The sequence below is a fragment of the Elephas maximus genome, chromosome 25, assembly GCF_024166365.1.
Source record: "Elephas maximus indicus isolate mEleMax1 chromosome 25, mEleMax1 primary haplotype, whole genome shotgun sequence".
NCBI classification, from domain to species: domain Eukaryota; kingdom Metazoa; phylum Chordata; class Mammalia; order Proboscidea; family Elephantidae; genus Elephas; species Elephas maximus.
The window spans coordinates 34,174,539-34,306,858 of record NC_064843.1 but is presented as its reverse complement, the minus strand read 5'-3'; the positions used below and the strand labels follow the sequence as shown (position 1 = coordinate 34,306,858).

The 132,320-nt window shown below is 43.0% G+C and overlaps 4 protein-coding genes across 4 annotated transcripts; 2 read left to right on the top strand and 2 right to left on the bottom strand.

The window, feature by feature from the left end:
• Positions 1-27,175: 27,175 nt before the first annotated feature.
• PROCR (protein C receptor) lies at positions 27,176-39,063 on the top strand. Its single transcript, XM_049869725.1, has 4 exons — positions 27,176-27,454; positions 29,953-30,204; positions 31,050-31,325; positions 31,544-39,063. Exons 1-4 carry the CDS (start codon positions 27,385-27,387, stop codon positions 31,657-31,659), a joined length of 714 nt encoding a protein of 237 aa, XP_049725682.1. The 5' UTR covers positions 27,176-27,384; the 3' UTR covers positions 31,660-39,063.
• Positions 39,064-66,642: 27,579 nt separating this feature from the next.
• Positions 66,643-116,397, top strand: MMP24 (matrix metallopeptidase 24). The gene is made up of 9 exons (XM_049869537.1): positions 66,643-66,977; positions 88,924-89,072; positions 93,422-93,538; positions 95,480-95,784; positions 103,577-103,738; positions 106,093-106,307; positions 109,213-109,351; positions 110,937-111,203; positions 114,508-116,397. The coding sequence occupies exons 1-9, from the start codon at positions 66,753-66,755 to the stop codon at positions 114,843-114,845; spliced, it is 1,917 nt and encodes a 638-aa protein (XP_049725494.1). The 5' UTR covers positions 66,643-66,752; the 3' UTR covers positions 114,846-116,397.
• An 810-nt stretch (positions 116,398-117,207) lies between these two features.
• Positions 117,208-118,290, bottom strand: MMP24OS (MMP24 opposite strand). Its single transcript, XM_049869538.1, has one exon. It carries the CDS (start codon positions 118,126-118,128, stop codon positions 117,952-117,954), a length of 177 nt encoding a protein of 58 aa, XP_049725495.1. The 5' UTR covers positions 118,129-118,290; the 3' UTR covers positions 117,208-117,951.
• A 1,002-nt stretch (positions 118,291-119,292) lies between these two features.
• EIF6 (eukaryotic translation initiation factor 6) lies at positions 119,293-126,445 on the bottom strand. The gene is made up of 7 exons (XM_049869723.1): positions 126,341-126,445; positions 125,978-126,096; positions 125,759-125,844; positions 123,153-123,328; positions 122,410-122,586; positions 122,032-122,213; positions 119,293-119,580 (listed from the first exon to the last, which is right to left on the bottom strand). Exons 2-7 carry the CDS (start codon positions 126,082-126,084, stop codon positions 119,571-119,573), a joined length of 738 nt encoding a protein of 245 aa, XP_049725680.1. The 5' UTR covers positions 126,085-126,096; positions 126,341-126,445; the 3' UTR covers positions 119,293-119,570.
• Between the last annotated feature and the right edge of the window lie 5,875 nt (positions 126,446-132,320).

Here is a 132,320-nt window from a genome sequence, read left to right as displayed (position 1 = left end):
TTTGGTTTAGTCCAGTTATGCTGACCTCCTCTGTATTGAGTGTTGTCCTTCCCTTCATCTGTCGTAGTTCTTATCTACTACATAATCAGTAAATAACTCTTTCCTACCCTCCCTCCCTCTCCCCTCTCCTAACCACAAAAGAATGTGTTCTTCTCAGTTTAAACTATTTCTCAAGACCTTATAATTGTGATCTTGTACAATATTCGTCCTTTTACAATTGACTAATTTCACTCAGCATAACGCCTTTCAGCTTCTTCCATGTTGCTAATGATCGAGAGCATTTCCTCATGTATCTGTTAGCCACCTGAATGTCTTCTTTAGTAAAGTGCCTGTTCATATCCTTTGCCCAATTTTCAATTGGGCTGTTTGTCTTTTTGTGGTTGAGTTTTAGCAGAATCATATAGATTTTAGAGATCAGGCGCTGGTCGGAGATGTCGTAGCTGAAAATTTTTTCCCAGTCTGTAGATGGTCTTTTTACTCTTTTGGTGAAGTCTTTAGATGAGCATAAGTGTTTGATTTTTAGGAGTTCCCAGTTACCTGGTTTCTCTTTGTCATTTTTAGTAATGTTTTGTATTGTATTTATGCCTTGTATTAGGGCTCCCAGTGTTGTCCCTATTTTTTCTTCCATGATCTTTACCGTTTTAGACTTTATGTTTAGGTCTTTGATCCCTTTGGAGCTCGTTTTTGTGCATGGAGTGAAGTATGGTTCTTGTTTCATTTTTTTGCAGACGGATATCCACTTATGCCAGCACCATTTGTTAAAAAGACTGTCTTTTCCCCATTTAACTGTTTTGGGGCCTTTGTCAAATATCAACTGCTCATATGTGGATGGATTTATGTCTGGATTCTCAATTCTGTTCCATTGGTCTACGTATCTGTTGTTGTACCAGGACCAGGCTGTTTTGACTACTGTGGCAGTATAATAAGTTCTAAAATCAGGTAAAGTAAGGCCTTCCACTTTGTTCTTCTTTTTCAGTAATGCCTTATTTATCCAGGGCCTCTTTTCCTTCCATATGAAGTTGGTGATTTGTTTCTCCATCTCATTAAAGAAGTCATTGGAATTTGGATCGAAATTGCATTAAATGTATAGATCACTTTTGGGAGAATAGACACTTTTACAATGTTAAAGTCTTCCTATCCATGAGCAAGGTATGTTTTTCCACTTATGTAGATCTCTTTTGGTTTCTTGCAGAAGTGTACTACAGTTTTCTTTGTATAAGTCTTTTACATCTCTGGTAAGATTTATTCCTAAGTATTTTATCTTCTTGGGGGCTACTGTAAATGGCATTGATTTGGTAATTTCCTCTTTGATGTTCTTTTTGTTGGTGTAGAGGAATCCAGCTGATTTTTGTATGTTTATCTTGTATCCCTATACTGTGCTGAACTCTTCAATTAGTTTCAGTCGTTTTCTTAAGGATTCCTTAGGGTTTTCTGTGTATAAGATCATGTCATCTGCAAATAGAGATACTTTTATTTCTTCCTTGCCAATCTGGATGCCCTCTATTTCTTTATCTAGCCAAATTGCTCTGGCTAGGTCCTCCAACACAATGTTGAATAAGAGCTGTGATAAAGGGCATCCTTGTCTGGTTCCTGATCTCAGTGGGAATGTGTTCAAGCTCTCTCCATTTAGGATGATGTTGGCTGTTAGCTTTGTATAAATGCCCTTTATTATGTTGAGGAATTTTCATTCTATTCCTATTTTGCTGAGAGCTTTTTATCATGAATATGTGTTGAACTTTGTCAAATGCCTTTTCTGCATCAATTGATAAAATCTTGTGATTCTTGTCGTTTGTTTTATTTATGTGGTGGATTACATTAACTGTTTTTCTAATGTTGAACCATCCCTGCATACCTGGTATGAATCCCACTTGGTCATGGTGGATTATTTTTTTGATCTGTTGTTGAATTCTATTGGCTAGAATTTTGTTGAGGATTTTTGCATCTACTTTCATGAGGGGTATAGGTCTATAATTTTCTTTTCTTGTGCTGTCCTTACCTGGTTGAAGTATCAGGGTGGCTTCATAGAATGAGTTTGGTAGTATTCTGTCCTTTTCTTTGCTCTGAAATACCTTTACTAGTAGTGGTGTTAACTCTTCTCTGAAAGTTTGGTAAAGCCGTCTAGGCCAGGGCTTTTTTTTGTTGGTAGTTTTTTGATTACCTTTTCAATCTCTTCTTTTGTTATGGGTCTATTTAGTTGTTCTACCTCTGTTTGTGTTAGTTTAGGTAGTTAGTGTGTTTCTAGGAATTCATCCATTTCTTCTAGGTTTTCAAATTTGTTAGAGTATAATTTTTCATAGTAATCTGATATCATTCTTTTAATTTCAGTTGGGTCTATTGTAATATCGCCCATCTCATTTCTTATTCGGGTTATTTGCTTCCTCTCCTGTTTTTCTTTTGTCAGTTTGGCCAGTGGTTTATCAATTTTGTTGATTTTTTTCAAAAAACCAGCTTTTGGTCTTGTTAATTCTTTAAATTGTTTTTCTGTTTTCTAGTTCATTTAGTTCCACTCTAATTTTTATTATTTATTTTCTTCTGGTGCCTGTGGGTTTCTTTTGTTGCTCTCTTTCTATTTGTTCAAGTTGTAAGGATAATTCTTTGATTTTGGCCCTTCTTTTTGTATATGTGCATTTATTGATATAAATTGGCCTCTGAGCACCGCTTTTGCTGTGTCCCAAAGGTTCTGATAGGAAGTGTTTTCATTCTTATTGGATTCTCTGAATTTCTTTATCCCATCTTTAATGTCTTCTATAATCCAGTCTTTTTGGAGCAGGGTATTGTTCAGTTTCCAAGTGTTTGATTTCTTTTCCCTGCTTTTCCTGTTATTGATTTCCACTTTTATGGCCTTATGGTCAGTGAAGATGCTTTGTAATATCTCAGTGTTTTGGATTCTGCTAAGGCTTGCTTTATGACCTAATATGTGATCTATTCTAGAGAATGTTCCATGTGCACTAGAAAAGATAGTATGCTCGGTTGCTGTTGGGTGGAGTGTTCTGTATACATCTATGAGGTCAGGTTGGTTGATTGTGGCATTTAGATCTTCCGTGTCTTTATTGAACTTCTTTCTGGATGTCCTGTCCTTCACCAAAAGTGGTGTGTTGAAGTCTCCTACTATTATTGTGGAGCTGTCTATCTCACTTTTCAATGCTGATAGAGTTTCTTTTATGTATCTTGCAGCCCTATCATTGGGTGTGTAAATATTTAATAGGGTTATATCTTCTTGGTGTATTGTCCGTTTAATCATTATGTAGTGTCTTTCCTCATTCTTTCTGATGGATTTAACTTTAAAGTCTATTTTGTCAGAAATTAATATTGCCACTCCTGCTCTTTTTTGATTGTTGTTTGCTTGATATATATGTGTCCATCCTTTGAGTTTTAGTTCGTGTCTCTAGGTCTAAGACGTGTCTCTTGTAGGCAGCATATAGACGGATCTTGTTTTTTAATCCATTTTGCCACTCCCTGTCTCTTTGTTGCTGCATTTAGTCCATTTACATTCAGGGTAGTTATGGATAAGTGTGAATTTAGTGCTCTCATTTTAATGTCTTTTTTTTGTGTTGTTGACAGTTTTTTTCCCCACTTAATTTTATGTGCTGAGTAGATTATATATTGTCCTTTCCTCATATTTGTTGTTGTTGATTTTGTTTCTGCTGAGTCTCTGTTTTTTTCTTGTATTTTATTTTGATGAGTAGGATAGTTTTTCTCCTTTGTGGTTACCTTATTATTTACCCTATTTTTCTAAATTCAAACCTAACTTTTATTTCTTTGTATCGCGTATCTTCCTCTCCATATGGAAGATGTATGATTATATTTCTTAGTCCCTGTTTATTATTTTAATGTTGTCTTCTTTTGTATAATAACATTGCTGTTACCCTGTTTTGAGCTTTTTTTTTAATATAATCTTGCTTTGTTTTTTTGGATTTCCCTGTCTGGGTTGACTTCTGATTGCCCAGTGTTCTAGTCTTGGGTTGATACCTGATATTGTTGATTTTTTAACCAAAGAACTCCCTTTAGTATTTCTTGTAGTTTTGGTTTGGTTTTTATGAATTCCCTCAACTTGTGTTTATCTGGAAATGTCCTAATTTCACCTTCATATTTAAGAGACAGTTTTGCTGGATATATGATTCTTGGCAGGCAATTCTTTTCCTTCAGTTTTTTAAATATGTCATCCCATTGCCTTCTTGCCTGCACGGTTTCTGCTGAGTAGTCTGAGCTTATTCTTACTGGCTCTCCTTTGTAGGTGACTTTTCATTTATCCCTCACTGCTCTTATAATTCTCTCTTTATCTTTGGTTTTGGGAAGTTTGATTACACTATGTCTCGGTGACTTTCTTTTAACATCTACCTTATGTTCGATGAGCATCTTGGATAGATATCTTCTCATCTTTCACAATAACAGGCAAGTTTTCTGGCAACAAATCTTCAACAATTCTCTCTGTATTTTCTGTTACCCCTCCCTGTTCTATTATCAGTCATTTTTCTTTTCTTTTTTTCTCCTGGCTTTCAGGTTATGCTGAAACTTTTAACTTAGCTCTTGAAGTGGTTAAGTGTTTTTAGTTAATCAGCAAAGTGGAACTTATCTGCAAAGAACAACTTAAGAATGTCCACGGTTAACTTGTAATAATATTTCTTAAAAGTTAAAGATGTGATGGGAATTATAAGAGTAATGCAAAGCCAAATAAAGTCAATTAAAAAGAAACTTTAGGAAAAAAACCTGTAAACATAATGATTAACTTTATTTTTCAAATATTATTGACATATAAAATTTAATTTAAAGAAAATCTGGTACTTCTCATGATTCGACATGCTCCATGTAATTTATTATGTATTAAATAAACCTCTTTAACATTTTTTCTTTATAAAACAGAAACAATTTTTTTTGTGGCTTTCTTACAAAGTTTTATCATAGGAACAATACTTGAGTTATTTTATCAAAGACTTTAAAGGTAAAAACTTAAGCTTTTTCCAAAGTAAAGCAGCCTGGTTTCTTAGTCAGGGACACAAAAGTTTATATAGACTTAGAGACACAGAACTTTTGCAGATAATATACAATAAACAGTAAACTAAGGAAATAAGATTATCAAGATTGAATAAATGTTAAGATTTTAATATATTTCATAGCTTTTTAGATTCCAAGATTTATTTTATTGAACTCTTGCTTTTGAAGCAGATTTCACAAATAATAAACTTAATTCTTTAAACTACTAATCAAAGAAAATTTTGTTATCTTAACAGCAAGAAACTCAATTCTTTGATACTAAACCTCTTAAAATTTTTATAAATCAGCCTATTGAACTTTTAGTTACAGCAAATAAGAAATTTGGCTATGTTAAATAAATTTTCTTTTTAAATTCCTTGTCTTTGTTATATTTTAATTTCTTCTGTATGAGCTAATTATTAATTTTTTAAAAGTTTTTCTAACAGTAATCAGTACTTTCTAGAGACAGCCTCTAATTTCTTCAAAACCCTTCAGTATAAGCCTGCTTTGAAGGCCTTTTTATTTATTTATTTTCCTGCTGTTTTAATTTTTGTTTTGTGCTGGATGTTAGAGGGTGTTCTCAGTGCTGGGGACTTTAGAAAGTTGTTAATGGGAGTCTAAATTTTCCCAGTCTCATGAGCCTTTTACTTTTTGGTCATTCTGGAATTAATAAAAAAAAATTTTTTTTTTCTTAAATAAAAGACATTTCTTATAATATTTAGCTTAAGTTACTTATAATGGTTTTGCTTTTAAGGTTGACATAAACATAAAACCCTTTGTGAGAACAAATTCATTTTAATTAATTCTTGGAAATATTAGGATGGTTTAATTTTACAAATACTTATTATCAAACCAGAGTAGATTTTTGAAGAAAATATTGAAATCTTAATTTAATAATACTAACTGTAGGGAGGAATTATTATATTTTTAAAACTTTATCTTTCACAGGCTCTTAGGATCCTTTGGAGAAACAATTTAGAATAATCTGTCCCCTTTTTTTTTAAAGTTTTTGTAAGCAATTAAAATAAACAACTTATCATTTTCAGGGCACTTTTCAAATAGACTGATTTATATTAAAGTTTCTCAGAGTAGATACTTGAAGTCTAGGTACAAGAAGGAGTTTTTCTTGTAAGAGAAAACAACTGAGATTTAAACATACTAATAAAGTACTTTAAAATGGACACTGATGGTCTGGGGAACATCTAGCTGAATTGATAAAACATAGTTATAAGGAAAATGTTCTACATCTTACTTTGGTGAGTAGCATCTGGGGTCTTAAAAGCTTGTGAGCAGCCACCTAAGATACTCCACAGATCTCACCCCATCTGGAGAAAGGCAGAATGAAAAACCAAAGACAGAAGGGAAAGAATAGTCCAAAGGACTGATGGACCACAACTACCACAGCCTTTACCAGACTGAGACTAGTACAACTAGATGGTGCCCAGCTACTACCACCGGCTGCTCTGACAGAGATCTCAATAGACCGTCCCCAACAGAGCTGGAGAAAAATGTAGAACAAAATTCTAACTCAGAGAAAAAAAAGACCAGACTTACCGGTCTGACAGACACCAAAGAAACCCCTAGAGTATGGCCTCCAGACACCATTTTAGCTCAGAAATGAAGTCACTACCGAGGTTCACCCCTCAGCCAAAGATTACAGAAGCCATAAAACAAATGAGACTAAATTGGCACACCAGCCCAGGGGCAAGAAAGAGAAGGCAGGAGGGGGGCAGGAAAGCTGGTAATGGGAAACCCAAGCTCGAGAAGGGAGGACAGTGTTGACATGTCGTGGGGTTGGCAACCAATGTCACAAAACAATATGTGTATTAACTATTTAATGAGAAACTGGTTTGCTCTGTAAACCTTCATTTAAATACAATTTAAAAAAAAAGTGGCCACTGATTCTTTTAGACTCTCTTAAGTAAACGCATGCTAACAGTTTAACCTTAGAGTTGGCACTCTCCATTTTATTAAAACAAGGCACATGTAGTCAAAACCTTAACTTAGGTTAAACAAGCCTTAACCCAAACTTTTAAGGAAAAAAAGTAAAAATAGAATTTGCAGAAAAAAACGTGCAGGCAGAAAAAGGTAAAAGTAGAAATAGATCCTCAATAAAAACTCTGAAGGTTCTAATGCAACAAGGCAGAGCTATAGTTGAGGGGTGCTCACCCAAGGCAGCTCCCGAAAGGTCCGTGTAAAAGGAGTGCCTAAGCAACTCAGCCAGTTCCCGAGGGCCACTGAGGAAACCTGTCCTTCAGATCCCACTTCTGACCCATTTATGTAGTGGAGCTCAAAATCATGACTTCTGACACTAACTATGTCAAAGAGCTAAAAATTACAAAGTTTGTTTAAAATTAAATGCAAGCAAATTTTTTTACCGAGGATAAAGAGTAGCCATGGCCATACAGCAGCCATAGCTGGAGAAAACACTAAGCAAGGTGCTAAATGTTCCCTGCTAAGCGTTCTCAAGGATTAGAATTTTTACAGTGCATTTTATACAAGATTGGTTGGCGTTCTGAAATCATTACAGGATATGATTAATGTCATAAAATAATTATAAAATGATGAAAAATCCTGGCCATAAGACTTTCACATATCATTACTCACAGGAACACATTCCATATATGAACACATCTTCCTGGAGGTGGTCTTAGCACAAACTTAAAAGGACATTTAAAAAAAATAAAGATAAAAAAGGACCTTTGTCACACCTTATTAAGCATAAGGACAGCACCCAGAAGGGGATCAATTGGCTTTGTTGAGTGAATGAATGTAAAGGTGGAACGTATTAGGACTCTTCTTTCCCAATCTTTACCTCTCATTCTGTGTTTATGATATTGGATGCTAAAAGATTGCAGACCATTAGTGAAATGTCAAACTTGAACATTAATTGTGGAAATACTCAGGATGAAATGCCTAATCTCTCTGAGCTTCAATTTCCTGATTTGAAATGTGGAAATTAACAATGATTTATAGGACTGTTGTAAGAATTAAGTAGAATAATGGAGTTGAAAATTCTTGGCATGGTGACTGGCACATACTAAGTGTTTAATAAATACTGGTTTTCTTTCTTGCCCCCTACTTTTCCTTTGAATGACCCCGAGAACTTTATGAAATTCAACACACATCAACTGCGGAAATTTCCCCCCAGAAAACAACCATGATGCAGAATAAAAATGTAGGACAATACTCAAACTGGAACTTGACTATTTGCCAACTGAATAATAATAATGCTAATACTAAATTAACAACATGCATTAATAATAGCAACAATTTATATAGCATTTATTATGTCCCAGGCCCTCTTCTTAGCACTTTACATGTATCAACACCACTAATCCTCACCACAACTCTCTGAGGCAGTGTCACTTTATCATCACTTTACAGATTAAAAAATTGAAAAAAAAAAGTTATGGATTAAATTTTGTCCCCCAAAAGTTTATGTTGAAATCCTAACCCCTGTACCTGCAAATGGAGCCCTGGGTGATGCAGTGGTTAAGAGTTTGGCTGCTAACCAAAAAGGGCAGCAGTTCAAATCCACCAGTCACTCCTTGGAAACTCTGTGGGATAGTTCTACTCTGTCCTATAGGGTCCCTATGAGTCAGAATTGACACGATGGCAACAGGTTTGGTTTTTTGGTTTATACCTGTAAATTGGAACCTGTTTGGAAAGAAGGGTTGTCTTTTGTTATGTTAATGAGGTCATACCAGAGTAGGGTGAGTCCTAAACCTAATCACTTTTGAGTTATAAAAAGAGCAGAATAGACACAGAGAGACACACAGGGGGAAGACAGATGCCAAGAAACACCAGTGAATGCCAACGATTGCTGGCAGACACCAGAAACTAGGAGATGCTCACAGAAGAAACTGACACAGCCAAGACCCTGATTTGGACTTTTAGCCTCAGAACTGTGAGAAAATAAGTTTCTGTTCTTTAAAGACACTCACTTGTGGTGTTATAGCAGCACTGGGTAGCTAAGACAAGAGGCTAATCAATATCTCACACCTAATAAGGGGTGGAGCGAAAATTTGGACCCAGGCAGTCTGTATCTACTCCATTAATGAAATTAGATACAGGATAAATATATAAAGAAACTGTAAAACAAAACCCACTGCCGTCGAGTCAATTCTGACTCATAGTGACCCTACAGAACAGAGTAGAACTGCCCCACAGGGTTTCCAAGGAGCACCTGGTGGATTCAAATTCCCGACCTTTTGTTTAGCAGCCAAGCACTTAACCACTGCGCCACCAGGGCTCCAAAAATAGAAACGGTAAGGGAATAAAGAAAAGGGATCTGATCGTGCTGACTTCTGAAGGGTCCTCTATATTTAACTTCATGTGATTCTGGGGTCACCATTCCTATATTGGTACAGTCACACAGAGTAAAAAGTTCAACTCCCTGAAGCTGAAAGCCAAGGCACTTTAGGTTCCCTTTGGCCAGTATTGCATTTAGCAAGGAAGTATCTGGGAATTCCTCCTGCATCTAGAAGTCATGTAGTTCAAGTAAATTCTGCCAACTCCCATAGCAGAGCTGACATACTACATATTTTTAGATTGCCAAGAAATAACTAGTTTAATCCTGGGAAATTTCCCATCTCTTACTTTGTAGAAATATTGAATCTCCTCTGTCCCCAGCATGTCCAAAAATTTCGATCAATGACTCCCTGGTCAGAGTCTCAAACCACATTTTATAATGCTCATGTTTCAAGTGAACGCAGACCTATGGCTACATCTGCCTAGAAAAACCATAGCCATCCTGGTTGTGTTTAGGCAAAAATACAGAACTGGGAAGTGATCACAAATGGTCTCATAGCTTGGTCAGCCCCATGTCCTGAGCCATTCTTTGAGCTCTCAAGCCCTGTCATGGATTGAATTGTGTCCCCAAAAAATACGTGTATCAATTTGGCTATGTCATGATTCCCAGGATTGTATGATTGTCTACCATTTTGTCATCTGATGTGACTTCCCTATGTGTTGTAAATCCTATCACTATGATGTTGATGAGATGGATTAGCAGCAGATTACAAGATTAGATAATGTTTTAAACTAATCTCTTTTGAGATACAAAAGACACAGGTGAGCAGAGAGACATGGGGACCTCATACCACCAAGAAAGCAGCACTGATCCTTTTTGTGCAGAGAAGCTCCTAGTCCAGGGGAAGATTCATGACAAGGACCTTCCTCCAAAGGCAACAGAGAGACTTCCCCTGGAGCTGATGCCCTGAATTTGGACTTGTAGCAAACTAGACTGTGAGAGATTAAATTTCTCTTTGTTAAAACCATCCACTTGTGCTAATTCTGTTATAACAGCACTAGATAACTAAGACAAGCCCTGAAAATGGTTTCCAACCCCATGTGCAATTCAAAATAAAAATAATCCTATATTATAAAATAGAGGTGGCCAACAAAATTCTGTCTTTTCCCATGATGTTTTCTTCACAGTTTTTTTAAGAAATATCCAATTCTTTCCAAGAAAATATCTTCTTATTGGACAAGGGGAGGAGGGTGCCTGCTTTGCTAATGCCCAAAGGAGTTACTTTCTCTTCCTTTTTGATGACACAGAACCTAACCCTACCCAACCCCAGAATGAGGAGGAAAGACGGCAGGATTTCTTTCCTCAGCCCTATCTTTCCCATAGCCCCAAACTCTACTTCTGGCAAATTGTATTGGGTCAGGAGGAAAGAAACTGTAGGGAGGGAAAGAGTCTACTGAAATGAAAATCCCTTCAGCAAACATGTATTGACAGCCTATAATAATAACAGTATCTATTGAAACTGTTTTCTAGTGTCAAGAAAAACTATTCAAAACTTGTCTAAGGTAAAAAGATGTTATACCCAAAAAAAAGGCATCAAAATAACAGCACTAAACTCATACTTATCTATAATTATGCTGAATGTAAATGGACCAAATGCACCAATAAAGAGACAGAGAGTCTCAGACTGGATAAAATACATGATCCATCTATATGCTGCCTACAAGAGACACACCTTAGACTTAGAGACACAAATAAACTAAAACTCAAAGGATGGAAAAAAATATATCAAGCAAACAGCAATCAAAAAAGAGCAGGGGTGGCAATATTAATTTCTGACAAAATAGACTTTAAAGTTAAATCCACCACAAATGATAAAGAAGGACACTACATAATGATTAAAGGGACAATTCACCAGGAAGATATAACCATATTAAATATTTATGCACCCAATGACAGCGCTGCAAGATACATAAAACAAACTTTAACAGAATGGAAAAGTGAGATAGACACCTCCACAATTATAGTAGGAGACTTCAACACACCACTTTCGGTGAAGGATAGGACTTCCAGTAAGAAGCTCAATAAAGACACAGAAGATCTAATTGCTACAGTCAACCAGCTTGACCTCATAGACTTATACAGAACACTCCATCCAACAGCTGCAAAGTATAATTTTTTTTCCTAGTGCACATGGAACATTCTCTAGACTAGATCACCTATTAGGTCATAAAACATACCTTTGCAGAATCCAAAACATTGAAATACTACAAAACATCTTCTCAGACCATAAGGCCATAAAAGTAGAAATCAATAACAGAAAAATCAGGGAAAAGAAATCAAATACTTGGAAACGGAAAAATAACCTGCTCAAAAAAGACTGGGTTATAGAAGACATTAAGGAGGAATAAAGAAATTCATAGAATGCAACGAGACTGAAAACACTTCCTATCAAAACCTCTGGGACACAATGAAAGCAGTCCTCAGAGGTCAATTTTTATCTATAAATGCACACATACATAAAGAAGAAAAGGGCCAAAATCAGACAACTGTCCCTACAACTTGAACAAATAGAAAGCAAACAACAAAAGAATCTGTCAGGCACCAGAAGAAAACAAATAATAAAAATTAGAGCTGAAGTAAATGAATTAGAGAACAGCAAATAATCGAAAGAATTAACAAAGCCAAAAGCTGGTTCTTTGAAAAATCAACAAAATTGATAAACCATTGGCCAGGCTGACTAAAGAAATACAGGAAAGGAAACAAATACCCGAAATAAGAAATGAGACAGGCCATATCACAACAGACCCAACTGAAATTAAAAGAATCATATTGGATTAATATGAAAAATTGTACAATAACAAATTTGAAAAACTAGAAGAAATGGATGAATTCCTAGAAACACACTACCTACCTAAACTAACACAATTAGAAGTAGAACCCATAACAAAAAAAGAGACTGAAAAGGTAATCAAAAAACTCTCAACAAAAAAAAAAGCCCTGGCCCAGACAGCTTCACTGCAGAGTTCTACCAAACTTTCAGAGAAGAGTTAACTCCACTACTACTAAAGGTATTTCAAAACATAGAAAAGGATGGAATACTACCTAACCCATTCTGTGAAGCCACCATATCCCTGATACCAAAACCAGGTAAAGACACTACAAAAAAAGAAAATTACAGACCTATATCCCTCATGAACATAGATACAAAAATCCTCAACAAAATTCTAGCCAATAGAATTCAACAACATTTCAAAAAAATAATCCACCATGACCAAGTGGGATTTATACCAGGTATGCAAGGTTGATTCAATATTAGAAAAACAATTAACGTAATCCACCACATAAATAAAGCAAAAGACAAAGACCACGAGATCTTATCAATTGATGCAGAAAAGGCAATTGACAAAGTCCAACACCCATTCATGATAAAAACTCTCAGCAAAATAGGAATAGAAGGAAAATTCCTCAACATAATAAAGAGCATTTATACAAAGCCAACAGCCAACATCATCCTAAATGGAGAGAGCCTAAAAGCATTTTCCTTGAGAATGGGAACCAGACAAGGATGCCCTTTATCACTGCTCTTATTCAACGTTGTGCTGGAAGTCCTAGCCAGAGCAATTAGGCTAGACAAAGAAATGAAGGGTATCCGCATTGGCAAGGAAGAAGTAAAATTATCTCTATTTGCAGATGACTTGAGCTTATACACAGAAAACCCTAAGGAATCCTCAAGAAAACGACTGAAACTAATAGAAGAGTTCAGCAGAGTTTCAGGTTACAAGATAAACATACAAAAATCAGTTGGATTCCTCTACGTCAACAAAAAGAACATCGAAGAGGAAATCACCAAATTAATGCCGTTCACAGTAGCCCCCAAGAAGATAAAATACTTAGGAATAAATCTTACCAAAGATGTAAAAGACCTATACAAAGAAAGCTACAAGGTACTACTGCAACAAACTAAAAGTGACGTACATAAGTGGAAAAACAGACCTTGCTCATGGATAAGAAGACCTAACATTGTAAAAATGTCCATTCTACCAAAAGCCATCTATATACACAATGCACTTCCGATCCAAATTCCAACAACATTTTTTAATGTGATGGAGAAACAAATCATCAACTTCATATGGAAGGGAAAGAAGCCCCGAATAAGTAAAGCAGTACTTAGAAAGAAGAACAAAGTGGGAGGCCTCACTCTACCTGATTTTAGAACATATTATACAGCCACAGTAGTCAAAACAGCCTGGTACTGGTACAACAGACATACAGACCAATGGAACAGAATTGAGAACCCAGATATAAATCCATCCACATATGAGCAGCTGATATTTGACAAAGGCCCAGTGTCAGTTACTTGGGGAAAAGATAATCTTTTTAACAAATGGTGCTGGCATAACTGGATATCCATCTGCAAAAAAATTAAACAAGAACCATACCTCACGCCGTGCCTGAAAACTAACTCCAAATGAATCAAAGACCTAAACATAAAGTCTAAAACAATAAAGATCATGGAAGAAAAAATAGGGACAACGTTAGGAGCTCTAATACAAGGCATAAACAGAACACAAAACATTACTAAAAATGACGAAGAGAAACCAGGTAGCTGGGAGCTCCTAAATATCAAACACCTATGCTCATCTAAAGACTTCACCAAGAGTAAAAAGACCATCTACGGACTGGGAAAAAATTTTCAGCTACAACATCTCCGACCAGCGCCTGATCTCTAAAATCTACATGATTCTGCTAAAACTCAACCACAAAAAGACAAACAGCCCAATTGAAAATTGGGCAAAGGATATGAACAGGCACTTTACTAAAGAAGACATTCAGGTGGCTAACAGATACATGAGGAAATGCTCTCGATCATTAGCCATTAGAGAAATGCAAATTAAAACTACAATGAGATTCCATCTCACTCCAACAAGGCTGGCATTAATCCAAAAAACAGAAAATAATACATGTTGGAGAGGATGTGGAGAGATTGGAACACTTATATACTGCTGGTGGGAATGTAAAATGGTACAACCACTTTGAAAATCAATTTGGCGCTTCCCTAAAAAGCTAGAAATAGAACTACCATACAACCCAGTAATCCCACTCCTAGGAATATATCCTAGAGAAATAAGAGCCTTTACACGAACAGATATATGCACACCCATGTTTATTGCAGCTCTGTTTACAATAGCAAAAAGCGGAAGCAACCAAGGTGTCCATCAATGAATGAATGGATAAATAAATTATGGTATATTCACACAATGGAATACTATGCATTGATAAAGAACAGCGAGGAATCTGTGAAACATTTTATAACATGGAGGAACCTAGAAGGCATTATGCTGAGTGAAATTAGTCAGTTTCAAAAGAACAAATATTATATAAGACCACTATTATAAGATCTTGAGAAATAGTTTAAAGTGAGAAGAACACATTCTTTTGTGGTTACGAGAGGTGGGAGGGAGGGAGGGAGGGCTGAAGAGGGTTATTTACTGATTAAATAGTAGATAAGAACTACTTTAGGTGAAGGGAAGGACAACACTCAATACAGAGGAGGTCAGCATAAGGGGACTAAACCAAAAGCAAACAAGTTTCCTGAATAAACCAAATGCTTTGAAGGTCACCAAAGCAAGGGCAGGGGTTTGGGGACTATGGCTTCAGGGGACATCTAAGTCAATTGGCAAAATAAAATCTATTAAGAAAACATTCTGCATCCCACTTTGAAGTGTGACGTCTGGGGTCTTAAATGCTAGCAAGCGGCCATCTAAGATGTATCAATGAGTCTCAACCCACCTGGATCAAAGGACAATGAAGAACACCAAGCTCACAAGGTAATTATGAGCCCAAGAGACAGAAAGGGCTACATGAACTAGAGACTACATCATCCTGAGACCAGAAGAACTAGATGGTGCCCAGCTACAACCGATGACTGCCCTGACAGGGAACACAACAGAGAACCCCTGAGGGAGCAGGAGATCAGTGGGATGCAGACCCCAAATTCTCATAAAAAGACCAGACTTAATGGTCTGACTGAGACTAGAAGGATCCCGGCAGTCATGGTCCCCAAACCTGTTGGCCCAGGACAGCAACCATTCCTGAAGCGAACTCTTCAGACATGGACTGGACAGGACAATGGGTTGGAGAGAGATACTGGTGAGGAGTGGGCTACCATTCTCAAGTAGACACTTGAGAATATGTTGGCATCTCCTGTCTAGAGGGGAGATGGCAGGGTAGAGAGGGTTAGAAACTGGCAAAACCGTCACGAAAGGAGAGACTGGAAGGAGGGAGCGGGCTGACTCATTAAGGGGAGAGTAAATGGGAGTATGTAGTAAGGTGTATATAAGCTTATATGTGAGAGACTGACTTGATTTGTAAAGTTGCACTTAAAGCACAATAAAATGATTTTTTTTAAAAAGACGTATGATCTTTTTTTTAATACTTTTTATTGTGCTTTAAGTGAAAGTTTACAAATCAAGTCAGTCTGTCACATACAAACTTATATACACCTTACTCCATACTCCCACTTACTCTCCCCCTGAGTCAGCCTGCTCTCTTTTTCCAGTCTCTCCTTTCGTGATGGTTTTGCCAGTTTCTAACCCTCTCTACCCTCCTATCTCCCCCCCAGACAGGAGATGCCAACACAGTCTCAAGTGTCCACCTGATACAAGTAGCTCACTCTTCATCACCATCTCTCTCCAACCCATTGTCCAGTTCATTCCGTGTCTGATGAGTTGTCTTCGTGAATGTTTCCTGTCCTGGGCCAACAGAAGGTTTGGGGACCATGACTGCCAGGATTCTTCTAGTCTCAGTCAGACCATTAAGTCTGGTCTTTTTATGAGAATTTGGGGTCTGCATCCCACTGTTCTCCTGCTCCCTTAGGGGTTCTCTGTTGTGCTCCCTGTCAGGGCAGTCATCGGTTGTGGCTGGGCACCATCTAGTTCTTCTGGTCTCAGGATGATGTAAGTCTCTGGTTCATGTGGCCCTTTCTGTCTCTTGGGCTCATAGTTATCATGTGACCTTGGTATTCTTCATTCTCCTTTGATCCAGGTGGGTTGAGACCAATTGATGCATCTTAGATGGCCGCTTGTTAGCATTTAAGACCCCAGACGCCACACTTCAAAGTGGGATGCAGAATGTTTTCATAATAGAATTATTTTGCCAATTGACTTAGAAGTCCCCTTAAGCCATAGTCCCCAAACCCCCGCCCTTGCTCCACTGACCTTCGAGGCATTCAGTTTATCCCGGAAACTTCTTTGCTTTTGGTCTAGTCCAGTTGAGCTGACCTTCCGTGTATTGAGTGTTGTCCTTCCCTTCACCTAAAGTAGTTCTTATCTACTAACTAATCAGTAAATAACCCTCTCCCACCCTCCCTCCCTCCCCTCCTCGTAACCACAAAAGTATGTGTTCTTCTCAGTTTATACTATTTCTCAAGATCTTATAATAGTGGTCTTATACAATATTTGTCCTTTTGCCTCTGACTAATTTCACTCAGCATAATGCCTTCCGGATTCCTCCATGTTACGAAATGTTTCACATATTCGTCACTGTTCTTTATCGATGCGTAGTATTCCATTGTGTGAATATATCATAACTTATTTAACCATTCATCCGTTGATGGACACCTTGGTTGCTTCTGCCTTTTGCTATTGTAAACAGAGCTGCAATAAACATGGGTGTGCATGTATCTGTTCGTGTAAAGGCTCTTATTTCTCTAGGTTATATTCCGAGGAGTGGGATTTCTGAGTTGTATGCTAGTTCTATTTCTAACTTTTTAAGAAAACGCCAGATAGATTTCCACGTTGTATGATCTTTCGATGTACTGATAAATATTGACTAACAAGTCTGCTTAAGAGTTATCTGTCTCTGAAGGGAAATATAACTTTATTTACATAATTCATTATGGCCCAGACATTCTACAATTCTATAAAAGGATAAGGTGACAATTTCCTTTTCTGTTCCAGAAGATAACCCCAAACGTTATGGTCTTATTACCCTGAAGGACATTAACCCATTTGGTATATAATTTAACAACATGTATAAATATATCTTACTTCAATATTCCTTTTTCTTTTCCGTGGACTATAAAAAAAAATCCTAGTTTTTATATTCTGTTTTGAACTGGTTTTGTCATTTTGCTAGTCCCCTCATTAATGAGATATATAAAACTCTGACCCATGCTCACTATCTGTTATATGAGGCTTGAGTTTTTAATATGCTGAGAACTATCCTTGGCGTTAGGTGTCAAACCCCAGGTTAAGCAATTTACAGACCCATGGTACCCCTCTGAGATAGATGCTATTCTATCCCCATTTTCCATAGAGAAAGCTAAGTCACAAAAGGATTAAATAATCTTCTCAGGATCTATTATGTGCCAGGCAGTTTGCTAATCACAATTCTCTCTTCTTCCCTGAAGTCCTACTTACTATTCATTCATCCAATAAACATCTTTTGAGCACTTACTGCATACCAGGCACTCTGAAAGGCTGGTAATACAGAAATGGGAAAACACAATCCCTGTCCTCTTGCAGCTTTTGGTGGTGGAGACTAATGCATAAATAGGCAATTACCATGTAAAAAAGTAAGGGCTGTGATCGGGGGAGAACAGAAGAGGAGACTATAGTAGAACAGAGGGGAAATAGAGAGATCTCCCTTATCTGACTGTCTGTTTCCTGAAGAGGGATTTTGTCTGTTTCAGGGCCTGGCATGTAATAAGTGACAATAAATACCCCCTGACTAAAGAATGAAGCAGCATATGAATGAACAGCCATAGAGAAAATAAAGAAAGGGGAGAAGACGGCTTCCAGACTTGTGGGCATGAAGTCAGGGAAAGCTTCCTGGAATAGGTGATACTTGAGTGTTCTGATAGGGCTTAGCTGAGCCAAGGAAGCGGATGGAATAACTTCAAGATAAAGTCTGAATTCCTTATTGTAGCGTGGGAGGCTGTTCATCTGGCCCTTACTTATCTCTTCATATCACTTCTCCCTCTCCACCACCCACTTTGTTTTGGCCATACTTAACAACTACCAATTTTTCAAACATGTTGTATTCTTTCTCCTCTTAAGTCATATCCTTTTTTACCTTCTTCTCTACCTAAAATAACTTTTTCCCCTACTTTCTACTCCCTCTCCTTGTCCTTCTGGACTCAGCTTAGGCCTCATCTTTTCTGAGAAGCCTTCTGGGACTCTCAGTTAGGGGCTGAGTTAGAGAACTCTTCTCTCCCTTCCCCAGCTCCCCTGCATGCTCCCCAGCCCCAGCCCTCTACCTCCTAGGCTCTCTATCTTAACACTTATCATACTGGATTATCTTTGTCTGTTTCTTGTCTTCCTCCCCTATTTGATGGTCTGCTTCCTGAGGGGGCATCTTGTCTGCTTCACCGCCTGACAAAATAAATCCCCATTCGTCTGGGGTCTTAAATGCTAACAAGCGGCCATCTAAGATGCATCAATCGGTCTCAACCCACCTGGATCAAAGGAGAATGAAGAACTCCAAGGTCACACGATAACTATGAGCCCAAGAGACAGAAAGGGCCACATGAACCAGAGATTTACATCATCCTGAGACCAGAAGAACTAGATGGTGCCTGACTACAACTGATGACTACAGAGAAGCCCTGAGGGGGCAGAAGAACAGTGGGATGCAGAACCCAAATTCGTACAAAAAGACCAGACTTAATGGTCTGACAGAGACTAGAAGAATCCCGGCAGTCATGGTCCCCAAACCTGTTGGCCCAGGACAGCAACCATTCCTGAAGACAACTCATCAGACATGGAATGGACTGGACAATGGGTTGGAGAGAGATGCTGATGAAGACTGAGCTACTTGTATCAGGTGGACACTTGAGACTGTGTTGGCAACTCCTGTCTGGAGGGGAGATGAGAGGGTAGAGAGGGTTAGAAACTGGCAAAACCGTCACAAAAGGAGAGACTGGAAGGAGGGAGCAGGCTGACTCATTAAGGGGAGAGTAAATGGGATTATGTAGTAAGGTATATATAAGTTTATATGTGAGAGACTGACTTGATTTGTAAACTTTCACTTAAAGCACAATAAAAATTATTTAAAAAAAACCTATAGCAAACATCATATTTAACATACTAATGTTCCAAGATTTCCTTTTTGAACCAGGAAAAAGACAAGAACACTCTAATATCCTCTACCACCATTTCTATTCAACATTGAAATAGTGGTCTTAGCCACAGCAATAAATTACAAAAAAGAATTAAACAGTATAAAGATTAGAAAGGCAGAAATAAAACCATAATTATATACTAATGATACAATTATATATATAGAAAATCCAAAAGAATCTACAAATAATTGACAGATTAAACAAAAGAGTTTACCAAGGTTGCTAGATACAATATCAATGCAACACTATGTATATTTCTATATACCAGTAATAAGCAGTTAGAGCATGAAATTAAAAACATTCTTTTCAGTAAGATATAAAAATATGAAGGGCCTAGGGAAAAAAAAATCTTACAGAAGGTGAGCAAGACCTGAGAGCCACAAAAGAAAACTTCAATAAATGATTTATCATGGATTGAATGATTCAATGTTGTGAAAATGTTAATTCCCCCAAAGTGATTTACACATCAAATGCAATACCACCCAAAATATCAACAATCTGATAAAATGACTCTAAAATTTACATATGGAAGTTTAAAAAACAAAAATAACTAAGACACTCTTGAAGAAGAACAAAGTGGGAGAACTTGACCTAGAAGATGTGAAAACTTATTACAAAACTGTACTAATTGCGATAATGTGGCATGATGTATAAAGACAAACAGGCCATTAAAACAGAATGGATACACTGACTATAAGTCAGAGATGTCACAGCAGATCAGTTAAGGAAGGGGAGACCTTCAATAAGTGGTGCTAGGACAACTGGATATACATATGGGAAAAAAACTAATTTTGATTTTTACCTTACAGCATGCACTTAAAGGTGAAAGACAAAATTATAAAGCTTTAGACAGATAAATCAGAAAATATCTTCATAATCTTAGGGCAGGGAACGGTTTTCTTAAGCAAGGCACAAAAAACACTAAGTGCAAATGAAAAGACTGATAAATTTGACTACCTTTAAAATTAGGAACTACTGTATATCTAAGGAGCCTCAGCGGTGTGGTTAAGAGTTCAGCTGCTAACCAAAAAGTCAGCAGTTTTAATCCACCAGCTCCTCCTTGGAAACCCTATGGGACAGTTCTACTCTGTTGTATAGAGTCGCTATGAGTCGGAATCCACGTGAAGGCAAGGGGTTTGGTTTTTTTTCTGGGTATATCTAAAGATAACATTTATGTACTCTGTGTTCAGGAAACCAGGAGGAGCAGGTTTGGCTGAGAATGGAAAACATGGAAAGATAAGGCTGGAGAGATAGGCAAGTGCCAAGTCCAGAATACCAGGCTCCCACTATTTGCTGGGCAGGAAAGAATTCAAAATATTCTGCCTTTAGGGGACTTCTTCCCACGTTCCCATGCGGCACACCTACAAGGAAAAATCCTAAGACTCATCTCTATTCTTGTGCTCCCCTTCAGGAAATCAGACAATGTCTATTCTCCATCTCTCCTGTTGCAGAGTCAATTCTGTTTGCTGCTCCCAAAGCCAATCTCCTTTCTTGTAACTCCCACCTACTGAATATGTACAATGTGCTGGTCTGTTTGTATGAATTATTTATCCTTAGAAAGGTCTACTAGTTAAGAAAGCATGTTTTGGCATCCAGCTCACTTGAGTTTGAGTTCCCGCTCTGCTTTTCACTAGTTGAGTACCTTTGAACAGATCAGTTCAGTGCTCTGTGCCTCTGTGTCCTAATAAGTAAAATGGGAATGATCACTGTTTCTTCATACTTTTCATAGGGCAATAGTGAGAATGAAATGTATGTACTCTGCCTACCTAGCTCACTGTAAGCTCTCAATATGTGTTATTGCTGTTATTCCACTTCCTAAGGGGGGAGGGGTCTCTGAAGCAACCACACTCCTTTGTTATTGGAGTTGGGCTGGGTTGATTAAACTGCCCATCTTTGGTAGCTAACAGGGGAGGAAGCTGGTTGGCCTTTTGAAGTCCAGCTGGGCCAATGCCAATCCCTGGCTCAGCCCAGCTCCTGAGGCCCCTGGCAGGGCTTCTCCTCATTCACCGAGGCTCTGCACCAGCACAGGCCTCTACTCAGTTTCCTGTTGCCCTTATCTTCCCCCTGCATGTGCTCTCTAGGGTGGGAAGAGCTACAGCTTGCTTCCTTCACTTCACTTCCCTTTGCTCAATGAGGGGCTCGTTCTTTAGGTCTCAGCCAAATCCCAGATGCTGGCTGTCCCTCAGCCACCAAGGCTCCAACCACAGCATTTCCCTCCTCTTCCCCACCCCAAACCCTGGGTTTAGAAGTGGGGGAAGGGTCATTCATCAAGCTGCCCTCACTCATCAGCTTCCTACCCCCAATACTCCACTCACCCTGTACCTAGCCCCATACCCTCATCCTCTCTCAGTTCAAATTCCCACTCTGCAATTCTAAGCTGTGTGACCTTGGGCAAGTTACTTAACTCTTCCAGGCTTTAATTTGCTCATCTGTAACATGGAGACAATTTGTAACCTGGTGTTGTCTGCTCTAGAGAAAGTGATAAAGTCCTAGCACATAGCATGAATTTTTGGCCTGTTTTATAATACGTCTAATATAGTAAACATTCAAGCATTTTGGGAGTATGCATTAAAAAATGTATTGATGGAGAGTGAGCAATATTTTTTTCTGAGATACTGTGCAGCAGTTAAAGTTACAACTTTGTTATTTTTGTGTGTATGCTTTAGATGGAAGTTTATAGCTCGTTAGTTTCTCATACAAAAATTTATACATACATTGTTATGTGACCCTAGTTGCTAACCCTATAATGTTACAGCACACTCCCCCTTTCCACCCCAATTTCCCACGTCCATTCAACCGCTCCTGTCCCTTCCTGCCTTCTCATCTCGCCTCTGGACAGGAGCTGCCCATCTTGTCTCATGTATCTACTGGAACTAAGAAGCACACTCTTCATAAGTATCATTTTATATCTTATAGTCCAGTCTAATCTTTGTCTGAAGAGTTGGCTTTGGGAATAGTTTTAGTTCTGGATTAACACAGAATCTGGGGGCCATGTCTTCTGGGGTTCCTCCAGTCTCAGTCAGACCATTAAGTCTGGTCTTTTCACTGGAATTTGAGTTCTGCACCCCACTTTTCCCCTGCTCTGTCAGGGACTCTCTGTTATGTTCCCCATCTAGGTAAATCCACAAGTTTTGGCATTAGAGGGATGAGGGTTCAAATTATAATTTTTGCTGTCTGACCTTAGGTAAGTCACTACCCTCTCTGAGCCTCAGTTTATTACTAAAATGATGACCATAATGAAACCCATCTCAAAGGGCTGGTGTAAAGATAAAGTAAGATAATTTATGCAAAGAGTTTAACACTGTAAACACATGAAAAGTGTTACCTATAATTATTGCTGTTGTCATAGTTGTTGTCTCTGCTATTTGATTTTCAGGGCTCTGGCGTGTGAGGAGGGTGCTTGGGAAATAGCTGTTCTGTCTCCTCTGTACATGTCTTAGCTTGGTAGGAATAGCCTCTCTGGATTTCAGCTCTGTGGAGGTAGTTCCACTTTAATCCAAGTGGCCCAGGCCCTATCTGCTTAGATTGAAGATTCACATCACTCAGTTCCAAACTGGTTCAATCATATGGTTTATCATCCTCCATTCCAAAGCATCCTTCAAGCCCTCAAGGGAGAAAAGAGACAAAGCATAAAGATGCATAACCTCACTAGGAATCAGACAAATGCAAAGTAAAACCGACATGAGGGGCCATTTTACATTCAGCCATCTGACAATACCAAGGGTTGGCAAGGAAGTGGAGCAAGGGAACTCTCACACTCTGATGGGAATGTAAATTGGCACAACCTCTTCATAAAACAGTTTGGCAATATCTAACAAAATTGAAGATGCTCATGCCCTAAGATTCAGCAATTCCATTCCCAAGTTTGGATCTACAGAAATTCTCTCGCATATGCACAAGGAAATGTGTTGTTAGCTGCCATTGAGTTGACCCCTGACTCATGCTGACCCCACACACAACAAAACGAAATGAAACACTGCCCGGTCCTGTGCCATCCCCATGATCAGGTACAGATCAGACTGTTGTGTTTCATAGGGTTGTCATTAACTGATTTTTAGCAGTAGATCACCAGGCCTTTCTCCTGCGTACGAGTAATCCGAATTCCCAGCCACGTGACATGAAAAGATGTCTGAGCTTATGTCTGAGCCAAACTCCATTTTAACCATTTTAAGTTAAACTTTGTGCTTTAAGAATGCATCTTCTGATCCCCATAACTTTTCACTGTACCCTGCTAAACACCTTTAAAAAGAAATGTGTGGTTATGCTCACTCAAGGATGAGGCAATTGTTCTTGTGACACTGCATGACATGTTCCAGGAAGAAGGTCCTAGGAAGTGCTAGTATAGATGTGTATCATAAAAGCACACGATGAGCTTAAGAAATGTCAGGTTCAGAAATAATTTAGCTGATGTTAAGCAAGATATGGGTGTGGTCACAGACTTTTTTCATGATATAAAAACCCCTTGTACTGTCTGAGCTTCAGAGCACTTTGTAGTTTTTACTCTGTGCTGCCCAGTTCACTAATCGTATCTCCCTCAATAAAACTCTTTGCTTTTACTTTTAACAGACTCAGAGATTTTTCTCTATGACATTTGTTGGTGTCATAAGTGGGATTCAAAGGCGCAATAGCTCCAGCAACCCCTGGGATGCCGACAACTTGGGCTATGGTACCAGTCGAGCCATTTGGCTCTCCATTTCCACAGACTTCTCGGGAATAGCCTCAGGTAAATAACCTCTCAGATTTAATGTCCGTTTCCCTGCATAGAAGCTGAGCTTTTTTTTTTTTTAATTGTGCTTTAAGTGGAAGTTTACAGTTCAAGTTAGTTTCTCATACAAAGATTTATACGCACATTGTTATGTGACCCTAGTTGCTCTCCCTATAATGTGACAGCACACTCCTCCTTTCCACCCTGGATGTCCTGCGTCCATTCAACCAGCTACTGTTCCTTTTTCCCTTCTTATCTTGCCTCTAGACAGGCGCTGCCCATTTAGTCTCATGTATCTTCTTGAGCTAAGAAGCACACTCTTCAAGAGTATCATTTTTACGTCTTATAGTCCAGTTTGGAAACTCTGGTGGTGTAGTGGTTAAGAGCTACAGCTGCTAACCAAAAGGTTGGCAGTTCAAATCCACCAGGCGCTCCTTGGAAACTCTATGGGGCAGTTCTACTCTGTCCTATAGGGTCGCTATGAGTCGCTAATCGACTTGACAGCAGTGAGTTTTTGAGTTATAGTCCAGTTTAATCCTTGTCTGAAGAGTTGGCTTTGGGAATGGTTTCAGTTCTGGGCTAACAGAGAGTCCAAGGGCCATGTCTTCCAGGGTCCCAGTCTCAGTCAGATCATTTAGTCTGGTCTTTTCACTAGAATTTGACTTCTGCACCCCACTTTTCTCCTGCTCTGTCAGGGACTCTCCATTGTGTTCCTTGTCAGGGCAGAAGTTCTCTCAGTTTTAATTTGAGGGGTTGCCTTTTTACTACTATTATTGACCTAGGTTTGGTACAGTAATTGGCTTGGTGGAAATCATTACAAGGAATCTCAGAGTCTTCCTCCCCCTTTAGGAATTTGTCTTAACCCTGAGAAACTGAAAGTAATGATCCATTTTTGAATTCTAAATTCTTTCCATGCACATTTGCTTCTTCTTGCTAGAAAATGGGTAATGTCAAATTGAAGAATGGAGAGTTCCCTTCTGGGACTCCCACTCATTATACGAACAAGCACTTTGGTCCCATAACATGTTCACTCTTAAGTAATTGGCTTAACCCCAGTAGGGACAGATTAGAACATCAGTAGCCACTTTGGGGGTCTTTTACCTTTTGGTTTTTCTGTGCAGTAAGTTAGAGAACTTTGTTTGTATTTAGATTTTTGTTTGAGCTCCCTAATGACAGTTTGTTAAGTCAGTAGCTACTTTAGGGTACTTTCCAATTTGAGAGACTAATATATCTAAGGTCTAAGATAAGAGGCTGGGTCTCTAGCTGGCAGAGTGAATTAGGTTTAAAAAAAAAACAGGTTTCATATGGTTATTACAAAGGAATCTCAGAGCTTTTAAGCCGGGCATGGGTTCGAGCATCTTAAAATACTCTAGGGCATTTGCCACTGACAGAAAGACATCCGTGAAAGAATAAGTTGGGACATGAGATGGGCGAGAGCATTAGGCTGCCCATCAAACCCAAACCCACTGCCATCAAGTTGATTCTGACTCATACCAGCCTTATAGGACACAGCAGAACTACCCCATAGGATTTCCGAGGCTGTAAATGTTTACAGAAGCGGACTGCCACATCTTTCTCCTGTGAACAAATATGTATACACATGGGAACCTAATTTGCTGTGTAAACTTGCACCAAAAATACAATAAAAAAAGAAACAAGTTGTGTGTGTGCATTACACATAAACAGTTCTAAACAGTACACAATGTTCTGCAACTTACTCGTGAAGATCTATGCACGTATCGATCTCATTTAGTTCTCTATTTAGCAGATATTTATTAAGTGATGCACACTATTCTAGGCCCAGAAGAAATGAGGTAGACAGCCTTGATCTTCACGGAATGTCCTCTGGTGGGACACTCAGACAATAAACACATAAACAAGTAATATAATTTCAGGTAGTGCTAAGCAATATGATGAAAATAAAGTAGGAGATTGGCTGGAGGAAGGCATTATTTTTACGATTGCATAGTAGTCCACAGTAAGAATTTACCACAGTTTGAGAAGTGACTTTCAAACTTTTCTACTTGCTTCCTGGATAAGAAATACAGGTGTCCCCTGCAGATAACAAAATCTGAGGATGCTCAGGCTCCTTACCTAAGATGGCGTACTATTTTCATATAACCTATGTACATCCTCCCGTATACTTGAAATCATCTCTAGATTACTTATAATACCTAATGCAAGGTCACTGCTATGTAAATAGTTGTTATACCATATTGTTTAGGGAAAAATAACAAGGAAAAAAGTATGCACACGTTCAGCACCGTTGCAACAATCATGGGCCTAACTACAAAGTCCACGTTAACAACAAGGTAACTTTTTTTTCCCAAATATTTTCAATTCGCAGTTGGTTGAATCTGCAGATATGGCATCCATGAATACAGAGGGTCAACCGTACATTTTACACTGTGATCCTGAACTCATACATATAAATGTACTGAAACACAAAACCTAAACAGATATATACAACTTTTCATGAGCAGAAAATTTCACAAAATAATACTTACCCTTACTAAGGATAATACACTAAAATTTTCTATTCTGTACTATTACATTTAAAAAAAAAAAAAAAAGGAAGGGGGATTATGACCTGCTTAATTGATTTCATTGTCCACTCATAGAGTGTGACTTCAGTTTGAAAAACTTTGCTTTATGTAATCCATCCTCTATTGAGATTTATATAGATGGTTCATAATTCTCCCCTATTACAAATAATGCTGCCCTGAGCTGCTTTATACTCATTTCGTGACTATTTCTGAGAGCACAGTCCCTGGTTGTGTAACTGCCATTCACTTAAAATTCTGATGAACTGCAGCCAGCATGCTGGAAAACAGAAGTCTAATCCTGGATCTGTCACCATCATGATGTGTAAACTTTAGGCAAGTCCCTGCACCTCTGTGGGCCTCAGTTTCCCCATCACTAACCTACCAATCTCTACACCCTGACGTCTGTTCTAAATTGAAAGCAGATGCCCCACCCCCTGACTCAGCTCCGGCAGGAATTCTCAGAGAGTACTTCTCCCCCTTTTCCGCTCCCTGACCCTCAGGGGCAGTCCAGGGAGGAGGAAAAGGGCAGGCCTGGGCAGGAGGCGCGGTGCAGGGCGGTGCAGGGGGAGGGCAGAGGCAGGCCGGCCTCCTAGTAGGAAATGAGACAGAGTAGGAATAACACTTTATAAGCCTGACGCCCTCTTCCTCCTCTCTCCTGGCCTCCTTCCATCCTCCTTCGTTCCCAGACAGCCTTCACTCTTCTTTCCCCTAGGCTGCAGCCAGCCGGAGCCCTCAGTCAACCAGAGCCTGGAGACCAAGCTGGGTCAGGAATCTCAGCCTCAGGATGTTGACAACACTGCTGCCACTGCTGTTCCTGTCCGGCTGGGCCGTTTGTAGTCAGGGAGCCTCAGATGGTGAGTGGGGGCACATCTCCTGCCTCGGGATGGTTCTGGGAAATCTCAGCCTATCTGGGTCCATGAGTAGGACCCGAGAAGAGTTTATCCCACAGTCTGTGTCTACAGCTGGCTGGGTATCTCTGTAGAGCGGTCAGGCTCCTGGAGGCTGGTTCGTGTCCCAAAGCCAAGGTGAGGAGTTACAGTTCAGCCCCTGGGAAATGAGAGATGGATGAAGCTGGGGAAAAACGATGAGGGGAAAAATGGGAAAGGGATGGGTAGACACCGTGAGGAATCAGTCTGGAGGAGAGGGGAGAGAAGGGATGAAGTCTGGAGAAGGGGAGATGAGGGTGATAGTGGATAGGGGTGAGTTTAGGAAGATGGGGAGATTCAGAGATGAGAAGAGAGATAGAGGGAATGGGGAGACAGTGGGAGAACTGATGGAAGACTTGAGGGAAAGACAGGCTGATATAGGTGAGGCAGAAGGGGAGACTAGGAGAGATGAAGAAAGACTGGGTATAGCTGGGGAAGTGAAACTTGGGGGGAGACAGGGGTAGAGGCTATGGAAGAACTCATGGGGGATCAGGCTGCCTGAAGTGATCTCATTTGAGTGGAGAAGGAGAGTTACCGGCCCACATTGTAATTGCACAGGGGCCTCCTTTTCCCTCTTCCACAATCCCTATAGCTTCGGTCTCCCCCACAGAGAGGGAGCAAATAATAATCAATATTCATGGCATGCTCATTATGGTTAATACATGTACTGACTCATTTAACCCCCACAAAGCCCCCACAAGGTAGGTAATATTATCTGGAGGTTGGTTTGTGTCCCAAAGCCAAGGTGAGGAGATACAGTTTAGCCCCTGGGAAAGGGGAGATGGATGAAGCTGGGGGGAAATACATGTGGAAAAATGGGAAAATGATGGGTAGACAAGGTGAGGAATCAGTCTGGAGAAGAGGCGAGAGACGGGATGAAGTCTGGAGAGGGAGAGATGGAGGTGACGGTGATAGGGGTGAGTTTAGGTAATATTATCATCTGCATTTTACGGAGGAAGAAACTGAGTCATAGAGCAGTTAAGAACCTTGTCTAGAGTTACCCACAGAGATACACTTCTTTATACCTGCAGGCTCAGAGCACAACTTCTCAAATGCAAACATGGACAAGATACGCTCATTCACACAGACTGGCAACCCTGGAGAAGCCCAGTGTAGCCTGTGTGTATACGGGGTGGATGGAGGAGATAGTCACTTAGAATCCAGGGAGACACAATGGTCGGGCATTGCTGAAATAGGCCCACTGTGTCTAGCAGGGCAAAAAGGAGGGGCATCAGGAAAGCTTCTCCAAGGAGAAGAAAACTGAGCTGGGTTTTAAAGTATAACTAGATGTCTCATGGGCAGAAAAACGCAGGCAGAGCAAGCCTGACATGCTATTCACATGTCAGCCAAAAGGCAGCATGAGAAACCTGAAGTAGTTTGGTATGTCTAAGCATGAGGAAAAGACTGGAAAGGGCAGCTGGAGTCAAGTTACTGGCAGCTTTGAATGCCAGGCTGAAGACTTTGGATTTGATCCTGTGGACAGACACTCCATAGTGTAGCAGTGAAGCAGAGTGGCTAAGAGCACTAGATTCAGACTGCCTACACTAAACTTTGTCTCTGCTATTTACCATCTTGGAAACCCTGGTGGTGTAATCCTTAAGGGGTATGGCTGCTAACCAAAAGGTGGGCAGTTCAAATCCACCAGGCACTCCTTGGAAACTCTGTGGAGCAGTTCTACTCTGTCCTATAGGGTCGCTATGAGTCGGAATCAACTGGATGGCAGAAGGTTTATTTACTATCTTGGCCTCAGTTTCCCATATAGGCTGGAGTTAATAATAGTAGCCACTGCATTCAACTATTGGGAGGAAGGCACAAATAATAACGTGTGTAGAGGGTTGAACACGGTGTCTGGGTCATAATAACCACTTAATAGATATTAGCTATTATTATTATTGGCGGAGGAGGGAACACTGGAGGACTTTAAGCAGTAGGACAAGAGTCACATGGAGGTCAGATTCCACTAGAAGGGCTGAATCTGAGTGTGATGAGGGAAAAAGATGATATCCCAGTTCAGCGAGAACAGACGAGACCTGCACTAGGGCAGTCGCAAGGAAAACAGAAAAAAAAGAGATGGAATTGTGATTTTATTTTAGGTCACGATTTGTTGACAAACCAGAAATGAGAGAGGGCAGGGCAACAACAGGCTCCTTCACACACCGGCCATATTACCTTGGGACAAGTGGCTTCTGCCTTTCGGGCTTCAGTTTCCTCACCTGTAAACTGAGCATAAAAATCCCTGTCCTGCCATCTTGGCAGGGTTACTGCAAGCGTTGAATGAGAGCAAGGGTGAGAGGGCACTTTGTAGTTTGTGAAGGGCCGAGATGGTGGGCAGCCCGCCTCTGGGCAAGGCGTTATTACCTCTGGCTGCCCGCCGCCCACTGCCACGCCGCCGGCCAGGGCCCCAATGCGCTGACTCCTACCCTCAGGCCGGCGGAGCCTCCACATCGTGCAGTTCGCCTACTTCCGCGACCCCTTCCACGTGTGGTACCGCGGCAACGCGTCACTGCTTGGGCATCCGACGCACGTGTTGGAAGGCACTGACACCAACTTCACGATCCTCCAGCTGCAGCCCCTGCAGGAGCCAGAGAGCTGGGAGCGTACCGAGCGAGGCCTGAAGGACTACCTGCGAGATTTCCACGGCACCGTGCGGCTGGTGCACAAAGAGCGGAGCTTGGCCTGTGAGTGCCGGCGCGCTGGGGTGGGGCCTCGGGCGGGGCCTGGTAGACGGAGCGGAGCCTTCTGGAAGGGACCGACCGTCCGGGCCGGGGTCTTGTAGATGGTCAGGTCGCTGTGAGAGTGACCTGTGGGGCAGGGCTGCTCTGAGAAGCCCAGCGATGCCTGGGCTCCGGGGCGCGGACGCTTGCTGGCTGCTGGATGAGAGCGCTGGGCTGGAGTGGACCAGATCTGTTAGCGCGGTGTCTACCTGACGAGGTCCTCCCTCAGGCCCTCTTCCTACTGGCATAACCTCTTGGGGTAGCCCGTTGGAGGGAGGCCCCCAACAGACCAACCTGCATCTCTCCCAGCCTGATTTCCAAAAGCTCACTGAAGACTCCACACCTCTCACCTCACAGTTCTCCAACTCCATTCCCTTGTAGACCCCTCCTTCCCTTCACACACACCCCCTCCAGCACTTTACCCTCAATCCTCCAACCATTTCTCCCAGAAGCTGAGTATTTCGCTGGTGTTCCCCTGCCTTCTTTCACAACCCCTAACCCTTTTTCCTTGAAGACCCCAATCTCTTCACTCAATTCCTTCTCCCTCCCTTCATAGCCCTGCAATTCCTTTACCTCATAGTCCCCCTTTTCTTCATAGTTCCTGATCCCTCCTTACGACCTCCCTCTCGTGTCTCCTTAGAGCTCCCAAACGCTTCTCCTCACAACTCCCTGATCCAGAATCTCCTCTCCTCACAGCCACCAATTCTCACCCCACAACCCCCTGCCACATTTTCTTAGAGAATTCTGGTCATGCCCTATACCTGGCACCTTCTGCATACGGCCCCTGACCCTGAACCCCCCATCCACAGTTCCTCTGACAATTCGCTGCTTCCTGGGCTGTGAGCTGCCTCCCGAGGACTCCAAAGCCCACATCTTCTTTGAGGTGACTATGAATGGGAGCTCCTTTGCGAGTTTCCAGCCAGAGACAGCCTCATGGGTGGCTCCGTCCCAGACACATTCCAAAGTGGCCAACTACACCCTGAAATTGCTCAACACCTACAATCGTACTCGGTATGAACTACTGGAATTCCTGCAGGACACCTGTGTGGAGTATGTGCAGGAACACACCGTGGACAACTTAAAAGGTATGATGGCACAGGCGTGGGGCTGTGTTTTGGGGAGGTGGCAGATTTTAGGCAAAGGGATGGATACCTTGAGCAACAGAAGGCCCAGGGCTGAGAGTTTGAGACAGAGCACAGCTTAAGACACTTAGTGAAATGGGCAGAGATCCCTTGGGGTTTGACTCCAACCACGGACTCCATGGGGGCATGTTCTTCAGGCTAATTCTCTGCATATTCTGCAGGGAGACAAACAGGCCACTCCTACACTTCGCTGGTCCTGGGCGTCTTGGTGGGCAGCTTCATCATCACCGGTGTGGCTGTGGGCATCTTCCTGTGCGCAGGTGGACGGCGCTGTTAATTACTCTCCAGTCCCCTCTGAGAAAGGGCTGGACTGATGGGGGCTGGCAAGGGACTGTCTCAGCTCACTACAAAGCCAGACTCCCCAGTTGGGACACAATATTCCAGAAGGTTTGGAGTAGAAGTTCCTTTCTTCTCCCAGCTGACTCACCATGGGATTTGATGTGGGGGAGAGGCTAGGTGGGCAGAGTGTTTAGTTTGCTAAGAACCTAAGAACTTGCATACTTTGCTGAATTCGTCTGAGAAGTGAATACTTACCTATCTTTGTGGAAAACAGATGATGGAGATGGGGCAGGAGGGTCTATGGCCCATCCTCCAAAAATGGACAGAATCACCTGAGACATTGAAAATACAACCAAATAAAACAAACCATTCATAATCAAAATAAACATATAACGCTTGCAGATGCGTCAGACTTGGGAAGGGGCACTGATGTAGTAGGGGTAAGCAGAGGAATGGTGGCAACGTAAAATCCAAGTAATATGGGAGCAAGAAGTTATTAATCGATCAATTAATTTATAATAATATTAATAAATTTCTTACTTATGTATAAGGCATTGCTATTTTCACTAATTTGCAAAACTTCGAGAAAAGTAACCTATACCCTTTGCTTTTACTACCTCATCTGCCACAAACTCTTCAAACCACTGCAGTCTGACGAGAATCGCTATAAACTGCTTCAAGATCACTTCTAATTGTCAAACCCTCGCCTGCTGTGATATCTCCAATGTTTAATTTTATGGACTAGAACCTTCTTTTTACCTTAACTTTTGAAATACAATTCTTGTCTTTTTTTTTTGTTTTTAACTGTTCTGGCCATTCTTTTTCAGTCCTTTTGACTTTGCATTTTACTTAATCCACCCTGGAAATGTTGACTTTCTTAGAATTCTTTTTTTTTTTTTTTACTACTTTTTTCCTCCATTAAACTATACCCTTTCTGGGTGACCTATTCACTTCCATCTTAAATGAATTCTACACTGTCCTCTGTATCTTTATATCATTTGTTTAATATTCAAAGCCCTGGATGGGAACATTCAAATGACCAAGCCTAGACCATGTTGGCTTTGCCTTAGCCAAAGGGTGGAAAAGAGGGGAAGCTTTGGGTACCTTTGACACCTGTCTTCCATTAAAACTCACACAGAGGAAGAAGTTTCAGTTGCTGGGGAACCAAAACGAACAAACAAACGAACACATACTACATCTCTATCCATTAATTTACCCATTCAGTAAATGTTTATCAGTAACCTCCATGCACTTCAAGGCTTCATGCTATGTACTTTGGAAGACATAGTCCTTCTCAAGGAATTCATTGTTTACTTGGGAAAATAAAACATGTACAAATAATGAACAATACAAGGCAAGATGTCCTAAAAACCAGAAGTTAAATATGCTATGGTATGATTTACTGTTGTAGCTATCATTTAGATACCGCTTTATATTTTTTGGAATTGTTTAACTTACATAATACCATTTTATACTTGCTGAGGCCTTGTAAGATAGGTATTCTCACTTTATAGGCAGAAACACGCTTAGAGAGAATAAGTGAAAAAAGTAAGTGGCAGAGCCGGGATTCAAACCCATGCCTTCCTGTTCTAGGGTTTATGCTGTTTTCCTCTACTAAAGCTGAGGGAATCAGAGCAATCTGCAAGAAGAAGGTGGGATTTGGGGGTGGGTAAGGTATAACCAACACAGACAGGAACGATACCAAAAAAAAAACCGAGTCCATTGCCATCGAGTTGATTCTGACTCATAGCAACCCCATAGGACAGAGTAGAGCTGCCCTATAGGGTTTCCAAGGAGCACCTGGTGGATTTGAACTGCCAACCTTTTGGTTAGCAGCCATGGCTTTTAACCACCATGCCACCACGGTTTCCGATAGGAACAACAGAACAGCTTAAATAAAGATATAGAGTCAGGAAAAAGTAGAGTAAATCTTAGGAAGGGTAACTGGTTCATTGTGATTGGAGAATAGGGGAATGGTAGAAAATGAGACTGGAAACATGGGAATGGTGGACAGTGAGATTAGAAGGGCTTCACTGTATTGGACCCTTAAGGCCTGGTGAAGGAGTTTGTTCTCTAGCTGATAATGAAGTTGGTAGGCAGAAAGCTGCTGCAGGCTTTTTTTCCTTTCAGGTGCATTGTTAAAAGGGGGCTTCAGGTAGATGGAGGCCCACTGACCTCATGCTTAAGGGTCTAGCTTGGACATCACCTAGATCAAGGCCAGACTAGGCTTTGTTCCCAGCTAGGGAGCAAAAGGGGAAGAATAAGGTGGGAAGAAGCCAGTCTGGAGAAGTGTGGAATCTCGGAGTATGAGTCAGATGTACTCAGGCTCTGAGATGTTACATTACTTCCTTTCATCAACTTCCTTTACCAACTCTAACCAGGGCTACTAGAATCATATCCTGACTTACGCTTTTCTAGCCCCTTCACAAATTTGCCATTTATAAAACATGCCAGTCTTATGCCCAGAATTCTTTAGTTCATCCCTGTTCGTAGGATAAAATCTAAACTCCTTAGTATGGCGTTCAAGGCACTCCACAATCCAGCACCAACCTGTCTTTTCCCTACCTTCGTCTTCAACCCCTGCCACTTTCTGAAGCTCTTTCTGGCTCCTCCAAACCACCGTTACTTTCTCAAAGAGACCATGTCCTTTCTGGTCACATACCCTTCACATCGTGTTCTTTCCTATCCCTGGCACTTGTATTCATCTTTTGAAACCGAGCTCAAGTGTCATCTCCTCTGTGAAGCTCTCCATAATTCTCCCATACATTATTATTTTTCCCTTTTTTTTTTTTCTGTGCTCCCAAAGCATGTATTAATATTCTGATTATACCATCATCACCATCTAATAATTTGTGTCTTCTCTCCTGGAATGTGAGGTCTCCAAAATGCAGATATGATATCACCTAGTCCAGGACTGATACGAAGTAGCTGCTCAATAGGAATGGAATGAGTGAGCATTGCCAGAAAACTCTCTCTCCCTATGCTAAATTCAGTAGTAGGTATTCAATGAATTTGTTTGGCAGAATGAATATATGAGTGAATGAAAATGACCTGAGTTGTAGTTCTGATTCTGCCAACATCCAGTTGTGTGACCTTGTGCAAGTCACTTCACCTCACTAATTCTGCTTTCTCATCTATAAAATGGAAATAGAAATGTATCCCCTGCTTTCTTCATATTACTGCTATAAGGATAACATAATGGATAAGAGAACAATTTATAAACTGCAAAACATTGTACTTATGTAAGGAATGATTGTGGTTATTAAAAAGCAATGGCTCAAACAAAAAAAAAGGCAGAATGGTCATCTAAGATATAACTAGTGGTCTCTTCCTGCCGGAAGTAAGGGAGAGTGAAGAAAATCAAAGACACAAAAGAGCAATTAGTCCAAAGGACTAACAGGCCACATGTACCACAGCCTACGTGACCCAGAAGAACCGGAAGAACTAAATGGCACCCAGCTACCACTACCGACCACTCTGACTGGGATTACAATAGAAGATTCTGGACAGAGCAGGAGAAAAATATAGAACAAAAAAAAAAAATCAAATTCATAAAAAAAGACCAGACTTACTGGCTCGATAGAGATTGGAGGAACTCCCAAGAGTATGGCCCTAAGACACCCCTCTGACTTGGAACTGCAGCCATTTCCAGAAACCAAGCCAAGCAATAGACAGGCATGTAAAATGAACAGTAACATCCAAAAAAGAAAAAAACTGCTCTGTAGAACTAACAATTATACAAGACTAAAAGGGCAACATTTGCCCAAAAGTAAAGATAAGAAGGCAGGAAGGGGTAGGAAAACCAGACAAAGGAAACGGGGAACCCAGGGCGGAAATGAGGAGAGTGTTGACACAGTGTGGGGATTGCAGCCAACGTCATGGAACACTTTGTGTAAAATTTATCGATTGAGAAACTGATTTGCTCTAAACTTACACCTAAAACACAATAAAATATTTTAAAAATAGGAAAAAAAGCCGTAGCTCTGGATTCTAATAGTTAAGGTGTATATTGTAAGCCTCAGCACAACCACTAAGAAAATGAATAAATAATACAGTTAGAAATAATTTAAGAAATTAAAATGGTCACTAGAATACATCCACTTAATACAAAACAAGGCAGTAAAGGAGGAACAAAGGAACAAAAAAATATGAGACATATAGAAACCCAAAAGCAAAAGCAGATGTAAATCCAACCATTTGATTAATAACATTAAATGGCAGTGGATTAAACAATCAGATCAGAAGGCAGAGATTGTCAGACTAGATTAAAGAAACAAGATACAACTTCATGCCATCTGTAGGAGACATACTTTAGATTCAAAAATACAAATAGGTTGAAAGTAAAAGGGTAGAAAAAGATATACTGTGCAAAAAGCAACCATAAGACAGATGCAGGGCCCCTATACAAATATCATACAAAATAGATTTTAAGACAAAAATGAAGGACTTTTGTAATGATAAAAGGGTCAATCAATCAGGAAGATAAAACAATAATTAAAAACTTACATGCACCCAACAATGAAACCCAAGAAATACATGAAACAAAAACTGCCAGAATTGATGTGAGGAATATACAATTTAACAGTAATAGTTGGGGACTTAATTCCCGCTTTCAATAAAAGCAGAATATCAGTAACAACATAGAAGACTCAAACAACACTATAAACCAACTAGACCTAACACACATGTATGGAACACATCACCCAACAACAGCCAGAATGCATATTCTTCTCAAGCATATATGGGCCATTTTCAAGGATAGACTATGAAACAAGTCTCAATAATTTCAAAGGATTGAAGCCCTGAGAAGTATGTTCTCTGATCATAATGGAATTAAAGTAGAAATAAACAACAGAAGGGACATTGGCAAAATCACAAATACGTATGTAAAGAACACACACCTATTCATACATATAATAAAGCACATGGGCGCACAGTCATGGATATCTCCTAGACGTAATCAAACACCTCTCTTTTAGTTATCTGGTGCTGCTGTAACAGAAATACCACAAGTGGATGGCTTTAACAAAGAGAAATTTACTCTCTCACAGTATGGGAGGCTAGAAGTCCAAATTCAGAGCGTCAGCTTTAAGGGAAGGCTTTCTTTCTCTGTCGCTTCTGGAGGAAGGTCCTTGTCATCAGTCTTCCCCTGGACTAGGAGCTTCTCAGCACAGTGATCCCAGGTCCAAAGGATGTGCTCTGCTCCTAGCACTGCCTTCTTGGTGGTGTGAGGTCCCCATGTCTCTCTGCTCGCTTTTCTCTTTTATATCTAAAAAGATATTGGCTTAAAACACAGTCTAATCCTGTAGATTGAGTCCTGTCTCATTAACATAACTGCTGCTAATCCCATCTCATCAACATCATAGAGATAGGATTTACAACATGTAGAAAAATCATATCAGGTGACAAAATGGTGGACAGTCCTCAAAATACTGGGAATCATATTCTAGCCAAGTTGACAGGTATTTTGGGGGGACACAATTCAATCCATGACAACTTTGCAGAATTGGTTTACTGAATTTAAAGGCTTAGGACCATAGTCTTGTGGGACATCTTGGTCAGTTGGTACAACATAGTCTATAAAGTTTATGTTCTACATCTTAGTTTGGTAAGTAGGATCTGGGGTTTTAAAAGCTTACGAGCTAGATACATCCAAACTCTCGTGAGGGACGGAGTTACTACTGGCCTAGGGCTGGTAATCGTGGTCTCAGGAGACATCTAGCTCAATTGGTATAATGTAGTTTATAAAGAAAATATTCTACATCCTACTTTGGTGAGTAGCATCTGGGGTCTTAAAAGCTTGTGAGCAGCCGTCTAAGATTCTCCACTAGTCCCACCTGGTCTGGAGCAAGGGAAAATCAAGAAAACCAAAGACACAACGGAAAAATTAGTCCAAAGGACTAATGGACCATAGCTACCACAGTCTCCACCAGACTGAGTCCAGCACAACTAGATGGTGCCCAACTACCACCACTGACTGTTCTGACAGTGTTCACAATAAAGGGTCCCAGACAGAGCTGGAGAAAAAATGTAGAACAAAATTCTAGCTCACAAAAAAAGACCAGACTTACTGGTCTGACAGAGACTGGAGAAACCCTGAGACTATGGCCCCCAGACACCCTTTTAACTTAGTACTGCAGTCACTCCAGAGGACCACCCTTCAGCCAAAGATTAGACAGGCCAATAAAGCAAACTATAACACACACTGTTCAACCATGTATATGAGACTAAATAGGCATACCAGCCCAGGAGCAAGGATGAGAAGTCAGGAGGGGACAGGAAAGCTGGACGAATGGAAAGGCAGACCCCAAGGTCGAGAAGGGAAGAGTGTTGACACATCTTGGGGTTGGCAACCAATGTTACAAAACAATATGTGTATTAAATGTTCAATAAGAAACTAATTTGTTCTGTAAACTTTCACCTAAAGCACAATAAATTTTTTTTTAACGTTTGGTTGTAATAGTTTTCTTATCCTTGCTTCCTGGTATGATGTCTAGCATTTCTATTAAAAAAAAAAAAAGAAGAAAAAGCTTTCAAGCAGCCGTGATCTCTTCCTGTCTGGAGTAAAAGAGAGTGGAGAAAACCAAAGACTCAAGGGAGCAGTTAGTCCAAAGGACTAACAGGACCACATGCGCCACAGCCTACATGACCTGGAGACCAGAAGAACTAGATGGCACCGGCTACCACTACTGACCTCTGAATGGGATCACAGTAGAGAATCCCAGACAGAGCAGGATAAAAATGTAGAACAAAAAATCAAATTCATACTGGCCTGGTAGAGACTGGAGGAACCCCCAAGAGTAGGGCCCTAAGATACCGTCTAACTTGGAACTGCAGCCTTCCCAGAAACCACCTTCCAGCCAAGCAATAAACAGGCCTATAAAATAAACAATAACACTTGAAAGGCACATGCTTCATAGAACAAACAATTATACAAGACCACAAGGGCAACATTTGCCCAAAATAAACATAAGGCAGGAAGAGATAGGAAAACCAGACAAAAGGAAACAGGGAACCCAGGGTGGAAATGGAGAGACAGCTGACACAGTGTGGGAATTGCAACCAGTGTCATAGAACACTTTGTGTATAATTTGTTGAATGTGAAATTAATTTGCTCCGTAAACCTTCACCTAAAACACAATGAAATATTTTTTTAAAAAAGAGCATAATGCTCAAGGTAGACATTTTTTATTAGTTCAGCTAAACTTGTTTGGTTTTAATAAGGCTTTGGGGAATATTTTTGGTTTAAGGTTTAAAGATTATCTCAGGGCAATAGTTGCAGGGGTTCAGTCAACCTTCGTGGCTCTAGGAAGTTTTGAGTCCATGAGAATTTGAAGTTCTGTTTTGCATTTTCCCTCTTTTGATCAGGGCTCTTCTATAGAATATTTAATCAAAGTGTTCAGTAATGGGAATGTAATTAGTGTCACTAAATTGTACATGTAGAAACTGCTGAATTGGTGGATGTTATGCTGTGTATAGTCTCAACAACAACAACAAAATAAATGAAATTTAGGAAAAAAAGATGTTCAGTGATGGTAGCTGGGCACCATCCAGTTCTTCTGGTCTCATGGCAAAGAAGACAGCTATTCATGCAGACAATTACCCACACATTCCATATTCTCCTCCTACTCCCAGCTTTCCTTCCTCCTCTGTTGCTGCAGTTGAAACCAATTGTTGTGCCTTGGATGGCTGCTTGCAAGCTTTTAAGACCCCAAGCACTCTGAAGTAAACTAGGAGGTAGAACAGAAGCACTAAACATGTTATTAGGCCAGTTAACTGGGATGTTCCGTGAAACCATGATCCTAAAGCTCCAAACCAAGAAACCAAATCCCATGAGATTTAAGCTGCCTCAGCAGCTACTCTTTTTTTTTTTTTTTGTAAATACATCTATCACACAACTTTTGCTAATTCCACTTTTTACAGATGTACAACTAACAGCAATTATAATAATCAGCTGTGCAACCCGACTCTTAATCAGTGTGCTATTTCCATTGCTGTTAACCCCCCTTTCCCCACCTTCTGCCCCTCCCAATACTAACAAACTTTGTTCTCTATAAAAAGTCTTACAAAAGCTTGCGAGTGGCCACTTAAGATACAACTATTGGTTTCTACTCACCTGAACCAAAAGAAAAAGATGGAAATCAAAAACTCAAAGGAGAAACCAGTCTACAGGACCAATTGCCTACACAAACCACAGCCTCAACTATCCAGAGACTTGAAGAGCTAGATGGTGCCTGGCTACCATTACCTATCGTTCTGACCAGGGCCACAATAGATGGTTCCAGATAGAATGGGAAAAAACTGTAGAAAAAAATTCAAAATCTTAGAAAAAAGTCCAGACTTACTGGCCCAGCAGAGACCTGGGTAAACCCTGAGACTATCACCCTGAGATACCCTTTAAACTTTGAACTGAAACTACTCCCAGAGGTCACCTTTCAACTAAATAACAGATTGGCTCATAAAATAATATCATCTGTAAGTATTATGTTCCTTTTACATATATATACAAAAAAAATCATCTATCTGAGACCAAAAGGTCAACATTTACCCTAAAGCAAAAAAGAGAAGGACAGGAGGCACAAGAAAGCAAAACTAATGAAGACCAAACAACCAGAATGGAAATAATGAGAGTGTTGACACAATATGGAAAATGTAATCAATGTCATTGAACAATATACGTAGAAATTGTTAAATGAAAACCTAATTTGCTGTGTAAACTTTCACCAGAAACTCAATAAAATATTTTTTAAAAAAGAAAAGAACATACTCCTAAATAACCAATGGGTCAAAGAAGAAATTACAAGGGAAATTAGAAAATGTTTTGGGGTGAGTGAAAACAAAAACACAGCATACCAAGTTATAAGATGTAGCTAAAGTAGTACTTACGGGGAAACATATAGCTGTAAAGGCCTGTATTAAAAAAGAAGAGACATTGCAAACCAACAACTTAACCTTCCATCTTGAGAAACTAGAAAAAGGAGCAATCTAAACCCAAGTCAAGCAGATGGAAGGAAATAATAAGGATTAGCACAGAAATAAATGAAATAGAAACTAGGTAAACAATAAGGAAAAATTACTGAATGCCAAAGTTTGTTCTTGGAAAAGATCGACAGAATTGACAAAACTTTAGCTACACTTGCCAAGAAAAAAAGAGAGAAGACTCAGATTACTAAAATCAGGAATTAAAGGGGGGATATCACTACTGATACTATATAAATAAAAATAATTATAAAGGAATATTGGTCAAAATTGTTTGCCAACAAATTAGATAACTTAGATAAAATAGACAAATTCCTAGAAAGACGCAAATTATCGACATGGACTCAAAGAAATAGAAAATCTAAACAGACTTACAAGTAAAGACGTTAAATTAGTAATTTTAAAACTTCTCGCAGAGAAAATCTCAGACCCAAATGACTTCACTGATGAATTCTACCAAACATTTAAAGAAGAATTAATACCAGCCGTTGAAAAACTCTTCCAAAAACTAGAAGACAAACAGTTTCCAGCTCACCCTATGAGGCCAGTATAACACTGATAACAAAACCAGACAAAGATATCACAATGTTTCTTATGAGTATGAAATATGAATATAGATGCAAAAATCCTCAACAAATACTAATGAAATGAATCCAACAACTTATAAAGAGGATTATACACCATGATCAAGTGGGATTTATCCCAGGAACGCAAAGTTGGTTCAACATATGAATGTCATTAACACACCATAATAACAGAATAAAGGAGAAAACCCACATAATCATCTCAATGGATGCAAAAAAAATATTTGAAAAAATCCAACATCCATTATGATAAGAACCCTCAACAAACTAGGAATAGACGATAACTTCTTCAACCTAATAAAGGACATTTATGAAAAACTGAAAGCTAACATCATACTTAATGATGAAAAACTGAAAGCTTTCCCTCTAAATCAGGAACAATCTGTGATATGCAGATAACACAGCCTTGCTTGCTGAAAGCAAAGAGGACTTGAAGCATTTCCTTCAGTATGAATTACACCTCATCATAAAGAAAACAAAAGTTATCACAACTGGACCAATGACCAACATCATGCTAAACGGAGAAAAGATTGAAGTTGTCAAGGATTTCGTTTCACTTGGATCCACAATCAGCGGCCATGGAAGCAGCAGTCAAGAAATCAAACACCATATTGTATTGGGTAAATCTTCTGCAAAAGATCTCTTTCGAGTGTTAAAAAGCAAAGATGTCACTCTGAGGACTAAGGTACCCAATCTATGGTATTTTCAATCACCTCATATGCATGCAAAAGCTGGACAGTGAATAAAGAAGACCAAAGAAGAATTGATGCCTTTGAATTATGGTGTTGGCAAAGAATATTGAATATGCATGGACTGCCAGAAGAACAAATCTGTCTTGGAAAAAGTACAGCCAAAATCCCTCTTAGAAGTAAGGATGGTGAGACTTTGTCTTATGTATTTTGGACATGTTATCAGGAGGAACCAGTCCCTGAAGAAGGACATCATGCTTGGTAAAGTAGAGGGTAAGGGAAAAAGAGGAAGATCCTCAGTGAGATAGATTGACAAAGTGGCTGCAACAGTGGGCTCAAGCATAACAAGGATTGTGAGGATGGCACAAGAACGGGCAGTGTTTCATTCTGTGGTACATAGGGTCGTTATGAGTCGGAACCCACTCGATGACACCTAACAACAACATGTCCATATAGCCATCATTTGGACAACTCTAAGGGCCTTAGTGGCATAGTAGTTAAGAGATTGGCTGCTAACCAGAAGGTCAGCTGTTCAGACCCACCAGCCGCTCCTTGGAAACCCTATAGAGCAGCTCTGCTCTGTTGTATAGGGTCTCTAGGAGTTGGAATCCACTCGACAACAATGGGTTTTTTTTTAAGGGCTTTGGAAGTCCCATTCCTCTTCTGGGAAATGACGTGAGAATATTTGGCTTAGGTTTATGCTCCCAGTGGCCACAGTTATGGCAGGCCCAGTTGGAATTTATGTGAGTAATAAACAAATCTGGAATACATTTAAACAAGCAATACCCCAGAATATTCTAAAAGCCTCCTTCTGGGTGGCCTGGCTTACTGTCTTCCTCCACCTTTTAATTCGGTTCAACATGTATGTCTTATTTTATGTCTCCTGCCAGTTGCTCTGCGTGAGAAAGATGTGGCATTCTGCTTCCATTAAGAAACCCTATGGGGCAGTTCCACAGGGTCATGATGAGCCGGAATTGACTCAACAGCAGTGGGCTTGGTGTTTTAGGGGGCCAGATGTTCTGAATTTTCTGATTAGTGCAACTTCACTCCATGTGTACTCCATTCTTCTTTCAATACAGCCACTTTTGCTGAAGCCTATTTTATTCAAAGCATTGTGCTTATGGCTTCTGGGCATACAGAATGGGTAAAACATGATCCCTGCCCAGGAGCTCACAGTGTAGCATGAGAAGCATACATTCAATAACTCATTTTTTACACAGATAGAATGAGAAAAAAAAAACATAATAATTGTAAGCTATGTAGGGAGAAAAGGGATTCAGCAGATTACATCTGGGCCTTGAAGAACCACGAGCATTTCAGTAGGTGAAGAGGAGAAAGATGTTTTTCCCCTCATAGGCAAAGATCCTTGAGGGAAGAGATTATATCTTATTCATCTCTGTGTTCTTCATACCCGGCATAGTGCCAACATGAGGAAAATGCCCAGTACATATTTGTTGTTAAAAGGTACTCAATAAATGGCTGGATGAATGAATAAATTGAGCTTTTTGAGAAAGGAAATTATTTCATCCAGTTTTCAGCTTACTTGAATAATAAAAATCACTTACATATAATTTTATAGCCACATAAACATTTTTATGTCTATTACGTCATTTAAAACTTGGTTGATCTGCCCAAAAGTTTATGAGGAAAGAAGGGCAGATGTTATCATTCTCATTTCCTGGCAGATGTTATTATTCTCATTTCCAGTGGAAAGAAATCAAAACTCTACTTCCTTTAATATCCCTTCATATATCTGAAGGATTGTTGTAAGTATACCTGAGTGTAAAAGGCCTCTCATGAGTGGCCTCAGTCTTGCTCCATACTCTCCATACTCAGAATTTCTCTACACCCCCAAAATAGATTAAACTTGACAGTGCAAACATATTTTACAGATTACTTCCTGGGAAGCCTGAGGAGGCTCAACACGCCCCACACAGCAGAAACTTAATCAAATTTCATTTTAGACATTTATGTTCTTCTACCCAACCTTCCTCTCCCTAGATATCAACTCATCTCTCTTCCTTCTCTTTCCTCTCACAATGTCTCAACCTCTTCTCACCAAAACAAATAAAACCCTTTATTTTTTAAGCCTGTCATTTTTCAGTATGAGAATTTCTCTTTGCAAACCAAAAACCCTGTAGTTTTTTGTTTTTTGATTTCCTTAAGCATACCCCTTTGTGTCTCATTTCATCCAGTTAAAGAAGGGATTAATAATCAGAGAAGCTGGACTATATGAAGAAGAATGAGGTGTCAGGATTAGAGGAAGACTCATGAACAACCTGTGTTATGCAGATGACACAGCCTTACTCACTGAAAGTGAAGAGAACTTGAAGCACTTACTGATGAAGAATGAAGACCGCAGCCTTCAATATGGATTATATGTCAACATAAAGAAAACAAAAATCCTCACAACTGGACCAATAAGCGACATCATGATAAATGGAGAAAAGATTGAGGTTGTCAAGGATTTCATTTTACTTGGATCCACAATCAACACCCATGGAAGCAGCAGTCAAGAAATCAAAAGACGCGTTGCATTGGGCAAATCTGTTGCAAAAGACCTCTTTAAAGTGTTGAAAAGCAAAGACATCACCTTGAGGACTAAGGTGCACCTGGCCCAAACTATGGTATTTTCAATTGCCTCATATGCATGTGAAAGTTGGACAATGAATAAGGAAGACAGAAAAATTGATGTTCTTGAATTGTGGTGTTGGTGAAGAATATTTAACATACCATGGACTGCCAAAGGAACAAACAAATCTGTCCTGGAAGAAGTACAACCAGAATGCTCCTTAGAAGCAAGGATGGCGAGACTATGTCTCACATACTTTGGACATGTTATCAGGAGGGATCAGTCCCTGGAGAAGGACATCATGCTTGGTAAATTAGAGGGTCAGCGAAGAAGAGGAAGACCCTCAATGAGATGGATTGACACAGTGGTTGCAACAATGGGTCAAAGCACAGCAACAATTGTGAGGATGGCACAGGACCAGGCAGTGTTTTGTTCTGTTGTGCATAGGGTTGCTTTGAGTTGGAGCCAACTTGCTGGCACCTAACAACAACAATAACAAGAAGTAGACTGTAAAAAGTTGGATATGTATATTATAATTCCTAGAGCAAAAATTGAAAATATAGTACCACTCTTTATAGCCAAAAATCAAATAGATATATTAAAACGAGTACTAAAAATATTCAACTAATCCAAAATAAGGAAGGAAAGCAGGAACAGAGGAACAAAAAACAGGAGACAAACAGAAAAATAAGAAAATGTTAAACTGAGAACAACCATATCAATAATTACCTGAAATACAAAGGGTCTGAACATATCAATTAAAAGGTAGAGATTGTCAGATTGGGAAAAAAAGAAACAAGACTCAACTCTATGTTATCTGGAAGGAACTTAATTTAAATATGAAGATTAGAGAGGTAGTACAGGCATTGTATAATAATAAAAGGGTCAATTTGTCAAGAAGATGGAACACTCTTAAATATAGTATGCAGTTAATAACAGATATCTAAAACACATGTAGCAAAAACTGATGGAACTAAAAGGAGATATAGAGAAATCCACAGTTATACTTGGAGACTTCAGTACTTCTTTCTAAATAATTGATAAACAAGTAGATGGAAAATCATCAAGGATATATAAGACCTAAATAACACTATAAACCGACTTAAGTAACATTTTTTAGAACATTCTACCCAAGAACAGAATATGTATTCTTTTCAAGTGCCCACAGAACATACACTAAGATACACCATATTCTGGGCCATAAAGCAAAATTCAAGAATTTTTAATAAATTAAACCCACACAAAGTATGTTCTCTGACTGTAACAGAATCAAATTAGAAATCAATAACAGAAAATTCCCAAATATTTGTAAGTTATCAACGTACTTGTAAATAACCCATGGGCCAAAGAGGAAATTTTAAGGGAAATGAGAAAATATTTTGGATTGAATATTTGAAAATGATAATGTAACATATCAAAATTTATGGGTTGCACCTAAAGCAGTGAGTACAGGGAAATTTATAGCTTTAACTGTTTACCATATTTTTACACAAATAACACACGCCTTTTATGTTCGTTTGCCAGCTGTGCCGCCTGCCTGCAAGGTATTTTCATAAGCAACACTATGCCAATTTTTTTTTACATGTTGCTGTAAAAAAAATTAGCATAGCACACTTACAAAAATATCTTGCAAGGGGAGGGTGCAGCTGGCAAACAAATGTAGAAGGTTCTTATTATTTGCATAAAAATATGGTATATTCAAAAAGAAGAAAGGTCTCAAATAATAACCTAAGCTTCCACCTTAAGAAACTGGAAAAACAAGACCAAATTAAACCTAAAGCAAGCAGGAGGGAAAAAATAATGTGATGGTTAAGGTTGTGTGTCAGCTTGGTTGGGCCATGATTCTCAGTAGTTTGGCAGTTATGTAATGATGTAATTAGGCAGTTACATAATGATGTAGTTATCCTCCATTTTGTGATATAATGTAATCACTTCCACGATGTGATCAGCCAATGAGTTATAAGGGGAATTTCCTTGGGGGCGTGGCCTGTATCCAATATATATGGACATTCTGGCAAAGCTTGCTGGTTTTTGCTCACTCTGGATCCTGCATCCAGCTCATTATCATCTGACTTCCAGTTTGGGACATCAGCTGGTAGCCTGCCATATTACCTGCTGATCTTGGGATTCATTGGCCTCCACAGCCTGTGAGCCGGCAGCCTACTGTTTTACCTGCTGATCTTGGATTCATCAGCCTCTGCAGCCCATGAGCCAGCAGCCTGCTGTTTAACCTGCTGATCTTAGGTTTGTCAGCCCCTGCAGCTACATGAGTCAGGAGAAGCCTCCAGCCTGACACCTGACCCATGATTGGGAGACTTGCCAAACTCTACAACTGTATAGGCCATTTCCTTGAGGTAAATCTCTCTCTCTGTGTATGTGTGTGTGTGTGTGTGTGTGTGTGTGTGTGTGTGCTTATTTATATATACGTATATATACTTCGCTGGTTTTGCTTCTCTAGAGAACCCAGCCTAAGACAAATAATAAGAGCAGAATGTAATGAAATTGAAAACAGAAAAACAATAGAGGAAAATCAATGAAATTAAAAGCTGATTCTTTGAAAAGATCAATAAAATTGATAAACTTCTAGCCAGAATGAGCAAGAAAAAAAGAGAGAAGATACAAATTACTAATAAAACCAAAAATCCCATTGCCATTAAGTCAATTCCGAATCATAGAAACCTTATAGGACAGAGTAGAACTGCCCCATAGGGTTTCCAAGGAGTGGCTGGTGGATCTGAACTGCCAACCTTTTGGTCAGTAGCCAAGCTCTTAACCACTATACCACCAGGGCTCCAAATTACTAATATCAAGAATGAAAGAAGGGATATCACTATAGCCACTTCAAACCAGGGCTTCTAACTTGGCTCATTCCGGTTCCCTTCCTGGGAACTTGTTACAAATGCAAATTGTCAGTAGGGAACTTGTTACAAATGCAAATTCTCAGCTGGCGGTAGTGGTTTGAACTGGAACAAACCGGTTCAAAGCCCTGCTTCAAACATTATAAGGATAATAAGAAAATACTACAAATAACTCTATGCCTATAAATCTGACAACTTAGATGAAACAGACCAATTTCTTGAAAGACACAAACTACCAAAACTCACTCAGGAAGAAGCAGAAAACATGAATAGTCCTATGTCAATTAAATAAATTTAATTCATAGATTAAAACCTTCCAGTGAAGAACACACCAGTCCCAGACGTTTTACTGGCAAATTCTACCAAACATTTTAAGGAAAAAATAATGCCAATTCTATACAAACTCTGGAAATTAAAAAAGGATGTACACTCCCCAACTCATTTTATGAGGCCAATATTATCCTGATACCATAATGAGAAAGAGATTACAAGAAAAGAAAACTACAGACCAATATCCCACATAAACATAGACACAAGAATCTTCAAAATATTAGCAAATGGAATCCAGAAACATATTTTTAAAAGTAATACAAGTAGAATTTAGTCCAGGAAAGCAAATTTGGTGCAACTCAAAAATCAATGATGTAATTCACCATATTAGCAGACTGAGGAAAAAAACCACATGATCATCTCAATTGATGCAGAAAACACATTTAACAAAACTTGACATCCATTCATGATAAAATCTCTCAGGAACTAGAAAGGAAACTTTCTTTAATAAAGACCTACAAATAACCTACAGCTAACATTACACTTAAAGGTGGAAGGCTGAGTGCGTTCTCCCTAAGATTGGGAACAAGACAAGGGTGTTCATTCTTACGACTCCTATTCAACAGCATCCAGAAAGTTCTAACCAGTGCAATAAGGCAAGGTTAAAAAAAAAAAAAAAAGACATATGAGTTGGAAAGGAAGAAATAAAACCTCATCTATTCATAGAAAATATGGCTGTCTATGTAAAAAATTCTACAAAAAAAGCTCCTATAACTAATTAATAAGTTTAGCAACCCAAAACACAGGATACAAGCTCACAATACAAAAATCAGTTGTATTTCTATATACTGGCAATGCACACTTAGAAAACAAAGTTAAATAAACAATATATTATTTATAATAGCACCAAAATAATGACATACTTAGGGATGAGTCTATAAAAATTTAAGTCAAGATGGATCATAGTTCTAAATGTAAGACGTAAATCCATAAAACCTTTAGGAGAAAAATCTTTGTCAATTTGGGTTAGGCAGAGTTTTCAACTGCAATGTTAAGTCATGATTTACAAAAGGAAAATTGATATATTGGGATTTATTGAAATTAAGATTTTTTTCTTTGAAAGACATTTTTAAGGAAATGAAAAGACAAGCAACAACCTGAGAGAAAATATTTGCAAATCATATTTTTGACAAAGGACTTGAATCCAGAATTTATAAAGAACTCTCAGAGCTCAATAATAAGAAAATAAACAGTAAAATAAAAGAAAAAACATAGACAAAAGATTTGAACACTTTACCCAGGACCATATATGAATGGCAAATAAGCATATGAAAAGATGCTCAACATCATTAATAATTGTTGTTGTTGTTAGGTGCCATTGAGTCGGTTCCAACTCATAGCAACCCTATGTATAATAAAATGAAACACTGCCCGGTCCTGCACCATCCTCACAGTCACCATAATGCTCATGCCCATTGTTGCAGCCACTGTGTCTGTCCATCTCGTTGAAGGTCTTCCTCTCCTTCACTGACTCTCTACTTTAACAGGTATGATGTCCTTCTCCAAGGACTGATGCCTCCTAATAACATGTCCAAATTATGTGAGACATAGTCTCACCATCCTTGCTTCTAAGGAGCATCCTGGCTGTACTTCTTCCAAGACAGATTTGTTCCTTCTTTTGGTATATTCAGTATTCTTTGCCAACACCATAATCCAAAGGCGTCAATTCTTCTCTGGTCTTCCTTATTCTTTGTCCGGCTTTTGCTTGCATGTGAGCCGATTGAAAACACCATGGCCTGGGTCAGGCACACCTTAGTCTTCAAGGTGACATCTTTGCTTTTTAACATTTAAAGGGAGGTCTTTTGCAGCCGATGCCAAATGCAATGCGCCGTTTGATTTCTTGGCTGCTGCTTCCGTGAGTGTTGACTGTGGATCCAAGTAAAATGAAATCCTTGACAACTTCAATCCTTTCTGTTTATCATGATGTTTCTTATTGGTTCAGTTGTGAGGGTTTTTGTTTTCTTGTTGAGGTGTAGTCCATACTGAAGGTTGTGGTCTGCAATCTTCATCAGTAAGTACTTCAAGTCCTCTTCACTTTCAGCAAGCAAGGTTGTGTCGTCTGCATAACGCAGGTTGTTAAAGAGTCTTCCTCCAATCTGGTGCCCCATTCTTCTTCATATAGTGCAGTCTCTCAGATTATTTGCTCAGTATACAGATTGAATAGGTGTGGTGAAAGGATACAACCCTGACACACATCTCTCCTGACTTTAAACCACACAGTATCCCCTTGTTCTGTTCAAAAGACTGCCTCTTGATCTGTGTACAGGTTCCTCATAAGCACAATTAAATGTTCTAGAATTCTCATTCTTCTCAATGTTATCCAAAATTTGTTATGATCTACACAGGTCGAATGCCTTTGCATAATCCATAAAACACCGGTACACATCTTTCTGGTATTCTCTGCTTTCAGCCAGATCCATCTGACATCAACAGTGATATCCCTTGTTCCCCATCCTCGTCTGAATCTGACTTACATTCCCGGCAGTTCCCTGTCAAAGTACTGCTGCAGGTGCTTTTGAAGGATCTTCAGCAAAATTTTACGTGTGTGTGTGATGTTAATGATATTGTTTGATAATTTGTGCATTCAGTTGAATCACCTTTTTTGGGGGTATGTATAAATATGGATCTCTTCTAGTTGGTTGGCCAGGTAGCTGTCTTCCAAATTAATCGTTAGGGAAATGAAAATTAAAACCACATGAGATACCACTGTTGTTGTGTGCTGAGTCAATTTAGACTCATAAGAGCCCTATATGACAGAGTATAACTGCCCCATAGGGTTTCTTCCTAGGCTGTAGTCTTTAAGGGAGCGGATCACCAGGTCTTTTCTCTTACGGAGCTGATGGTGGGTTTGAACTGCCAACATTTCAGTAGCAGCCTAGCACTTAACCATTGTGCCACCAGGGCTCCTTGAGATACCACTATACACCTATTAAAGTTACAAATATATATACACATACACGGAAACTTTGGTGGCGTAGTGGTTAAATGCTATGGCTGCTAACCAAAAAGTCAGCAGTTCAAATCAGCCAGGCGCTCCTTGAAAGCTCTATGGGGCAGCTCTACTCTTCCCTGTAGGGTCACTATGAGTTGGAATCGAGTCGACGGCAGTGGATTTTATATATATACATATACCAAAAACCTGACAATACCACTTCCTGGCAAGGATATAATGCAACTAGAGGAGCTTCATTCACAATTATCAAAACTGGAAACAACCCAAATATTCCTCAATTAGAAAATGGATTTACAAACTGTGGTATAACCATACAGTGGAACGCTACTCAGCAATAAAAAGGAATGAACTATCGATACACGCAGCAACATGGATGAATCTTAAATGCCTTATGCCAAGTGAAAGAAGCCAGATTCAAATATCCAAATGGCTACTACATACTGTATGATTCCACCTATATGGCATTCCAGTAAAAGTATAGGATGGAGAACACATCACCTTTGCCAGTGTTTAAGGGTTGGGAGAGGTTGTGACTACAAAGAGGTAACACAAGGGAATTGGGGGGAAATGATGAACTGTTCTGTATTTTGCTTGTGGTGGTAGTTATATGACTCTGCATTTGTCAAAACTCACAATACTGGACATGAAAAAGAGTGAACTTTACTGAATGAAAATTACAACTAAATTATACATATGTGTGTGTGTATATGTACATAAATAAGTTCTTTTTTCATTTTCCTCCCTCACGTTACCATCAATTTATATCTCACAGATTCTGTATTTGTACAGTTGTTTTTCTTGAACCTAAGAGCAAGTCTGCCTGGATTCCTGTTAGCATTTCTTCTTATTCCACAGAATCTAAAGCTTCATCATTTGGAATTCATTCTTTTTGAGTAGGTTATTTCTTCTGTTGCAAGAAGTTCCAACTCCTATTATTGGGAGTGGTAAAATAACCACACTATCTGCCGTTAGCACTTTAGCAGGGTTCCACTTACCGGGTTAATTAGCTGTCATTGTGGATGTCAGTTAGCAGGGCTCTGAAGGGCCAGGGCACAGGACAGATGTGCTTTGATGGGAGGAAAAGGAAAGAACGGCCTGCAGCACAGCACAGCGATAGGGCACTAGAGGCTAGAGGTAGAGGTGGGAGGGCAGTGATCAGAGAGCAGAGATGAGAGCATGCCAAGAACACACCGTGCTGACTTCATAGCTTTGCCTTGGGCTGGCTCTGCACTTGGCCCAGTCTCTTCCCTGAGCTTTCATTTCCTCTCTTCTGAATCTGTCAAATCTCTGCTCATATCTGTTCCATAGCCGTGTCACCAAAATCCTCTTCCTCTGTCTCCATTTATTCAACAAATATTTATCATAGCTGACTTCGTAACACTCTCTCCTGTTCGTACAGCCCTTTTACATCTGCCTATCTCTTTTAATCCCAGGGAAGAAGAATGAGCCCTGATTTCCAGAAAAGGAAATAGAATATCAGAAAGGTTAAGAGGTTTGCCCAAAGTTACCCTTTTAATAAGTACTGGGCTCTTTCAGGAAACCCTGGTGATGTAGTGGTTAAGAGCTATGTCTGCCAACCAAAAGGTCAGCAGTTCATATCTACCAGGTGCTCCTTGAAACTCTATGGGGCAGTTCTTCTCTGTCCTGTAGCGTTGCTATGGGTTGGAATCAACACGACAGCAAAGGGTTTGGTTTTTTTGGTTTTAGGCTCTTTCAGTTACATAAACTCTGCTGCCCTCTACTGTGGGCATAACATTAAACAAATAAACAAAACCCCTTGCCTTTGATGCTGACTCATAGAGACCCTATAGGATAGAGTAGAACTGCCCCATAGGGTTTCCAAGGAGCGGTTGGTGGATTCAAACTGCCGATCTCTTGATTAGCAACCGAATGCTTAACCACTGTGCCACCAGGGCTCCATTATGTTCTAAATTATAGAGACACATGAAATGTAGTTACTGCAATCTAAGGGTGTTTATATTTGTTCATTTAATAAATATTTATTGGCCTACTCTGTGTAAGAAACAAGACAGGCATGATCCCTGTGCTTGTGGAGCTTATAATATTCAGGGGGTGAAATAACAAATATTTAATTACAATTGTTAAGTACTGTGAAGTACAAGGCGCTATATGAGGGTATAGAAAAGGGGTATGTAACCTAGTCTGGAGACTTAGGGAAATCTTACATGAGGTGAAATCCATAGGAATGTATTATTGATTGGCGATGGGGAAGGTTCAGGCACCCTGATAACGGAATGGCTAAGTGCTCGCCTCCTAACAGAAAGGTTGCAGTTTGAACTCATTAGCTGCTCCACAGGAGAAAAGACCTGGCGATTTGCTCCCATAAAGATTTCAGTCTAGAAAACCCTATGGGGCAATTATGCTCTGTCCTATAGGGTCACTATGAGCCAGAATCTACCTAATTATCAAACAACAACAACATGGGGGAGGTAAAGGAGGTACCCATGATGCCTCCCAGGTGTCTGGTGTAAACAACTGAGCAGAAAGAGTACTATTATTAAGTGAGAAAACTAAGAGGAGAATGAGATTCTGAAGGGATGAACAAGAGCTGAGCCTTGGCATTTCTCAGTTTGGAAATCATGTGAGAAATTCAGGTATAGAGATGTGGAGCAAGCAATTGGATCTACAGGTTCAGGAGTAAGGTCTGAGCTAGAAATAGAAATTTGGGATTTGTTGAGATACAGATGGTAACTGTGGAAGTGAATGAAATTGCCTAGTGAGAAGAAAACAGAAAGAGAAGAGGGCTTATAACTGCCTTGAGAAACTTCAGAATTTAAAAGGTCAGTTAGAAGAGGTGGAACCAGCAAAGGAAACTTAGAGTGAGAGACTAAAGAGGCAGGGAGGAATCAGGAAATGTGATATTGCCAAAGCCAAGGGAAGAGTATGTTTCAAGGAGACTGGTCAATTGTGGTGAAAGATAATGGAGAAATCAAGTAAAATGATTACCTTGCTGTTCTGGTGAAATTGAGGTCCAGTTCAAGAGGCCTAGAGGTTGAGAGGGGGCCCAGATCCAGGCCAGGACCTCCCAGAAGATCCTCCAAAGACCATTGGTCTTCATACTCTTTTGCTCACATATACCCAAAATCTTTTTGAAAAATGATGAAATGGTGCTACCCATAATTAAAGGATGCTTACTTGAGAGCAGTATTTCTAATTGTCCTTTTGGCACTGTCATGGATTGAATTGTGTCCCCCAAAAATCTGTGTCAATTTAGCTGGGCCATGATTTCCAGTATTGTGTGATTGTCTACCATTTTGTCATCTGTTGTGATTTTTTCTATGTGTTGTAATCCTACCTGTGATATTACCCAGTGCCGTCGAGTCGATTCCGACTCATAGCGGCCCTATAGGACAGAGTAGAACTGCCCCATAGAGTTTCCAAGGAGGGCCTGGCGGATTCGAACTGCCCACCCTTTGATATTAGTGAGGCAGGATTAGAGGCAGTTATGTTAATGAGGCAACATTATTATGTTAACGAGGCAACAAAGAAGAAGGATTGGTAGTTGGAAAATGTGGCCTTGGAGATAGCATGATAGAATTTTGCAAAACCAACGACTTCATCATTGCAAATACCTTTATTCACCAGCATAAACGTCGACTATACACATGGACCTCACCAAACAGAATACACAGGAATCAAATTGACTACACCTGTGGAAAGAGACAATAGAAAAGCTCAATATCATCAGTCAGAACAAGGCCAGGGCCTAACTGTGGAAAAAAAAAACAAAACAAAACTGTGGAACAGACCATCAATTGCTCATATGAAGTTCAAGTTGAAAGTGAATAAAATTACAACAAGTCCACAAGAGCCAAAGTATGACCTCGAGTATATCCCACCTGAATTGAGAGACCATCTCAAGAATAGATTTGACTCGTTGAACACTAATGACCAAAGCCCAGATGAATTGTGGAAGGACATCATACATGAAGAAAGAAAAAGGTCATTAAAAAGACAAGAAAGAAAGAAAAGACTAAAAGGATGTTGGAAGAGACTCTGAAACTTGCCCTTGAACATTGAGTAGCTAAAGCAAAGGGAAGACATGATGAAATACAAGAGCTGAACAGAAGATTTCAAAGGGTGGCTCGAGAAGACAGAGTAAAGTATTATAATGACATGTGCAAAGACCTGGAAATAGAAAACCAAAAGGGAAGAACACACTTGGCATTTCTCAAGCCGAAAGAACTGAAGAAAAAATTCAAGCCTCGAGTTGCAGTATTAAAGGATTCTACAAGGAAAATATTAAATGACACAGGAAGCATCAAAAGAAGATGGAAGGAATACACAGAGTCACTACACCAAAAAGAATTGGTCGACATTCAACCATTTCAGGAAGTAGGATATGATCAGGAACCAATGGTACTGCAGGAAGAAGTCCAAGCTGCACTGAAGGCATTGGTGAAAAACAAGGCTCCAGGAATTGATGGAATACCAACTGAGATGTTTCAACAAGCAGATGCAGCATTGAAGTGCTCACTCGTCTATGCCAAGAAATTTGAAAGACAGCTACCTGGCCAACTGACTGGAAGAGATCAATATTTTTGCCAATTCCCAAGAAGGTGATCCAAACAAATGCAAAAATTATCGAACAGTGTCATTAATGTCACATGCAAGTAAAATTTTGCGGAAGATCATTCAAAAGCAGCTGCAGCAGTATATCAACAAGGAACTGCCAGAAATTCAAGGATTCAGAAGAGGACGTGGAACCAGGGATATCATTGCTGATATCAGAAGGATCCTGGCTGAAAGCAGAGAATACCAGAAAGATGTTTATCTGTGTTTCATTGACTATTCAAAGGCATTCAACAGTGTGGATCATAACAAATTATGGATAAAATGATGAAGCATGGGAATTCCAGAACACTTAATTGTGCTCATGAGGAACCTGTACATAGATGAAGAGGCAGTTGTTTGAAGAGAACAAGGGAATACTGCCTGGTTTACAGTCAGGAAAGGTGTGTGTCAGGGTTGTATTCTTTCACCATACCTATTCAATCTATACACTCAGCAAATAATCAGAGAAGCTGAACCTGTGTGAAGAAGAACAAGGCAACAGGATTGGAGGAAGACTCATTAACAATCTGCGTTATGCAGATGACACAACCTCGCTTGCTAAAAGTGAAGAGGATTCAAAGCACTTACTGATGAAGATTAAAGACCACAGCCTTCAGTATGGATTACACCTCAACATAAAAAAAACACAAACCCTCACATCTGGACCAATAAGCAACATCATGATAAATGGAGAAAAGATTGAAGTTGTCAAAGATGTCATTTCACTTGGATCCACAATCAACACCCATGGAGGCAGCAGTCAAGAAATCAAAAGACACATGGCATTGGACAAATCTACTGCAAAAGACCTCTTTAAAGTGTTGAAAAGCAAAGATGTCACCTTGAAGACTAAGGTGCACCTGACCCAAGCCATGGTGTTTTCAGTCGCCTCATATGCGTGTGAAAGCTAGACAGTAAATAAGGGAGACCAAAGAAGAAATGATGCCTTTGAATTGTGGTGTTGGTGAAGAATATTGAATATACCATGGACTGCCAAAAGAACGAACAAATCTGTCTTGAAAGAAGTACAACCAGAATGCTCCTTAGAAGCAAGGATGGCAAGACTTCGTCTCACATACTTTGGACATGTTATCAGGAGGGATCATTCCCTTGAGAAGGTCATCATGCTTGGTAAAGTAGGTCAGCGAAGAAGAGGAAGACCCTCAGTGAGGTAGATTGACACAGTAGCTGCAACAATGAGCTCAAGTATAACAATGATTGTGAGAAAGGCACAGGACCGGTCAGTGTTTTGTTCTGTTGTACATGAGGTTGCTATGAGTGGGGACTGACTTGACAGCATCTAACAACAACAACTTTAATGAGGCAGGATTCAATCTATAAGATTAAGTTGTGTCTTAAGTCAATCTCTTTTGAGATATAAAAGAGAGAAAAGAGCAGAGAGACGGGGACCTCATACTACCAAGAAAAAAAAAAAAAACAAGAACCAGGAAAATAGCCCATCCTTTGGACTTGGGGTCCCTGTCCTAAGAAGCTCCTTGAGAGGGGGAGATTGATGACAAAGACCTTTCTCCAGAGCTGACAGAGAGACAAAGCCTTCCCCTGGAGCTGGCACCCTGAATTTGGACTTCTAGTCTCCTAGACTGTAAGAGAATAAATTTTTCTTTGTTAAAGCCATCCACTTGTGGTATTTCTGTTATAGCAGCACTAGATAACCAAGACAGGCACCTTTTATTGCCCCAGGCAAAGTACCATAGTAAGATTCAGAGTGGGCTAGGGATATGCCTTTCTTATGAAGACTAGGAGAATTGAAATTATGAAGGAAAATCCAGCTTGAGCCTCAACCTCAGGAACTGTCTCAGCTGGAGTACATATGGAAGTTGAAGATCTGGAAATTAACTCCCCTGAAAATATCAGTACCGGAGTACCCCTTAGAAAGCCTTTAAGTACCTAGGAGTATTGCATATCCCCATTTGATGCCAGTGTTGCTGAGCACTGGGAGCAAGCTGAAAGTACTGCCAGGTTTCTGGAACCTGAAACTGACTGATGGGAGCTGGAGCTGGCCCTGATGAAATCAGAGCTCCACTTTAAATGCCTGGAGGGTATAGGGAGATGCAGAGACAGGTGTGGGTGCCTTGGAGGACCCTCCAAAGGCTTTTAGGTCCAGGCATCTCCTAGCCCTCCAGGGGATCATTTGAAAGCTATACTATGGCTCCTAGAGTCAAAAGTCAGCCATCAGGGCCTGCTGGCTTCAATGCAATTAGAGTCCAATGAGATTTAGCAACATGAAGGTGAGATATAACTGTGAAGGAATAAGATTGATTATTTAGCATAGCCATCCAAAATGTATCCACTCCAACTCACTCATTCTCTCAGCTACCACGTGCTGGGCAATGTGCTAGGTGCTAGAGTTACCCAAAAAACCATAAGCCTTAGACCAAGCCCTGGAGAAGCTTAGTGAGGGAGACTTTTTAAACAAATAATCATAATACGTGTGATAAAGATTTAATAGCATTTGCAAGGAGCTCTGGTGGTGCAGGTTAAGTATTTGACTGCTGATCAAAAGGTCAGCAGTTTGAATCTACCAACTGCTCCTTGGAAACCCCGTGGAGCTGTCCTACTCTGTCCTATAGGGTCGCTATGAGTCAGAATCGACTCTACAGCAACGTGGTTTTTTTTATTTGCAAGGGCTGGGGGAGCACTGAAGAGAGAATGACTTGGGTGAGAGGGCTCAAAGGAAAACTTCCTAAAGGAGGTCACATTTGAGTTATATTTTGTCAGGCATGTCATAGAGAAAAAGGAGGTGGTGGTAGAAGGATATTCCAGGCAGAGGAAATAGCACGGTGCTCTCGAAGCCAGCATCAAAGTTGCATTCGAGGGCACAGGGCCAGCTTCATAGGAATGTGACCTCTGGAGTCACACAGGGCCCTACATTCAGAAGGGCCCTCTACTTGTTTTGTGCTCTACTTGTCATCATCTTGAAATTCTTAATATTTTTTTAACAAGGGGCCCTTCATTTTCCTTTTGCACTGGGGCGTGCAAATTACGTAGCAGGTCCTGCAAAAGGGCAAGATAAGACAGGGAGACCTGTTGGGAAGCTATTGCTGTAGTCCAAGCAAGAGATACTCTTTGCTGTTTTGTCTATTTCTACTCACTGTGAACCTATAGGACAGAGTAGAACTGCCCCATAGGGTTTCCAAGGCGGTAATCTCTACAGAAGCAGACTGCTACACCTTTCTCCTGTAGAGCAGCTGGTTTGAACTGCCAGACTTTCAGTTAGCAACCAAGTACTTAACCACAGCACTACCAGGGCTCCTTAAGTAAGAGATAATGAGGGTTAAATTAAAATCTTGTCATAATAGTTATACCGATCCGCAGCATTCTTTTCATCATCTACCTAGTGTTCCTCTGTTTAGATGAAGCAATTTCCCCAACTGGAAAATATTTCAGTTGATTTGGGTCTTTTGCAATGACAAAGAGTACTGCAATGAGCAATCATGTATATTTGTCTTGGCACATATGCAAGGACATTTCTATCTAGAATAAATTTTCAAAATTAGAATTGATAGGTCAAAAGTATGCCCATTTTTTAAGATTGATATTGCTAATTTGTGTTCCAAAGAGAATATAACTGTTTATATCCTTTCCAACACTACAGAGGAGTATCTGTTTCATCATGCCGTCTTTAACACTCTGTAATATACAACTTTTTGGTATTTGCAGTCTGGTAGATTAGAAGGTAGTAGCTTGTTTTTTGTTTTTTGCCTTTCTTTGTTTACTAATAAGGATGATCATTTTTTTAAATGTCCATTCCTGTTTCTATTTATGTGAAGCCCGCTTTGTCCTTTACCCATTTTTATAAGTCTTTTGCTGATTGGCTTATAACAGCTGTTTTATTTTGAGAAAATTAGTAATAAATACTTCACCTAGCTTATTGTTTTTTACTTTATTTCTGGTAGTTTTTGCTGTGCAGATTAAGGCCTGACTTTTGAAACAGCCCCCTAGGTGAGCTGCCATTGCTTACAATATATTATAAAATATACTCTCTTCTCAGGAAGTAGGTTTGAAAAACTATTACACCGACTTTTTAAAAAAGGTTAACTTGCAATTATTTATTTTATGAATAGATACTATAGCCACATGGTTAAAAATTCAAAGGATACAGAAAGTTATACAGTAAAAAATTTCCCTCTCACACTGTCCTTAAGCCACATTGTTCCCCTTCTTTGAAGGCAATCATTGTTATCATTTTCTTGGGTATCCTTCCAGAGATTTTTATGCATAAACAAGTAAGTGTGTTTGTATGTATGTGTGTGTGCTCTTTTTCCCTATTACACAAATGGTAGTATACTATACCCAGTATTCTTATCTTGCTTTTTTTTTACTTAGCATTACATTTTGGAAATAATTTCTTAACAGCTCACAAAGAACTTCCTCATTCTTTTTAATGTCTGCCCAATGTTTAAACTGTATGCACATTACTTTGAATATGCTCTTAAGCACAGAGAGAAATATCCCCAAATCATTTGGGACTGGATCTTAAGATTAAGGTGGGTGGTTGAACTTCTCTAGATCCTGAGCCATCAGACCCTTTTCCTGCCTCTGCCTTTACCCTCCATTTTCTGCCAATTGAAATGTTATACAGTCTTCCATTGCTTATAATTTTTAAATATATGTGTGGTAGTGTTCACTGTCTATCACATATAAAACAGTTAATTTAAAAAATATTATATAGGCTCACCGAGACCATAAGAAGTAGATGGTGCCCCGCCACCACGAATGACTGACCTGACAAGGAACACAACAGAGAGTTCCTGATGAAGCAGGGGAAAAGTGTGGTACAGAACTAAAATTCACATAAAAAGATGAGACTTAATGGTTTGACTGAGACTGGAGGAACCCTCGAAGCCATGGCCCACGGACACTCTGTTAACCCAAAACTAAAACCATTCCCAAAGCCCACTCTTCAGACAAAGATCAGACTGGGCTATAAAACAAAATAATAGTCATGAAGAGTGTGCTTGTTAGTTCAAACAGATACATGAGACCAGATGGGTGGCTCCTGTCTGGAGGCAGGATGAGAAGGCAGAAAAGGACAGGAGCTGGTTGGATGGACATGGGAAACCTGAGGTGGAAAGAGGGAGTGTGCTGTCACATTGTAGGGATTGCAACTAGTGTCACATAACAATGCGTGTATAAATTTTTATACGAGAAATTAACTTGAGCTGTAAACTTGCACTTAAAGCACAATAAAAATAAAAAGACTAAAAAATATTATATAGACTCATATCAAGTGTTGCTTCCTTTTTGAAACCTTCCTTGATCTCCTGATTTCCTCAACTGCTCTACCGAAACTGCTCTCTTCAAGATCAACAATAACCTCCACGTTGGTAAATCCAATGACTATTTCTTAATCTACTCACCCCAACGAATGGCATTCTGACATCTGCCATCATAAGCCAATGTGATCTAGGAGAAAAAAAAAAAAGTTCCATGGGAGCATAAATAGCACAGTGTCTTGGAACTTCCGGAGCTTTAGTTTAGTTCTTTCCTTATTCTAACAGTCTCATAAGCTGCCTCCCTCTTATATCAAGCACTGTTGTGAGGAAAGCATCTAGTGCAGTGGCAGACAAAAAGTAAGAAGCCAATAAATGCAAGTTCCCCCCCAATCGCTTCCCCACACTGATACCAGATTTATGCTCCTGAAAGTCCTCATCTGTCCTGTTACTGTGGATGAATTTTCGCAGCTCATAGCCAACCTCTCCACTTGTGTACTTCCTTACTTAAGGACATTGTTTCAGAAATTCTCCCCTTGCTCTCCGCATCCTCAATTTTTCACTCTCTACTGGATCATTCTCAATCACCATACAAACACTATTTCTGCCCTCTTGAAAACAAACAAAAACAAATAACCCTTTTTTCACTCCACTTTCCTCCCCGGCTGTCCCATTTTTCTCCTCCCCCTTGTAACAAAACTCCTTGAAAAAGGTGTATATACTCATCATTCTCAATTTCTTTCCTATTCTCTCTTGAACCTACTCCAATCAGATTTTTGTCCCCACTACTCCACTAAAACTGTACTTCTCAAGATCACCAATAAGCTCTACACTGGTAAATCCAATGACCATTTCTAATCTTCACATTACTTCATCTATAAGGAGCATTTGACACAATTAGTTACTCATTCCTCCTTAAAACACACTTTTCACTTGGCTTCCAGGATTTCTCATTCTCCTGGTTTTCTTCTTTCTGGCTGTTTCTTCTCAGTCTCTTTTGCTGGTCCCTCCTCACTTTCCCAATCTCTAAATATCAGAGTTGCCCCAGGATCCAGTCATTGGAGCACTTCTCTTTTTTACCTATACTTATTACGTAAGAAATTTCTTCTGGTCCCTTGGCTTTTTTAAATATTACCTTTATTCTAATAACCTTCAAATTCATATTCCAGTTTAGACCTCTCTCCTAAACTCAGGTCCATATATCAAACAGCCTACTTGGCACATCCATTTGAGTATTTAATGGCTATTTCCCACTTAACATGTCTAAAACTGAGCTCTTGATATTTCCCCTCAAACCAGTGTCTCCTGCATGGCAACTCCATTCTTCTAGTTGCTCAGGCCAAAAAGTTTGGTATAATTTGACTCTGCTCTTTCTCTTGTAGCCCATATCCAATTTATTACCAAATTCTGTCATTCCACTTTCAAAACCTATCCAGAATCCAACTACATCTCACTATCCCTACTTGGACCCTGGTCCAAGCTACCATCATCTTGCGCCTGGATTATTGGGATAGCCTCCCAACTGGCCTTTTTGCTTTGTGCTATTTCAACCTGTTCTTAGCACAGCACACGAAGTGGTTCTGTTGAAAAGTCAAAAGATGTTCCTTCTCTTCTCAAAACTTTCCAATGGCTTTTTATCTCATACAGAGCACCCCTCCATAGCCTCTCTGACTTCATCTATTACCCCCTCCTTCCACTCCAGCCACACTGGTCTCCACCTTGTTCCTCAAACTTGCTGGGCATGTTCTTGCCTCAGAATTTTGTACTTGGTGTTCCCTCTGCCCGAATTTGTTTCTCCCAGATATCCACATGGCTCACTCCCTCACTCCTTCAGGTCTTTACTAAAAAGTTACCTTCTTATTGAGGCTTTCCCTGGCCACCGTATTCAAAATTGCACATACATTTACATACACACCCTTGAGAATTCATATCCTAGTTCCCTGCTTTTCTCCACACTTATCTAATATACTATATACTATATATTTTTAGTTATTTTATTTACTGTCTGTTGTCTTCAGTGTAAGTTCCAGGAAAGCAGAGATTTTTGATTTGTTTACTGCTCTATCCCAGTACCTAGAATAGTGCCTGACACATGCTAGGTGTCTAACAAATATTTGTTGAACAAATTTGTTGAAGGAAATAAAATATGATCATGTCACTCCTTTATTTAAAATCCTTCAATAATGCCCTACTGCCTAGAACAGGGATTTCAAACTTTTTGATCTCAGGACCCTTGTATACCCTTAATAACTATTGAGGACTCCAAAGAACTTTTGTTTATGTGGATTATATCTACTGGTAATTGCCACACTAGAAATCAAAACTGAGAAATTAAAAAAGATTACTTATGAGTTCATTTAAAATAATTATAATAAACCTGTTAACATAACATTTTTATGAAAAATAACTCTATTTTCCAAAATGAAAATATTAGTGAGAAGAGTGATATTGTTTTACATTTTTGAAAAGCTGTTTAATGTCTGGCTTAATAGAACATCACTGTGTGCTTATATCTGCTTCTGCTCTCAATCTCTTGTGATATCACATGTCAGAAAAGCTCTGGAAAACTATACAGTACACTCATGAAAGAATGAGAGTGAAAAAGGAAAATAATGTCTTAGTATTCTGTTTTGGCCTTTCAGACTCACTTCAAGGGCTTGGACCACACTTTGAGAACCATTGACCTAGAAAATGAAGTCCAGACTCCTTAGCATGACATTCATATGTATCTCTGCCTTTGCACATAGAGTTCTCTCCCTACTCTGCACAGCAAATTCCTGCCCATCTCACCTCCTGCCATCCTAGATAATTAGTTCCCTCCTCTCTACTCCTTTATTTTTCTTTTCTCTATTATAGCACGTATTATCTTCTTATTATCCATATGTGTCTATATCACTGACTGACTGTCTTCCTAAAGGCAGCAAGGCATTAACTGTAACTTAATCTTCTTTATATCCCCAACACCTCTCATAGTATTTAGCACCCAAAAGATATTTAATAAAAGGAAGGTAAAAGGAAGAGGTGACTCCAGTTTCCCAACAATGAGCTCTGGCACTGATATAGTGTTTCTTGATAAGATTATCAGCATTAAAGTTTTTCCTAACATCTGGTCAGTTTACACTGTAGTTTACAAAATGAATCCCAACTATTCATGTGGCCCTCTCTACAAAGTGGAAAGGGCAGGGGTCATTAATTACATTTTACAAATGAGGAAACCAAGACTCAAAGAGATGAAGTGACTTGCCCAAAGGCACACTATAAGTATGTGACAGAACCAGTATTTGAACCCAGTTATCTGACTTTAAGTCCAATACTTTTTCCATTGTATCCCATGCTCATTATGGTGGCTGGAAGCTGAGAAGTCAAAGCCCAGGTGATTCCATCCTAGAGTGTTACTCTGAAGCCTTCTAAACCTCCTCTTGCAAGGGCTGGCTTCACAATGGTCTCTGGACCTCCCCTTTACTAGGGACTTATCTTAGGGATCTCTTTTATCCCCTTCCTTTGTTTATACCAACTTCTTCCTTCTTTATCACTAACTACCTACTGCCATCCACCATCCTTGGTAGCTAGTTCATGGAGGACCACATTAATCCTACATTATCATTAGGAGTTCAGTGAGCATTTGGCATTAGAGGCAAGAATATGAATAAGAGAGATATCATCCTTTTTTTTTTATCCTTTAGAAAAGCGGTCTAGTCTGTTCTCTTTTACTCCTTGAACAGTACTATTTCCCCCCTTTCTGGAATATCTGTCTTCCGAAACATTTAAACTCTGGGCAGTTTGCGGTTTTTTCTTCAGTGTTTCCACAACACTTTGTTTCCATCACTATCACACTAGTCACTTACCACCATTATTTATGTTTCTATCTCCCATAGACTGTGAGATGTTCAGTTCAATGATGTCTATCCAGCCTTCAATCTTTCTGATCTCCTTGACACTTCCAACCCTCTCTTTCTCCTTGATACTCTCCTCCCCTTTCCCATAATAGTCCACACCCTGATTCATCTTCTTTTTGATCGCTCTTTAGACTCATTTGCTGTCTTTAATACCTTCTCTCAGGCCCTGAATATGTATGTCTCAAAATGGAGCCCTCAGTCTTTTGCTCTTTTCTGCTCTACTCTTTCATCTTCAACTACCATATTTACCCAGCGATTTCCAAAATATCCATTCTCCAGTCACCACCCTCTTCTAAACTCATTCCTATACTCATCTCACAGGTCTTGCAGTCACCTCAATCTCAGCAAGCCTAAAACCAATCTTTTTGTTATCTCCCTCAAACCAGTTCTTCCTTGTGATAACCCCACAACAACCCTGAACTCCTTTCCCTCTTCTTTGCCCAGTGTCTTTTAAATCTTTTTTGTTTTCCATTTCCACTGTCCCCATCCTAGAAGAAGAATGGATTTGGAGGTCAGATTGCTTCAGCTTTGCCACTTATGAATGGTGGGTTTGTAATCTATTTAATAGGGTTGCTATGATTTTTTTTTATGAGGATTAGATGAGATATAATGAGGTAAGTGCTTAGGCCAATGCTGGTACATAGTGGGCATTCAGTAAATGTTAATTATTACTGTTATCATCATTTCCTTATACCTAGACTATTTCAGAAGCCTCCCAACTAATCTTTCTGCTCCTCTGGTCATTATTCTACACACTAGGAGAGGAACTAACATGGAACATCTATTAAGTGGCAAGCACTTCATCCTTACAGCAATCTTAAGAAGCAATATTAGCAACATCTCATAAAAAAGGAAGAGTCAAGATGTGAACATAAGTCTGACTCTAAAGCCTATGCCCTTTCTACACCTCTGAATTAACAGGTAGAAATCCTGGTGGCATAGTACTTAAGAGCTATGGCTGCTAACCAAAAGGTTGGCAATTTGAATCCGCCAGGAGTTCCCTGGAAACCCTAAGGGGTAGTTTTACTCTGTCCTTTAGGGTTGCTATGAATCGGAATTGACCTGACAGCAACAGATTTGGTTTTTGAATTACCAGGTAACCGTAAAACACCATTTTGCACACCCATCCCACTCAAAAAAAACCTTAAGTCTCCTCCCACCCCTAATTTGCCTTCAGAATATAACCCAAATTCATTATCCTTGGATTCATAATCTTGTACTATTTTCCTCACTTCCCAGCACTTTCCCATAGGAACCCTGTGCTCCAGAGAAGCTGATCTACTGCACCAGCCTCATCCTGTGCACCCTCAACTCCCTACCTGAAATGCCCTCTCTACTTCCCTTAGCTTGTGGCCTTTCTTTCAAGGCTTAGCTAGAGTCCTACCTTCTCCATAACACCTTTCCTGATTATCCCAGTCCTGAACTCCTGGAGCACCTTTATCCTTTTGACATTTGGTGTTTGTTGCCCTGTATTTCTTTGCACTCAAGTTTCCTCACCAAGCTGTAAACCTCTACACTTCAGAGAATCTGTCTCTCCTTTTTTTTGTACCCTAAGTAGTCGACAGCTTTGCCTATAGAAAGCATTCAATAAATATGGGTTGTTTTGGATGACAGATGATCTCACCTGGGTGATCTCTTTCCCTTTGGAGGGTGAAGGAATGAGTGTCACCTTAACTTCCCCTAAAGTCACCCAGGGTTGCCTCCACCCTTAAACATCCCTCAGGTCTATTCCTTTAGCTTCTCTATCCCTCTCCCCAGGACAGCCCCTTAGACCCTCTCCTCGGTGCCGCCCCCTTGGACTTTCTCCTTTATGGCTATTTCTTTAGCTCGTTCTCCTCCAGCCCCCATCATTACCCCAGGGTCGCTGCTCAGTCCCTCTCCCAGGTCTGTCTCTTACACCCCCTCTTCCAGTGCTACCTCCTCCGACCCTCTTCTCCGGGGGTTTTCCTTTGGCTTCGGATCCCAACCCCGGATATTCTCCCCAGAGCCATCTCATCTTTCCATCACCAGAATTATTTATTTAGCCTCTTTCCGCTCCCCAGGGCTGCCCTTCAGACCCCCTCCTCCAGTTCCACCCCTTAGACCCGGCTTCAGAGCTGTTGTTTTAGCCTCTCAGATCCCCCACCTCAGCGCCGCTCCTCGGCCCGGGCCCCAAGGCTGGCCCGGAACCTCCGCCCCCACCGGTCGGGCCGGGGCGCTGCCCCCGTGCCCCCGGCCGCCCCCCGCCGGGGCGGGGCGCGCGGAGGCGGGGGCGCGCTGGCGGCAGAGGCGGCGGCGGCGGCGAAGGCAGGCGGGCCGGGCGCGTGTCCGCGGCGCCGTGACTCGGCGGCTCCGCAGCGGCTGCAGCGGGAAGACCCGGCCGGAGCCGCCGCCGCCGCCGCCGCCGCCATCGCAGCCGGGCGGCCGGGCCCCGCCGCCGGGATGCCGAGGAGCCGGGGCCGCCGCGCCGCGCCGGGGCCGCAGCCGCCGTGCAGGGCCCCGCGCTGGAGCCGCTGGCGGGCCCCCAGGCGGCTGCTGCTACTGCTGCCCGCGCTCTGCTGCCTCCCGGGCGCCGCGCGGGCGGCGGCGACGGCGGCGGGGAGCGGGGGCCGGACGGCGGGGGAGGCGGCGAGGGCGGCCGAGATGGAGGCGCCCTTCGCCGGGCAGGTGGGGCTAGCGCGCCGGACCGGGGCGCGGGCTCGGGGCCTCCGGGCAGGGCGAGGGGCGGTGCCGGGGCAGGGCCTGGGCCAGGCCGGGCCGCGCCTGCCGCCGGGCGTCCGCGCTCCGGGACGGGGCCGGAATTCAGGGCGGGGGCTGGGAAGGGCCGCGGGGAGGGGCGCCGGGCCGGGAGCCGCTTCAGCACCGCGGACAGGGGCAGCGAGCGGGGGCGGAGCAAGAGGGTCCGGGTTGTGGTGGTGGCGGTGGGGTGTGTGGCCTGCATGACGATGTGTGAGGGAAACCGTACAACGCCTGCGAGTAAATAGTAAGCGCAGCCAGTCTGTTGTGGGTTGAGAGAAGAAACCCAGGATGTTCAAGCTGGAGAAGAGAGGACGAGGAGGGGGACGCGCGATCACTGTCTTCATATCTGAAGAGCTGTCACGTGGAGGAAGGATAGACTTGCTCTGTGTGGCCCCACAGAGGAGAACTAAGACCAACAGGGGCGGGGGTGGGGGTTGCAAGGAGGCAGATTTCGGCTCAGAATAGGAAGAAGTTTGTAACAATCGGAGCTGCCCAACCAGTGTAGGAGATGAGCTGCTCAGGGCTGGCATGTGCAGACCGGAGCTCCAGGAAGGGATTGTAATGGATACACACACAATAATAACAATAATGCTAGGTTGCGTTTACTGAGCACTCACTATGTTTCAGCCCTGATGCTATGTTTTATATGAATTATTTAATCCTCACAACTGTCTCGTGAGATAATTGCAGTTATTATCCCCATTTTACAGAGGAAGATACAGTCTTACCCAAGGTAACACAGCTCGTGAGTGATGGAGTTGGGATTCTAACCTAGGCAGATTGAGCCCAGACTCCACATTTTTAACCATGACATCATTCTGTGTCACATGAGGGGAGGCCAGTTGGAGTAGGTAATTTCCTTGGTCTCTTCCAACCTAAAGGTCTGCAATTCTAATAAATAATTCTTATATTTAGGGTTGGGACAGTGGTGTTTTGCTGGGGGAAATCTGAGTGATTGCCTAAGTGATCCTAAGATATGGAGTGTGTTTGCTGAAGTGGCCAGTCTGTTTGTTCAGAACAATCTGCTGGAACAGATACTTAGTTGAGAATGGAACTCAGAGGGTCACAAATTCTCTTAAATTTTGCACAAAACTGTATTTGTTTATATGTGCAAATGTGTGTTTTTCTAAGGGAAGTTTCCTAGATTTCTTCAGACTTTCAGAGGGATACATGACCCAAAAAAATTTTGGGTGTAAAAAAAGTCTCTTTAGTTCCAATTGGTAGCTGTCCTCCTTTGATGTTACAATTGTTGGTTGACTTTTAGTGAAAACTTTCTCCAGCCTCTTTGTGTTTTAGCTTCATCCTATCTCAAAGGAATGTGTTTCTTGAGCTTATACCCTATGCAAAGCAGGATTCCTTTGATCTCCCTAACTGTACAAGGTGAGGTGGAAAGACCTCACCTGGAGTTTAGGAAGCCTGGGTTCTCCTCCCACCTGGGCCCTGATGGTTTCTGTGACCTTGGGTCATTTCCTTGATCTCTCTAGGCTTGAATTTAACCATCTCGAACATAAAGAGAAAGGAGTCTGGGTAGTGCAGGTGGCTTATGATCGCTGCTGACCGGAAGATCGGTGGTTCAAATATACCCAGCAGATCCATGGAGAAAAAAGCCTGACAATCTGCTTCAGTAAAGATTACAGCCCGGAAACCCTATGGAGCAGTTCTACTCTGAGACACATGAGGTCACCATGAGTCAGGGCCAACTCGATGGCAGCTAACAACAACAACAGCATAAAGAGATAGGACTAGAAGATCTCAACTCTGAAACTATTGTATACCTATGATATTTCAAGCATTAAAAGGAGCCCTGGTGGCATAGTGCTCAAGAGCTTGACTCCTAACCAAAAGGTTGGCAGTTTGAAACCACCAGCCACTCCTTGGAAACTCTATTGGGCAGTTCTACTCTGTCCTGTAGGCTTTCTATGAGTCAGAATTGACTCGACGGCAGTGGGTTTTTTATTCCTTTAAGTATGTGAGAATTGGGAGAGAAAATTACACTTACCCACTCTTTTATTCTTATCAGTTTTATACGCTTTGATTATTTCTTCTCTCTTAGCCTTTGTCTTCTCAAACTTAAGCTGCCCCCTTATGACAGGACACCCCTAAAGTGGCCACATGAATCTCTGGGTCATTTTACTTGTCCATTTCTGGATCTCTTGGGCCCTAATTTTCAGTAGTTGTAAACCTGAGCATTGTTCCCAGATAGGGAGCCCTATGGTTTTGCATACAGGAAGGATAGTTTCTTCTTTCGTTTCCAGACCCCTTCCTGATTCTGCCCATTACTTTGTCAGCCTTTCTGGCCCCAACACATTGGGCCAGTCTTTAGGAAACAATCTGCAATAGCTCCTGGATCCGTTTCTTGAGTCAAAAGTGATAGCTTGGAACACAACATCCTATAAGTGGATTGTTTTTATCAGAGTGCATTACCTTACATTTCCCCCACATTGATGCTTCTCTGCCATTTTGCATCCCACTCAGTGCTTTCCTTCAGCTCAGCATTTTCCTACCTGAAAGGGCTTAATATCATCTGCAGTCCCGAAATTTTTGCTTTGCTCTACTTCTTCTGGATCACTTATAAAAAAATTTAAATCAGACAAGTCCCAGTATGGTCTCTTGGGGCCCCCTACACTGTTAATACCTTTTCATTCAGAGAAGTGACCATTTATTTCCATCAATTGTTTCCTATCTCTAAGTGAGTTCTCATGCCCTGGTAAAAACACAACCCCTAATTTTGTGATGACTTCGTTTTAAATGTCTAATATGTTGTCCCAAACTTTCCAAAAGATAGATGAACTATATCCACTGCTTCGCTCAACAATTTATGCCTTATTATCCCTTCATCGAACTCCAGTAGATCAGACGATTGAAACTTTATAGAAATGTTATTACTTTTTGGCCTTCCGATAATGTTGCTTACTCTTCTTTCTGTCTTTTAATGCCCCTTAAGTCTGATTCCACCCTACCTTCCCACTAGCTGATCTTCTTTCCCACTGCTCACCAGTATACATCCTTACTCCAGCCGAGCTTGAATCTCCTTTATCCTAAGACAAGTTACCCATGTTTCTCTGGACATCTACACATGCTGTTTCCTTCTCTACCCTACCCATCCATCTGAAACCTTTTCTTAAAGCTTCAGCTTGAGCCCTGCTTTTCTAGGAAATGTTTTCTGACTTCTCTAGTCATCATTAATTTCTCCCTTCTCAGGGGGGACACTTTGAGTCATCCCCAGTCAATTTGTCATTTAATTTTTTTTTTTAAATACTTACTGGTGGGGGGAAGAAATTGCATTTCCTAGGCAGGGCCTTCCCCAATCAAAACATTGCTTTATATTTTTAGGTCTAACACAATCCCCAACTCTCAATGCTCACCATTCTAACTGCTCATTTAATAAGCATTCAGTGATTCTACCCTTTATTCTTCATGCCAAAAAGTTACATGGATCTGAAATAGACATTCATGGGCAGACAGGTCTCAAAGTCCCTTCTAAAATCCTTCTTAGGAATCAGACTCATTGCCCACCTGTTCTTTCTTCAATGTTAATAAAGGTTATTCTTTTTGGGCAGTAATTCCACAGTCTCACCCTTGAGTTCTTTCATAACTCTTTAGGTAGGTTGTCATCTGGTAGTAGTGACATACAATACAGAGGAATTGAGAGGTGGGCATGATCTTAGAAATCTCCAAGTAAGCACATGAGGTCACTGGTACTGGTGAGCACATTGTAGCACTTAACAGATACTTCTTGAATTTGCCTGAAATGAGCTGCCCAAGGTCACAAAACTTGACAGTCGGTGATTCAGAACTAGAACTTTTTTCTGGTTTCCAGACTAATTAGCTGAAAGCATTTTTCATCATGTTTGGCTTTTGATTTCACATCTCTGATCTTTCATTACCGAGAGACCAAGCCAAAAAAAAGAAATTCATTCAGTCTATTTTCTCTGTTGCTTTCTTGAGTCTTTCTTTTGTATTTTGCTCATCAGGTGGTCCCACTGATTCTCTAATTAATTGGCTTCCTGCCTCTGGTTTATTTAAAGAGTCTCTTTCTCTTATTATTAGCTGAGTAGGATGCCCTTCAGTTTGTTTTGGCCTTCCTACTTTCCAGTTTGATTCTGAGGAAGGTCAGTATAAAAAAATAGGCAGAGAGAAACAAGACAATCTACACTGGCCGCACAAGTTTCCTAGATCCAAGACATAGTGGATTCCTTCCCCCAGTACAGTTGCTTTTTTCGTGTGTGTGTGTGTGTGTGTGTGTGTGTGTGTGTGTGTGTGTGTGTGTGTGTTTTAAGGAGCCCTGGTGGCACACTGATTAAGTGCTTGGCTTCTCACCAAAAGGTCAGTAATTCGAACTCAACAGCCACTCCACGGGAGAAAGATACGGCAGTCTGCTTCTGTAAAGATTACAGCCTTGGAAACCTTATCGGGCAGTTCTACTCTGTCCTATAGGGTCACTACGAATTGGAATCAACCCGATGGCAGTGGGTTGGTTTGTTTGTTTGTTTTGGAGGGGAAGGGGTGGTGGTTAGTCGAGTTTTAAGTGATCTGCTCTGGGCTGATGGAGGACGTTCTTTGGTTTGCACCTGTAGCCAAGGAAAGTTAGAGCCCCGAGTCTGGGGGTTGAGTAGGCCTATTAAGAAGTACTAACTGATTCCCAAGGCAAGAATTTCTCTCCATGTGATTATCTTCACTCTTGTCTGAAAAAAATTCTTACTGTTAGGAAGTTCTTTCTATCTAATCTAAATCCTAGTCTGCTGTATTTTTAATTTCTTTTATTCTTCTATGGTTTTTTCCTATTGTTTAGTAGCCCCTTGTATCCATAAGGAGCTTTGTACTTTCCTGATTCTTTCACATGCCCGGCCTCATTTGATCCTTGCAACAGTGCTGTGAGGTAGATAGGGAAGATATTGTCCTCATTTCTGGAGACTCAGAGAGATGATGTGACTTGTCCAGGGACCCACATATAGCTCATAAATGGTAAAGCAAGGACAAGAAGCTGGATTTCCTGTCCTCAGTGCTTTGCCATCTAGACTCAGCCGTCCTGTTGTAGATTATGTAAATAGCCTTTTAGCCAGTCTCTTCTGCTTTCAGCTATGACCCACTCCAGCCCATGTTCTTGAAAGAGGCAGTTTTTTTTTTTTTAATTTTTAATGTCCTTTAAGTGAAAGTTTACAAATCAAGTCAGTCTCTCATACAAAAATTTATATACACCTTTTTATATACTCCTAGTTGCTCTCCCCCTAATGAGACAGCACACTTCTTCCCTCCACTCTCTCTTTTTGTGTCCATTAGGCCAGCTTCTGACCCCCTCTGCCCTCTCATCTCCTCTCCAGACAGGAGCTGCCCATGTGTCTACTTGATCAAAAAAGCTCACTCTCGACCAGTATCATTTTCTATCCCATAGTCCAGTCCAATTCCTGTCTGAAGAGTTGGCTTTGGGAATGGTTCCTGTTTTGGGCTAACAGAAGGTCTGGGGACCATGACCTCTGGGGTTCTTCTAATCTCAGTCAGACCATTAAATCTGGTCTTTTTATGAGAATTTGAGGTCTGCATCCCACTGCTCTCCTGCTGCCTCAGGCGTTCTTTGTTGTGTTCCCTGTCAAGGCAGTCATCAGTTGTAGCCAGGCACCATCTAGTTCTTCTGGTCTCAGGCTGATGTAGTCTCTGGTTTATGTGGCCCTTTCTGTCTTTTGGGCTCATAATTACCTCGTGTCTTTGGTGTTCTTCATTCTCCTTTGCTCCAGGTGGGTTGAGACCAGTTGATGGATCTTAGGTGGCTGCTTGCATCCCAAAGTGGGATGCAAAATATTTTCTTAATAGGTTTTATTACACCAATTGACTTAGATGTCCCCTGAAACCATGGTCCCCAACTCCTGCCCTTGCTACGCTGCCCTTCGAAGCGTTCAGTTTATTCAGGAAACTTCTTTGCTTTTGGTTTAGTCCAGTTGTGCTGACCTCTTCTGTATTGTGTATTGTCTTTCCCTTCACCTAAAATAGTTCTTATCCACTATCTAATTAGTGAAAACCCCTCTCCCTCCCTCCCTCTCCACTCTTGTGACCATCAAGGAATATTTTCTTCTCTGTTTAAACTGTTTTTTGAGTTCTTATAATAGTGGTCTAAAAGAGGCAGTTTTATAGAAAATAAAAGTAAATTATAATTATACCATGAAGATTAAGGATAGCAAATTCTTATCATTATAGTATAGTATAGTTTGAACTCAAAATAGGAGTTTCCAAACCTGTTCTTAATAGACTGCAGCCAGTGTCTCCTCAGTGCCTAGCACAGTGCCTGGCACATTCTGGACACTTGATAAATATTTTTTAAATGTATCGTCTATGTTCCCCACTAACTTCTTTGAATAATGCTTGGCACACAAAAGTCAGTACCTTTTATGGAGAATAAATAAATGAATGCTGGCAGTATAAACAAGGTCTGGGGAAGCACTGAAGGGGAAGGACATGTTAACTGAGGTTGGGGAAATGAGAGACCATTTCAGCAAGAAGGTGGTGTTAGAAATGAAACTTTGAGGGATGAAAAGGATGGAGAACGGTGAGTGGGGCAGTCAAGACAGAAGGAAAAACATGAACTAATGCTACACAAAAGTGCATTGCATGTTAGGAAACAGCAGATAATTTGATGTGCCTTCAGCGTCGAGTTACTTGCTGTTTCCAGTAAGAGTGCATAAGGAGAAGAGGCTGAAAAGGAAGGCTGAGAGCAGATCGTGAAACTGGCTTTTTTCCAAAGGCTGAGGGGAGTCATTAAAAGTTTCTGAGCAGACAAGTGACCTGCTCAGAGCTGTGTTGAGGAGGTGGAGGGACTGGGGCCTCTTCCGCAGCTCCTGCCCTGGGTGCATTTAACCTTCTTAGCACAACTTGGGCCTGAGTACCTATTTTAGGCAATAGTATGTAGATAAAAGGTGTGAATTCCAGCCCTCTTGAGCTGAGAGATTTTGGAACAAATCATTTGGTCTCTCTGGACATTAGGATTGAGTTCATTCAAGTCCTTTACTAGGTTTTCTTCAACATTATTCTATGAATTCATTTTAAAAGGCAACTTTAAACTAGGCTTTAATGATATATAGAATAACAGCCAAGTTTTATATATATATATATATATAGCAACAACAACAAAAAACCATTGCTCTCCAGTTGATTCCAACTCATAGTGACCCCATAGGACACAGTAGAACTGCCCCACAGGTTTTCCAAGGAAGGGCTGGTAGATTTGAACTATGTGTGTGTGTGTGTATATATCCAAAATATATATATATAATAACATATAATTTGAACTGCATATAATATAATATAATATCATTTTCCCAAAGATTGTATATGTTGTTGTTACAAAGTAAATAGAGAAAAGCCAGGCATTGCTTTTAACAAATTTTGTTAGCAATAATAATTTAAAAACTCAATCCTATGCCACAAACACTCATGTGCACATTTCCCTCTGTGCCTCAAAAACACTGGGCCAAAAAGGTAGAAGTCATCCCTCACCCCTCCTTCTCCCTCTTCTTATCTGCCTGTGCAATCAGTTCTACCTCTTGAATAGATCTTCACTGTGTCTACTTCTCTCCGCTCCCACTGCCTCCATCTTAGCCTAAGCTTCTGTCATATGTTATCTGGACTTCAGAACTTCCTAACTGATCAGCTTCTGTTACTCACTTGTAATCCTTCTTCCCATGGCAGCCAGAGGGATCTTTTACAAGTAAATCTACACAAGCTAGATAACAGATTAGCTCACAAAATAATGGATATCATCCATAAGTACTGTGTGCCTTTAAAAAAATCACCTGGAACAGAAGCCATTCCTGCGGACCACCTTTCAGCCAAACCATAGACAGGCCCATAAAATAAACAGTAGGACCCGAGAGCAATGTGTTCCTTAGAACAATCAGTTATACAAGATCAAAAGGGTAGAAAATCAGGACAAAAGGAAACAGGGAACCCAGCGCAGAAATGGGGAGAGTGCTGACACATTGTGGGGAATGAACCCAATGTCATGAACACTTTATATACAAATTATCAAATGGGAAACTAATTTGCTCTATAAACTTTCACCTACTGCACGACAAAAAAAAAAAAAATTGTTTTTTAAATCACCTGTATGAGACCAAATAGTCAACAATTACTTTAAAACAAAGATGAGAATGTAAAGGGGCAGGGAAACTAAATTAATGGAAATGGAACAACCAGAATGGAAATAATGAGAATGTTCATGCTTTGTGAAGAATATAACCAATGTCATTGAACAACCTGTGCAGAAATTGTTGAATTGGAGCTTAAACTGCTATGCAAGACTTTGCTGAAAACACAATAAAATATTACTTAAAAGTAAGTAAATAAATCTACACAGGGCTCAGTTATATCTGAAGCAAATATGGCAAAAGTTAGGATTTCACAAAACCGTTGGTAATTATTCAGTTTTTTATTTTTTTATGCTGTTCTGAGTGCTTGAAATTAATAAGAAGAATACTTAAAAGCAAACAAAAAAAAAAAAATTGGTCATGATAATCCCACCCTTACCTTGCTTTAGGATAAAGGCCCAACTACTATAAGAAGCCGAGGTGGCACAATGGTTAAGCACTCAGCTGTTAACCGAAAGGTTGGCAGTTCAAACCTACCTAGAAGCTCTGTGGGAAAATGATCTGGAGATCTGCTCCCATAAAGATTACAGCTTAGAAAACTCTATGGGGTAATTCTACTCTGTCACATGGGGTGACAATGAGTTGAAATCAACTCAAAGGCACCCAACAGCAGTGACTATAAGGGGCCCTGGTGGAACAACCACTCAGCTGCTAACCAAAAGGTTGGTGGTTTGAACCTACCCAGGAGCTTCACAGGAGAAAGACCTGACAATCTGTTCCCATAAAGATTACAGCTTAGAAAACCCTATGAGGTAGTTCTACTCCGTCACGTGGGGTCGTTATGAGTCAAAATCAACTCATCGGCTCATAACAACAATAACTATTACTATACACTATCACTTCTTCCTTTTAATTTTTATTTTGGAAAATTTTCAAACACAGATGAAAGTAGAAAGAATAATATTATGAACCAAAAGGTTAGCTCCACATTCAAACCACTTAAGCTAACTCAATAGAACTTAATATAATTATTTAGAAGTTATCTAGTCCAGCTATCTCTCAAGGTTGAGAAACTGGGGCCTGCCTACTGGTCTTTGTCTTGTCTACTCTCTTTTCTTAATCCACCAATAAGTCAAGCTCTGGGGGCAGAGAAGCTGTGGTAGATTTGCAAGAGGGCATTGGAAGGGTAAGGGCAAATGAGGCTCCTCCTTCAGAGAGAGTGAATGAGAGCATGGCCACACTTCTGGCCTTGGGCGGAGGCCTTCCCAAAACTGGAAAACTTGGACATCCCAGTGCTGACCCAAAACCCCAAATGTGCCACCACCCCAGGCATGGTGATTGTCTAGCTTGTGGTAGCCTCCTGGGAGCAGGCCAAGGACATTGTATAGAATGCCAGGGAATTCCTGCTAGTGCACTTACCACCCACTCAAGAGCTGATGGCAGCCAAGAGGCAATGCCGCACCATTAAGGTGTTTGTCAAGAAGCTAAGCTGGGCATTGTGGGCAATTCTGAGGGCCTTTTTTTAGATTGGCTGTAAGTGAAGGAAAGAAAAAAGACACAGCATTTGGAGGCAAACCAGAGCTAGTGTGGAGGCTGAGCATGGCAGAAAGAACCTTCACTGGGAGGCAGGGACTCTACCTTCCATTTTCTGGCTCTTCTACAACTTGCTGTCTGATTTTGGATAAGTCATTTCTCCTGCCTGAGTTTTATTTTTCTCTTTTGTAAAACAAGTGTGTTAAATTAGATGATCTCTGAGTATTGTTGACCAGTGCATTTTCTAGATACCTGAATGGTTAATACCTTTAGTATGAAATTTTTAAAAATTAGTCCTAACTCAGGTGGTCTCAGCAGCAAGGCTGGAGCCTCCGCTGTATGGGTAGAACAGAAAGCATTGTTTTGGTAGAACAGGGGCTGGAGGCAACTGGCACAGTGATAGGACTTATCCCCGAGGAGTCACCAAAGACACGATGATTTGGTCTGGCAGCAATGACCAAAGTTGGTCAGACTACTGCTGGGGAGTGTGGGAGCAGGAATACAGATAATAACATTGTGAACACACTTACTATGTGCCAGAATCTGCTAAATGCCTTACAAGCCTGTATTAGTTTTCGATTGCTGCTGTAACAAATTATGACAGATTTAGTGGGTTAAACAACCCAGATGTATTATCTTCCAGTTCTGGAGGTCAGAACTCTAAAAATGGGTCTTATGTAGCTAAAATCAAAGAGTCAGCAGGACTGCATTTCTTCTGGAGGCTCTAGGGGAGAATCTGTTCCTTGCCTTTTCTAGCTTCTAGAGGCGATCTACACAGTTCTTAGTTTGTGGCCTCCTAGCAATAGCATCACTCTGACCATTGCTTCTGTTGTCACATCTTCTCTGCCTCTGGCCCGCCTGCCTACCTTTTATCAGGACCCTTGTGATTATATTGGCCCCACCTGGATAACCTAGGATACTCTTCCCATCTCAAGATCCTTAATTTAATCACACTTGTAAAGTCTCTTTTGCCAGTAAAGTAACATATTCACAGGTTTCGGGGATTAGGATGTGGACATCTTTGAAGGGCCATTATTTTACCTACCACAGTGGAGTTCCACCCTTACGTTACTGAAAGTGTTTCACTGATTCTTCCTAACAACCCTCCTTTTTAAAAAAAAAAAAAAAGTTATTTATCGTGCTCTAGGAACCTCTGGTGGCATAGCGGCTAAGTGCTATGGCTGCTAACCAGAGGGTCGGCAGTTTGAATCCGCCAGATGCTCTTTGGAAACTCTATGTGGCAGTTCTACTCTGTCCTGTAGGGTCGCTATGAGTCGGAATCAACTCGACGGCAAGAGGTTAGAGGTATTGGGCTTTAAGTGAAAGCTTACAATTCAAGTCAGCTTCTCATACAAAAATTTTTATACACATTGTTATATGACCCTAGTTGCTCTCCCTATAATGTGACAGCACACTGCTCCTTTCCACCCTGGATTTCCCGTGTCCATTCAACCAGCTCCTGTCCCTTTCTACATTTTCATCTCGCCTCCAGAGAGGAGCTGCCCATTTAGTCTCCTTTATCTACTTGAACTAAGAAGCACACTCTTCACCAGTATCATTTTATGTCTTATAGTCCAGTCTAATCTTTGTCTGAAGAGTTGGCTTCGGGAATGGTTTTAGTTTTGTGCTAACAGAGAGTCCAGGGGCCATGTCTTCTGGGGTCCTTCCAACCTTTCAGACCATTAAGTCTGGTCTTTTTACTAGAATTTGAGTTCTCCACCCCACTTTTCTCCAGCCGTCAGGGGCTCTCTGTCATGTTCCCTGTCAGGGCAGTCATTGGTGGTAGCCAGGCACCGTCTAGTTCTCCTGGTCTCAGGCTGATGGAATCTCTGGTTTATGTGGCCCTTTCTGTCTCTTGGGTTCATATTTTCTTTGTGTCTTTGGTGTTCTTCATTCTCCTTTGCTCCAGGTGGGTTGGGACCAATTGATGCATCTTAGATGGCCACTTGCTAGCTTTTAAGACCCCAGATGCCACTCACCAAAGTGAATCGCAGAACATTTTCTTAAAAAACTTTGTTATGCCATTTGACCTAGATGTCCCCTGAAGCCATGGTCCCCAGACCTCCACCTCTGCTACTCTGTCCCTCAAAGTGTTTGTTTGTATTCAGGAAACTTCTTAGCTTTTGAACAATCCTCCTTTTATCTTCCATTTAACAGAAGAGGAAAACAACGTTTAGAGAGATTAGGTCATTTGCCCAAGGGCGCACAGCTGGAGAGAACACTTAGGCAATATTTGGCATGGGGTAGCATGTTGGCCCCAAGTGGCCAGCCTTTTCAGATAGGACCCCATTCAGATCCCAGATCTATAGGGAATAGAATCTACATAACCCTATGGAGGAGGCTGTCTAGAATGGCAGTGAATCTGGGACCCTTAGAATCAGATTAGGGTCATATCAATCTCCACTTAAGACCTGAGTGCCAGATAAGGAAACTGAGGCAAAAGCCCAGTTGTAAGATAATATAACAGTGGATGGGGAAGACTAACTTTAGGCCACCCCTGATGCCAGTGCACAGCGACACAATAGAATCCCAGCGTTGGGGCTGAAACCACTGATGGACTGCTTGCTAAAGTCAGGATTGGGCAAGAAGATGGTTGTGAAGGATCCAGGGATGACAGCTGAGCTGAGGCACAGAGGGCAGGGGCTGCTATTGAGCCAATTTTAAAAGACAAGGCTTTTCTAAATGGGTAACATACTTGCTGCCTTTGTAAACAATAGACGATACTGAACATAACATATCCTTTCCATCATGCAAGTCATCACTCTGACTGGTCCTTCCTGTAGTGGCTCTCATACTTTAAAGGGCAGTGGAATCACCTTAGGTGCTCATTTTTTTAAATGCATATTCCCAGTTTCCAACCTCAGAGAATATGATTTGGTAGGTCTAGGTTCAGGTCTGGGAACATGCACTTTTAACAAGGTCCCCAGATGCTGCTGATGCTGCTAATCCATGAGCCACAAGGACTACATGCTGAGAAACGCAACCTTCAAGTTGGGAACTACAGAACAGTAATACTTCAGGACCCAGTGAGGTATCTAGGGTTATTTGTCTCCTATCAGGAGAATAGCAGCAATCATTATTGCTATCTTTTATTGACTGATTACTACCACACATTGTTATTTAATCTTCACAACCACTCCATGAAGCACATGTTAATTACATGATGCAAATGAAGAAAATCAGAATAGAAAGGTTGAATACTTTGCCTAAGATCATATAGCAAGTAAATGAAGGAGTCAGGATTCAAACCCAGCAGTTTGTCTCCACAGCATACACTTTTAACCATAACTCTAAACTTCCCCTCAAGCTGCTTCACTCCTCACCCCCTCACCACACCCCACACCAAGCTCACTCGCCTCCACCTGTAGACTGCAGCCTGCTCAGATGAGGAAACCAGTTCTCACCCAAGCCTCATCCTGGGAGGCTGTTGACTAAATACCTAGTGCTCAACATAAAACAAAGATTTTAAGGTTGAAAGGACCCTTAAAAAACCAATTGCTGTCGAGTGGATTCCAACTCTTAGTGACCCTATAGGACAGAGTAGAACTGCCCTATAGGGTTTCCAAGAAGCGGCTGGTGGATTCGAACTGCCAACCCTTTAGTTAGCAGCCAGTCTCTTAATCACTGCACCACCAGGACCCTTAGAGGATATTTAGGGCAGCACTATACGGGAATCGGAAACCCTGGTGGTGTAGTGCTAAGTGCTACGGCTGCTAACCAAAGGGTCAGCAGTTTGAATCTGCCAGGCACTCCTTGGAAACTCTATGGGGCAGTTCTACTGTGTCCTATAGGGTCACTATGAGTCAGAATCGACTTGACGGCACTGGGTTTGGTTTGGTTTATATGGGAATCTCTTCATAACAGTTGTTCTCATCTGGGGGTGATTTTGCCCACTCCCAGGGAACATTTGGCTATGCCTGGAGACATTTTTGATTGTCATATCTGGGGGAGGGAGGTGCAGCAATTGGCATATAGTGGATAGAGACCTGGGTTGCTGCAAAATAACCTACAATGCACTGGACAACCCCACACTCAAGAATTATTTGGCCCAAAATATCAATAGTGCCCCAGTTGAGAAACCTCATTTTATAGCAAATTCTAACCAATGATCATGTGCCCTCTCCCTGAATGCTTCAACTCATTTTTATTCAATAAATATGTAACAAGCATATCCTCTATGTCAGGCTCTGTGCTAGGTTTGGGGATGCAATAGTGTAGAAGACAGACTATGGTCCCTGCCTTCATGCATTTTATAGTCAAGAGGAGGAGACAGATAATTCAACATGTGATTATAATACAGAATTGTGTTAAGGAGGACAGGCTGTTGACAAAGAATATAGGAGGAACTACAATGTGGATTTAGGGGTCCAAGGAAAGCTTCTCCAGAGAAAGGGAGATGGGAGAGTGATCTAGATAGAAGGAACAATATACGTAGGGCCTGTAGGAACTACAGTATACTTGAACACAGCCAAGGTGGGGAATGGCAAAAAAGGCTGCTGAGGTAGTCAGGCCAAATCATGAAGGCTCTTGGCTAAAGTGGTAGAAAGCCCTGGAATCCACCTCAGGATATTTGCATTTACTGTTCTATCTTCCTGAAACACTCTTCCTAGTATCTACATGGCCCACTCCCTCACCTCCTTTAGATCTCTTGCTCAAATGTCATCTCCTCAGAGACCTTCCCTTTTCACCTTAACAGCTGGCCCAAAATAACTTCCCCATGACTCTTTATCTCCTTATCCTGCTTTATTCTTCATAGCACTTATCACATGGTCCCTCCACTAGACTGTAATTATAAAGTAACTAGAATATTTTTGTTTGCTGTGATATCCCAGAGCTTAGCACACAGTGCCTGGTACATAGTAGGTCCTCAACAAATATTTGTTGAATGAATGAATGAAACAAACAGATTTGATGTTGAGGAGGTAGAACCAATAGTTCTTTGGTAAAATACTGAATGTGGACAGTGAAGATAAGAGGGGTGTTATGGGTCACATAAAAAAGGCTTCTCTTTTGGATAACTGGGTGAGTGATCGTGCCATACCCTAACGTAGGAATCACAGCAGAAAAGTATCAAGCTCGTTATGACCTTGAGATAAGACACTGGACTTTAGGACTGTGAGGTGCAGGAAGTCCTGGGACCCCAAAGGGCTGCCAGTCCAGTAGTCTGACACTATGGAATGCCTAGTTCATTTTAGATATATCTATGTTTGAATCCTGCCACTTATTAGCTTTGTGTAATACCCTCTTCTGACCTCAGTTTCCTCTTCTGCAAATTGGCGGTCATAATTCCTACCTCCTGGGGTTGTGACATTAGATGATGCATTCTAGGGTGCCTAGCACAATGCCAGGGATATAGTGGGCATTCTAATAATATGATCTATGACCATTGTTTTTATAATTAGAACATCTCTGACTGTTAGAACTTGTTTTTTATAATGAGTCAAGATATGGGTTCTGTAATTTCTCACATTGGTCTTACTTTAGCCCTCTGAGCCAGCCAGAATAAATCTCCTTCATCCGTAGCCACTTAGCTTTTTGAATATGGTCGTGTTCCACTGCAGTCCTCATTCTCTGGCGTAAACATCCCTCATGTCTCCTCACAAGATGTGGTTCTTGTTCCCTCCCTCTCCTGGCCTCTCTCCTTTAGTCATGCTCCAGTTTGTCACCATCCCACTACATGTATAACTTCTAGAACTGGACTTGAAACTCCCATGCATATTGAAGCCAATGCCTTATTCCTGTTATCCCATCATTGCCCTGGATTAAGACCTCAGCTGCCCAAACCCTTTGACCAGGGTTTTTCATTCTTTCCATGTTTCCAAACTTGACACCTTACTGTCTTGTTCTTCTTTGTAGACTTTACCTCTGGCCTTTCTGATAACACTTTCTGGTCTATTTCATTTCTGATTCTGAGCCTCCTTCTCCCCACTCCTTCTCCAGGCCTGTCCTGTCAGATTTGGGCTCACTCCCTGGTGTGATGCTCCCAGGTGCCCCCCACCTGCCCCACTCCCCCAGTGACCACACTGCTCTAACTGATCTGTCTTTCCTCTCCTCCCCCATGGCCATCTCTGTTTTCCAAGAGCACTCGTCAGCATCGTAAGTGGATCTACTTCTTGACGCCTCCATTGCCACTTCTCACCACCGCCTCTGCTGTCTGCCGCTCTGTCCACATATTTTTCTTCTTGTTATTATTCTCTGCTCTCTCCTTTTCCTGCCACTACTCCTGAATGTCTCAGCTTTGGCTTCTGGGCAAACAAAATCCCGCCTTCTGGCCAGCAGACCAATCACAGTGTCCTGTCTATGATCCTTGCATCTGTGGTTCAGGCCAGCTATTTTGGTCCCTGCTTGCACTCTGAGAATTTTCTCACTTTTCTCTGGGTTTACACCTCTGTCAGCATTTAAAGGGTGACAGACATCTCAGAGTTGGCTAACTGAGCTGTAAAGGTTAGAACTTCTGACGTGGCTGGTGATTGATTAATGGATCCAGGTGTGAAAAGATGAAAGGTAGGCCATTTTGTTTAAAACTGAATGGATTTTTTCCTTTAGCGGATTTTACCTCTTTTCATATGGGACAATGGAGCAAGCCAGGAAGTCAAACCTCAATAGACTGAATTTCAGCCAACATTTTTTTCACCCTCTAAGAAATACCAGAAGCTGTGCCTGGTGCTTTCATGCATATTACTCCTTAAGCCTTCCCAAGAAGAAATTTCTTCCTTGGTACCCAGATATTGCCTCCTAGACCTACTATTCACTCATTCATTCATGAACACATGAATTCTGTGGTTATTTATTGTGCCAGACCCTGGGCTAAGTACTGTGGCAGATTTGAATAGAAATATGACACAGTCTCTGTTCCCCAGGGACTCAATCTTATTGGGAAAACAGACATATCAGCTAATGAGTATGATACACTCTGGTAGTTGCCGTTAGACTGATGTGTACAAAGTATTGTGGGAATGAGGAGGGGGTAGCCACTAACTCCCAGGGGGAGTTAAGGAAGGTTTCACAAATTTTTTTTTTTTTCACAAAGGAGGGACATTTGAGTTAGGCCTTGAAGGATGAGTAGGAGTTTGCTCACCTGCATAAAGAGAATTGGCTTCCTGTCAGCAGGAATATCCTGGAAGTGTGAAAGGACAGATTATGTTTTGGCATTGGTGTGACTGGAGTAAAGATTTGCTCCAACCTCTGGAACTTAGCCCAAAGAAGCTAGAGGATTGCCCAGGTCACAGAGCAACTGAGTGGCAGAGGCAGTGTTAAGCAGCCAAAGCTGAGTTCATCAGGCCTCTGATCCACATTCACATCTCCTACCCATATATGAAATGCCAGGTCCAAACTCAATGCCCTGTTTCTGTGACCTAGATGCTAACTGACATTTGACCAGCCCTTCCCCTTCCTATTTCCCCTCTTGGGGGTCTGCCTTGGAGTTTTGAGGATTGTCCCTAGCGACAGAGAAGGCACTGATACTCTCCCCTCCCCCACCGTGTGTCCAGTCCATTCCAGTGTTTGATCCTGACCCAGACATTTGCCTAGCACCTGAGTCCTTAGAGCTTAACTTCTGCTGCTGCTGAGACAAGCCCTGTGACCTTCATAATGGATCCTGATCAGCTCTGAGATTCTCCTGCTGAGTATACCAGAAAAAGAGCTGGATAAACTAGGTTGCCAGCCCTTTACTGAGGAGGAGCTACTTTTAATCCCCCAAAGTCTTACAAGGCTGGAAGCGTTTATACCAAAGGTTCCCTGTTTTCTATCTCCTACCATAAGCAGTAATGAGGGAAGAAGGGGAGAGGATTCTTAAATTCCTTGCTAGTTTAGAGGTGGGTACTCAAAAAATACTCAGTGGGCTGATTGATTTGTCAATGGTATCCACCCAAAGATCTCCAGCTGTTCCCCAAATGCTGTAATTCATCTTAGTTGGATTTTTAGAGAACTAATAGAGCTCACTGACAGATAGGGAGGAACTAGATTTATTTTAGATTTGTATCACACCTCTTTTTGGAATGGTTTGTGGCAGATTACAGATTAAAACATAGTATTTTAAAGTAAGACTTCAAGGATGAAACATAAATTGGCAATCAGAATGATGAAAAAGTAACAGTTACCTCCAAACATCACCATGCTCAACACTTATGCTATAAATTTGGCTGAGAGATTCCTGGCAAAAAGACCAAAAGGGAAAACCACTAGGTTACCCAGTGTACATTTTCTGATACCAGAGAGCATATGGAATCTCCTATAGGGAAAACATTTCTCTTCAAGCTAAAGCCAAATCAAAAGTGATTGTGTTGGTCCTTGTCTGAGGGAATCGTAGTTCAGTTCAGTTGTAGGTGCTCACCATCCACTACATACTAGACCCCACGCGATGCTCCCAGTCTTGTGTGAGAGATAGTCTTGTCCCTAAGTCATCCTAAAAGAAAGTAGACTTGACAGTAAACCGTGGTACCATCTATAGGATCCACAAGGACTGCCCCTTGGTTCATGGGAGAATGTGGGAGGGTGGGGAGCCTTAAAGGATGACTAGATTTCAAAAGGCAGAATAGAAGCAAAAGACCAGGCTTTCCACCTTGATTTTACAAAAGATAACAGAAACACCATCCAAAGGGATAGCACAAACTTTTTGAGTGATTACTATATGTGTCAGGCCCATTTGTTCATTTAAATTTAACAACAACCCTATGGAGAAGGAATTATTATTCCTGAATAAAACTGGAGCTGAATTTGCCCAAGGTCACACAGTAGTCATATGTCAGGATTCGATATCAGGACCGTGTGTCTTTCTCATTATACCACCTCGTTTATTCAACCAGGCGGTTCTTTTTTTAAAAAAAAAAAAATTCATTGTGTTTTTGGTGAAGGTTTACACAGCAGTTTAGGTTCCCATTCAACAATTTCTACACAAGTTGTTCAGCGACACTGGTTCCATTCTTCACAATGTGTGAAGATTCTCATTATTTCCATTTCAGTAGTTCCATTTCCATTAATCTAGTTTCCCTGCCCTCTTACCTTCTCATCTTTGTTTTAATGGAATTGTTGAGCATTTGGTCTCATATAGGTGATTTTTTAAAGGAGCACAGTATTTGCAGGTGATATATATATATTTTTAACCAATTTAGCTACAAGGTGACCTCAGGGGTTAGTTTCAGTTCAAGATTTGAAGAGTATCTCAGGGCAGTAGTCTCAAGGAGTCCTCCAGTCTCAACCAGTCCAGTAGGTCTCAGCCAGACAGTTCTTAGTTGCAGTTTCCATAAAGCAAGAGAACATAAAGTGACATTCTGGGTGTGAGGAGCTGAAAGAATGTGGTCCATTGATGCTTTGATGGCATAACTTACCCCAGGAATAGAAGATGAATAGAAGGACATTGCTATCACTCACTCAATCATTTACATTTACTCTCTCATTCTCCACTTCCAGATATTTTACTTGAGCTTTTTGGCTGATCTTAGGCCACCGTCAAGTCACAAGTATTTTCTGTAGTTTGTTCATTTTGTACATCTCATTTCTCTCCACTTCCAACTCGTTTTATCACCTCCTCCTCCAATGTTCTAGCCATTTTGAAATAATGCTCAGAAAGTGCCATGCCTGGTGTACCAGGCATACTGTATCCTTTAAGACTTGGCTCAAATCACATCTCGACCTGGAAGCCTTCCCTGAGTTCCCCCTTCTTTTTGGCCCTCCATGTGGATAAGATAGCCCTCTATTCTTCTCCCACAGAATCTTGTAAACACCTCCCTTTAGCACTATATTTTCATTGTGGATTTACTTATTGGTTTGTAAGTTCCTTATTCATCTTTGTGTCCCCAGAGCCTTGCGCGTTGCCTAGTATATAGTAAATGCTCAATAAATGTTTGTTTAAAGGACAACTACTGTATGTTGTGTACTGTTCTGGGTACTAGGGATCACTAAGACATGGATCCTTCCCTTGAGGAGCCGAGTCTGAAGGAGGAGGCCAATATGTAATGATTAGAGCCCAGTATTTTAAGATCTAAGGGGGCTTGGTGGCACAGTAGTTAAAGCACTTGGCTGTTAACCAAATGGTCTGTGGTTCGAACCCACCAGCTGCTGCCTGGGAGAAAGATGTGGCAGTCTGCTTCCATAAAGATTTACAGCCTTGGAAGCCCTATGGGGCAGTTCTACTCTGTCCTATAGGGTCACTATGAGTTGGAATCGACTCGATGGCAGTGGGTGGTGGGTCATCATAAGATCTATAATAGGGGGTTTAGACAGCACAGAGGAAGGGGAAAATAACTTAGCCTGGAGAGTCCTTGAAGTCTTCCAGAGGTAGTAATTATGGGCTGAGCAGTGAACTATGAAATATTTTTCCCGAACTAAGAAGTACACCAGGCAGAAGGAAAATCATGTACAAGGACAGGAAAGAGAACCAATGGGGAACTGCAAGAAGTACTGATATTCTGTACCATAATTTGGAATGAAAGTCATGTTTTAGAAACCAAATGTGAGCGAGATAAGGTTGTCATGCTGTTGTGGAGTTTTTAAGACTTTATTATTCTGACAATATTGTTTTTAATCAGTCAGATGAATTTTATCACAAGGCAGTAAAGATGTTATAGTCACCTTTGGTGAAATAAATAGTAACTTACTTATAGTTTCTGGTCTGCCTCCTGTCAAAAATTGTTTGAGTTGATATAATAAAAGATACATCCACAATAAGACTATTAATTTAGAAATAGGAAATAAAAACTGTAGATGAGAGGGAATAATACAATTTCCCAAGGCTCTTTTTCCTTTATTAGCTCACTTGGTCTTTGGCTAGTCCTCTGGGGGTGGACAGCAGGGTTCTATGTAGCTTAGAGCTGGAATGTCAAAGTGCTCCTGTAAATGCTTTTGGGTTCAATACAAACATGAATGTTTCCCACATTTTCCATTGATGCCACAGATATTCGTGGTGCTCTGATTTTTCTCAGAGTTTCTTCTCAGCTTTTTGGTGGAAATAATCATCTTTATTTTGCTATTCTTCAGATTCTTTGCTTGTCTGAGCTTATTTGTCCAAGTTTCTTTAAGATTCTCTTGCCCATTTAAAGTTTTTCCCACATTTTAAAATAAGTCTATGCATAAAATTTGGAAAAATACAGAAGTACACACAGACAAAAAAAGTCTCCCAAGATACTATAACTAAAGGATATTCATGGTTAATTTTCTTTTTATTCTAAAAATTTTGACATCATTTCAGACTTTCAGAAAGTTTTCCAGAATAGAACAAAGAATTCCTGAATACCCTTTGCCAGCTTCCCCAACTGCCCAACTGTTAACATTTTACTATTTTGCTTTCTCTCTCAACCTCTCTCCCTCCCCCTTTTCCTCTCCCCCTCTATCTATCCATTTTTTTCCTGACCCCATTTAAGAATGAGTTGCAGACATCGTGTACCTTTATGTAACTGCAAATGCTTCAGTGTGTATTTCCTAAAATTAAGGACTTATCTTGCATCATCACACTATTAATTTTTTATGTATGTCCTTCTAGATTTTTTCTTTGCACACATTACTTATTTATATTTAAATTAAATAATACATTATTTTGTTTTTATGTATTCATATTTATTTATAGAAAGGAGCCCTGGTTGCACAGTGGTTAGGTGTTGGCTGCTAATTGAAAGGTCAGCAGTTCGAACCCACCAGCTGCTCCATGGGAGAAAGATGAAGCAGTCTGCTTCCATAAAGATTATAGCCTTGGAAACCCTACGGGACAGTTCTACACTGTCCTATAAGGTCACTGTGAGTCAGAATTGACTCGCTGGCAACAGGTTTTGTTTTTGGTTTTATATTTATTTATAATGACTTGCTTTTTTTCCTTACCAATAAAGAAAGTAGATAATGTCATGACTTTCCATCAGTCCCTGATCTTAGACACAGTGGGTTTCTAGGTGGCACAACATTTTCAACAGACCACTCTACTTCAGAAAATTAATTGTTCTTATGCTCTTCTTGCATGTCTGTCTATTCAGATGTCAGTAGAAACTGCCAAGTAAATGGGCAAGGAGGCAGGTAGGGAAAAGCCTTGAATGCAAATTTAATCTTTATTCGGTAGCCAGCAGAGACTCAGTGAAAGGTTTATAGCAAGGGAGTAAGCTGACAAGAGCTGTGATTTCTGGAGGTTCATTTGACAGTGTGTGCCGAATGAAGTGAAGAAATCAGAGCATGAGGCCATGAGTCACTTGGGTAAAATGGTCCCTAGTACCAAGGGCAAATCTCTGCCCAGGTAGAGCAGAGCTTTCTTCAGCATAATGCATCCTTTTCTCTCACATGTCTTTCAGAGCTGGTTAAAGTCATATGGCTATCTACTTCCCTATGATTCACGGGCATCTGCGTTGCACTCAGGCAAGGCCTTACAGTCAGCAGTCTCCACTATGCAGCAGTTTTACGGCATCCCAGTCACCGGTGTGTTGGATCAGACAACAATCGAGTAAGATTTGCGTAGGACATTGTCTTTTAATTTTCTGGACTTACATTTGGATTCACATTTTTCATGGCCTTGTGTACACACCATGTTCAACCTACTCTCCTATTTTTACTCCTGCAGTGTTATCCTGGGAGGGAATACCCAAGGTACCTTTTTATGGGAGCTGGAGATATGTTGAGGCGGAAGTCCCAGCTCTGCCATAAACTTGCTGTGTGACCTTGGACAAACCTCTTAACCCTCTGGGTCTCCATTTCCTTATCGTTAAAATGAAGAGTTGGACTATAGATGGCCTCTTAAGTTTCCTCTGGCTCTAACAACTTATGGTTCTATGGGTCACCATGTTGGAGTTCCCTGCGATGTACATGTCTCATCTGATACAGAGAACTCTTGAATGAGTTGGCAACTCTTGTTCCACTTTTTCCATTTATCAAACATTTACTGAGTGCCTACGTGTACCAGGTACTGCGCTTGGTCCTATGATCCCTGCCCTCCAGAGGCTCATTGTTTAATGAACAAGTCATCTGGCTGCACAATCCTGGAACTTGAATGGAAATGCTGAGTTTCGAGGATATATCTGGGGGTTAATGACAAGGAAGTGAAACCACTAGAATGACTGAGATCACTCAGGAAGAGTGCTTGGGAAAGAATCCCATAAAGAAAGCGGAGAAGGAGCAGCCAGAGAGGTAGAAGAAGCCTGGGACTGATGTCATGGCAGTGAAGGGGAAATGGTCAACAGGGTGAGCTGATGCAGAGTGGCCAAGAAGGTCATAAAAGGTGTCTGCTGAGTTTAGTGATGAGGAGGTTGTTGTTAACCTCAGTGGAATGGTGGAGACAAAGTCAGACTGGGGTGGGAAGAAGGGGTGGTAAGAAGTAGAGATGGCAAGTGTCGAGAAATCTTTCAAGAAGCTTGACAGTGAAGGGAAGAAAAAAAAAAGATGATAGCTGGCGGGGGGGGGATTTTTTCTTTAAAATGGGAGAATATTAAACATATTTAAATTTATTTATGAAATAGCCATTAAAAAAGAAAAAAAAAAAAAGAACAGCATGGAAAATAGCTGGAATGAGTTCCCTAAGGTGGTGATAATGGGGATGGGTAAGGATTCAGGGAATCTTATAGGTGGAGGAACAAGAAATGAGATTGTGGCATTCCATCTGATCGTGGATCAAGGAGCTATCTACCCCTTGGGTAAGTCACTCCTTGAGAAAGTCATCTCTCTGGGCCCTGATTTATCTGTATAAAGGAGTGGTGGGTTATAGCTCTTAAATTCTACGATTCCATTATTCTAAGCTTCTAGGATTTAAAAATTTGGTGAGTCAGGGGTTTCAGGATCTGAAAATTCTGTCCAAACATTTTAATTCCTAAGATTCCCTAATTTTGAGATTGCAAAGTTCTGAGATAATGTATCTGACTGATCGTATGATATGGGTACAGTGGATACCTTGGTCCTGTGGACTCACAAATGAGCTGGTTAAAGACAGCCCAGCCACTTTTCAAAGTGGACGTTATTTCGAGGGCTTTGTGTAGACTACAGGGCAGTGCATCCTGGGGCAGGGGCCCTGGTGTCTCTGCTGAGGCACCAGCTGGCCTTGGGTTTTACTCCATTCCAGAAAGCCCCAGGCCTGTTGGACAGGGTTCAGAAAGTGGCAGGTGGATGGTGACAGGAGGAGGGAAAGGGAACAATCCGAGGGAAGAGGACGGCACTTCCCTCTTGCAGTTCTACCCCTACCTCTTCATAGGAAGGCGGGAGAGCAATATTCTGGAGGCATGGATAGGAAGAAGGTGCTCATACTTAATCCACAACCTGAGTGGGCGGTGTGTTTGGTGTGGAATTTAGAGACCTTAGTTTTGGCTCAAGCTCTATTTCTTCTTCTAGGGGCCCTTCCAGTCGTGGTGTAGCAGAGATGACTCTTGGTTCTCTTCCCAGAGACTGTTAGTAAAAGGAAGCCGTAGTAGCAATTTAAAGTACTATTTTAAGTCTGTTTGACTCTAGTGATTCACTCATTCATTCTTGACTAGCCTTGTGCTAAGCAGTGAAAGAAAAAGCAAAGTGCAGCCTTTGTTTGTTACATTGCATGAACTAATAGTTCATTTATTCATTCAACTAAGTTCTAGTCCTGCCTTCCTATTTTCTGTATTTTGCAAGTTACTTGCTTCATCTGTATATCTTTTCTCTCTTCTGTAAAATGAGGATAATAATTTTGGTTACCTCACAGGGTTGTTTCCAGAATGAAAAATTTTTTAAAAGAGCAAACAATTTGAAAATTCTAAGTGTTCATATAAATGCATGGTGTTGTTCTTATTATGTCTTTAATATTGCTTACTGGATATAGGTTACTATATTAGTAATTAATTATTGATTACTAGTTATAGGACACCAGTCTGGGTAATGTGGAGCATATTAAGACGAGTAAGAGCTGGTCAGTTCCCTCAAAGGGTTTTTGATATTGGTTAAAACTGTCTTTTCTCTATATTGCCAATGGCAAATGCTTTTAACAAAACTGCAAATGGGGTCAGATTGTTTTCCCTTCCAGCAATCCCAAAATATAGTCCCATGAGTTAGTCATTAAGCCATCACAGAGAAAATGCAGGGATGGCTTGGGCCCCAATCAGCCATGATTTTTCAAACCTATCCTGGCTCCTTTTTTTTTTATCCCCCATCATGTCCCAGACCTATTGTTCCCTAATGTAACTTTACCTGACAACAAATAGTTATCAGGATTTACTTCACTGTAGGCACTGGACTGGCTTCTGGGGCATAAAGATGAATATGACATAGTCCCTGTCCTCAAAGAACTTACCATTTATTAGGGACAACAGACTAATAGATTTAAAATCACAATACAATGTAATAAGTGCCGTGGAGAATTACATTCCAAGTACTATAGTTGTTTACAGTATACCAATAGTACACTTCTTGAACACCTATAGTGAAAGAAAATTTGCTGTCTCCTAAGTGATCCCATTTTACTGTTGCATAGTTTTGATTCATTCATTCAACAAATAATTATTGAGCATCTTCTGTATCAGACACTGTGCTGGCACTGCGGATACAGCAAGGGTCATATCCTCATGGATCTTATGATCTAATAGAAAGGACAAAGACTGAGACTCTGACAGAGACTGGAGGAACCTCTGAGACTGTGGCCCTAAGACACCCTTCTGACCTGGAACTGAAGCCATTCCCGGAGACCACCTTTCAGCCAAACCATAGACAGGTCCACAAAATACACAATAATACCCAGGAAGAATGTGCTCCTTAGAACAATTATACAAGATCAAAAGGGCAACATTTGCCCAAAAGCAAAGATGAGAAGGCAGAAAGGGATAGAAAATCAGGACAAAAGGAAACAGGGAAGCTAGGGTGGAAACAAGGAGAGTGCTAACACATTGTGGGGAATATCGTGGAACACTTTATATAGAACCTATCAAATGGGAAACGAATTTGCTCTGTAAACTTTCACTTAATGCACAAAAAAAAAGTTTTAAAAATAAGACAAGATGAAGAATAAACAAGGAGGGAAATATATAATTTCAGGTAGTGATAAATGCTATGAAGAAAAATAAGGGGAGTAAGAAGATCGTAGTAGGATGGGGCGGCTATTTTGGATAGAGTGGACAGGGAAGTCCTCTCTGAAGGGATGACATCTGAGCAGAGACTTTAAGGAAGTAAGGGAACACACCATGTGAAGAGGAAGAGGGTTGCAAGCAGTGGGCACAGCAAATGCAAAGCCCCTGAAGTGGGAGTAAATTTAGCATGTTTAGGGGACAGCGAGAAGGTCACTGCGGCTGGAGCACAGTATATGAAGAAAAGAAGGGTGAAGATGTTGTTAGATAGGTGGACAGGGGCTCGATGATGTGAGGCTTATGGTCTAGGGTAAGGAGTTTGGATTTTATTCTAGGTGTTTTGAGAAGCCACTGGAGGGTTTTACCAGGGAGTGATGTGACCTAATTATATTTACAGAACGTGTTCATATATATTCTCTCATTTGCAACTCACTATAACCTTAGAAGGTAAGCACGGCAAGAACTATAATTCCCATGTTGCAATGAGGAAACTGAGGTTAATGTTGGTTCAGTCACTTGCCAGGGGTCCCATGATTAGTGGTGGATCTGGAACTATTGAGCTGAGGCCTTCTGATTCCCAGTCTCTTATACAGCAATGTTTCTTCATATTTGGTTGTGAGTGAATGAATGAATGAGTCAATCAATCATGTTCCTCTCAGGGAGCCACCCAAGGTCTAGGGTGAGGATGCATGCTGCCATTCAGCCTGGGACTGGGGACTATGCAATGCCTTGCTATAATGGCCAGTGACACAATACAAATGTGTGTTTGTGTCTTCTCTCTGCCCAGGTGGATGAAGAAACCTCGATGTGGTGTCCCTGATCACCCCCACTTGAGCCGCAGGCGAAGAAACAAGCGCTACGCCCTGACTGGACAGAAGTGGAGGCAAAAGCACATCACCTACAGGTGCTTTGACTCGTCTCTTTCTCCCTGGCTTTGGCTCCACCCCTCACTCTCTTTTCCTGGCCTGTGTCTCAGAGGCTCACACTATAGGTAGGTCTAGGGATCAGGACCAGGTACTGACAGCCTGAGATTTTGTCCTCCTTGTGGCTTCCAGAGCATGCTGTGACTCCAACTCCAGTTTGGTCTCATGGGGGCTTATTAGCTGTGTTCTGTTTAGAGGCCTATCGTTTTTACTTACAGAAAGTGGGGTATGGATTGCTTAGTAACTTTCAGCTGAGATAAAGAACTGTGGTCATGCTCATCCTTTCCTTGTCACTGCTTGCCAAACCACACTTCATCTGGACTGGATCCCCTACTCCCCAGCTAAAATCAGCCTGATGGACTTCACCTGAGATTCTCAATGCAGTCTTGTTTCTCAAGGAGTATAGAGAACAGGAACTGGATCACAACAATGGCACTATCTGACTGACAGAGCAAGATCAGTCTCCAAGAAAGACCGGAGAACAAGAGCAGAGCCAATGAAGCCCGTCACAGCAGACTCAGACATCAGAATTTGGGGTGGGTTGGGGCAAGGGCCAGGAATAGGGCAGGCTCAGGTGGGCTATGGCTGGCAACTCTCAAGGCTCTGATTCCATCTCAGGTGGAACCCTTGGGTTCAGAGGCAGGATCTAAGACTAGGGGGTCAAACCAGAATGAACCAGTTTGAAGCCCTGTCTAAGACAGAGATCTTAGAGTTTCTGCTGACAAGCTGCAGAAACCAGAACAGGGCTTTTGAAGAAATCTGACGAGAAGGAAACTTAAGAAGAAATCTGGGTAGGAAGCGGACTCTTAAGGTCTCCTGAAGAGGTAGAGTGAATCAAGAGAAAAAAGAACTGGTTTCTAACCCAACTCTGACTTGAACTTCTATCACCCAGTCACCCTGGGCCTCAGTTTCCTTACCTATTGAACAGGTCATGAGGCAGAGCACCCAGCAGTAGTGGTGCTCCTTTGTGCAGAGCCATGAAATATGGATAGATAACCCCCCAAAAATCAAACCTGTTGCCATCGAGTTGATTCCGACTCAGAGAGAGCCTATAGGATAGAGTAGAACTGCCCCATAGAGCTTCCAAGGAGTGCCTGGTGGATTTGAACTGCCAGCCCTTTGGTGAGCAGCCGTAACACTTAACCACTACACCACCAGGGTTTCCAATGGATATATTGTAGCATTAAATAACTAAATCTATAACCAATTGAATCAGATACCACCCTATACCACCTCCTAGATTGTTGTTGTTAGGTGCCGTCGAGTCGGTTCCGACTCATAGCGACCCTGTGCACAACAGAACGAAACACCGCCCGGTCCTGAGCCATCCTCACAATCGTTGTTATGCTTGAGCTCATTGTTGCAGCCACTGTGTCAATGCACCTCGTTGAGGGTCTTCCTCTTTTCCGCTGACCCTGTACTCTGCCAAGCATGATGTCCTTCCCCAGGGACTGATCCCTCCTCCTGAGCAAATAATAACTTGTAGATTAAAAAAAAAAAAAAAAAAAAACGGGCAATAATAGGTGCCAAAGAGACTTTTAAAGGGACTTTTCACTTAAGCTCTTCTTCCTGTTGGATATTTTTGTAACTTTTATAATGTATGTATTTTATATGTATTAGGGAAAAAAGTTAAAATTTAGAAAATGCTATCCACCAACTTACTTTTTTCTGTGAATGGAGTAGAACCTGTTATTCAACAGAAACTTTGTCAGAGATCAAATATAAAACACTGATTAAAGCAAAGTTACTCTGGTTGAGGCAGGGATCTACTCAGCCTCTTCTTCAACCCCTGGGGTACCTCAGCAGAATTCTAGACTTCAAAATTTGAAGATCACTGGGCCTTATGTTCTCTGATGTCCCTTTTAGCTCTACTAATCTATGATTCTCTGCTCCTCTCTAATGACCCTCCCTTCTCTCGCCAGCATTCACAACTACACCCCAAAAGTGGGTGAGCTGGACACACGGAAAGCTATTCGCCAGGCTTTTGATGTGTGGCAGAAGGTAACCCCGCTGACCTTTGAAGAGGTGCCGTACCATGAGATCAAAAGTGATCGGAAGGAGGCAGACATCATGATCTTTTTTGCTTCTGGTTTCCATGGCGACAGCTCCCCATTTGATGGGGAAGGGGGATTCCTGGCCCATGCCTACTTCCCTGGGCCAGGGATTGGAGGAGACACTCACTTTGACTCAGACGAGCCATGGACACTAGGAAATGCCAACCATGATGGTAAGGCCATGAGAGGACATGGGGTCGTCCTGGGTTGCTCTGAGAAAGCCCTTGGAGGATACCATAGATGAGGTTCCTGCTTCCCAGAGCTTCTGGTCCAAGGACTAAAACCTAAGGGTGGGAACTGTGATCATTAGTGATATTCAACACTGGGCCCACCAGGGCCAGAGCCACAGAGATGGGTTAGATCACTTAGTTGATGATCCAGTTAGCCTGAGTCAGGAGGGAGTGGCTAGGCCATGATTAAGAGGATAAATTAATGGATCGGAGGTTGGAGAAAAAGGTAAAAAGGCATTAAGCTTAGGGTCTGAAAGTGGTAGGCTCCAGCCTGACTGATGAGCGCTACAAAGGCCATCTTATGGAAGGACATGATGGATTCTCCCTCAAGTCAACCTCACAGGTGAACAACCTGCCCTGCACCACTATGATTCAATTAATATCTATGAAGCAAGAGTTGATAAGGTGCAGTAATAATAATAATACCGTTCAGGTTGCAAAAGAGTTTCCTCATCAATATTTACTCACAGACACTTGCCTAGTAAGTAAGTAGGCAAATACACATTATTATGTACATTTTTAAGATGTGGAGTTTGGGGTTCCAAGTGGTGACAGGACTTATCTCAAATGGCACAACTAAGTGATAGCAGAGCTGGGGTCTGGTCCAGCTGGAACCTGGTCCAGCTACCTAGCTATGTGACTAAACAGCAACCAAAAAAAAAACCCAAACCCGTTGCCATCAAGTCAATTCTGACTCATAGTGACCCTACAGAACAGAGCAGAACTGCCTCATGGGGTTTCCAAGGAGCAGCTGGTGGATTCAAACTGCCAACCTTTGGTTAGCAGGCTGTGTGACTAAAAAAGGGTCAATAATTCACCCTCTGTCTCATCTGTAAAATGAGGGACTGGATTAGATGATATCCAAGGTCCCTTCCAACTCTAATGAAACATGCTGCAAAGCCCAGGAGGATCTGAACAACAACAAAAGACATCCTGTCTGCTCTCTGGAAGTCCAGAGTCAAGTGGGGGAGAAAGACGTGTACATAGGTAACCCTGTCACAAAGCAGAACGTACTGAAGGCTGTAGCAATGTTACCAAGAAAATGCAGTTGGAGTCTGGAGGAGAAAGGGCAGAGAATTCTGGCTTTTAGATTATAACAGATAGTGAGTGGTGCTTTAATATTCTAAGACCTATGCCAAGTGCTTTCTACATATTATGTTGTAGATAAATATAATTATTATCCCCCATTTTACAGATGGATAAACTGACGCATAGAGAAACATTAGGCAAGGCTATTTTAAGGTCCCATAGTTGGTAAATGGTGAGGTACGGTTTTGAACCTAGGAATTATGACCCCAGAGCCCATACTTTTAGCCACTTCAGTGATTCTCAAACCGCAGAGAACATGAGAACCACCTGGAAAATTTTTTAAGACTGCAGATTCCAGGCTCCAGGCCCTTACCTTCTTACTATTCTGAGAGAGCCAGGGAATCTGCATTTCATCTAATAAACTCCCCAGTACTTCTGAGGCAGGTATTCTACTCCATCACCTTGCAAAACTGTTTTACGCTCCAGTTTCCTAACTTGCCTGATCATAAGAAGCAGCTGGGTTCTTCTTATAAATATGGATTCTGAGGTCCTTCCCCTGGATATTTTGATTGTTATATTTAGGCACGTTTGGGAAACACTGGGTATTCTTTTTCCCTAATCTTGGCATTGCTTCAGGCTCAGAGAAGACTCTTGAAGGCCCATTTCCTCACAGAGGCCCTGTTTGGTGTCTAGAGACAGGGACTACCTCCTTGAGAACGCTTCATATCATTGTTCAGATGATGGTTTGGCAAAGTTATGCCAAAGTTAGCCTAGACAAAATTACAAAACTGTTAAATTTCTCTTTTTCTTTTTGTTCCCTTTCCTATCACCCCCCATTTTTTCTGTACTGGTATCTCTCCCCCTATGTCCTAGATGTGTTTCCTGGCTTTCTGAGTACCTAATTTTTTTTTTTTAATCTTTATCTAGGTCTTATTCTTGGATCACTGTCAGGCATGGCTGTCTGTGCTAACTGATAAGGTGTGAAGGGAAGAGAACTAACATTTTTGAGCCTTTTTTTTATTATGTGCCAGGCACTGTTAGCTGATAAGATTTTAGTTATACCCCTGATAGACATAAGTGAATTTTAAAATGGTTGTTGTCCAGAGGAGGCACTGGGAAGACACTCCTACTCCCCTGCCCTCCCCTTCTTCCCTACTCTGGGAGTTTGCACCTCCCACAACCACTCCTGGCCTTTGGGGAACTTGTTGGGCCCAGCCTCACCCTCCCACGAACTGCTGGAGGTGTGTGGGGGAAGGAGCCGGGACCTGTGGATGGGCACCATCCCAACACTCCTCCCATCTGTCCCACCCCATCTTTGATGAAAGACTGCCAGCTCTGATAGGAATTCCAAGGTGTGTAATGTCTTCATTGGACAAGAGTCAGGACTTTTCTCTGCTTTGGAAAACCTGAGCATGGACTGTCCAGATGTAACTCATGACCACAGCAATAGGTCAACTATAGAGAATGGAAACTCAGTAGATTACCCCCAGGACAGGCTCTGGAATGGGAGGGAAAAAAAAACAAGATTTATTGAGCACCTGTACATTATCTCATTTGATTTCCACATAAATTCTACAAGGGAGTGAGCAGAGTCTCCTGGGAAATTTTGTTTATTGGCTTTCTTTTTAGTTTCATTAGGGAAAATGTCAAACTCACAGAAGTAGGGGGAATAATAATATGAACCCCTGGGTACCTGTCACCCTGCTTCAGCAATTATCAACACTATGTCATTCCTATTTCATCTACCTCCCCCACTTTTATATTTTGGCTGATATATTTTAAAGAAAATCCTAGGTACATTATCATTTCACCTGTAAATACTTTGCCTCTAATAGATAGTTTTAATATAACCAAAAAATCACTATCAACCCAACAAAATGAATCATTTCTTAACAAATTCTAATATACAGTTTGTGTTCATTTTCCTAAATTCTCTCAAAAATGTCATTTACAGTTGTTTGCTTGAGTCAGGAACCAGACCAGATCCACACATTGCATGTAGTTGGTATGTCTCTTAAAAAAAAAAAAAAAAAATGTCTCTTAAAGCCCTCTTAATTGAAAGCAACTCCCTCCCCATTTTCTCTTTTCCCCCATGACATTTATTTGTTGAAGAAACTGGGTCATTTGTCCTGAATATACTCATTTGGCTTGACTAGACTCAGGTTCACTTTTATCAGGTCTCTCTTCCCTATATTTCCTGAATCTTAGTAATTAGATCTAGGCTTGACCAGAATCAGGTTCACTTTTTTTGAGAAGAATACTCCCTAGGTGGTACCAGTGCTTCTATTGCATCACTTCAGGAGGCACATTTAACTCACGTCGTCCCACTGTCTTAGTTATCTAGTGCTGCTATAACAGAAATACCACAGGTGGATGGCTTTAACAAAGAGAAATTTATTCTCTCACAGTCTAGTAGGTTACAAGTATAAATTTAGGGTGTCAGCTCCAGGGGATGGCTTTCTCTGTCGGCTCCAAAGGAAGATTCCTTGTCATCAATCTTCACCTGGTCAAGGAGCTTCTCAGGTGCAGGGACCCCAGGTCCAAAGCACACACTCTGCTCCCAGTGCTGTATTCTTGGTGGTATGAGATCCCCAACTCTCTGCTTGCTTCCCTTTCCTTTTATGTCTGGAGAGATAAAAGGTGGTTCAGGCCACACTAGGGAAATTCCCTTTACCTTGGATCAGGGAAGTGATCTGAGTAAGGGTGGTGTTACAATCCCACCCTAATCCTCTCCACATAAAATTACAATCACAAGATGGAGGACAGCCACAGAATACTGGGAATCATGGCCTAACCAAGTTAATATACACATTCTGAGGGGCACGTAATTTAATCCATGACGCCCACTTGTAGTGATGTTAAGGTTGATCGCTTGGTCCAGGTTGGGTCACCCTGACCCAACCATTTTAAAATTCACCTGGAGAACTTAAAAAACAAAACTAAAAAGATTGCCTAAGCCCTAGGCAAGCCTCCTGAATCATAAAAATCTCCTCCATCTGTGTAGTTAAGAAGCTCCCCTGGAGACGCACCGGATTATAAAAGGTGATTCCGACCCCTTACCTAGTTGGAATCCGTGTGAGAGGCAGTCTAGCCCCCCACACCTTGAAGTTGGTTTCAGGGCCACTTCTGGGCACCACAACCCAATCATTCACCGTCCTGGTCTCTTTCAAATGAGTCAACCAGTGAAGTCAACAGATATTTACTGAGCTCTGATGGGGAGGGAGCTGAGCCCTGGGATGCTCCTGTGTAGGGAAAGGTAAAAATACAGGAAAAGTCATCATGACCAGCATTCACAGTGTCAAGATCCCTTCCACACACACTCCTTCAGTGTCTCTTCCTTCATCCTGGGAGATGGAGCAGGCAAGGGTAATAGTCTCCATTTAACAGATGAGGAAAGTAAAATTCCAAACAGTTAAGAAAGTCACACAGTTGGTAAGTGGCAGAGCCAAATTTGAACCCAGGACTCTGCATTTTTAACAATCACCTCAGGCAGTTCAGCTGCAGGTGGTCCAAGGACCACATCTGGGAAAATACTGAATTCTGGGCATGGTTCTATCTTGAGTGCTGTCACCTAGTGGTTCTATCTTGAGTGCTGTCACCTAGTCGTGTTAAGCACAAAGCTTGCTCTCAAGGAGCTCACAGTTCTGGGGCAGATGAGAGTGTGCATTAGTGCAGGGTAGAAAGTGGTCAGTGCCACAAAGATTGTTCAGGTGAACTGCTGGGAGAGTGCAGAGGAGGAAGCACTCTCTGACAGCTGTGGAAATCAAGGAAGTCTTCCTGGAAGATGTGGCATTAAGCTGAACTTTGAAGGAGGAGGATATGCCAGGTAGAGGGAGCAGCATTAGAAAAAAAAATAGAGGCAAAGGAAAATGCTGTAACCTTTTTGGGGGGTTGGGGGAATCAATGAGATGGGAATCACCAAATCTGGAGGCCTTAAGAGAAGAAAATGAAGCAGAGACACGGGCACTTGAGTAGCCAGCCAAGTAGACTGTCAAGATACTTGCTAGGAGTCCCAAGGACTTGAGCTCCCAGGCCCACAGGTATACTTCTACTGGGGATGCTGGTCCTCCACACAGCTCAGTGTGACCCTGCTAATTGATAATAGTTCTGTGCCAGGCATCAGTATGAGCGCTTTACCACCTTGCCTCATTAATCTTCACCTGCATGCTTATGATGAAGGTACCTTATTACCTTCATTTTACAGAGGAAAGATTTAAAATGTCACACCACTAGGACATGGCAGAGCTATGGATTCAAAACCAGGCGGTCTGGCTCCAAAAGACTGTACTTCTGACCACTCTGCTTCCCTGCCTCACCGTCTTGGGGAGGGAAGACCTTAACAGCCTCCTGTCAGTAAAGCACGGATCATCTCTATACCAGGCCTCTCCTCCTCGTGCCTCTGTTTTTCCCCTCTCCAACTCCAGGAAGTCCTTCTGCCCCTTGGCCTTCTCCTTCCAAGTCCTCCCCTTAGCACTGCCCCCACCCGCACTGCCACCCAGTAACTGGTCTTTTGGGTTTCTGTGCAGTAGAGCGCCAGGTCCCTGTCTCTTCCTTTTTGTCCTTGGAACAAACCTGCAGGCCCATTTCCTCCAAAGGCTTACTCTTGGCCTCTGCAGAGACCCAGGCGCAAAGGTCAACAGAGAACAGACACAGGCCAAGGACAAAGGTTCAGAATCTCTCCAGGGGCTCAGAACCCAGCTGAGATCCCTGTGGATGCCCCTGAGGAAGGACCTGGTCAGGAGACAGAGGCCCAGAACAGGTTGTCCCAGGCTAAAGAACAGACCAGGAGCCAAGCCAGGACTGGACCCCAGGAAACAGAGCTGCCTTCTGCTGGCTCCATCAGCCACCTTTGTTTGGATGGAGCTTAGAGATGAGCTCACCCTTCCCCACTGCCAGAGGGACCTGGGCCCAAGGAAGGACCTGGAGGCAGCCTGCATTACCATGCCAGCTTGCCCTTCCCCCGGCAGAAGGCCAGCCCCAGGCTTTTGGCCAACTTTGCACTGATTTTACCCATCCCCCTGCCTTTCCATTGCTCAAAGGCAGCTTTGCTGAAGACACTGGTGGTGTCAGTAGAGTGGCAGGCACACACTTCCCATCGGTTCTGGGTCTGCCACATGGGGTTCTCCTTCTTCCCAAGACCTTAGCCAGGAAGGCCAGAGACAATCCCCACCCACATCTGACCCTCACGGCTAGGCTGGGGTGGGGCAACTTTACTAGTGATCCTGGGGCCCGGGGAACAGAAGGATTTCTGATCACCTCAAAGGCTCCTGGCGGCCTTTCCTGGATTTAGAGGTGGCAGGATTAGGGGTGAAACATGCCTTAGGGCTGGGAGATAAGAGGCAGGGGTCTGTAACTGGACAGACAGGAGTCAGGACTGTTGATACAATGGCCTGCCCAACTCCCTGCCCCTTATATTTCTTTCCCAAAGCCGGGGTTACTTGATACTCTAAATGCAAGGCTTGCCCCATCCCAGGATGAGAAGCTTATTCTGTAATCTCAGGACATTCGGCTCTTGGAACTCCACTGGCCCTGGGCTTCCTTTCTAGTAAATGGGCTTGTTCCAATAACCAAGTTTCTTTCTTACGTATGATAACAACAACGGCTACTATTCAGTGCCATGCACTTTACATATGTTACCTTATTCAACCCTGTGAGGTGGGAAATGAGGAAATTGAGGTTCGGAGCGTAGATCTACTGGCCAAGTTCAAGGTAGGGGGCAGAGATGGAAATGAACGAGATCAGTCCCACATAGGGGCCCTTGTTTGTAACCACCATGCCATGCTGCTGCCTCAGTTTCATATGGAGATCCTGCATCCCACTGTCAGCACCAGGATCTTGTTTTTCCCACATGTGAATCCTTGCCTTGATCTTGGCCAATAGTTCAGTTCCTCCAGGACTGAGGTCTCCCCAGATTGAAAGCTGTCCCCAACGCCTGGGGCCCTGCTTGCCCCTGTGCATCCTGAAGCCCAACCTGCCCCCCTCAGGGCTACCCCTACTTATACTTCCACCTTGACTCAGACCCTTTTCATCTCTCACCTGGACCTTTGTACCAGCTTCCAAACTGATCCCCCTACCTCTGGTCTCATTCCCCTCTAATCCTTCCTCCAACAGCAGCCAGAGTGACTTCATCTGCCACCACCCCCACTCAACTTAAACCCCCCACTGGCCAAGAAGCAAATCCAAATTCTTGCGTATGGCATTACAGAGCCCTGCTTGCCAGCCTGAGTGACCTCATCGCTCTCTGGCCCTCCCCACATGCTTTGTTCCAGAGCCAAGTGAAATAAAACCACTTGTCCCTGGACTTCGTTTATAGCATTCCCTCTGCCAGGAATGCTACCCCCACTCCTCTTCCTCTCGTACCCTCTGAACCCATTCTTCTGTTTATCTTTCAAGACTTAACCTTCATGTTTAATGAAGCTTTCCCTGAACACCTTCCTCCAAATTTAAATGACTCCTCCCTCCTCGAGTCCCCACTGGGCCCTTACAGTCATCCATTAAAGCATCTGGGACACTGTTGCACATATTTTGTCTCTCTGTTCATACTGTCCACTATATTTGAGAGTTCTGGAAGGCAGGGGTTATGTTTGATTTCTCTTTATGTCCCCAGTGTCCAGCACAGGCCTTGACACCAAGCATATGCTCAGCATTTACTGAATTAATGGATTGACTGGGTGCCCTGTGCACCTCCACATCCCTCTCTTCACAGGCAATGACCTCTTCCTGGTGGCTGTGCATGAGTTGGGCCACGCACTGGGCCTGGAGCACTCCAATGATCCCAGCGCTATCATGGCACCCTTCTACCAGTACATGGAGACACACAACTTCAAGCTGCCCCAGGATGATCTCCAGGGCATCCAGAAGATCTATGGTGCGTGGCAAGGGACAGCAGGCTGTCACTCCTTCTCTGCGGCTGGGCTGTGACTGCCTGCATGTCAGGGGCAGGGGTAGGATGGGGAGCTTTGCTATCCATGGGCACAGTTGGTGTGTTTCTTATTTTCACATTGCTTTCTTAGTTCTCTGGACTTGGGCTTTGCTTTCTGTGTGTACTTTGATTTCATATTCTTGGGCCAGGAGTCAGGAGGCCTGGATTCAGGTCTCAGACCCATCTCTGACTGGTCTCAGATCTTTAGAGACTTCTAATGTCTTTTCTTGGCCAGAAAGGACAAAGTTTTCCCTGGCACATTTGGGAAACCTAGGGGAGGGTCTAATCTGTGACTGGGAAGAACAAAGTGAAAGAAACCCACCCACTGCCTCTTCTCTACCCACTTGCCCTTCCACACACTTGCCTCTTACCTCTTATGGTTCATTCACCGGATGGTGACTGAGTACCCTCAAGGAGTCCCGCCTCTAGATGAGAGATCCACACATCTGCCCAAGTAATGATGATACCATGTGAGGATTATAACCCAAGCTTTTTTCTTGAAAAAGAAAAAAATGAGAAACAAGGCTGATATTCTGATATTTCTGAAAGGCCTCATATGCCATGTCTCTTTCCCTGTTCTCTGTTCACACAGGTATGTGAAGTTCTTGTCAAATGAATCCGTTGCAATGGGAAGACCAGTTTACTTGAGCAAATAAATGTCCATCAACATTGCACAGGAAAAGAAACATGCCCTTTTAAGGCGCCTGCTCCCATAGCCCACAGGCTATGGGGCACAGGAGGAGGGCTCCCTCTGGAAGCCCTGAGGGCTTCTTGAGGGAGGTGGCCCCAGCCAAGGCCCTGGAAGATGGGCAGGATCTCCATAGGTGAAGCAGCAGAGGACCAGGTGGGGCCGTGGGGGCTGGAAGGTATTTCAAAGGTAGAATGGACAGGATTTGCCGATACACATGGAGGTGAGGAGGTGTGGAAGAGGGTCAAGGATGACTTCTGGCTTTTGTAATTGTGGGGTAATAGGATTTACCAGTTTGCAGCTCAGAGATACGGACTGGGATATTGAGTTGGGATAGTTAGTGTTCAACACAGGAGGCTTTAGCCACGTAAGGCTATTGACATTTAAATGTATATTAAATAAAATTAAATTCTCAGTTCCTTGGTCACACTAAGAACTGGTCACATATTCCAAGTGCTCAACAGCCACCTGTGGTTAGAGCTTCTCCAACGGACAGCACAGATACAGAACATTTCCATCATCGGTTCTCCTGAAGAATTCTGATACAGGTCCATAAAGCTGTGAACCTGGCTGGGATCACCTAGGGGAGTAATTTCCATTGGATCTTGCCTTGAGATTCCAACAAAAAATATTGATGCTCAGACCTCACCCCAGGGACTTGGTTTTAACTGGTCTGGGGTGCCTCCTGATCATCAGAGGTTTTAACGGCTCCCCTGATGACCCTAAGCCAGGGGCGTTCGGACCTTTAGAGTTGGGCAGATGAGGAAAGGAAGCTGAGAAGGAACAAACTGTGGAGTAGGAGGAAAACCAGGAGAGTCCAGATTCTGGAAACTGAGAGTCTTTAAAGGAGAGAGTTTCTATGACTGCTACTCAAAACGTGGGCCTCCGACCAATGTCGGCATCACCTGAGAGCTTGAAGGATCACAGAATCGCAGGCCCCACCTCAGGCCCTATCTGTGAGTCATAATCTCCAGCTTCAACAAGATCCTCAGATGATTCATGTGCACGTCAAAGTCTGAGAAGCACTGTCCTACAATACTGAGTCAAGTACCCCTGAATTTTGCAACATGGAGGTCACTGGTGATCTTGACAAGAGCAATTTCAGGGGGTGATGGGGCAGAAGCTGCAGTGGAGTGAGATAAAAAATGAAAGGGAGGGGGCAAGAAAGTGGGGCCAGCTATGTGAAGGGGGGCAGAGAAATAAAAGATAAATGGTATTATCTGGAGGAGGATGCAGGGTTGAGAAGTTTCTTTTTGTCCTAGATGGGAGCAACTTTGTATGCTAATAGGGATGATCTAGGGGAAAAGGAGAGGGTGATTATGCCAAGAGAGGGGAAGAACTGAGAAGCGGGAGAAGGGGCGAGGGTGTGGAACATTGAGGCTAAGGAGGGACATGTTCTGTCTTGTAACAGAAGAGAAAAAAGAGAAGATACCAGATTTGGGGTGGAAAGATGAGAGTTCCCATCTAATGACTTCTATCTTCTCAAAGATGGGGGAACAGGTGGAGTGTGACAGACTTCTCTTGGAGCTGCCTAGTCAGGATGAGGATAAGGCATGGCGGTGGGAGGCAGGAAATGGCTGCCCCTTCTCTAAGATGCATACCCTTTCTCCAGGACCCCCAGCTGAGCCTCTGGAGCCCACCAGGCCCCTCCCCACGCTCCCTGTCCGCAGGATCCACTCACCGTCTGAGAGGAAGCATGAACGCCAGCCCAGGCCCCCTCGGCCACCCCTCGGGGACCGGCCATCCACACCGGGAGCCAAACCCAACATCTGTGATGGCAACTTCAATACAGTGGCCCTCTTCCGGGGCGAGATGTTTGTGTTTAAGGTAGGGCCAGTCAACTGGCGCCACACAAGTGGTCCCTCTCACTTCTTTCCCCATCGCCTGAGACTGAGAACACTGCTGCTCTGGAATTAGGCCTGCTCTGGGGCCTGGAGGGGAGCTTGCCTGGTGGCCAGGACATGGGGTCTTTTCCTGAGTGAATCAACTGTCCATTTCTGAGGGGGAGAGAGGAAGATTGGTGATTCTGGACCTTCCCAAGGGTTAACACTGAGGAAAAGGGCTGGAGGCCAGCTTCTGGCCTGTGAACTGGAGCAAGCCACTTCCCTTCTCTGGACTTCAGCTTTTCTACCTAAAAGCTGGGGGGAGTCATTCCTCTATTTACAAAGGGCTATGGGAACTTTTTTTTTTTTTTTTTTTAGAACATTAAGTGAGCTGTAAAGATGCTTTTTTAAAGATGCTAGGCTTGGGGTAGGGACTTGATCAGTGGTGGCTGATCTAGTCCAGATCCTACCAGGGCCTGAGAGGCTGGTACTGAGGTGTGCCTGGAAGAAAGCTGGCCAGACTATGTCTTATCACCTGTCCTGTTTCTGTCACCTTAGCATGGGCTGACTGGGTGGCAGCCTGCTTGGTGTGTTGCAGGTTGGGTTCTCTGGGAAGCAGACTTGGAGACGGTGTTTGGAATGCAGGATTCTTATTAAGGAGTACCTTTGGCATCAACAGCTGTGTAAGGGGTGAGGAGGAAGCGGGACTGGGTAGAGGGGGCAGTCAAGCAGCAACAAAGGCCCATTGCAGACTTGGTCACCCCTACAGGGAGCTCTGTAGCTAGAATGGCCCAAGATGGATGGAACTCTATACCCCTGCCTCATTCAGTCACTGGTTGAGGAAGGGCACCACCTTAAGGGAGGCTGTCTGAAGCTGAGGCCATCCCTGAAGGGGCTGACAGTTGAAAAAGCATCCTTTGACCACACACCCAGCCACTGAAGGGGGGTCTTGGCAGCACACCTCGTCTCCTTCACACTGGGTGGTGTGAGGAAGGCAGGCCCACTCCGTCCATGAGTTTTCTCCAGCAAGCCTTGAGTGCTAAGCAAGAACTAGAGGACGCGGAACAGCCCCAGTCCTGCTCTCACTAAATGGCTCTAGGCAAGTCGCTTGGCCTTTCTTAAGACTCTACTTAACAGAGGTGTGAAGGTCAAAACAAGGATAAAAAACCAAATATGAAAGTGCTTTGTAAAACACCCTTAAAAAATCTTTTCTAGCTTTTGTACCATCTTTTACAGATCACATTCATTCTTCTGCACCTATTTCTCTTTGATCCTCCCAACTGACCTGTTTATAGGCAAGTCTGGGTTTTATCATCCCTGTTTACACATAAGAAAACAAAGAGGCTGGGAGGTTCTGGGACTTGCCCAGACAGCTTACCAGGAAAGGGCAGCAGTGGGCACAGCCATCAGGTTTGAAGAGAAGGGGTTATCAGACTCTTTGCCTATCTAACTCATTGCCAACAAGTGGGTTCCAACTCATTGCAACCTTATAGGACAGAGTAGAACTGCCCTATTCAGTTTCCAAGGAGCGGCTGGTGGATGAGAACTGCTGACCTTTGGTTAGCAGCCAAGATCTTAACCTATCTAGGTGCCATTTATTCAGCACCGACTACATGCCCAGTACTGTTCTAGGCACTTTGCCTACATTCTTATTTGATCCTGTTATTACTCCCATTTGCAGATTAGAGTCAGGAGGTTAAGTACTTTCCCCCAGGCCATGCAGCTGTAGGTGGAGGAACCTGAAGTCACACTGGGTCTTGGGAGAATTCCCATAGCTTGCTTCCTGCCATCCTTGCCTTACTGGATGGAGTCAGCCCCTTGGAGGGCGCTCTGCCCAGGTTCAGTGACACCCAGTGCTTCCCACCAGCCCAAGAATTGGTCTGGCTGATGTCAGTGACTCTCTGCTGCCCCCATGCGGCCACTCTAGGCCCTGACATAATCCTTCCAGCTGCTCCACACCTCCCCACCCTTGCTGGGTCTGTCTGCAATCCGTCTCATTGTCCCTGGATTTCTGCTGTTGTGGGTTTCTGTTGCTGCTCTATGACAATCCTTAATGCCCTGCCCCAGGGAAGGGGAAGGGAGGGACAGTCCTACCTAGCGGGAAAGTTCTGCCTCTGCTCCTGACTTACCACCCAACCTTGGGGGAGTCATTTATCCTCTCTGGGCCTCAGGTTATTCACCCATTCAGTGGAAATTACAATCTCCTGCCCATTCATTCCTTCATTTCACAAAAATTTCTCGATAACTGACCCGGGCTAGGTCCTGGAGGTTCAAAAACGACCTAAACTCCAATCTCCCCCTGAGCAACTCCAAGCCCAGTGTGTTTTAGTTTATATGGACAATAGGATTCATCCATTCACTCCAGGGGACACATCATTGCAAGAAGTGTGATGTACTGAGGCCCTCAGGTGAAGACTGACTCCCTGCAGGCTCAGGAAGGGCTTCCTCAAGGCGATGCTGTATCAGCTGGGGCTTAAGCAGTTCAAGGCAGCTCCCCAAAAAGAACTTGAGGAGGAAATTCTAGGTACCAGGAATTACCTGTACAAAGGCAGGGAGGCAGAAAATGGCCTGGTTTGGGGGAACGTAAGGAATCCCAGTGAGGCCAGAGCATCAGACAAGGGGAGGCGATGAGAACAAGAAGTGCGGCTGGGGCTAGATTGTTATTGTAAAGGGCCTCACATGCCTGGCCAGGGCATTAGGGATGGCCCTGCAGGTAGCAAGATCCATCGGGAGGTTTAAATGAGAGTCACGTGAACACTTCTCTTTCTTACAGGGCTTTGAAAGGAAGGAGCAGTGGATGGACAGACTCCATGGAGGGTTGCAAGGCTGGGCCCAGGGGAAGGTGTGGGGTTGTGGGGCTGGAGTCACTGGGTTCAGAGGCAGACACTGCCATGTCTTTCTCCCCCCAGGATCGCTGGTTCTGGCGCCTGCGCAACAACCGGGTGCAGGAAGGCTACCCCATGCAGATCGAGCAGTTTTGGAAGGGCCTGCCTGCCCGCATAGATGCAGCCTACGAAAGGGCTGATGGCAGATTTGTCTTCTTCAAAGGTAATGCAGCCTGTGCTGTGGGAACGGGGACAGGTCCCTGCCCCTCTCGGGACCTCTTTTTTCCTATCTATAAACTGAAAGAGGTGGAAGGGAGGTCAGATGCACTGCCAGGGCCCTTCTAGCCCTACAGAGACACTGACCTCTGGCAGGACAGATCCCTCAGGCAGGCAATCCACAATCGGGGGAAATCAAGTCAGGAAGGACTTGTTGAGTAGGGTCTGTAAGTGCCAAGGTTGGTGGATAACACGTCTTCCCACATGACTTAGAAGGTGGTACAGGCATCAGAGACCATCCAGTGCTCCATGGAAGACTACCCTGTCAGCTCTGTAGGAGCTCAGGGAGGAGGCCACACACAGGCTGGAGAAGCCAGAGGAGTGGGAACTAGGGAGCTGACATGATAGCACACCCATGCTGTATGTAGCAGTGTTCTAGGTTGTCTCACATCGATTATCTTGACTTGACAATGGGTAAGATACAGACGGTGAGAAGCTAGGGGGAAAAAAGCATTCCAGGGGAAGGAACACTGTGGGCACAGGAGTGGTGATGGGAACATACATTCAAAGGGCTTAGAAGACACCCTGACAGCCACGGAGGCCCCAAATTGGAAAACTGTGCCAAGTGGCCTGGAAAGTAGTTTATGGGCGAATCTTTAAGAATGTGGTCTTGATCCATTGGGCCAACCTTGGAGATTCAGTGTGTTCAGAGAAAGCTGAAGGGCAGGTAGCAGTGCAGCAGGGCAGAGGCAGGGAGGCCATTTCTAAGATGGCTGCTGGCACTGAGGGAAATGGTGCCTATAAGGCCCAACCCAGGGCAGGAGCAGTGGGGGTAGAGAGGAGGGGACAGTGCAAGGAGATTAAAAAGGACTTCTACGAGGCAGACTGCTGAGAGGAGAAAGAAAGAGAGGGTCAGAGATGATGGCAGGATTTCCTGTTGGGGACACTGGGAGGCAGAGAGGTGATGAAGGAAAAATGCCCTCTGTGGTGAACATGACTTGGAGATATCCACAAGCCAATGGGAAGTCGCGGCATCTGGTCTAGTGGGAGAGTGACTTTGGCTGTCATTGGTGGCAATGGGGAGAGTAGTAGTGTGTGTAGAGCCACAGGCGTGGTGGAGATCACTCGGAAAAGAAAGAAGAAGTCACATGAGAAGAAAAGAGGGTGGAGCACAGAGCCTGGGCAGCATGCAGCATGTGGCCCAGCATCCATGACTGGCTTCTGACTTCCTGCCCCCTAAGCTCTGCCTAGAAGCCCTGATGGTGTAGTGGTTAAGAGTTTGACTGCTAACCAAAAATGTGGGCAGTTCAAATTCACCAGGTGCTCCTTTGAAATCCTATGGGGCGGTTCTACTTTGTCCTATAAGGTTGCTGTGAGGTGGAATCAACTTGACGGTAATGGTTTACAGGTTTTAAGCTCTGCCTGGGCCCGGGGCCTCAGTCTGCTACCAAGGAGATCAAACAGGCCTAGGGCTCCAGACACTGTGCATCTATCAATGCCAGTCCCAGTAGAAGATGGGCAAGTGGCACTAGCCTCAACCTCTGGCATTGAGAGACTGGGAAAGGCTGATTCTGGGTTCCTCTTGACCACAGGTGACAAGTACTGGGTGTTTAAGGAAGTGACGGTGGAACCTGGGTATCCTCACAGCCTAGGGGAGCTGGGCAGCTGTCTGCCCCGGGAAGGCATTGACACAGCTTTGCGCTGGGAACCCGTGGGCAAGACCTACTTCTTCAAAGGCGAGCGGTACTGGCGCTACAGCGAGGAGCGGCGGGCCACAGACCCTGGCTACCCCAAGCCCATCACCGTGTGGAAGGGCATCCCACAGGCGCCCCAAGGGGCTTTCATCAGCAAAGAAGGATGTACGTGAGGGCCCAGCTGGATGGCGGTAGGGGTGGCCCGGGGACTCTCTTGGCATACTCTGATTGCTCGGTAAAGATCAGCACAAACCTAATCCTCTCAAATGTGGAGACTGATCCAGTCCTCACAGCCCGCTTCTCCGTATTTGTCACCCTCATGGCACTCTCTCTCTGACCCCAGTCACCCAGAGCTAGGTCAGATCTCACAAGGTAAAAGGGCACTGTCCTTCAGACCGTCAAATAGGTAGATGTCAGCTGCAAGTTTAGGGAGTCCACAAGACACCCCAACCTTCTGCAGTGCTAGCCACAAATTTGGGGATGGTTTCCCACTAACCCTTCAGGATGCCAGCCACAAGCTCGGGAGTCCACACAACACTCTTAATTTCTGACCTTAGGGCTCCTACTGCCCGTTTGGGTTCACTAATTTACTGGAATGACTCACAGAATTCCTGGAGAGTAAAAGGGCCCTGGGTGGCACAAACAGTTTATACTTGACTACTAGCCTAAATATTAGTGGTTCAAACCTTCCCAGTGGTGCCATGGAAGAAAGGCCTAGAGATCTGCATCTATAGAGATTTCAGCCAAGAAAATCCTATGGAGCAGCTTCTACTCTGTAACACACGAGGTTGCCATGAGTTGGAACCCTCTTGATGGCAACAAGTTTATACCATATTTACGGTCACAGATTAATTATTAGAGCCAAAAAGGATAAAAATAAAGATGTACAGGGCGAGGTCTGCGAGGGGTTCTCAGTGCAGATCTTCCGTGTCCCAAGGGATGCACTACCCTCCTGAGGCAGATGTTCTTGCCAACCAGGACGTTCTATGAGCCTCTGTGCTCAGGGCTTTTATCAGCCAGTCCTGCAAAATAGGCTAAATCATCCCTCCTGGGGCTAGGTGAGGAGCCCTGCTGGTACAGTGGTTAAGACCTCAGCTGCTAACCAAACAGTTGGCAGTTCGAATCCACCAGATGCTCCTCGGAAACCCTATGGGGCAGTTCTGCTCTGTCCTCTAGGGTTGCTATGAATCAGAATCGACTGGATGGCAAGGGGTTTTTTGGGAGGCTACTTGATATCAGCTTCCCAAGGTGAGTCTTTTCTGGTCTGGCCAACCTCTACATGTCAGTACAAATTCTCAGGTGTGACCTAGAAGTCCCAGACCAAAACACCCCAGTTACACCAAGGGTCATCTCTCCAGAGACAAGGACAAAAGCCACCTTACTTGGTATAAAACCAGGTCCTTTACCCCACACTGATTTTATGTGGCTCTCATAAGGATGCCTCAAACTAGGGCCTACAGATGTACTCTCAAGAGTATATACATTTGTGAAACACCTCCCTGGTGGCAAAGACAACTGCCTTGTATCTACCCGTTTTCACATGGTGAACTAATTCGTACCAGCTACAAAGTCACAATTTCCTATTTGCAGGGATAGTTCACAATTGAGAGATGTTTTTCATAGATGACTTCATTCCTTCAGGTGATGTTTCTCAAATCATGGTCCTCAGATCTACTCTTGGGGTTCAAGTTATCAAGTCTGAAAAGCAATGATGGATATGGGTGGCTCATGGATGCTTTTTCACAGAGTTTGAGGACAAGAAAGTGGAGAGAGAAGCATTTTTTATTTATGAGACTTTTGCTAAGCTCCTCTGGCAGGCTGTCAAATGCCCAGATGCCATCAAGCTGCTTACAACCTATTCTCCTACCAAACTAGGAGTTTCTCAAGAGGAGGGACTGGGTCTCGCCACGGGCAGAGTGGGTTTCCATCAGAAGCACAGACTCTCTCTGGGTTCACATCCCACCTCCACCATGTACTATGGCTTTAAGCAAATTACTTATGTTTTCTTGGTTTCCTCATCTACAAAACAGGGATGATAATGGTATCTACCTCACAGAGCTTTTGTGAAGATTAAATAAGGCAAATTATGTAGAGCACGTAGAACAATGCCTAGCACACAGTCCATGCATGTAAGTTTAGTTGCTATCATCCTCATCCCCATTGGTGTGTTTTAGTTTATGTGAATAGGATTCATTCATTCATTCCACACATAATTATTGAGAGCCATGTTGTGTGGTCAGGGCTGGGGATGTAGCAGTGAACAAGATTTGCATTGCAGTCCCTAGCTCCCAGTCTAGTGGCAGAAAACAAGTTAGGTGGCAACAAATGCTGTAAGACAAACAAATACCATCAGAGAGAGAATTCAGCATAGGGAGCCTCCTTAGAGAGGGTAGTCAGGAAGGGCTTTCAGAGGAGGCATTGCCGGTAGAAAAGCCAATGGCTCTCCTGTGTACCTGAAGCTTTCTTGGCATATGTGGCCTCGTTTGTGGGGGAGCCTCAGAGACAGGTGACATCAAGGACCTTGACCAATGAACGTCTCACCCAGGGTGGAGAGCTGGCCAATGAGGAGAGTCTGGGTGAGCTGCTAAGACTGTTGCTGGGAGCCTTGGTGTTGTTGCCCAGGGAATGATAGGCACAGCTGCCCAGCCCCACCCCCAGCAGGGTCCCAAAGACCCTGCAACTGTGCTGTGATGCATGCAAAGGCAAAAAATCCATGATAATTTGTGTCTGCTGTCAACAAAAGGATAAATTTTGCTCCCTGACTCCCTTGGCTCAGACTGGAGCTGGCCTGAGGCCCCAGAGCTATGGAGGTAGTGCTATCCAAGTCACAAACTGTAGGGTTTGATCTGACACAGGGGGGAGGCCTGTCCTTGGTGAAGGTCTTTTTCTGGTACAAGTTGAACTACATCCCAATTCTACTCAAGGGCCCTGTGGCTTCCCAGAACTGTTGAGATGACAGGGTGAATACCCAGGTCCTGCAGCTTCATTATTTTGCTGCCTGTGCAGGTCATGGAAACCCTGGTGGCATACTGGTTAAGTGCTACGGCTGCTGACCAAAAGGTTGGCAGTTCAAATCCACCAGGCACTCCTTGGAAACTCTATGGGGCAGTTCTCTGTCCTATAGGATCGCTATGAGTTGGAATCGGCTCGATGGCAACAGGTTTGGTTGTTTTTTTTTTTTTTGGTGCAGGTCATACTCCGTGCTCCAGCCACACTATTTGCAGGGCCTGCCAAGTGCCACTCCCCTTCCACTTCCAAGTGCTCCACCTCACCATTCCTTCCACCTAGGATGGCCACCTCTCCTTCAGAGCTCCTCTTGGCTTCTCTAGGGTGGGAGGGGGACCCTCCTCCACGCTGCCACAGCACCCTATGCCCTCTCTCACCAGCCATGTCATGGGGACTCTGGGCCTGGCCCAGAGCAGGTGCAGGAAGTGTTTGGGAGTAGTGACACTGGGCCATGTCTCTGCAGATTACACCTACTTCTACAAGGGCCGGGACTACTGGAAGTTTGACAACCAAAAACTGAGCGTGGAGCCAGGTTACCCACGCAACATCCTGCGTGACTGGATGGGCTGCAACCAGAAGGAGGTAGAGCGGCGCAAGGAGCGGCGGCTGCCCCAGGATGATGCGGACATCATGGTGACGATCAATGATGTGCCAGGCTCTGTGAATGCCGTGGCCGTGGTCATCCCCTGCATCCTGTCCCTCTGCATCCTGGTGCTGATCTACACCATCTTCCAGTTCAAGAACAAGGCAGGCCCTCAGCCTGTCACCTACTATAAGCGACCAGTCCAGGAGTGGGTGTGAGCAGCCCAGAGCCCTCTCTGTTCACTCGGTCTGGCCAGCCAGGCCCCTCTTCACCAGGGCCTGGGGCAGCTCCAGCCACTGCCCACCGGGGCCAGCAGGGCCCTAGGCCAGGGTCGTGCAGCTGAAGTGGTGGGTGCGTTGGCCTAGGCTGAGTGTCAGGCAGGCAGTGATGGGGGCTGTGCCCGGGGTGGGTGTCTGGCACCCAGCTGCCAGCCTTCTATCCTGGGTAAACTACTCCCTACTCAAAGGAATAGCCCAGGCCCCATCAGAAGGCAGAGACCCTCTCAGGGGGAGCCCCCGTGGTCACCGCATCCTTGGGCCTGCCCATGAGGCCCCACGGCTCCATTCCTGGCTTGGCCTCAGCACCTTCTGTGGGATGCCAGCACTAGCTCTCTCACCCCCATCTGGGAGATACCACCAGTACTGGCCCCCTGTTGCCAACACCTGCTGGTCAGATGTCCCCCACACATTCCTGTCCTCCAAGGTTACAGGACACCAGCTGCTGACACAGTCAGCAGCAAGCCTAGGTTTCCCCTGCTGGAATAGAGCAGATCCCTCAGGAAACCTGTTCCATATGTCAGGGTCTCCTCAGAGACCCAGGATTTAGGGTCACATGCTGCAGGCAGGGCTGTGGCCCAGCTGGGTCTGAAAAGGACCCAGCTGTCACATCGTGAATATTTATATGTCCTGTCACTACTGTTTAAGTCCCATTCTGCAAAGGCTGCTTGAGGATTTAAGTGAATGAGAGGTGACTGTCTTGGTGATGAGACCAGTGTGGCCAGCCCTCCCCCAGGTGGTAAGGACCAAGGTGCTGCCAAGGCCACTCTGGAGACCAGACACCCCAGGAGCTGGGCCCTGCTCTGAGGCTAAAGAACTGGGGCAGTAGCTGGCCCCATTTCTGGAGGCCAATCTAAGCTTGTAATGCCCTCCACTCCCCACCAAGATCCCCCTCCTTCTCCTCACTTCCCCCACCCCATCCCCAGCCTTGCTCCAGCCTGTCACTTTGGCCTGGGGGCTCAGCCGGACCAGGATGGCTGCAGGAACACCATTCTTATGGTCTTGGAGTAAGGGGCCCAAAGTGGCCTTCTGAAGTGCTCAGAGCCCACTTCCCCAGCTACCCCAAGGACACCTCAATCTCAGCCTGGAAGCAGTGTTTATACCACGAGCTTGGCCCTTCCTGACCCAGCTCACTGCAACCGTCCTCCTGCATTGCTCTTAGGTAAAGGGCACGCCCAACTGGTAGTGGCCCCAAGCCTACGGACCTCCTTTTTTGACCCTTTTTGGGCCTAAACTTCACTGTCTGGCAGAAATTCCCAGGACTCAGCTTGCCTCACTCTAACCCAGCAGAAGCAGCCCTGCCTGTCATGGAGGCGCCCTGGGCAAGACCAATGGCCTCAGTGATGCCTGCTGGCTCTCCGCCAAAGTCAAAAAGTGTGTCAGGCAGCCCTCAGGTGCTGGCAGGGCCTCAGATGCTGCCTTTGCCCTCTGAGCTTGCATGGGCCTTGCCCCCAACCTGTGGCCTCTAGGCTTTCGGATGGCTTAGCCTAGAGCACAGGCAGGGACCTCTGCTGCCCTGGGAGTTTTCTCAAGCAAAATCTATCTTGTTCCAGAGGAGCCATATGGGTCCACTGCATCCCCTGTCATCATCCTTCTGTTTGTTCTCATTTTGGCCAAGGGCAGGCTCCCTAGGGCAGGGGGAACGACTGCGGAGATATTAGTGATTCATAGGTTTGTACAGTGTTTTATACTTTGCAAAGCACTTTATTAGCTCACATCTGTTCATTCACATGAAACTCGTGTAGGTCCTAGGAGGCTAAGGGTGACCCTCACCATGCCCTTCCCTTAGATGAAGCACAGAGAGATTCTGTTCCTTGCCCGGGCCATCCAGTGGGCTGCCTGGGCCTGTGACCCCACCTGTGGACCCCTCTAGGGTCCAAGATGAGATCGGAAGTGTCTTCTCTATCCACCTCCTCCTGGTCTCCCTTCTCTCTCCACTGGTCTCTCTTCACCCCTCAGGTTGGTGCTCTCACTTCTTGAAAGCTCTAGGCCCCTAAGACTCCTGGTTGGCTCCTGGAACTACCTAGGGAAGCTGAGAAAGAGCAAGAGATGGAGGCAGGCAGCCCAGGCTACAGATGTGAGGGATGTGGGGCCAAGCCCAGAGAGGGCTGGCTTCCAATCTCAAGCTCTCCTGCTTTGTGACCATCTGTTTGTCCATCACCCCAGCAAAGGGCAGACAGAGAAGTACTGGGGGCCCAGGGCCCAGCTTCCCTTCAGCCTGGGAGACATCACAGCATTTCAGTGTCGGTCACATTTTAAACTGATCAGCCTTTGTATAATGTTTTTTAAATCATTTCTAAATAAAACAAAAATACAGAATGTGTCATTTCTCTGGGGTGTGGGGATAAGGATCCAGCTCTGAGGGTGGTGGCTGTGAGAGCCTTCTGGGAGCACTGTGGAACAGGGTGCTTCAGGCATCTGGGAGCTGCCCCGCACATCTCATCTACCAGACTAGCAATCAGAGACGTCTTCTCTAGAGGTCCAATGTTACAGAGGTCCCAGGAATATAGCTTCATGGAGGTCCAGGATGGGAAGCATCAACACCTCCTTAGGAGGAGTTTCAGAAGGGTCATTGTGGCAAGGTCTTCCCTGAGGTCAAAGCACACGGTGCCATGACCTGAGACAGACAAAAGCCCAGTTCTCACCAATAAGATGGACGAGGTTAGCAGGTCTGCAGCCTTGGGATCTTACCAAGAGCCCTGGTGGTTCTGGAAGCCAGCAGCAGGTAGTAGGGGAGTCGGTCCTCAGTCATGGCGATCAGGGACTGTGACCTGAAAACTAGCCAGCCCCAGGACCCAGAATGTGGAGGTGGCCATAGGCGAAACAGTGTCCCAGGGGAGATGGGGAGGCGGCCCTGCCAGGACTTCCTTCCAGTCCCCGCGGCCTCTACGAATTCTCGGCCCATCTCTCAAAGGCGCCAGGGAGAGAGGTGGTTGGGATGAGAGGCACCAAGGACGTGAGGAGACAAGGGCTGGGCCAGGCCGAGGCGGACAAGAATGACTGGCGGCGGCGGCGACCCAGCGGCCGGTTATGCCGGCGGGCGATCACGTCAGTACCAGGGGGTGCAGGCGATGAGGAAGCGCACGTCGTCCAGCGGCCCCCACGGGTTCTCCAGCGGCCCCCACGGCCTGGGCTCGGGCCGGGGCCGCTCAGGGTTCTCCGGCGCCGCTGCCTGAGGCTGCGCCGGCTCCGGGGTGCTCTGGCCGCCGCTCAGCCGGGCGCCCATGGTCTGCAGGAGGAGGCGCCCTGCAGGGTCTCAGGTCGGCAGCACCCTCGCCCCAGCCCCGCCCCGCCCCTCACCTCACGCGGCCGGAGCTGTTGCTCTCAAAGACCCGACCAGATGATGTACGAACCCACCGGCCGTGCAGCGACACCGGGGAAGGGCGGTGTCACGGCGTCCTCTTGCCCCGCCCCCCCGAGCGGAAACGGGGACCTCGCACTCGGGGGCGGGGCTCCACGGATCGCGCCCCACCCCTGGATCCGCGCGTCACGGCCCCACCCGCCAACAACCAGCCAATCCCGCTCCGACTTCCCGAGGGCCCGCCCCCAGGCGACCCAAGGACGGTGGAACCGCCTCCGTCCACTAAGCCCCCTCCCCACCCCCCCGCCGCCGGGCTTAAAGGGCGCTGGGAACCCATGGAAGCCCTGGTGGCTGCTAACCAAAAGGTCAGCGGTTTATGTCTACCAGCCACTCCTTGGAAACCCTATGGGGCTGTTCCACTCTGTCCTACAGGGTCACGGTGAGTCTGAACGACTCCACGGTATCAGTTTTTTTTTTGGGGGGGGGGCGGGGAATCCACTGCCAGGCTCTGTGCCCACCCAAGTTCTGAGGGAAAGGGGCCTGTCGAGGTTGGTCTGCGGTGTCCGGGGCACCTCCATCCACCTTAGGTCAAAGAGAAGACTGCCCTGTAGCCAGGTGCCCCCCGGTACTTTAAGGGTCCCAACCAGGGGAGATTTGGGGCAGATTCTCATCCTATGACGCACAGAAAAGGCTGAGGCTCGGTGGAAAATGTCCCTGGAAAAGGACATCACGTTTGGTAGAGGGTCAGCAAAAAAAGAGGAAAATCATCAACGAGATGGATTGACACAGTGGCTGCAACAACGGGCTCAAGCGTAACAAGGACTGTGAGGATGAAGGATGGCGCAGGACCATGCAGCGTTTCATTCTGTTGTATAGGATTCCTAACCGACTCCACACAACAGTGAAGAGGGCTTCTTCCTCTTGTCCTGGGGGGATGTTTCCCATCCAATGATGAGCTGGGTAGCAGGGGAGGGAGTAGTGGAACTGGTGTGCACGTATATAGAATCCTACCCCACCTTCCCAAGACCCTGAAACAATGAGATGTAGGGGTATTCCTAGGTGCTCAGGCTGAGATCAGCAAACAACACATTCAGAATGGGCAGAGGCAAGCTACCCTTTAATAGGGTGACACAGACAGCAGAACCCTCAGTCAGGAGCCACAAGGCCTGACAGCCAGCCAGGTTTTTATAGTAACTGTATGTTCAGGAAATGGGCAGAGGTGAAGAAGGCCTCGACATGCAGCCACTGAGTTCCAGTGACCTCTCGTGACACCTCCCACCTCCCAGGCAGCATCCGTACAGACTGGGTGGGGCATGGAGAGGGAGTCAAAGTCCAGAGCCAGGAGTCAACAGAACAGCGCAGGTGACTTAGGTAAGGCTGAAAAGAGGAAGGAGCATTGTCAGTGGCGGCTTCCCAGAGCACACCCCACCCTCAGTTGTCAAGGTGCTTGCCTCCACCCTCACCCCTGGATCTTTGTTCCAGCTCAGCCCTTAAAAGCCACTCAGAGCCCCATTTGGCCCCACCCAAGCTCCAGGTTTGAATGGATCCCATGAGTCACTCTTCTAGTCTATTAACTCTCAGTGCTTAAAGACTCAAACTCTTCACTCAAGTAGGTCAGCTTACTCCTCAATTTATGCACACAGTTATTGGTCATAAGCCAGAGGCTCAGAGGCTAAGTCCAGCAGACATCAGAGAAGGAAACAGGGGGCTCAGAGACAGGGAGGCATGTGCCTGGACCACAAGCCCTCCAGTGACAAGTGAGGCCATAACTTTTCCAAGACAAGGACTCTCCCTTATTAGTGCCAACTAACCAGAAAAAGCCCCAAGTACCAGGATGGAAAAGACCAGCTCAGTAAGGATTAGTAGATGCATTCTTACTTGAGGTGATAAACATGTGTATAATTATAATATTGAGGTACATATTTTTAATCACCTACCTGACATCTCTATTTTAAGGTCTCATTAACACCTCAAACTCAACATGTCCAAGACCAAAGAAGTTTAATGAATTTCGTCTCTTCCTTTCCAATACCCATTTCTTTGTCTTGTTTAACTGCACAGGCTAGGACCACCAGAACACTGCAGGTCACTGACAGTGATGGTAGGCAATTCTGCCCCATCTCAATGGTGCTGTTGCTAATGTTTCACCACTAAATGTAACACTGGTTGTAGTTTTCTAGTAGGTACTCATTAATCAGGTTCCAGAAATTTCTTTCTCAGGTTGCCAAGAGATTTTTTGTTTTGTTTTTTAATTAAATGACTATTAGTGTAAGTACTGTCTTCCCTACCAGAGTCAACATTTCAAAAGGGCATGGAGAGTATCTTATTTTACTTATCACCATACCACTGCTGTCTGGCACATAGTAGGTGCTCAGTATAGTGCTGAACAAATGACAAAACTACTTGTACCACCTTTCTGTTCCGAACTTTTCAATGGCTCTCCTGTGCTCACAGCAGAGTTTGTTAGTGTGGTACCCAAACTGCTCCCCTTCATCAGAATCACTCAGGAAAGCATATTAAAAAAAGCCACACATGGCTGGGCCCCACCTCAGACCTCAGAAATCAGAATCTCAGGGGTGATGTCAGGAATCTATTTTAGCAAGCATCCCAAGCGATTCTAACATACGCTGAAGCTCAAAACCACAGGCCAATGATCAAGCTTCTTGAAAAAGGTGACGTCCTCAACACTCTGGGAATACCACCTTTCTCCTTCATATACTCCACACTTTCCCATCTTTGTGTCTATTTGAGGTGCTTCCCCCTCCACCTCTGCATACTCAAACACCTACTCATTCTTTAAAGCCCAGGTAAAATGATCTGTCCTGCACAAAACCTTCCTGGATCCCAGCAAGTTTCTCACCAGAGCTTCTGATGCCATCTGAGGACACTTAAGACACTTTTTATTCCCCCTTAAAGGTAGCTAAGAGTTATGTGTGGCCACTGTCTTTCACCCCTGCTATGCTCTGAGCCCCTCAGAGGCAGGATTAGGACTAAGTTGCCTGGGTAGTGCTCCCATGGGGCCATGTTCATAAGGCTCAGTAACATCAGGCAAATGAATAAATGAAGGAAAAAGAATAAAAGGAAATGTTGCTCATGGTGAGCGGGGGTCTGTTACTTGGCACTTGCTCTACTTTGGGGTTTCTATCCTTATAAAAGACTCTGGTGCCTAGTTGAGTGTGGCTTGCCTTGAGACAGGATCTTCAATGAGGGATGAAAGAAGGGGCAGCTGAACTATCCGGCACCTGCTGCTCTTCCAAAGAAGAGGCTCTAGAACCTCACACCCCACACCCCAGAGTCTCCAGGGTTGGGACCCAGAATGTTTCATTTTTTTATATCCACAAAAACCCAGATGATTGTGATAATGATGCAATACCCACCTCCCAACCAGCCTAAGAGCTCTCTTAGGCATCTGGCGTCTCCTCAGCGCCTAAGAGTAGCCTCCCCACCTTCCCTCAACAAACAGCTCTTTTCTGTCTCAGACCCTGGGGTGCTTGCTAGGGACACCAACACACGGGCAAATACAAACTACAAAACAATGTGGTCCATGATAAAATAAGATGGATCACAGGGTAGGGGGCGCTCAGGTTTGCTTAGAGAAAGGACACCGGGCTGATACTTCGAGGATGAGCACTCCAGATGCTCTGCAGCACCTGCTGCCTGTATCCTGTTACCGCACAGCAGTGTGGGATAAAATACTCACACTCAAGGAGAACCTACCAGTACGAATAGAGAGTGGCTCCCATTCTAGGTTCCACCCTCTTCCCCTACCCTCAAAAGGCAATGTGAGACCCCTCACCCTGGACAGAAAAGAGGAGAGGCCCCAGGTACCTGTCAACGAGGGAATCCCGCATGCTGGTGGCAATGGCGCTAGGCTGAGCTTCATTCAGCTTGAAGACACTCTCCACCACTGATAGTTCCGTGCTGGTTGTATCCAGGCCGCAGAAGGCACACCAGTCATTTACCACCATCCCAGCAGCAATCACCTCGCTGCCTCGATTCACAGTGCCCGCCTGCCAAGGGATGGGTTCAGCGTGGGTCATGGCCACAAGACTAAAGTCTCTCCCCTCCCTGATAAGGGCTCCCCAAACCCTGCTCCCTAACATGCAGCCCCAACCCTAAACTGTGGCAGGTAATAGCCAGATACCCAAACAGTGGACAAACAGGTCTGCCTCAGCAGAAGACAGGGGTTACAGCTGGAATGCTTACCACAAGGGGCACCTGAAGGAGAGAGGACAGCTCGTCCTGGTCTTCAATTGAAGTCTTGGGATGCACTAGCCCTCCCTGATTGCTGAAGATAGAGTAGCTTCCTACTAGCACCTGGTCAGCCACTGTCTGTCTGAAGACTTCCACCTTGAGCACATCAGCAAGGATTTCTTCTGTGTCCTGTCAGAAAACAGGAGGTACTATGCACTTACAGGCCAAAAAAACAGGGAGTTTCCATGTCCAGAGCCACCCAGGGCTTGGCTCCCTGAGCCTGTCATTCCTCTGCTACATAGCTGCATATGGAAGCCTCACCCAGTGAAAGGAGAGGATACATCTTGAAGCAGAGTCTAGGTCAGCTCTGAAGCCCCTAATAGCTATGTGTTCCCTGAACAGGCACGCATGCCCTGAATAGCCAGGGGGGCTGGTCTCCAGTCACTCTCTTCCCTGTACCGCACACCCAAGAGTTCAACAGTCAATCATCTATCCTGGCCTCCTGGAGTCAATCCTTTAGGTCCCCCATTCTGAAGGATCAATCCCCTCACAGCTTCTTTCTGACACTGACCACACCAGGGAAGGTTATCTGTACTGTTCTCACTGTTATACAATGAGTGCCTGAAATGCGAGACCCCAGGTATAAGGAGAAACCACAACAGACGCCCGTAACACCCGCCTGATAGGCAAGAACAGTGGCTGACTACTGACTAGGATGGTCCTCTGATTCATGGGCAAGGTTAAGAATGCCTCACCCTGTCCAGGTCTGGGTGGACCAAGGCCACATAGTCATTGCAGGTGGTGACGTTGCCTAGGGCCGAGAACCGTTCCTCTACCCGACGGATCTGCACCGAGTCTGGGAGGGAGTTGCGAATGTGTTGTAGCTCCTGGTCGGTGGTGTTGTTGGGCACCAAGAGACCATGCCTGTTCCCTGGAGGGCAAGGAGACACCATGAATACACAAGATACCTCGTGAGCCCAATCAGCTTCTCTAGGAAAACTTTAGGCCCAGACTCCAGCCCTCCAACCCACTGATCCATACAACACCCAGGGGGACCAGGAGTCTTACCAGCCAGGCCAGTAATGGCCTATGAGCCTGTCCCAACCCACCTTGCCCACTTCACCATCATTACTCAGAGGACAGCAGAACCAGCAAGAAAGGTTCTTGGCATTAATCGCTCATTCTGCTACTTAAAAGTTGACCCTAACACTACACACACCTATCAGAATGGCTAAAATTAAATTCTCATTTTAATACTGAGTATTGACAACTGAAACTCTCACACACTCTGATGGAAGTATTAACTGGTTGAACACTTCAGATAATTATCTGGCATCATCTATTATGGCTGAATATTTACATACCCTGTGACCTACCCTTTCTACTCCTAGGTATATTTCAAACAGAAACGCATACATACGTTTACTAAAAAACACGGCAGCACATTCCCACCCCCCACCCCACAAGTCTCCACAAAGAAAATCTTGCAAAAACCTCCAAACCAACAGCTGGTGGCAGCAGATCACGAAAGGTCAAGGTTGCGCAACAGAACCAACCATATTCAGGTGCTGCTACTGGAGAACCCAGCACAAAATATGTTTTCATCAGTAACCTTCCTGAGAGATGTTCAGCTGACAGCCCCAGAGAGGGCCTGAGGGTCAAGCAAGGCCAACGTGCCCCCAGCCCACAAGCTGGACCTGACCTTAAGAGCAGAAAGAACTGTAGTAGGGTCCAGTAGAAAAGACCGCTACCTGTGGTGTGTGTCAGGACCCATGAGAAAGGGCAGTTGTTGAATAGAGAACAGTGTCCCTGCTGGAACTTTAGTCAGGAAGCACTTCATCAATGGAAAGAAATAGATCCTTATAAATTTAGATATAGTGTACTCTGTAGATCTCTCCTGCATAAGTACTGGAAAGGTTTGGAAGGACTCAACACCTATTCATCACTAATATTCCTCTCAGGAAGTTCTGTATAAAACCTTTTGGTAAAATGTTACCACTAAATGGCAACTACCATATAACAACTTCTGTTTTTATGTGGATTTTACACTAAAAATGCAAAACACATTTTATACTTTCAGTTAACAATTTCCAGGAAAATGTAAACTTTTGCTTTATATTTCCCATGTATAGCATTAGGCACAAAACAGTTTTAGATCAAGATTATCTTTCAGCTCAGTAAAATGAAGGAAACACACACAGCAGCACTATTTATAATAGCCCAAACTGAAAATTATTCAAATGCCCATAGTCAACAAACTGGGTAAATACATTGTAGTATATTTACACAAAATGTACTATATGACAACAAGGATGAGCAAAATGCAATTACACTGTGACAACAAAGATGGGCTCTCTGCCCATCCCTAGAAGGCCACAACTCTGAACTTCTGAACCCTGACCTACTCCCATCATAAAAAACACTAACAGCCTGGCTAAATTCTCCCTAGTACTGAGGCACACTGCATCAGAACTTAAGTCCTAAGGGTATGATTAAGGATCAGAGTTCAGAGTTTTTCACCTGAATAAGCCAAAAAAAAAAGGACCAGACTTCTATGTGACCCTAGTGGGCAGAATTAGGAACAAAAGGTAACAGTAAAGGGAGACAGATTCAGCCCAAAGAACGAACCAATGGCCAGAGTCAATAGTGCTGAGGGGTAGGAGGGTAGGGTTGAAGGCTACTAAGAGATGTCATAAGGAGAATTTAAGATCTATATATGAATAACCGGGCAGGATGACCCAAAATCTTAGCCTGTCTTTTTACAATGGCAGAAATGGACACTCAGAAAGAACAAGCAATTTGCCTAGAGTCAGTGGCAGAGGTGAGATAAATTCAAATCCTTTTCCACAGTAGAGGAGTCTCAGCTTCCTCATCAGTCATATTTAAAAAAAAAAAAAAAAAGTCATATTAGGCCAATAATTTTTCCTACCTCCCAGGGTCTTTGTGAAGAAAGACGATGATTGAGAGTGTAAGCACTTAATATTATTTGTTATTATTGTTATCCAGAAGCCTTTGCCAAAGATTGTCCCTGGATTCTGCTGATACCCAGCCTGGGTCCTTCCCAACTCTGAAAATCTAGAGATTCTATAGTTCCTGGAGATAATGGAAGCCTGGAAATCCACAGGTCACTCCCCGTCCCCTAACCAAACCAAACCTACTACCGTGGAGTCAATTCCAACTCATAGCGACCCCACAGGCTTTCCAAGGCTGTAAATCTCTACAGAAGCTGAATGCCACATCTTTCACCCGTGGAGCCGCTGTTGGTGTCAAACCGCCGACCTTTTTCCGGATCCCCTACAGAGGTATAGTTAAAGGTACTGGGAGGCTCACTCCTTCCTTCGGCGTCCTCCACCTGCCTTACCCACACACATGCGCCCGATGATCCGGCAGCCGGCGATGGACGCGTGTATCACGGGAATGGTATCAGCGAGCTCACCCTCGAACACACTGTGGGGACATGGACTCGGCGGTCACGGAGCTGTGGGAACCGTACCCACCCCCCGCTGGAGGCCCCGACTCCCAGCGCGCTCCTCGCTACCCACCCACACACAGCCCGCGGACGCTGGGGCTCCCGCCGCACCTGTAGAAGTTCTCTGATCCCCCGATGGCCACCAGGCAGTAGGTGTTGGTGAGCTTAGCAAAGCAGCCGATCTCACAGTTGTTCTCGAAAGACGCTCGGACCGCCATGATACCTGGGGGCTGAGGGGGCGGAAGTTCATGGACAGCCGATGCTCTCCCGACCCCGAGTCCCCGGCCTTGGCCCCTCAGGCCTTGGCGCGACTCCTCCCCTCTCGGCCCCAGGTCTCCCAACATCGGCCCCTCAGACTTGGGTACCACCCACTGGGACCCTCCACACTATCCGGCCCTGAATCCTCCGGCCCCCACCCCTTAAGACCCTGGCGTCCGGAGATGCCTCTTCTGGCCTCCCTTCACGTTAGCTCACCAAGTCACCGCAACTCCCTCACGCGGTAGCGAAGCCTTCCTCTCCCTAAGTAAACTCCCGTTTCCGCCCTCGCGCTGGAAAACTTCCGGAAGAACGCAGTGCACCCCGCCACGCATGCAGCCACTCTAGCTCCAGCCTCTGCGAGGACTCTATGGTTAGAAGTAGTTTGGTCCGGACTCCGCCTGGACCTGTACCTAACCAAAAAAAACAAAACCAAACCCAGGGCTATCGAGTCTATTCCGACTCATAGCGACCCTAAAAAAAAAATAAAATTTAACCTAGCATGCTTGAATTCATGCGTTCATTCATCCAGAAACTTTTTTAGGAGGTACAGTTGACCCATTGCGTTTGGTCGAATGTGAGACGTGAGGGAGAGGACTCGGAGATGCTTTGCAGAAGATGGGTTGATGGTGGAGTTTTATAGAGATAAGACCGTAGGAGGAAGAGCAGGTTTGGGTAAAGGGGATAAATCCAGCTCTGCCATGCCGGGTGTGAAGCGTGGGTAAAGACAGATTACCAATAAACGAGGTAAGCATGGTGCTTAGGGCATCAACAAAACAGGAGCACCAGTTGTCCAAAGCAAAGATTCATAGATGCCGGGCAGACAGGACACAAGGAAAAGCGAGCAGTGGAAGGGAGTTGGCAGGTCACTAAATGAAACCGATACCAGTTTCACTGCGTGAGACTGTGCCGGCTGGAAATAAAGTTCACACAGGGTCACAAGGACACCCATGCGCAAGGTTGTTTAAGCTATGAGGACCCTACCACTTCAGAGCCATCGTTAACATCTGTCCCCTATGGTCCTCTACCATGTAATTGAAACTCCTTATCTTGGTGGGTCTCTTGGGAGTATACTCTTTCTTTCTAACAAACAGGGGGCTGTCCAGTCTAACTCTTGCTACATTCACCCAATATGCAACTGGATCCAACGTGAGCCGTTACTGGGCAAAGATGGATTATATTAATAGATAACAGGTCTCTGATCCATTTGGAGAGAACCGTCTTGAACATCCACGTTTGCTAATACAGCCGTGATACAAACACAAAGGTATGCTCTTGCACATGACCTGGTAAACAACCAAAGGGAACCAGATGACATCCAGAAGTGAGGGATCCCAAATAACTGGACTGTTGCAATGAACTCTATCAAGTGACTTTTTAACTGTGTAATATTTACATACAGAGTTATGTTCTAAGTTTTGTAAACAATAATATTTATAACTTCAATGTTAAAATATGTTTGGCATATATGTGGACACAATCTAGCATACATTTAATATAATACTAACATGGGTAATAGCTTAATACTAACAGCAAATATTAAAAAAATACTGGAAATATTAATATTTATCTAACACAAAATGTTTTAATTTATGTATCAGGTGAGTTTCATTTTTTATTGTCTTTTGTGTGGGACAGTGCTTGATATTACTCTGTATATGCTAATAAATGAGGTATTAGCCATGAGTGTGTTTCTAAATTCTTCTTCCAAAAAAGCAAAAAAAAAGGCCCTTATCAGAATATTACATTTATATATTATCAGAATATTTACAAATCTCCATGTAAGGAAACAAGTTAAACGAATATGTAGATAATAAAAATTATATAAATATATTTGTTTTCCATTTTCCTTCAGACTGACTTTAAGAAATTGATTTTGTTATGACTCACAAAACACGCTTGTTGAGAAGAGGTGGTATTTTTAGATAAATTATGTGCATATCTCTGAATACGGGAGTTGAGCAATTCCAAAAAGAAATAAAATGTACGTTTTATAAATTTTGGACTGATGGGGTATAACCTCAGTTCTCTCTCCTCCACCACATAAGAATGCACCAGCAGCACTATAATCACGTAACTTCTGACATATCTGGTCCTGTCCTGCAGCAAAGCGAACCAAAACGGGTCTTCAGATTGAGCACCCTTGTCTTCGATTGCACTTGCCCCCATCAGTTATCAGCAGTAGTCCAATGAACTGTGAAGACACAGCATCCAAGGATGGAAAGTGAGTGCACAAGTTTTTAAGTATTATTTCAAGATGAAAAACACTCATGGAGATCTGTAAAGAGCCTGCCAACAAACATCATACGGTGAAGAACAAAATAATTTCTAACTGCCAGGTAAGTACTATTTCAGACTAGAAGAACAAAATTACATGTTCCAAATCTATTTTTTTTTACTTACTAATTTTCAAATATACATTTTTGTGTTAATGTCCAAATTCTCATGTAAATTTTATTTTATAAATTTTATTTATTTTCAGTTATTCAAATGTATTTGCTAGGTAGAACCAAACTTAAAAAAAGGCAATTTTATATACAGGTAAAAAGAAATGGCAACAACAAATGGCAATGAAGTGGAGCACAAGAACGGGAGCTTGAAGAAGATAAAAAGAAAAGGATTTGTGAATCCCTAAAAATTCCAGAATTAACTTCCTTTTTAAAATGTAATGAATCAGAAGAGACTTCTTCTGTTGAACACTCAAGCTTAATGGGTGCAAATCATTGTACTAGTACCACAAGTGCTGAAATTACTAATAACAATATGAATATGATAGAATCGTTCCACATTCTGAATATATCCTTGCGGTAGTAAAAAAATTAATAATGATGTAGAAAGTGAAACTATTTTAGAATCTGAAGTTGTCACATCTGTAGTTGAGAGTAACAGAAATACAGTTCCTGCTTTGTGGAATAATTTTTCTTCTAATGATATAAATTATTGGATCAAAAGAGGGCCAAGTGATTGTTAACATCACAGAGGACCATTTGAAAATTCGTGTCAAAAATTTCTGGATAGTAAGTAAAGTTCTGTAGCCAGGATATATTTCTTGGGTGCAAAGCTAATGGTGAAAATTATAAGAGGGAGTGGCTACTGTATTCTCCATCAGTTGCCTCTGTATATTTGTTTACAAACTATCTAGTCCTAAATCATTTAATCCTCAATTTGCTACAGATGAATTTAGTGATTAGTGCAACTCAAATATGATTGATAAATATGAAAACAGTTCAACCCACAGAGATTGTACGTTGTCACATTTAAACCGAAGACACGGTTTTGGCTTAACTCATGAACTGGAAACACAAATTAATGAATGTTAGTTTTGGAAAGCCGTTTTGCAATGTGTTGCTGCTGTCATTATAACAGTTGCTGAATATGGACTATCTTTTCAAGGAAGAAATGAAGTATTTGGGTCCCCTCAAAATGGAAATTTTGGGGGTTTATTGAACTTGTTGCTCAGTTTGATCCATTTTTAGCAGATCCAGAACCAATTCAAACCCACTGCTGTCAAGTCAATTCCAACTCATAGCAACCCTATAGGACAGAGTAGAACTGCCACATAGGGTTTCCAAGGCTGTACTTGGCCAATACCAATTTCTGAGAACTTATTGTATGCCACCACACATCTGCTAGTTTGTTGTACTGCAGTGGCTTGTGTGTTACTGTGATGCTGGAAGCTATGCCACCAGTGTTTCAAACAGCAGCAGGGTTGCCTATGGTGGGCAGGTTTCAGCAGAGCTTCCAGACTAAGGTAGACTAGGAAGAAGGACCTGCTTGTCTACTTCTGAAAAAACTGGCCAGTGAAAACCTTACGAATAGCAGCGGAACATTGTCTGATACGGTGAGGTAAGATGAGCCCCTCAGGTTGGAAGGCACTCCGAATTCTACTGGGGAAGAGCTGTCTCCTCAAAGTGGAGTCGACCATAATGACATAGATGGAGTCGAGCTTTCAGGACCTTCATTTGCTGATGCAGCACAACTGAAAATGAGAAGAAACAGCTGCAAACATCCATTAATTATCAGAACACAGGAATGTACCAACTATGAATCTAGGAAAATTAGAAGTTGTCAAAAATGAAACAGAACGCATAAAGATAGATATCATAGGCATTAGTGAGCTGAAATGGACTGGTATTAGCTATTTTGAATCAGACAATCATATGGTCTACTATACCGGGAACCAAAAAAAAACAAACCCAACCCAGTGCTGTCGACGGGAAAGACAAGTTGAAAAGGAATGATGCCACATTCATCGTCAAAAACAACATTCCAAGATGTATCTTGAAGTACAATGCTGTCAGCGATAGGATAATATCCATAAGCCCACTAACCCAGTGCCATCGAGTCGATTCCAACTCATAGCGACCCTATAAGCCTACTAGGAAAACCAGTTGATATGACCATTACTTAAATTTATGCACCAACCACTAATGCCAAAGATGAGGAAATTGAAGATTTTTTATCAACTTCTGCAGTCTGAAATTGATCAAACATACCATCAAGATGCACTGATAATTACTGGTGATTGGAATGGGAAAGCTGGAAACAAAGAAGAAGGATTGGTAATTGGAAAATATGGCCTTGGTGATAGAAATGATGCCGGAGATCACATGATAGAATTTTGGAAGAACAACAGCTTATTCATTGCAAATACATTTTTTCAACAACGTAAACAGCAATACACATGAGGACCTCACTGGATGGAAAACATAGGGATCAAATCGACTACATCTGTGGAAACAGATGATGGAAAAGCTCAAAATCATCAGTCAGAACAAGACCAGGGGCTGATTGCAGAGCAGACCTCAGTTGCTCATATGCAAGTTCAAGTTGAAGCTCAAGAAAATTAAAACAACTCCACGAGAGCCAAAGCACAACCTTGAGTGCATCTCACCTGAACTTGAGAGACCATCTCAAGAATAGGCTTGACACATTAAACACTAATGACTAAAGATCAGACAAGTTGTGAGGTGACATCAAGGACATCATATATGAAGAAAACAAAAGGTCATTAAAAAGACAGGAAAGAAAGACCAAAATGGATGTCAGAAGAGACGGAAACTTGCTCTTGAATGTAGAATGGCTAAAGCAATGGAAGAAATGATGAAGTAAAAGAACTAAACAGAATATTTCAAAGGGCAGCTTGAGAAGATAAAGTATTAAAATGAAATATGCAAAGACCTGGAGTTAGAAAACCAAAAGGGAAGAACACGGTTACATTTCTCAAGCTGAAAGAACTGAAGAAAAAATTCAAACTCGAGTTGCAGTTTTGAAGGATTCTACCAGCAAGATATTGAACAAAGCAGTAAGCATCAAGGAAAGATGGAAGGAATCACTGTACAAAAAAAAAAAAAAAAAAAAAAATTAGTCAAAGTTCAACCATTTTAGGAGGTAGCATATAATTAAGAACCGATGGTATTGAAGGAAGATGTCCAAGCTGTACTGAGGACATTGGCAAAAAACAAGGCTCCAGGAATTGACTGAATAGCAATTGAGATGTTTCAACAGACTGATGCAGTACTGGAGGTACTCACTTGTTGATGCCAAGAAATTTGGAAGACAGCTACCGACTGGAAGAGATCCATAGTTATGTCTATTCCAAAGAAAGGTGATCCAACAGGATGCGGAAATTATTGAACAATATCACCGATATCACCAAAAAAAACAAACCCACTGCTGTCGAATCAATTCCGACTCATAGAGACCCTATAGGACAGAGTAGAACTCCCCCACAGAGTTTCCAAGGAGCGCCTGGTGGATTTGAACTGCCAACCTCTTGGTTGGCAGCCATAACACTTAACCACTACGCCACCAGGGTTTCCATTAATATCACATGCAAGGAAAATTTTGTTGAGGATACTTCAAAAACGGTTATCCATCACAACAAATTATGGATAACATTGAGAAGAATGGGAATTCCAGAGCACTTAATTGTGCTCTTTCAGAACCTGTTCATAAACCAGGAGGCAGTTGTTCAGAAATAACAAGGTGATACTGCATGTTTTAAAGTCAGGAAAGGTGTGTATCAGGGTTGTATCCTTTCACCATACTTATTCAATCTGTATGCTGAGCAAATAATCCAAGAAACTGGACTATAGGAAGAAGAAGGTGGCATCAGTATTGCAGATGACACAACCTTACTTGCTGAAAGTGAAGAGGACTTGAAGCACTTAGAAGATCAAAGGCCACAGCCTTCAGT

What these genes read in the sequence shown, in the direction of transcription:
- PROCR (XM_049869725.1), top strand. Translation starts at nt 27,385, where the DNA reads ATGTTGACAACACTGCTGCCACTGCTGTTCCTGTCCGGCTGGGCCGTT. An exon ending in TAGTCAGGGAGCCTCAGATG is followed by an intron (nt 27,455 to 29,952) that starts GTGAGTGGGGGC and finishes TCCTACCCTCAG; the next exon opens with GCCGGCGGAGCCTCCACATC. An exon ending in CACCGTGGACAACTTAAAAG is followed by an intron (nt 31,326 to 31,543) that starts GTATGATGGCAC and finishes CATATTCTGCAG; the next exon opens with GGAGACAAACAGGCCACTCC.
- MMP24 (XM_049869537.1), top strand. Translation starts at nt 66,753, where the DNA reads ATGCCGAGGAGCCGGGGCCGCCGCGCCGCGCCGGGGCCGCAGCCGCCG. An exon ending in AGGAAATGCCAACCATGATG is followed by an intron (nt 95,785 to 103,576) that starts GTAAGGCCATGA and finishes CTCTCTTCACAG; the next exon opens with GCAATGACCTCTTCCTGGTG. An exon ending in TTTCATCAGCAAAGAAGGAT is followed by an intron (nt 111,204 to 114,507) that starts GTACGTGAGGGC and finishes ATGTCTCTGCAG; the next exon opens with ATTACACCTACTTCTACAAG.
- MMP24OS (XM_049869538.1), bottom strand. Translation starts at nt 118,128, where the DNA reads ATGGGCGCCCGGCTGAGCGGCGGCCAGAGCACCCCGGAGCCGGCGCAG.
- EIF6 (XM_049869723.1), bottom strand. Translation starts at nt 126,084, where the DNA reads ATGGCGGTCCGAGCGTCTTTCGAGAACAACTGTGAGATCGGCTGCTTT. An exon ending in CATCGGGCGCATGTGTGTGG is followed by an intron (nt 123,329 to 125,758) that starts GTAAGGCAGGTG and finishes CTTGCCCTCCAG; the next exon opens with GGAACAGGCATGGTCTCTTG. An exon ending in TCCACCCAGACCTGGACAGG is followed by an intron (nt 122,587 to 123,152) that starts GTGAGGCATTCT and finishes GTTTTCTGACAG; the next exon opens with GACACAGAAGAAATCCTTGC.